We start from the raw sequence: 141,376 nt of genomic DNA, 5'->3' as shown, positions 1-141,376 counted from the left end.
ATCACCACCTCCATCTGAAGGAGGCCCTTTGGTGGCCACACTGCTGTCCCAGGGGATGGGGAGGGCAGGTTCTGGGAACAGGTGCAGAGGGGCTAGGCAGCCTGGCTGGTGTTGGATCCTGGGGTGGGGGATAGAGCAGGGAGAAGGGGTATAAAGCCCTATCTCCCGTGTGGGCTAAGCAGTGGATTCTGACGCAGTGTGCCTGCTATCTGGCTGGATTATGGTGTGTGGAGGTGCTGTCTTTGAAGTGAGGCAAATGGAAGTTCCTATTTTACTCTTGGAGTCATGGAGGACCTCGGAGAAGCTCATCGTCTTGAACCTCTTTCTCCATTACCACAACCAAGGCAGATGGGCCTCCTCTTTGTCCTTTTCGAGGTAACTGGCCACCTCCAAACACAGCTGCTTTAACAATAAGTGAATTCTCATTCTCTCTCTCTCTCTCTCTCTCTCTCTCTCTCTCTCTCTCTCTCTCTCTCTCTCTCTCCCATAGATTGGCTCTCAGTGGTGTCTTCCATTAGCTTCTACCTGCTTGTTTCACATGGAGGATGCATCTGGCACCATCTGAACGCTTGGCAGGGTTGAAGAACAATCTGACGTCTTCACCTAGTCCCTGGACATCCAGGGGGCTGGGCTCTCGGGGCAATGTCTTCCATGGCCTTTTCTCAGAGCAAGCTTGGATGTCTCAAAGCCTGGCAGCCTCACAGCGGCTGTTTCTTACAGGCAAAGGTCTTTCTGGAAGCTGTTGGGAGTCTGGAGGTGCTGGGTAGGCAAAGGCCAAGAAGCCTCCTGGACTGGCCACAGAGCTCCCCAGGACTGGAGCCACGGGTTCATGACTCTATTTCCTCATGCAGGGAGTGGCAAAGATCTTTTGAGGCCTCTTGTGGCCTTTGTCCACATTAAGAAAATGCTCTTTATGGGCCGGGAGTTTGGCCTAGTGGTAGAGTGCTTGCCTAGCGTGCCTGAAGACCCAGGTTTGATTCCTGGGTACCACACACACAGAGAAAGCCAGAAGTGGTGCTGAGGATTAAGTGGTAGAGCTTTGAGAAAGCCCAAAGACAGTGCTCAGGCCCTGAGCTCAAGCCCAGGACTGGCAAAAGAAATGCCATTTACTACTTAGTACAGGGCTTCAGCCTGTACAAGGCAGTAATAGGTAGTAATAGAAATTAGATCAAATCCCCTGCTGAATGCTGGACCCTAAGCCAGGTCTTCTGAAGCCACCTCCCCCACCCCTGCCTGGGCCCCTCCTCATTCTCTGGAGACAGGTTCTGAGTCAGCAACTCCAGGCCCAAGATACCAGCTAGCCTTACTGCCCTGCCTTGCTGCCAACTGACTTGCAAGGCTTCAGGTTAAGCGAGATGATCCCAAACCCAGCCCTGCTAGAAACGCACAGGAAGCCTGGGAGTGACAAGATGCTGTCCTTGCCGCTGCTTGTCCCTCTTGGCTGTTTGGTACAGGCTTCCCTGGGGCTCCTTTTTGCTGAGCTCAGAAGTTTGGCACTCATGTTCCCAAATATCCCTATTCCTGAACCAATTCCTGTGGCCCTGGGGTAGGACTGGGATCACCGAGACCCCAGAGAGAACAGGAATTATCCACAGACCAAGTCCTTGCTTTGGGACTGTGCCCGCTGCCCAGCCCCCTGGCCCACAAGGACAGCCAGAGAAGGAGGCTGGGCCCTGGGCCCTGGGCCCTGTCAACACGGCTCCCGCTCCATCTTCCGCCTGCTTCACCGAGGAGGGAAGGAACGTTTCTTCTCTAGAGATTCAGCAACCACATTAAACCACACAAAGCAGTTGCAGAGACCCCCTTTTGAAAGAAGACACACTGTGTTTGGTGCCTGTTGGGTCCACAGCAAGACACGTACAAATGGCTGCCCCACAAGAGGAGAGGGTTGTGCAGGTCACATGGCCTCCTCTGTGTCCAGGGGGAACTGGGGTTATGAGGTTATGGAGAGTTGTGCGCTCTCTGTCTCTCTGTTTCTCTCTCTGTCACTCTGTCTGTCTGTCTGTCTGTCTGTCTGTCTGTCTGTCTCTCTCTCTCTCTCTCTCTCTCTCTCTCTCTCTCTCTCTCTCTGTCGTGCTGTGCAGGTTCTGTTTCTGCATAAAGAAGCCCCTTTTAGGCATCCATACCCCTGGGACAGCCAGTTAAACCCCTCTCTACCTGGCCAGGTCAACGCTGCCCACCTCCTTGGCTTCCCTCACCCACTACCACCTCCCATCCCGGCCTAGGACAGCCGACCAACCAGCACAGGGCCAAAATGGATGAATTGGGCTTCAGGAAGCAAGATAAAGAGGGGAGTTCCGGGCTCAGCTCCGGATCTGTGGACGCATCATCACCCCAAACCCTGGCCACTCAGCCACCGTATCACCTCAGTTGGTCAGAAAAGGGTTTTCTGGGGACTCTTACCCTGAGGATGATGACGTGATTTTTTTTTTTTTTTGGAGAAACTGCTTTGACAGTCAAGCCTGGGTGATTTTTCTGCTGGTTTATTAGAAGGAACAGCAGGGTAGAGGAGGAGCCTGGAGCTCCTCTCAGGCTTCCCCTCCCGGTCCTTTCCAGCTTCATCCTTGGCCAGGAGAAACCCTATCTGGGAGGACAGCACTAGAATTGTCTCCTGGTCCATGGGAGCAGGTGGGGAGGGAAGTTGGGTTTCTAGCATTCTTTGGAAGTCCATGTCAGCCTTCACGATTGCCTTTGACGCAGTCAAATCCTCAGGAGGGCTCTTCCCTCGTGCTAAATAATTCATTTTGCAAAATATTAGGTTCTCGTCACTTAGCTGCTTCAGCGGTTGGTGATGTGAGGAGTTGGTTTAGAGCTGAGTGGGTCCCGGGACCAGCGCGCTGTAGGTGAGGGACATGGACATGCACAAACCCTCCCCATCTGTCATGAGCAACCTTCAAGGTGGCCACAGATGTGCAGGTCCCAACCCCGAGGCTGGTGTGGGAGGTGCAGGTGTCTGGGGACAGAGCTGGTACACATGGCTTTCTCTGGGCATCCTTGGAGAGCGTACCTCTGTGTTCTGGCCTCAGCTGTATTGGGTTGGCGTCCATGCTAATGACCTCCTTGTGTGTATTCAAATGACTCATGAAATAGCCACATCTCCAAATCTGGGGTCCTCTGGGTTAGTGACGACACGGTGACCTCCTCCGTATCCTGTCCGTGCTGTCACTTACCTGGCCCTGGGACACGGGGGCTGGCAGAGCATGTGATTGGCCTCTCTCTGTCCCAGCTGAGGCTGTCAGCAGCTGCTCACTTGAGTCAGGAAGGTGGCACAGCGGAATGATCACAGCCTGGCTGCAGGGTGACCAGACTGGCAGCCTCCTTTCCACCTCCCTACAGCCAAAACAACAAGCAGATGGATCCTCCCTTGTGGAAAGGTGTGAGACTGGGGAGGACAATGGAAGCATTTGAGGTCAGACTTTGATGTCAGATCAGGCAGACATTCCTATGCCCCACAGAGGACAGCATAGAGAAAGTGCAGTGCTTCCCTCCTGCCCCACAGGTCTCCGTCACAATTCTACTCCTCCCCTCATGTGGGAAGGACCCGCCTGCTGCCTGTTGGTGACACACATCAGATCCATCAGCAGTTTCCAAAAGTCATTTCCTTCGGTGGTATCAAGGCTCATTTTGCCTGGCCAACCATCTCCCTTGCTCAAGACCCTTCACTGGCCAAAAACTTGGGGTTGACCAAAGCCAACCCCTCTCGGTGGACCCCAGCTCACATTCCCGCTTGGGAATAAGAATGGTCCCAGCTTAGCAGCCCAACAGCCCCCAGACCACCATGCACAGGCCATCAGAAGCACAGTGTCCGTCTTCCACCAAGTTCTAGCACGCTCACAGCCCGACCAGGCCTCTGGGAGCACCCCCAGGGCATCTGTCCCCTGCGTCTTTTTAAAGTGGACTCTGATTGGATGCTGTTGAAAGCTCAGTGATGTGCAAATGAGGATTCTTCCTGGGCCATGCCGGGTTTATCTCAGGCTGCAGGATTGTATTTTTTTTACCATACCAATCACCATTGTGAAATAAGACCATTACTTATTTATCTGAATGTCCCAAATATTTTCGTCTGTGGGCTTTTTATCTCTGTGCGGTTCAATCCACTTGCCTTGAACAGAAGTGCTCTGAGACAATTACCTTTCTTTCAAGTGACCTTTGGAACAGAGCGAGTGGCACTGGTATAGAAAGGATAGGTCCCCCATCATCTAACTCACTGCATGACATTCATGTCACTTCTAATTGAACGGTGGCCTCTGTAGACTTTCTCTGGAGATTTCTCACTTTTCTTTTCCCTGCCTTCTGTTTGGACTGGTTTTGCCAGTGGCATTGTAACATAGAGTTCTGGAGACAGACAGCCTGGGTTCAAATCCTGGCTCTGCAACTTGTTAACTGTTTCCCTTTGGGAAAGTTGCTTAACTTTTCCAGGCCTTGCTTCCTTCAGCAATGAAATGGGCTGACAAGAACCCCTGCCATGGAGAGTCCTGACAGGGTTAAGCAGGGTTGAGACACCTGTGGCTTCCCGGCCATACCTGACAGGGCGGAGACCCTCCCAAGAAGTCAGATCAGGAAGACAAATCAGGAAATGAGCAAGTCTCAACTACTGGCTTCAGAAACACCCTCCAACACCCCGTTCGCTGAAAAATATTCTCACCAGGCTCAGCATCTTATTCTCAGAATCACAGTTGTCTTATTTGAGCGAACTATCCATTTACCCAGCCACTGTTTACTTACCCTAGTTCCATCCAGTTCTTCTATCTGGCTCTGGTCATCTAAATCATTAGGTATCCACTCAGGTCTCTGCATTAGAACATCCACTCCCCCCATTATCAGTCATCTCCCTGTACCCACTACTGTGTCAAGTGATGTACTTGGCTTTGTGGATGTGGTTGGTGGTTGGCGTGGTCTGGGGGCCACATGGCATGAATGGATGAATGAAGACATCTACACAGAGCTCAGGGCATTGCAGATGATGGCCGCCAGGACTCTGCTTCCGACTCATTTTGAAGACAATTCTTATGCACACAAACATTTATTGGATACTCTTGACATCCCCCTAATGGGGGGTGAATGAAGGGAGGAGGGGGCCGGCAAGTACCTATAGGAAGACTTAGATGGTAGTAGATGAAGTAGAAGGTGCAGCCTCCCTCCCTTCCCCCCCACCTCCCTCCCACCATCCCCCACCTCCCTCCCAACCCTCCCTTCCCTCCCACCTCCCTCCCATCATCCCCCACCTCCCTCCCATCCCTCCCTTCCTTCCCACCTCCCTCCCATCATCCCCCACCTCCCTCCCATCCCTCCCTTCCTTCCCACCTCCCTCCAATCCCTCCCATCTCTCCCACCTCCCTCCCATCTCTCCCTCCCTTCCCTCCCACCTCCCTCTCATCCCTCCCACCTCCCTCCCATCCCTCCCATCTCTCCCACCTCCCTGGCCATCAGTCACATGGGCTTCTTAGATGAGTGTTGGAGGCAGTGGTTTCCTAGAACTCAGGGAGCCAGACTTTAACTAGCCACTGTCCCTCTGTCCCTCATCACCCTTTGGAGACACCTCCTGCCCCCTCCCTTGCCTGGGGACAGCACAACAAAGCAAGCCTAGAGACTATGGTCCATATCCCCCTCACCTCTTCCCTATCTTCCTGTCTGATCTTCAGGCAAATGTGTTTTGTGTGACCTTGTTGCCAGCAGAGGCCAAAATCACCAGAGAAACCACTGGAGAAGGCAAATGTGCCAGAATTCAAGGAAGTTCTTCTCTTCTACTGTTTCTAATCTTCTGTCCTTGGATGCCAGTTCCTTTCAGTGAAGGGCATCTCAAGGCCATTCCAGGAGAGATGAGCGGGTGTGGAAAGGAGGCCTTGCTTGTGCACAGATGAGCACAGATGGGCTCAGGTCCACAGGCCTGGGATGCTCTGACGCTCATTTCTGTTTGGCCGACAGCATTGATTTCTGTCTGTGCTGCTATTTCAGGCATCTCTGGCTGGCCTGATACTGGAGAAGGTGCTCACAAGGACCGGGACGGGGATGGGGGGCACCGCCCCTCAGAACCTGGGAGAGGGACGGGAGCCATCCAGATGGATGCCGTACCCGCAATGATCTGGACACTGGGGTGGGGAGGGCCACACTAGAACCATTGGAGCTGGGATTTGAAAGTGCTTTTCAGACAGGCTGATCTTTGAGGGCTCTCTCCCCCACCTTCCTCTCCTCTCCCGCTTCTGGATTTTAGCACACACACCTAAATTACTCGTTTCTCCTCTGGAACAGATTTTCTTGGGAACACGCAATGGTCCCATTCCTTTCCATGCCGTTCCCCAATATGTAGCCTATTGACTGCCTTTTGGAACTGTTGAGAATTCTCCTGAAAGAGTTGGGACACCTTTTCTCTCCTAGAGAGAGCAGAGCTGTGGACGACTTCCCTGAAATGCCAGCCCGCGGCCCTTGTCACTTGGAACTGGGAAGTTCTAAAGCAGTTGTCTTGTTTTCCTCCATGAGGTTCCCTGGGGTGGGACCTGCAGAAAGGGCATGGTGTGGACAAGACCCCTCCCCGGCCCCGCCACATCCCCCTTCCTCCCCCCCCCCCGAGGCACTGCAGGCCTCCTCCCCATAGCTATCAGGAAACTGGACGATGACATGGATGTGACATGGTTGATGAATCTGAAAGCTGAGGCAATTGGGGGGGGGGGGCTGTGAAGCAGGGGGCAGGTGGCCAAACACACTCCTAGTGCAAATAGACTGTGGGGAGGAAGGGAGCCTCCTCCAGGGAGCGGCCTGTGTCCCAGGACTGCAGGCACCCGTCCTGTGCGATGTCCAGGCAACCCGGGCCGCACACTGGGGTGGTGGACATGGGAAGGGAGTTTGCATGGTTGGGGTTTGCCACCCATCTTCTCCCCTGAAGGGTCAAGAGCACAGGTTGGGAGTGGGGTGAAAGGAGGTGACACGGGACCTGGCCTCGGGGCACACAACTCCCTGTTCCACGCAGAAGCCACGCGGGTGGGTGCCCCGGTTTCCTCACATTCCAGATGGGGAAAACGCGGCATCTCCTGCTGAGGAAAGGTTGAAATACTGAGCAGAGGTTAAGGTGTTTTCTGTTTTTACTGGAGACTTCTCCGTGTCATTAATATGCTAATGGAAATTAGGACTCTCCAAGAGAGATGTGGATGGCATCTTCCAAACTCGTTTTATTCATTTCTCACATAATTATTATGTTCATATGTATGCAAAGCACTGGTGAGGTGCTTGCAGGATCTTGCCTGAAAGGGGCAGAGCTGCCTGCACCCCTGCAGGCTCTCAAGGTAGAGGGGGAGGGAGGGAGGAAGGGGGAGGAAAGGGAGAAGGGAGGGAGGGAGGGAGGGAGAAAGGGATGGAGGGAGGAAAGAGGGAGGAGGAGAGATAGAGAGAGAAAAGGAGGAAAGGGAGAGGAGAGGGAGGAAAGAAGGAAGGAGGAAAAAGGAATGAAAAGAGGGAAGAGAAAGGAAAAATAGAGGACGTGAGAGAGAATGGAAGGAGAGCAGAAGGAAGGGAGGGAGGGAAGCAGGGAGGGAAGGAGAGAGAATGCACTCTGGTTCTGTGTCCGTGGAAACTCAGAGGCTTCACAGGGCTCATGCTAATTACACTCTGCTCACCAGTGAGACACGCGGTTTCCTGCGTCTACCTCTCGGGGTCCTCATTCCTGGTCTACCTCTCGGGGTCCTCGGTGCTTCCGGCTCCCATTCCGTGGTGACTGGTGATGTGGAGTGTCCTCCAGGCCTAATGGTTACTTTGGATCCCCTCGTGCACAGCGTGACCGCTCTCCCCTTTTGCTCATTTTTCATTGTCTTCGTAAGTGCTTAATGCGTGGCTGTTTACTTTTAAGTTCTAGAATTCCCTTCTGATTTATTTCTGTAATTTCCAGTTCTCTGCCAGAATTCCATGTCTTGTTCTTAAATTTCCTGCACTTATTCATCACTGTGATGTCATCTGGATCTGCCAGAATTCCATGTCTTGTTCTTAAATTTCCTGCACTTATTCATCACTGTGATGTCATCTGGATCTGAAGCTCTCAGCCTCTGTGGATCGCCCTGCGTGTGTTTCTCTTGCCTGTTTTTCTCTTGGTGTTCACTTCATTGTGGACGTGGAAGGTGGCTAGCAGGGCCTGGGGGCGGGGGCAGATCCCTCTGCCCTTGAATTCTGTCTCCCAACACGGAAATGACAGAAGCTGGGCCTGGCTTCCCCATGGCCTCACCACAGCTTTGTCGTGGTTTTCAGTCACCAGCCACAGGGGCCACAGAGCATGGGGAAGGGAGCCCTCCGTTATCCCGCCTGCTTCTCTCCTCTTGGAGGTAGGAGACAATGAACTATGACCGCCTTTCCTAGGTCCTGAGTGGCCGGCCATGTTGGCAGCTCCATATCCCGTCTCCCTGGCAGCCCCGAGTGCCTCCAAGACAGGAGCCGCCACCCAGCTCTGACCTCTCCCTCTCTTCCTCTCCACTGCCTTTTCTCAGATCAGCAAATGCTTCAGATAGAAAAGTCTGGCCAAGTCCTTGGCTCATTCTCAATCTGGACTGCTTTCTGGGACTGTGGCAGCACCCATGCTTGCTACCTTGGTTGCTCACAGATGGCTTTCAATACAGTTTGGTTTTGTTTGTTCTTGTTTGTTCTGGGTTTGGGGTTTTGGAGACCACCTCTCACTGTGTAGCCTAGCTGCACCTTGAATTCTCTACCCCGCCTCCTTAGTCTCCTGAGGATTATAGGTGTGAGCCACCAAACAGGCTTCTTGAAGATATTTTCCCTGATTTTATGACATCAAGACGTTTTTCTTTTCTTTTCTTTTCCCTCCCTCCCTCCCTTCCTTCTTTCCTTCCTTCTTCTCTTCCCTCATTCCCTCCCCCCACCTTGAACCACAGAGCCACTTCTGGCCACTTCTGAGTAGTTATTAGATATAAGAGTCTCTTAGACTTTCTTGTTCAGGCCATCTTTGAACCTTGATCCTCAAATCTCAGCCTCCCGAGCAGCTATGATTACAAGTCTGAGCCATTGGCTACTGACAAGACATTTTCCATGGAAGATTTTCCATTAAAATTTTTCCTTCTCTGACCTGTGAGAAAAAGGCCATCTAAAACAAGCTTGTCTGTCATTCCTAGGTGCAGAAATCTGGATGTCCAGTGAAGAACCAGACAATGGGGCAGTCACTGAGACTGCCTCTGTGAGTAACTGACAGGAGTCAGGGGGCCGTGCCATCCTTGCAGTGAGTTGGAGGGAGATTAAAGGGATACGTTTGGGACAGGATGAGCTGGAGATTGTGGCCACATGTGTAGAGATGAAGCCTGCACATGTAAGCAGACAGATATGGAGTCTGGCTGAAAGAACCTGAGTGAGTTTGCAAATGTGCAGATTGGGCTGGAGAGGAGGGCTGGGAATCTGAGAGGGGTCTGCCTGGTGAGGTGAATATGGCATCACAGGCACAGAAATGTTAGCAGAAACCACAGAGCGGCTCTCCTCAGATCCACCTGAGAGGAGAAGAGCCTCAAGGTCCCAACTGCTTGGGGCCCCAACACCTAGACTCAATGGAGCTGAAGAGAGGTGGGAGAGAAAGAGAGGGATAACAGGTGCAGGAGAAACACCACAGCACATGTGGTAGAGGTCTGGGCAGGAAGCCGTGGGGAGGACTTAGCTGAGTGAAAGGGGGTCAGGTAGGAGGAGGAGTCTGGGTGGCAGTGTGCAGTGACACAGAAGAAACCCTAGATCTAGGCATCGTTCAAAAAGGAGGTGGTGTCCGTGGAGCCCAGATACGAACGAAGCATAAAACCTACGATGGTACTGTTTCTTTCATGCTGTTCTTACGTGCTTTTTGGTGGTACTGCGATTTGAACTCACGGCTTTACACTTGCTCAGCGGCTGCTAATGTTCGAATCACATATTCATGTTAGTTTTTGCTTTAGTTGTTGTTTTTTGGACAGAATCTTGCATGGCGCAGGGCAGAGGCCGTGTCTGTTGGTGGATCCCCTCTTCCAGCTTCCCCTGTCTTCAACACCCTTCCTTAGTGGCATACTTTGACTCCTCATTCCTCAGAAATCTGAGATCCTCTTGAGCTGGCCCCGGGGGGCAGTGGCCCCTGCTGCCAACCAGCAGTGGGCTGTCAGGCCAGGGATAGCCTGGCTGGCTCCTCCCTCCGGACCCATCTCTGCCAATGGCAGTTCCCCTGGTGCCAGCCTCACGCTCCTTCCTTTTCCCGGTAGTAGGATGGCACCACAGCCTGCCTCTCGTGGACTCGCTTCCTCCCGTTCACAGGTACTCAGAAACCAGATTGGTTCTGGGCTCCCCTGAGCACCCTGTATCGAGAGTGAGGATGAAACTCTTGGGTCACCAGATCCTATTATCCTCCTCTAACCCGATCTCGGAACTGGGCCGAGCTCAGCCCGTTCCCCATGGTGCCCGCAGGCAGACGCGTTTCTCTTTCCTGAGACACTGTTGACTTGCGAAGAAGCTGCTGGAAGAAGGAAAATAAATCACTATGCATGTTGGGGAAGTTTTCCCTGGACCCAGGTGTGGGGCCAATGCTTCATTCTGGAGACCTGGGTCTGGGCTGCACTGATGTGTGCGATGTGGTGAGGGCCCAAAAGCAGGGGTCACTGTGGCTGGGTTCGGGGGAGCACTGGGATGCACTGGTGAGGGGCCGAGGACGGGGGTCAGGTCAGCTCACCGGGCTGTGTTGCTGACCGTCTAAAGCGTTGCTGGGTTTCAGACATCAGTGGGAGAATGGACTTACCTGGTGGTCATGGCGACGGGGCCTCAGCATTGGCAGATGGAGTCTGTCCCCATCCTGAGGCCTCTTCCCTGAACATGGGCCACACGCAGCCTTCCTGCTCAGCCTCAGGAAGGTGAATGCAGGGATGACCACGGGGAGGCGTCACCCCCAAGGGGCAACTTACAACACAACGAAGACTTCAGGGAATAAGTCTCCCTTTTCCCCACTCTGAAGAAATACTTGTGAGTCCCTGCAGGGGCTCCTAGAGGAGGTGAGGGGAGAGGAGGCTGATGGCCTGCCAAGTGGGTGGAGTGGCCAGTCCCGAAGCTGGAAAGACACCAGGTACACTCGAGGAAAACCCAGCTGTAAATGGTGAAAACCCAACCAGCAAAGAGGACCTGCACGTGCAGTGGCGTGGCACTGGGCTTCTTGATCCTGGAGCCAAAGCCAGAGCGTGCCGGGAAATGTACACAGCCACCCCAAGGTCTGCTGGTGGCTCTGGAGTGACCAGAATAAATGCAGCCTTAGCGGAGCCCCCGTCAGCACCCCTCTCCATCTTCCCACCTGACTCCCCCACAGCCTGTCCTGGCTCAGAGGCATGATTAGATTTGCATTTCCGAAAACAAACCTGCCCAACAAAATGCTCTGGCTACACGTGGCAGAGCAGGTGACTGGCCCTCCCTTCGCAATGGGAGATGGGAGGGTGGAGCTCACACCACGGTGGTCTTGTGATGAGGGGGTGAGGATGACCTTGACAGGATTATGGGGTGGGAACCATGTACTGTCAGACCCGTCAGTATATGAGACAGAAAATGCAACCCAGGGTTGTTTGAGGACATAGTATGGTGCTCTAGTCTGGGATACTTTTTGACCTATTTCTCAGCATGCACGTAAGGTTACTCATGACCCGCTTCTTGAGCTGCACCTGGCGGGATTTTCCAGTGAAACAGAATCTACGACGTGGACACACATGGTGATGGCGAGGGGTTGAACTCAGAGCCTCATATTTCTTCTACTTACTCAATCCTGTGAGCCATGCTTCCAGCCGAGCTTTTTGTAGTCTCTCTCTCTCTCTCTCTCTCTCTCTCTCTCTCTCTCTCTCTCTCTCTCTCTCTCTCTCTCTCTCTCTCTCTCTCTCTCTCTCTCTCTCTCTCCCTCTGTCTCTCTCTCTCTCTGTCTCTTCTCCCACCAGAACCCTCTTAGAAAGCTGCTTTTAAGGCACCCCTGAGCTCTGATCAGAGCTGGCAGGCTGGAGGCCCTGGCAGAGCTGTGCCAGTTCCCTAAGCCACCTGCCTATAGACCAGCGAGAACGGATGTTTGTTCAAGTCTGAAGATCCCTCCGCTAGCGGGGACACCCACTTTTTAAGATGAAAACCTGAGTTGCTGCTCTGTGTATGCCTTCTAGTGATTAGATGTGGTCCACACACACGTTGGAGTGTCATCTGCCTTGCTCACGTCCACCCTGAAAACACTCTCAGAAACCTTCAGAAAGGTGTTGGATCACATCCTGGCACCGTGGCCCATCCCATGGGTCACCTGGCCTTGACCACCAAGTTGCACCATTAATCCTTTTGGCAAATACCTGCAAGCTAGATCCGAGTGTTCCCGACTCATTGCGGGAGCCTGGATGCTAATACTGAGCGTGGCTGCCTCTCTCCATCTCCACCGAAGCAATGTCCCCATGGCTTCCGGTGAGCAGGTGCTCAGTCCAGAGGCAGGCCCTTTTCAGCAGCCAGTGAGTGACAGGCAGCCCGTGGAGGCGGGACATCCTGTCACCAGGCCCCTTCTACAACAAGGCACCAGCCATCTGTCCTGGGGTCTAGCCTGGGCACCCTCCTGGTTGTGTGGGAAGAGTTGACCAGATGTTCTCCGGAGATCTCTTCCTGCTCCAGGCTTTAACAACACCAGCCCTGTATTTCTTCTGGATCAGCAGCTGCTGGTCCCATTCACATAATCTAATTCGAAATTCTGTCTCTCTGGAACACGGGCGGATAAATCTGCCCAGGCAGAACAAAGGAAATGAGATGGGGGCCTTAATGGGAGGTATTGTGGGTGTTTTCAGACATGGAAGCCAGAAATCTGTTCACTCATGAGGGCTCTGGCCTCTCATTTTGAGGGAAAACAAGAAGAACAAGCTGGGTACAGAGAACATAAATATTTTATTTTCACCAACCTTTCAATCTGGGCTGAAACCAATGTCACTGTGAGACCCTGCCTGCCTGCCCCTGCCTTGCTCATGGAGAGGGGTGTGAAAGGTTTACCACGGCAACTTACCTGTTTGGAAGGAAAGGAACTTGGAGACGTACCTTTAATTCTTGTTTTGGTTTGTTTATGAGGTCGGGTCTCAGCCACTATTTAGCCCAGGTTGGTCTCAAACCTGAGATCTTCCTGACTCCGACTCCCAAGTGCTGGCATGATGGGAAAAAGAAAAATCGTCAAGCCTGGCTTTTTAAGATTTTTTTTTTTTCTGGAACTTTTAAGGAAAAGACATCATCTCCTTCCAGCGGAGGTACAGGAGTTGACCAGGAGGGACAAAGGTCCCTCACCCCCCGGGGGTCCTGGACCTCACACGTGCCAGTGTTTGCATCTGGCTGTGTCTGGAGAGCAGCAGGTCAGTGACCCCAGGCTCCAGGGATGCTTCCATCAGGCACCCATCCCACCTGCCTGGCCACTTGGTGCTGACCCCAAGTGGCACAGAGCTGTCCCACTGTACTTTCAGTTGTCTTGGGCAGCCACCATTGTCCTCTTTTAGGTCCTCTTGGGAGGTCCATATGCAGGTGACAAGGGACTGTCCCTGGAGGGGTAGCTAGCTAGTGCTGTGGGGGTCCCCCTGGGACATCACATACAGCCTGTGAGTTCCAGATGCTTGGGGGGCAGACTGGGTGTGCCATCCCTGTGGGTGGTCCTGACCTCACAGCCCTGGAAGGAGCTACTCCTCCCCTTTCTCCCTCTCTCCACCTACCAGCATTGGCAATCTGCAGGCCAAGGCTCCCAAGGCACAGGTCCAGACCAGGCCGGCTCATCACGCTGCACCTTCCACAAGTCTAGAAAACCATCCCGCGAGGACCCAGACCTGATCTCCTGTGTCACTGGACCAGGGAACCCTGATGCACTCCAGGGACCAGGACAGGCACACTTCTTATCTCCTCCCCCGCCCCCAACCTCTGCCAGTGCCACCCCAGCTCAAAAACAGAATTCACCTCTGGATAGAGCAGGTGATGCCCAGCCCCCCCCCCACACCCTGTACCAGAGCAGGAAGGGGCTCCGAGGGTCAGCGATAGATCACTCACCCAGCCAGAGGCCTCTGCAGACCTGGACACAAGTGAGCTTGGACTGGACACATTCGGAGAACTTGCTTTGTCTTGGTTGGCTGAGGTCAGTGGCTCAGCCACCCACGGCATCAAGCAGCTTTGAGTAAATCCTCTTAGCGGACAGGGAAGGTGGTGGGGAGAGGTTGCCCTTAGCAGTGTTCTGGAAGCTGCCCTCGCTCCCAGACTTGACATGCTTCCTTCACGTCCGGCTGGGCCGACACAGCCCCCCATCTACCCACAGCCCCCCCATGCCCTGGAGCCTCCTCTGGCTGTTGGATGCTGCATGTTTTGCCATTCTGGTAGGTAGGGGTAGGAAGTGGTTTCCTGCCCTTCCCATAGATTATTAGGCCAGAGAAGCTGAACCCCAGGTTCCAGGCTGCCCAGGAAACGGGCGCTGTTTGTTGTCTGGTCTCTCCTGCCATGGCAGCTCTCTAGTCCTAGCTCAGCGACATCAAGCAATTGCTTTTCCTCCTCATTTCTCCTGCCCACTGCTGTTCCAAAACAGTGTGACCACAGGACCTTTCCATTGGCTGTTTGTTCCTGTGCCCAGAACATTCTCAACTAGATAGGGTGAGAATACCATCTTGGGCCCACAGCTGCCCTGCTGCTCCCAGAAGTTTCCCAGAGCTTGGCCATTCTCCTGCCCGTGCCCCGGGTCCTAGAAAAGCTATTTTCTTCATCACAGAGGGCTGAGTGGCCACTTACTTCTAGAACTATCTCTGAGTGCCCCATTATCTGCCCTCCATCACCCTGTCCCCAGGAAGCCCCAGCAGAGAGCTCCAGAGGGCTGGGGTGGGGTATAAGTCACCTGGATCCCAAAGAAAGAGAAAAGGACACATGACCTTCACGGGAGCTCTGGGACAGTGCGTGGAGCAGGGAGGTGTCTGAGCTGGCTGCACCCCTGAGGCAGTTCCCGGTCAGGAGCTCACTTGTGCCATCGAGGACCTCGCCCTCCTGCTGCGCCCAGGGGGCCTGTCAGCATGAAAGAGCCCTGCGGTAGGAGCTGCACTCGGAGTCCACACCACTTGTCTCTCTGGGCCATCCACACATCCGTTCCCTCAATGGCCCTGCCCCTGGACTCCATCGGATAGCTGGGCTCAGGGAGAGAAGAGAGGAGTCTGGGGCTATTTGCGAAGCCTGGGGCAAGGCCTGCTCTGCATCACTGAGGGAGACAGCAAACACCTGACCGTCCCTCTAAACCACTGAGTCCACAAGTGGGCACCCTCGGGTGGGTGGGCCTGTCCATCCTCGTCCATCCTTGAGGAGAGCAAGCTGCGGTACAAGCAGGAGCTGGCCAGGGCTCAAGGCCGGTCTTGAAGTAGAACCCTCAGCACAGCTGGGGGCCTTCAAGGCTGCAAAGTCTCATCAGGTGGCAGTATGTTCACTGTGTTAACCACAATAAAATCCAGTTCGATTGAGAAACCCAAGAAACAAGTACAAGTGAGGCTTCTGTGTACTTTGGAATTTGGACAAAAAAATAGCTGACAATTCTCAGATCAAAGGTGAAGAAATATACTACAATGAAGTCTGTTGACATTGTTCTAAGAGCTCCATGGTCTCCTGGAGAGGGGGTCACGCGCCCCCACACAGCCCCCTAGGGACACATCTCACACGCACACCCACCCAGGAACATGGCTCTCAGCTTCACACAGGGCCATTTCTCCAAAGAAGCTGCGTTCCAAACAAGCCATCCCCTCTCCGCAGTAATATCCAGCAAAACGCTAGACATTTACTTATGTATTAAATGGTTGGTAGTTTAGCACCTACCACTTAAATGTGGACTGGACATCATATTTAAACTTACCGATGAAAACCAGGTATTTAATTTAAACTTACTAATTAAACACTGGATATTTAATTTAAACTTACATATCACATGGTTGGCATTTAATTTAAACTTACTAATTAAATGCTAGGTATTCCATTGAAACTTACATATCACATACTGGGCATTGAATTTACACTTTAGAATGCCTGTTATTGAAAGGCAAGTATTATATTTGGATATTTTAGTGTTTCAATAGTAGCCATCCAGATAGCTAGTATTTAAACAGTGCCTGCGAGGCACGTCCCTACTTATTTTCTGGTAAATTGCATGTTTCCCCTGAGGTGACGATGGTAAGTGAAAAAACTACAGATCCCCAGCTGGGCTGCTGCTGGGCTCCCTTCCCAGCTGCCCCATTCCTTCCTCACCCATGTTCTCATCCTCCTCCTCCTCTGGGGAGGGTTCTCCAGTCATGCTGGGGTCACATGTACCCACCAAGGAGACCCAGAGCCTGTGTCTGCGTGGAGGGGCAGCTCCCACATCCCAAGAGCCTGCTCCCCACACATCATCTCTTGGGCTTCTGGGAGAGTCCAGACTTCCCTTGTAAACCGAGAAATGCTCATTTCTCACCCAAGTCCCCTGGGTGGGCACTGGGGAGGTTTCCATGTTCAAATCCATTCCAGCACAATGATTCCTTGTGGCATATTTGCCATCTCTGATTTAACATGGAGGCAGAGCTGGTGATGGATTACTATGGAATTAATCATTTTATTGGTGGAGGGGCTGCGGGGGACATCTTGGGGCTGTGGCTTCTGTCTCCTGGGCTCCAGGCTGCAGCACAGCTGGCAGTGAGGCAAGGGAGGGGAGGAGGGAGGCGGCAGGGGGCAGCCAGAGCTATCCAGATGCATTGGGGCTTCTTGACTGAGAAACAGTGACCCCACTGGTTCCACGTCCTTAAAGAGCCTCTGCCCAGTGCCCAGAGGCTGCTCCAGCCACCGGAAAGGTGGAAATGAAGTGTTAATCATACGGCCCTGGTGTCACCCAGAGAATTTACTGAGCGAGAAGAACCAGGAACTGTGAGCGCTTAGAGGAAATGTTCTCCTGGGCACCGCACACCCCGGTACTTAGAGCAGACCTCAAGGCCAGCAGAATCGCAAGCGTGACCTAATAACGCATCGCTCCGGAGAATGTGGCCGGCGTGAGCGATGCCGTGCCAAGCCTCGGGTTAAATGGATTCCAGGAATTGTTTCTGGTTCTCATCAGTAGCAACCTGTCTGGCACAGAGCCAACGTCGCCCTTGTCTTTAAACACTGACCTTCCTCACATTGCCAAGGACAGCCACGGGGGCTGGAGCTGAGGGATACGCAGCCCGCCTCACCCTGGTGAGCCCCGGGCTCGGGGATCTCCATCTTTCTGCCTTCGTTCTGGTCTCCCCTAAACTGCTTCCCTCCCCACTACCCGCTGCCTCCTCTTTCCTGACCGGGCTGCACTGCTAGCTTGGGGCAGCCCCAGGCTCCATTCAAACTGACCTGCTCACCTCTTGGCAGTCACGATCACTGTTTCACGACACCCATGGCGACTCTCGGCCGACCTCCTCCTCAGGTTCTAGAATCGCATACCTCCCACACTCCACCAGGCAAACAAGGTCTGGCCTCCTTGCCATCCTTCCCCGGCTTGGACCCCAGACTGGGAAGTGTCTGCAGATTCTCTCTTCTCTCTCCTTCAGACTAGCACGGGCCTGGTTCTCGTGAGCTATCCTTCAGTTAGCCCCAGGCTCCCCACTTCCTGTATCTGCCCGGCAGCTCATCTGCCCAGCCTTGTGGGCAGCCTTGTGTCCCGATCCTGTCCCTGCGCCTGACCTGTCCTCACAGCCCAGCCATCGGCTGTTCTGGGCTCTGCGCTACTAATGCAAACCAGTTCTCTTTCCGGAGTTCCTAGGGTGAAGCCCCACTTCCTCTGTGGCTCTCAAGCACACATGGTGTCCAGTCTGGCCTAGTCCCAGAACCCTGGTGTGGCCTCTGGGTTTGGGGTTCATGACCGGTGTTATACCCTACTCCACTTTTGCTGGAAGATTCTGCCCCATCGTTAAGCATCCCTACCTTCCAAAGCAGCATGGAGCTCTCTTTGTATTTGTCCAATGGGAGGGAGCGGGGACAGCCACACCTAGACTGATTCTTCCTCCTTCCCTTCCTCCTTCTCCCTCTCCCTTCTTCTTCCCCCCTTTTCCCTTCTGCCTCCTTTTCTTTCTCCTTTTCTTTGTTTTACTTCCTTTCTTCTTTCTCTTCCTTCCTTCCATTCTTTCCTCCCTCCTTCCCTCCTCCTCTTTCTTTCTCCTTCTCTCCCTCCTCTCCCTCCTTCCTTCCTTCCTTCCTTCCTTTCTCCCTCCCTCTCTCCCTTCTTTCCTTCTTCCCTCCTCTCCCTCTCTTTCCTTTTTCTTTCTCCCCCTTCTTTTCTCCCTCTCTCCCTTTCTCTCTCCCTTCCTTCCTTTCTTTTCTTTCTTCCTTTCTCTCTCCCTTCCTTCCTTTACTTCTTTTCTTCCTTCATTCTTTCCTCCTTCCCTCACCTTCCTCCCTCCCTCACTTTTCTTTCTTTCTTTCTTTCTTTCTTTCTTTCTTTCTTTCCTTCTTTCTTTTTTCCCACCGCCCCCTTCCTGGTATCACCATGTGCGACTCAGGAGTCTTGTCTCTCAGTTGTCACAATGTACAGCTCAGGTCTCATCTCTCAGGGCTCAGGTCCAGGTGAGGTGGGCAGAGATGGTCCAAGGGACAAAAGTATGAATTACAAGCATTAGACAATAGGAGCCAGAACACCTTCCAGAACAAAACGGACCAAGCTGCGTTCCCACCGTCTTCTCTACTCAAAACCTAAAACGAGAATTTGCTCCCTGCAGCGGGCTCTGAGTGGTTGGGCGCTCTCCACACAGCAGTGGGTGGGAATGAGCTGAGATTGTAGCACCACTCAGAATCTACCTTTACTTTTGCTTCAGACCTTCCCTGGAACCACAGGCCGGGCTGGGGCCACTTGGCTCTTTCTCTCTAAAGCCTGCAGAGGCGAGGCTTGATCTAGTAGGAAAACTAAATCCATATGTGTGTTAGTATCTAAGAGAAGTGTGCTGAAACACTACACAGCCCACAATGTGGGGAAAATTACTTAAGCATTCAAAATCAATCCAGTTCCTGAGCTGAAATGGCAAGCAATATATTCCTTGCTGGGTTGTTGTGAAAATTGAGACAGAAAACACAATCCAAACTCTGCTTCCCTCTGTTCCTGAGCAAGATCAACAATCAGCTGAGAGAGCGGCTGGGGCGCCTTCCATTTACGTTACAAGCCACTATATACTCTAGGGGTAGGAGCAGAATTCTTCCTTCCCCTCTCCCAGGAGCTCAATTTGGATACACATTAGTAATTTCAGTTGAATATCAAGTTTAATGCATGCTAGTATGATACAATACTTCTCAGAAACGGCCTGTTTTTTCTGATCTGTTAGGCTGGAGTTTTGGAAGTGGCCAATCAAAGTTTGTAAGGGGAAAAAAAAAAGGAAGACCTCCATATCACCAACAGGTTAGATGTGGTAATTCACACTTAAAATCTCAGCTTTGCAGAAGGCAGAGATGAGAGGACTGAGGTTCAAGTTAGCCTGGCTGAAAGTGTTATTTGTAAACAAGCTGATCCACACCTATAATCCCAGCTACCCGGACAGCACTCGTCAGAAGGTTATGATCTGAGCCCAGCTCTAAGCAACAACACAAGTTACCAAAATAAACTTAGAAAGGATGGAAGAATGTGGCTCAAGCAGTAGATCTTGAGTTCAAATCTCAACCCTGTCAATCAATCAATCCATCAGTTAATAAAATGTTGCCCTGTAAATAAAATCCATCCGATGACCAAACCAGCCAGAAATAGTTGAGCCATCTATGCATCCCGATCTTGACTTTTCTGTTCTCATCACGTGCCTGGGTTGTGCTGTTTCTGCACTCAGGGAGTTTCTAAGGGTTGGGACTTCCATGCCATGGGGCGTCCCAGAGAGATCCTGGGCCAGGCCTGCTGAGTGGCTAGAACACAGATTTATCTGTGCAAACCCCACCCTTCCAGGTCTGCCCAGCCAGACCTGACTCATGCTGAATTTGGAGGTGGCTGACCAGGTAGGTCACAGACTACTAAGACCCCACTTCAAACTGGGTGAGAGACCCCACATCCCACATCACCCTGCCCGGTGGTCCAGGAATGGGGGAGCCCAGACTCTCTCTCTGACAAGCTGGTTCCTTCTGTGCTTTGACACAACACCCTAAAGCAGTACTTATTGTCACTCAGTTCCTGGGGTGTGAACCTCTGACACTGAGGCATCCATGGGGCTGGGCTTTCCCTGGGGGCCTAGGGGCAATCCCTCCTCCTCACACAGCCCGTCCAGGCTCTTGGCATCCTCGTATCCCTTGGTTTGCGGTTGAGTGACTCGCCCCGGCTGTGCCTCCACCTTGAGTAGGGATCCATTCTCCCCTGTGAGACTCCTTCATAGCCAGTCACAGCCTGGGTCCCGGGAGACATGACCTGGGACTGGGATACAGCCCCTCCAAGCCGCTCTCCCCGGCCCCTAGAGGCCAGGTCCCCTCGTGGTTGCTGCATGGCCATCAGCCTGCTGCCCATCACTTCGGGCCCATTCTGCCTATCCTGCGAGAAAGACCCAGGTCTGACCAGCCCTGCTCACCCCAGAAAACAGCAGGAAGCCACCAAGGGACTTTCTTTGGGGAGAGACGGGTGTGGCCAGGGTTATGGGAATGCCAGTCAAGGGCCCCAAGACCCTGGAAGGGAAGAGAGTGGGGGTCCCCAAAGAAAAGTGTGGGTTCTCCTTTCCTAGGGGACAGGAGTGGAAGCGAATGAGGGACGGTGGACAGTGGAGGGAGGGTTCACCGGTGGCCAGCCAGCAAGACCAGCAGGGATGCCACCCAAGTTCAATTGCTCTGGCCTGGGCAAACCCCCAGTCCAACGCTGCTCACACACACAGAATAAATGAGATGAGAATTCTGAGGGGACCCACACTGAAATAATAAACAGGGGTTCCAAGTCTTCTAGCTCCTTCTGGCCCTGCTCTGAGGGTGGGTCAGGGTCCTGGTTGAGCTTTGCATTCAAAGCTGGGAGCCAGCTCCTTGTCTCCTGTGTGGCTCCTGCTGTGGCCTGCAGGGCTGCCCTTCCTGCTCAAATGAGTCAAGTAAGAGGAGGCCCAGCCAGCTCCTGGTGAGAAGAGATCAGCTGAGAGTGAAGGGTGATCTCGTGGGGTGGGTGGGGTACATCCGCAGGGAAGGCCACTGTCATCTCAGCCCGAGAGATCACAGGCTGGGCTCTCAGCACAGCCTGGCACCCTCGCTCTCCTGAGCTGCCAAGCAGGTACACGCTGCACAAGGGGAAGTCAGACTGCACCCCTGGAGGAGAGGGGCCCTCTGCTGAGCTCATGTCACAAATGTGAAGTCATCATCAATGGGGGATCCTGCATATCAGAGGGACGGCGCTGGGGACAGTCCTCTGAGGGCCTCTCTGTCTTCCCTCTCTGGCCTCCAGCTCTTCCCTGTCCCCCACTGTCCCCCAGGACCTCAGGAAGTACCCAGTGAGGCTGCTGAGCCCTGACACAGGCCCTCTCTGGGTGTGGCCAGTAGGACACCAGGCATTGGCAGTGTTCTTACTTCCCGGAGGCTCAGTCTCCTGGCTGCGGCCTCGCCCAGAGTGGTAGAAAGATGACGGCACGCCAGGCACTGCAGAGAGGGGGAAAGGGTAAATGGAAACGCACACACCGTCAGGTGCCCAAGTGGAGGCAGTAAATTAGCAGTTTTGCTGCAAATCAGGGTTATGCTTTGCACTTTACACGTAATTGTTAAATTGCTCTAAAAATAAGGCACCGATAAAATGGATAATGATCCAATTTGCTTCATCTGAGCCTCAGTTGGAGCAGAGAGCTGACACTGGCGCAGTGGTGATTGCCACTTACCTGTGGTGGAGAAACAGCTTTTATTCAGCTGGGTTGAGGTCCACTTCCGTGGAAGGCGGGCTGAGTTCTGACTCGGAATGGGGCCCTGGCCTTTGGCCCTGGGCCTGCACAGATCTGCGAGTCAGATCTCCCCACATGGAAGCCCCATCCTTAGGCTGAGCCTGGAAACCCCAGGCCCTAGCAGGAGGAGATTTTCCTGTATGAAACATATGGGAACTCAGGCTTCCTTTACCCAATCGCATCCCTATGGAGGCTCTGAGTCTTCAGGGCCTGGGGGACGAGCCTCAGACCTAAGTTCTCACGGGCCAGCTCCGAATCACTAAGTCATCCCTCTCCCATTTCCAGGGGCCCTGTCTTGACCTCATCTGCCTCCACCTGCCCTTGAAACCCATGGGTTACCTGGCTCATCTTTAGAAGGAAAATGACACGAGATTCCCCGGCAGCGAATTCCTGGGCTGGGGAGAGCACGTGGCACCCAGGCAGGTGTGCCACCATCATCTAATCATCCATTCTGATTTCAAATGCATGGGTGGTTATTTGTGCTCCCTGAGCTAATTCCACCCCTGCCGACAGAATGCATGGTGCCTAAAAACGTGACGTGCGGGCAACGGAAGACACCTGGTTCCCCCAGGGTCTCTCTATGACTCCATGGACAGGCAGCCCCCCAAGACAGGGTGACAGAGCAGCCCTTGAGGCGTCAGGAGAGCAATACCAAGGGCAGCCAGCCCCCGCTGCCCAGGCCCTCACAAGGGTGTCCTGCTGGCCCTGTGCCACCACGGGGCCGTGGATAAGAGGGGAGAACAGGGCCCCTGGAGGAGATGGCCTGGAGCTTTGTCCCAGGATGGCCAAGATCCAGGCAAGGCACAGCCTTGAGGGTGGGCTCGGGGACAGGTCATGGGTGATGCCAGATAGAAATCATGTGTTGTGTAACAAGGAGGCCTTGGACAATGGAGAAACTTTGCACCAAGGTACTAGGGAGTCAGAAATAGAGAGGTGGGGGAGGAGAAAGAGCATGTGCCAGCGGGGAGGTCATGCAAGAGTGATTCCTGAACCCAGGCCAAGGGCTGCTGTCTATGAGGACAATACAGAGGCTAAGGTGAGAGGATAACATTGCAAGGTGTCACTGGAGGCCAAGGGGGAGGACTGGGCTTTGGATCTAGACTGTCCTGCCGAGGTTCATGAGGTGACAGTTCAGGTCTGGCTAGTGGGGCTATTGTATCAGCAGAAAGCTCAGGCGGTGGGGCCTGGTGGCTAGAAGGGCAGCTATGCCCACACCCCCCCCTCCAGGCCCCTTCCTCTCTTCTCAGCGCCTTCCCACCAGGAATGGGGAGCCCTGCCCTACAACCCATTCACTATGATGTTCTGTCCCACCACGAATGACCCAGAAACAACAGAGCTGAGCGAGCAGGTCTTGAAACTCCTGGATCCTCGGGTAGTGTGATGCAGCAACAACGATGGAAAGCAACTAACACGGTGAAGAGCAGAAGGCATGGAGGGGGAAGGAGACACACTGTAGCAGGATGGAGACATGACCTGCAACGATACATCCGGCCTGGAAACATGACCTGCAACGATGCATCCTGCCTGGAAACATGACCTGCAACGATGCATCCTGCCTGGAAACGTGACCTGCAACCATGCATCCTGTCTGGAAACGTGACCTGCCACCATGCATCCTGCTTGAAGATATGCTCCACATCGATGCATCCTGCGCACACTCAGCTTGCGGCCCATTCCCAGCGTCACCCTCCTGCATACTGAGGCTGGGCGCCGGCTCCCAGCCTTCCACAGTGTGAGTCCTGAGTAAGGCACAGACCCAGTATTGTCTCTGGCTGCAGTTTGGCTCTGTGTGGTACAGATGCGGGCTCAACAGCCAGGGCCCTGGCCCCAAGCCACCACCATCAGCAACACCTCTGGAGGCCAGTGGACGGCCGGACTAGAGGTTAGGGAATGCTCCTGGGAGAGGGAAATGTGGCCAGGATGGGGAACGTACCAAGCGATGCTGGGGGCAGCCTGGGCTGTGGGAGCTGAGAGGCGGGGCAGGAGAGTGGGCTGGCCTCTGTCTCGGGGCCGTGTGGCTATGGTAGACATGGCCTTGGCTCATTCAGCAGGTGATGGTGGGAACTGCACTGCTCGCTGGACTCTCCATGTCGTATCTACACTTTCCCTCGTAGTGACCAGGGGACAGGACTGTGGCAGAGGGGCGTGGGTTGTGCCACCAGTCTCAGTACGAAGGCCCTTGATCACTCAGAACAGGTCTCAAGCTGGGGCCTGGCCCTTAGCTCCGCCCCAGAGCACCCCCCCCTCCCTCCCCACCGACCTCCACCACACCTGGCTGTGCAGGAAGCCATTAGCAGGCTGTTTTGATTGGCTCGTTTCAGCAGGACTCATTATTTTTACAGGGAACAATTTCTAACAATTTTGCTTGTCACTCAAGGCCAATGCGCCTAGCTGAGTTACTCGGGCCGTTATAAATACATTATCAGACACGTTCAACAAGCACTTGCAGGTAAAAATAGTTACTGCGGTTGCTCCCCTGGTAGAACACAGATGCCAGACTGATTTGTAGGTGATGCCCGGAGCTCCTCCTTCTCCTCCCCTTCCTCCATCCTGGGGCAGGAGGTGGGGGCTGCATGGCCAAGGCCTGGGTCAGGAGAGAAGGACTCAGAAAGTCAGTGCCCTTGGCCTAGGAATCGGAGCCCCAGTCCCATTCTTCACAGCAATGTGAGAACCAAGGCTGCCCAAGACAAAGGTCCAACAGGCTGACCATCCTGGTTGAGTCTCAGAGGCGATGCCTCTTGGCCTGACCTGTCCAGCAGGGGCCCTGGGATTGGGCCTGGTTGTCTTTGATGCTCAGTCACAAGTGGGGTCCGGGAGCATGTGCAGATTCACTTCTGTAAGGACCGACAGGGCTTTGGGGGGCGGAGGCAGGGCCGGGCTCTAAGCCCAAAGATGCATTTGGGAGGTGCAGGGCCTCACCTCTGCCCTCACAGGCAGGACAGATCTCACTGTGCTGTTCCATCTGCTACAACTTTCTGTGGTCAGTCCCACAGCAGCAGAAACGATCAGCCACTTCCAACAAGACCCTTGCTGACTGAGCACTGACGACACACCCATCCCGTGCCAGCCCCCTGGAAAACTCACGGTGGGGCCTCTCTGGACCTGGACGAAGGCTCCAGAAGGGTGTGGGAGCTTCAGGTCTCTGAGAACCTGAACTCCCTCTTCTGCAAACCCTCCCACCGCCCCGGTCTCTCACTAGTCATCTCCTTCTTCCAGGGGTGTTGCTGCGCTCCTAAGGAAAGTTTGCTCTCAACCATGTCCTGTCTGTAGCCATGTCACATTCCAGTTTCCATCTGCCTGGGGAAGAAGTCACTCTGAAGTTAGAAAGCCTCTGTGCTAGACAAACTTGGGGACATGTCAATACTGGGAAGATTTACAGAGAGAGGATCATTGAAAATAACAAATACATATGACATATTACAGTGCATACAACACACAAATATCTAATACCTTATAATCCAGCTAGCACATCTAAACAGAAAATATTTTAAATACATAAACATGTAGAGAAGTATATAATTATAAATCATTTTTGGCTGATTGTGGTCTGCCTGCCTGCCTGCTTGCTTCTCTTCCTTCCTTTTTCTCTTGCTAGTTTGGGGCTTGAACTCAGGGCATCATACTCTGACTCAGTTTGCTTGTTCACAGCTGAAGTTCTACCACTTGAACCACATCTCTAGACCAGCATCTCGCTGGTTAATTAGAAAAGGGGTCGCATGGATATGGACTTTTTTGCCTGGAGTTGGCTTCAAAGTTTTTTTCCTCCCATAAATTCCTAACATGGTAAAAAATTTTCACAAAATTACTGTGTTCTTGAAAGTCACATTTTGGGGTTAATATATTAGAAAGTGATTTTTTTCTTGTAATATAATACAAATAGACAAATCTGAAATGGTTCACTAGATCACTTGACTTCCACCTACTTGAGGAGAACATTTATAATGGAGTCCAGCTTCCCTGAGCCCGGTGACTCTGCTATGTGCTCCATGTTGACGGGAACTTCATCCATTTCACTCCCAGGGCCCCAGTAGATCTGAAACCTGATGCCAGTCAGGCACCCTCACAGGCGTGCAAAAGCACCAGTGACCGCTAAGAGACGCCATGCTGAGATGCCACGCTGAACACATGGTCTATCTTGGAGTGGCTTCTTTGGGTGTGGACTTCTCTTGAACATTTCCTGAGTTTTCAAGACAGCAGATTTGTGGTTCTTTTGATCTTCCATTGTGATGTAGTGTATACATCTATTTAATTAAAAAATGGGGCTTCATTAAAGATGCTTTCCGCACGCTGAGATAGTCTGAGGCACAATTATATCATTTCTAAATTAAATCTTCTGTGTTGTGGAGGCTCTCATTGTGTAACTTGTCCCGTCCTTTTCTTGGTTTGTGTGAGGACAGTCTCAGTGTCTCCCTGTTAGCAAGCTTTGTCTTCAATAATTACAATTTTGTGGAAGCTTTGAAAGCTCCTTGTGGTTGTTGCTCTTTTCAGTGAATCCATTGAATTATTTGATGTCACTAAAATTGAGACGACTTGTTTGCGAGCAGGTTCACTGCCAATTGTGTGACTGGGACTGACTCACAAAGCAGCTCTTTGAAAGGCCCGGGCCAGTCTGGGGTCTAATGCGTGGGGTGCTGAAAGGGGGCGCGGGGTGCTGAAAGGGGGCGCGTGCTCCCAGACTGAAGGCTCGGATGCTGTAACGTCGTGCCCTAGTGTTGGCACAACTACAGCCTGTATTATTTGATTATTAGGTTGTGCTGAGTAGGACACAATCCTGCAAATATTTTTTTTGAGGGTCAAGAGGCTTGAACTCAGCCTGGGCGCTGGCCCTGAGCTCTTCAGCTCAAGACTACAGCCCTACCCTTGAGCCAAGCCCCACGTCCCATTTTCTAGAGGTTCATTGGAGATAAAGAGTCTCAGGTCCTTTTGTGCCCTGGCTGGCTTTGAACCTTGATCCTCAGATCTCAGCCTCCTGAGTAGCTAAGATTACAGGCGTGAGCCAACACGACCAGCAGGACACAAGTTTGATGGTGAGACCACTCAGAAGTCTTCCCTGTGATGTCACACGCACACACACACACACACACACACACACACACATGCTCTTCCATCCCCTCCTGGGGAAACATTGTGATGCCCCCCCCCAGGCCCTTCTCACAATGGACCCACGTCCCCCTCACCTCCCACTGGCAGGAGAGTCTGTCTTGAGGAGATGGAGCTGCACCCCAAACCTGGAGGCCCATTCAGAGTCATACTGGATGGAAATGAAAACTCCAGGGCCTCCTCCAATACGGGGCCCAGTCCCGTCTTTGCCAGGCTTTTGCTGGGCGACCACTGCTGCCAGGAGCTCAGTCAGCTACTTCCTCAGCCAGTGGTGACCCGTGGGGTTTATTTGAGGTAGATGTGACAGCCTGTGAGGACTCTGGTGGCATGTCAAGCGTGTGGGTCTAGGTTTTGGTTACTATAACAAAATGGTGGCTCAGAGAGAAAACCAACTATGAACTCACAGTTCCAGAAGTTGAAGGTCGGCCTCGGGAGGCTCAGCGTGGAGGCTCGGGGCCTCCTGTGGAGGTTGTGGTACACAGACTCACAGCTGGCCTCAGAGATGGCACTGTTCCCTATGGTGGCAGTTGTGTCCCTGTTGGAGAAAGTTTTCCAGGTAGAGTGTAGGGTTCCCCGAGGGTCCCCCCCACCATGCAGCAGCCCTGCTTGCAGTCTACGCTGCAGCCTCCTGGCCTTAATCATTACTGGACCGACGCTCATATTTCAATTAAATGCACACAGCAATTTCATTATTTTAGCTCATTGCTACTAAAAGAATTCATTATAACATTTGAAAATCATGAATAAACATCGAAATAACTCCTAGTCACCCCTGACCAAGAGGACCACCGGTAACAAGAGTGCAAGAGCGGCCCTGCATGTGCATGTGTGCGCGTGTGCATTCCTTTATGATACTTCCTACACACCAACACTCTGATGTCTGGCAGGGCAGCTGGAGGCATGTCAGGGGCCGTGGCATAGCCAGCTTGCCATCAAGTGTGCCTGGGGCTGGTAGGCATCCAGGCCTAAAGAGGCCATTGTCCTTGTGACCATTTCCAGTGCTGCCTGTGAACTGTCCTTGAAGGGAGGGAGGGAGGGGCACTGCAGGAAGTGGCATCCACCACCTCTGACCCCATCGGGAGAACTTCCTGGGTAGCAGGGACCACTCTGAGGTTTGTACTGGTCGGTCTGTGCTGGCTCTTATAATACAAGCTCAAGATGAATCCCATTTTATGGAAAGGGGAATCAGAGTCCAGAAAGGTTCAGTGACTTGCCCAGAGTCACATAGCTGGCACAAAGCACCCTTTGGATCAGAGCCCCTTGGCAAGCTCGTGCGTCAGGAACATCCAGTTCCCTGTGACCTTTGAGGGACTGGAGGTGGACGTGGGGAGGCAGAATAGGCGGGAGAGTCTCAGCGGTGTGCATCGCCCCGGTCCAGCCCCACTGTGTGCAGGGGCCTTGCTCTGACCGACACCCCTGGGCAGACATAATCACCCAGGGGCTATCTTTGAGTTATTAACTCTGGGCAGAAATCCATCTTCTCGGTCCGGAGTTGGTGAGCTCTGCTTTCAAAGGCTGCCTCTCCTGGCTCAAGTGGACAGCCGCCTTCTCACCTTCCTGAGCCTTCTGCTTTGAAATCCTGGATGAAAGACCACGGCTTGGAGATGGGCCTAATGGTCATAATGACAGCAATAGACCGTGTCATCCGAATTCAAGCTGGTCTGAGTCTGCAGGCAGGGGAGAGCTAATGAGCACTCTCTGACTTCATGCCCTGTTCTCCTTGGCAGCAGGTCTGATGTCCAGGGGGAAACAGGACCCTGGGCTCCTTGAAGAAAGGACCTGGCACAAGTCAAGTGGTGCCCTGGCAAACAAGGCCCAGGAAAACAAGGGCTGCAAATGCAAAAAGTCCAACATGGCAGAAGCTGCATGTCCACTCTGCAGAGCTGGTCGTGGAAATCGGTTGCGTCTGCTTTGCCAGCCACACAGGGAATTCCTCCCTTGGAGCAGATCAGGAAGGTCCGGGGACTCTGGTGCCTGCAGATTGTAGGCTTCTGAGGCCGGCTTGGAGGAAGGGGGGCAGATTCCCACCCGCACGCAGGCCACCTGGCCAGCCAGCGGCCTGCCTGCCCTTCACCACAGGCCGCTGAAGGTCATCTGCCTCTTCCTTCCCAGGCAGCTGCCGGACTGGGGGCTGGGGAGAGATCACAAGACACCAGCTCGCACCAGAGGACCGGCCTTGTGGCTGCAGAAAAAAACAAGGCTAATCACAGAAGAGGAGGCAAGCATGCTCCTCAGCCACACAGCTCACAGCGGGATCCCTGCATGAACTGGCAGATCCCATCTCCATACCCCAGTGCCTTTCAGAGCCAGCTTCTGGGGTCACCTTACATCCTGGTCCTGTGAGGGGCTGGTGTGTGGACTGTCCCAGGGTCCTGGAGTAAACATCTCTTGGGGTGAGACACAGATGGCGGGCAGAGGCTGTGGGGTGGGATGGCTCTGGCTTAGCCCACCTTGTGGCCAACAAGGGTGTGGCAGAGGCCAGGATGACTCTGGACCTTGCAGACCCAACTTTGCACGCACGGGGGTCCTGCTCCCTACTTTGTCAGTGCTGGCCAGCAGAGGTGATCTTTGCCTGCTGGTGGAGCTCTTCAAAGGGGGCATCCCCAGAGACCCCACTGGCCCAGAGAGCCACAAGGCCTGGCTCCTGCGTTCCTGTGGGTTTCCACTGCAAGCCACAGGCACAAAGAATTTGATTAACAGCCTGGATGGGGCCAAGTCTCTGGGCTGGAACTGCTTTTATTAATATTGATATAGTGTTATTTTTATGATTCCTTCTTCCTGTTTTCTTTTGTGCCAGTAGTGGAGTCTGAACTCAGGGCCTTGTGCTCTTGCTTGGCTTTGAGCCACAGCTCCACTTCCAGCTTTTTGCTGATTAATGGGAGGTAAGAATCTCATGGACTTTTCTGCCTGAACTGGCTTTGAGCCTCAGTCCTCAGATCTCAGCCTCCAGTGCAGCTAGGATTACAGACTAATTGCATTGCATCAATATGGGAGGCTGAGAACATATTGTTTCTTGCTCTCTTCTTCTTTGATTGCTTTTGGTTCCCTAAAGCAAATCGTGCCATTCGCAGTCTGACAACATCCACATTTTTTTTTTGCTCTGCTTTTATTCAGTCTAATTATGAATGAGGTTGAATTTGTCTTCAAATATTTTCTGGTCATGTGGATTTTTTTCTTTTGTCTGTGAAATGCATATACCTACTTATACCATTGGTTTTTCTATTGGGAAGTTCTTCCACGCATGGAGGGTATGTGAGAAGCCACGGACGTGTGTAAGAGATCCAGATATGTGCTAGCAGTGTCATCTGCCCGCTCTCAGCTTGTCCTCCCTTCCTTGAAGGGGCTTGGACCACTCGTTTTGACGTGGCTAACTTGTGAGGTCTTCTTTTTGGAGTGCTGTATGTGGGGAATCGCCTCCTAAGACAGCACTGCAGATTTCTCCATGGGAACCACTTGCTCTGCCCAGCCCAGAAAGATGCTCATACCCTACAAGGCAGTGGTGTGGTGCACATTTCCTTTATGTGCATGCCTTCAGCATGGCCATGCTGAGAGGTTGTGGGACCTTTAAGGGGCGGGGCCTAGTAAGAGGAAGTGAGATTGGCCCCGCCCATGCTCCCAGGCTTCCTGTCTTGAAAGTAAGGCCTTCTTGTTTTATGGGCTCCCACCATGAGGCCTTCAGCCAACAAGTGAAAGCCTCTCCAGGGCCTGGACTGAGAGCTATTCACATCTCTTTCTTTGATAAATACCCAGCTTCAAGTGCTTTGTTACAACATCAGTAGACGCCCACAGGCTCCCCTCTGCCTTCACCTTCTCAGGGAGGTCAGTACGCGCACACAGTGAGTGGAAGATTTGTGTACAAGGCCATGGCTAATTGAGATGCTGGCCTGTCAGCTGGAGCCCCCCAGGCGCCCATCCCTGGCCCTTCGGGAGGCCAGGCTGCTTCAGCTCACCACAGCACTTCCCGTGCGGGTTACACTGTACGTCTGCCGTGCATTTTAACCTTCTGCTGCCCCTCCCAATGACCCAGGAAGTTCCCGAGGCACTGAAGCACTGGGGGAGAAGAGGCAGTGTGACAGGCACTATCACAGAGCCAGAGGACAGACACACAGACTCACTCCTGGAACATTCCATGTGGACTCCGGAAATATACCCTGGAAGGCTTGGGAGACAGGCTCCTGGATTGAGCTCCCTCGGTCCTTGACTTGGGCACAGGCCTACAGCCTGTCCGGCAGCTGGAAGCTGATAATGTCCACTACGGGTGGGCCAGGAGTGGGCTTCCCAGAGTGGAAGCCCAGAGTGTTTCCAGAGTGGAGCTCTGCCTCGCAACTTACTGCCTGTGTGGTGCTGAAATCCACTAGCAACTTTCACACTGACTGGATCCCTTCACCCACACACAATTTCTGTAATCACACAATGCACATAATCCAGTGGGTGAGCAATTCCAGTGAGTGCCAGACCATCCAGGTCCACGGGCCTGGCGTGCCTACAGCTCTGTGCTGCAACCTCACCACCAAGGGAGAGACCACTTGGGCTGTGGCACCTCTAGCCCTAAACAGCACGTATCTGATCCTCCACGGCTCTGGCTTTCTCCCCTTGGTCTAGAGCAGGTGCCTTTTGTGTACAAGCCCCCCTCCCTCCTCCAAGTAGATTGATTCATAGTTTTATTCACACTGTGGTTCAGGTCAGAGACATCCCACAGTGTGCAGGGCCGCACACTGTCCTGGCCAGTCTCCCAGGGGCCCTGGGTCATCCTCTTTTAGGCGGCCCATGTTCCACAGAGACAGGCTGTGCCTGTGGGGTAACAAGGCTCTCTGCAGCAGCCGGGAGGGTGTGGGAGTCTCCATTCAGAGAGGGGAGTAGAGCAGGAAGCAGACTTCCACTACAAGAGTGGGTTTATTCACCTAGGCCTTGGGGACACTGGTCCATACCACCCAGCCCCCCCCCAATCCGCACATCCATCCTGTCCAGACCCTTGGAGTCAGCTTTGATCCAGGGACAAGAAAGTCAGACCCAGCTCTGTGGCAGTGGCCAACCTCTGTCCCCATGCCTGGGTACAGAGGTGACAAAGGGTGAGTCACTAGATCTGGCTCTCTCAGCCTCCCCAGGGGCTGAGCTCACACATGCACCATGTCCACAGGCTTGAGTTTCACACTGCTGCATCGTAGCCACACTGGCACAAAGTGGCCGTGGGTCTGTCCTGCACTTCTAAACGAGGAGCCTCGCTCTGAGCTGCAGGCAGCGGCGGGAGCCTCTCCCACGCCCCTCCAGGGAGAGAGGCCCAGGCAGAGCCTTGTTAGAGGAGGAGGCTTTACCATTAGCAGCTAGCAGATGCCAATGGTGGGAAGATGAGGCCGTTACTGGCCAAGGACCACAAGCTGAGGGCCTGCTGCTCGTGTACTTAGAATGCCTCCCAGACAGCCAGAGCCACAGAAGACAGGACGGGAGGCAGAAGGTGATGCTGGTGATGTGGATGGAGACGGTGATGGTAAAACTAGTGACTGTGTTTAGCTTTTCACACCTCTCCCGCTTAGCTCAGTGTGCAAACAAAAATGCAGCGTCTGACACTGTTGGAGTCAGACGTGAGCCCCTCACCTGCACAGACAAAGCCGTGGAGAAAGCACTGGCCTCCCTGCGCCCAGGCCTCCGGGCACAGTCCCAAGTCGGCTACACGCTGGCATTCTGTTTAGGAGGCTGAGAGAGGGGTTCACGCCCAGCACGGTTACCAGAACACGCGCTGCTCTCCTCCCCACACATCGGTCAAGTTTAGGGACTCAGGGAAAGCAAGGCACATTAAATGATTTCCTTTCCTGGATGGCCTTGGGGACTGGGGAAGACGGATGGACTCTCCAGGGTCATCTCTGTGGGTGAGATTGATTCCTCACTGCACTGCCACCAATGTGGTCACCTGCCTTGCTTCACTTCCTAACATGTCCCTTCCCCAGAGAAGCCCTCCTGGGCCATGGTGAGGCTCTACCGTGACTCCTGTCCTCTGCCTGGGCCATCCTGGAGAAGAGCAGCTCCCAGAGGTCGGGTCTCAGCATGAAGATGACATAAAGATGCCAGTGTGTGTGTGTGTGTGTGTGTGTGTGTGTGTGAGAGAGAGAGAGAGAGAGAGGGAGGGAGGGAGGGAGGGAGGGAGGGAGGGAGGGAGAGAGAGAGAGAGAGAGAGAGAGAGAGAGAGAGAGAGGGAGAGAGAGGGAGAGAGAGGGAGAGAGACACACCTAGGGCCTGAACTCAGGGCCTAGGCGCTTTCCCTGAGCCCTTTTGTTCCAGGCGTGTGTGTGTGTGTGTGTGTGTGTGTGTGTGTGTGTGTGTGTATGTGTGTGTGTGTGACCTAGGGCCTGAACTCAGGTCCTAGGCGCTTTCCCTGAGCCCTTTTGTTCCAGGCTACTGCTCTACCACGTGACCACTTGCGTCACAGCTCTACTTCTGGCTTTGCTTTTTTTTATTTTCAGATACCACGGAGACTTTCCTGCCCAGTATGGCTTTGAACCAGGATCTTCATGTCTCAGCCTCCTGAGCAGCTAGGATTATCAGCATGAGCCACTGGTGCTCGATTGATGTCAGCGTTTGATGGCTGTGACCATAAGCAGGAAATCAGCCTTGCTGAGTGAGATCGGAGAATTGGAGGACCTATTTGTTGACACAGCATCATCTGGCCCAAGCTGATTGGTGTGGCTTTGAATCCGTTGGGAGAGAGATGAATCCTGCAGCCTCGAAGGTGGTGCTCTGCCTCTTCTGCCTCTGATGGGGATGGAGGATGTCTGGTCCTTGAGGGCAGCTCTCAAGTCAGCCATCTGCCCAGTGCTTGGGGCTCTGACCCTCCTCCCTAGGGGAGCACCTCCTCCCTTGCTCCTCTTCCCCAACCTACCTATGTCCAGCCAGGGAACCTCTGCTCTCTCCCGCTTCCTGTCCCCAAACCTCCCAACCAGGCAAGGGGAAATGTCTTTCAAATGGTGTCACTTTATTTTGCAATGCAAATTAATCCTTTCTCTTCATCCTTTCTGATCCAAAGAGAGGGAAGTAAACCTGTCAACGTGGGATGCAGAAAGATCTCAAATGAGGCCTTTTCTCCAATCAGAGCCAGACCCAAGTGAGCCAGCAGGCTCCAAGTCCATCTCCGCCGGCCCATTCTGAGCAAGGTATGATCTTCCAGGCGGCCCCCACCTGGCACTCCCTTTCCCTGGCGCTGGGTTGAGGCTGGCTGTCCTGTGGGACATTTTACTGCAGGGATTCTCAGCAAGTCCACTTCCATGTCTGACCAGACAGCATGGCCCTTCCAGCCTGCACTCAGGCTGTGAGGCCGAGGGGAGGAGTGACCTCCCCAGGTAGATAAAGATGACTTTTGGGTAGGGGGAGTGAGCCTGGCGGCAGTGGGGGGGGCGAGGGGGAAAGACTGAAGCTGTGTGAATCTTCTGGGGGAACTTATAATGATTTTAATCAGCATTTCCCTTCCATTTAAAACCCCAAACTTAGCTACTTAATCAAATGTCATGCTTAAGACACATTTACCTCCTTGGGAGAAAAATGAACAATGGCAGCTCAATTTGGCTTTGGATGGGTTTTAAAAATAGTCAAGTCTGTGAAGGCCATTAGGTAAATGGCCTGGCAGAGCCTCAAGGAGGACCTCCTGCAGAGCAGGCCGGCTCCTTTGTTGAGAAAATAGGAAGAGGAGAAGTGAGAGGAGCCTGGCACTCCACACGGGGGTTCAGGCAGGGCTAGAGAGGCACAGATGGCAGCCAGAACAGGAACCAGGCTTTACAGAGATGGTGCCCTAAGTGGTCACTGTCTGTGCCTACCAGAGCCAGCAGGGGCATGTGTGTTCATACATTCATGGACATGCGTGTGTGCATGTGCTCACAGTTACATGCATGTGAGGACATGCTTGTGTGTGTACAAGCGGGCATATGCATGCATGTGCTTGGAGAAATAACTCACTCTTATCTTCCCAGTTTCCAAGGGAAGAAAGCAAGGCAGCAGGTGTGGGAGGGCCTGGGGCAACAGGAAGCCAGCAGCCACCTGCTGAGGTGGAAGTCACACTTTTAGGGTAGTGAGAAACTGACAGTGTTCAATCAGAAGATAACATTAATTAAAACAAGCTAACTAACAGGTGGGGGGTCTCTTTGGGTGAGAATTACCGTTAAGGTGCCTAGGACCAAAGGGACATTAAAGTCCAGGTAGGCACAGAGGGCATTCCATTTCCGCAAAGATGGAAGGGTATCTTAAAATGCTGCCTTTGCATGCTTCATGGTCAGAACCAAGGTATCTAGGGACCGGGTGCTGCTAAAGAAATGTGTCATAAGCTAGTTTATATTGGAAGAGCACCAACGGGTTTTGTTAACAAGGCTTTTTAAGCATAATTGTACCTGAGCCACGGGCTGCTCCTGTTCTGAGAATACATTTCAAGCAAATCCTGGGTGATTTAGTCCATATGCTTACAACATTCTGAGAGAGGCCAGCACATTTGGCCAAGTCAAAACGAGAGAAGGGTCCCTAGAGCAGGCCCAGTCCCCACCAGTCCCCAGCCAGGGGGACCCTAAAGCTGTTTGGCAGGCTTCAATCTGCGGGAAGGGCTTGGCTGGCACAGCACTTCCACATCGGCCCGCTAGGTGGCAGCAGTGTGAGCATCTTCTCCTCTGCTGGCCATCCTGGGTCCAGCTTGTTCTCAGCACCTCCCTGTCTCCTTTGCTGCCTCCCAGGCTGGGCTCCCTCACCCCACCCCAGCGGGACAGGAGCTCTGGAGGAAGGTGGCCCCCGGGTGGCCAAGCAGGCAGAGTACTGACACACACACAGAGGAGTGTCACGAGAGTTGCTGTGTGTGGGAGGCCGGCTCATTTAGCTTCCAGGAAACCCTCCATGTGGAAGGAAGCAGGAGACCCCTCTTCTGGTCTTCATGAGGAGGAGATTGAGGAGTGGTCACATGATGGGCGGTGGAGTCTCTGCCCCCACACAGACATTCCTGGCTCCTGACCCACCCCAACCTCTTGGGAGCTTGGACAGGAGGCGGGGAGACCCCTCCTCTTGCTTGAGTGAGGTAGAAGCTCATAGTGCTGGAGTGCCAGCTGGAGGCAGGGCAAAGCCAGGCCCTGCTTCTGCTCTGCTGTCCCCAGGCCTCGCCTACCCGGGGTGGGGGAATGGGGGAGGCCTTTCTCCTGGGTGTCTCTGACCGGGCGCTCTGTAGAAGCTCCAGACGGCCTTTCTCTACCTCCTGGCCCTGCCTTCTGCCTCCTGTCACCCGGGAAGACCGCTCTGGCCCCTGGGCTTTTCCTTCTCCCAGCAGCCTGCACACGGGACACCGGGGACCCGGTGGCCTGGCCTTCCACGGAAGGGGCTGTCCCTGTCTCCCATCTCAAGGGAAGGAGACCCCCGAGCGCTGTCCTTCACCATCTGGTAGGACGGGGAGGGTGAGGAGCTCGGGAGGCCGGGCTCCGTGGAGCTCTCTCGCGGCCTCGGAGCCAGGGCCTGGCCAGGCAGCAGCTGCCATTTAGCAGAGCTGCCCAGCACCGGGCCGGGGGCCGAGGCTGACGGGGAAGCTGCTGCCACTTCCTTCGCCAGGGCCCCAGGCCCGAGCCGCCCGGAGAGCGGGAGCCTGGCCCGGGCTGCGCCCCAGCCTCAGCCTGCGGGAGGAGGAAACTTTTCTCAGGGCCCCCGTGGCTGCCCGCACCCGCCACGCGTCCTCTCGGGAGCCCCCGCTCCCCACCCCAGCCCTCGGGGGCCGCGGGGCGCACTCAGAACCGGGTCGGAACCTCTAACTGCTTCGCATGCCATCCGGTTACCGTGGCAACACCATCCGGCGGCGCCCGGCGGTCCAATCGGAGCCCGCGGCCTCTCTGGAGCCCTTCCCGAGGTGGGGACCGGGACCAGGAACGGGGAAGGGGGCGGGCCGGGGTCTGGCCCGGGGCCCCCGCGGGCAGCCGGGTCCCCCGTGCCCCGCGCGAGGGGGCGCGGCGGGAGGGAGCCCGGCCGGCCGGGGGCTCGGGCGCCGGTTCGAGGGGCGGGGAAGGCGGGTGACGTGGGCCGGGCGGGGCGGGAGGAGTTGGGACCCGCTGGGGGAGGCGGGGGCGAGCGCGCGGAGGGAGGCGGCCGGGCGGCGCGGGCGGCTGTGCGGAGGGCGCGGTGGGCGCGGGCGGCGGGCTCGGAATCCCCGCGCGCCTCCTCCGCGCGGCGCCGCCGCCTCCGCCGCCGCCGCCGCCGCGCGTCCTCACGCCCCGCGCTCCGCGGCGCCCTCGCCCCGCGCGCCTCCCCTGCCCGCCCCCTGCCAGCCTCCGGGCCGCGGCCGTCTGCGGAGCGGCGCGCTCAGACGGAGCTCCCGGGCAACTTGAGCAGCGCCGGGCGGACGAGCCCCGGCTCCAGCCCTCGACCCCGGCGGCGCGAGGAGGGGCCCCGCGTCCGTCCGAGGGGCAGCCGTCCCGACTCCCCCAACAACGCCGATCCTAAGCGCGGAGCTCCGGCCCGGGGCGAGAGCTGCGCACCCAGAGGCTCGCGCCGATCGCGGCGGCGCCCCGGCCTCGCCCGCCGCCCGCCGCCCCGGAGGGCGAAGCCGCACCGCTCAGCCTCTCGCCGCGCGGCGCCAGCCCCGGCGCGCGCTCCGCCCGCGGAGGGGCCCCGCGCCCCGCGGCCCGCGCAGGGATGTGCGCCCCCGCGGGCCGGCCCGCTTGAGCCATGCGCCCCCACGGCGGCGGCGCGCCGGCCGGCATGGAGCCCCGCGCGGCCGCGCTCTGACTCGCTGTGCGCCCCGCGGCCGGCGGGCGGCGGGTGGCGGCGGACGGAGAGCCGGAGATCGGCGCCACGGGACGGAAGCGATCGGGCGCGGACGCCGCGCAGATGGCCGGGGCGAGCGAGGTCTGAGGCTCGGCTCCCCGAAACGTGACCATGTGGATTCAACAGCTTTTAGGACTCAGGTGAGCGACCCGGCTGGGGCCCGGGAGCGCGCGGCGCGGGGTGCTGGGCTGAGCCGAGCGACGCTTCCCCGGGTGCTGGAAATGCCGGACGCCCCCACCCCACCTTCCGCCCGGGAGCGGCCAGTCCCGGGGCTCCGCAGGCAGCGCCCGTTCCTCCGGTCTCCGGGCGTGTGGGGTCGGGGCCGGGGCGCTCGCCCCAGCCATCCGGGCAGCGGACCCGGCCGGGCGCGCCCGGAGCTCCGGGCGCCAGCAGCGCAGTGTCCTGGCCGGCAGCCCCGGCGCGCCTCCTCCCCGGAGCCCAGAGCCAGTCTCGGGCCACGGGGCGCGGCGGGGTCGGGCTCTGGGGCTGCTGGGGAGGACGAGGCTCCGGCTCCCGATCCTAGGCACCCGCTTTTCAAGCCGAGTTGGGGAGAAAGCAGCATCCCAGCGCGCTCCACCCTTCCGCCGCGCCGCTTCCCCTTCCCTTTCTTCCGAGGCTCCCAGCTGCCCACCCGGTGGGTTTCGGTGACCCCTGGGCCCGACGGTGGCGTCCAGCCGGCGGGCGGCGGGGGCTGGGGAGCCGGCGCGCGCCCCCCACCGCCGCACGCACATCCACACGAGCGGGTGGGTGCGCCCAGGGCTTGTTTGTGTCGCGGACTCCAGGGCCGCCCAGAGCACGAGCTCCGCGCTTGCGGTGGTGACGTTCGTTCCCAGACCGACCTCTTCTCAGCAAACTTTGCCCACCCGCCGTGGCGCTCTGGCTTCTCCAGCCCCTGCCTTGGGGGGCGACAGGGGCCAGGCTGGGCACAGATGTCGCTTCTGCAGACCCGGTGACATCCCAGCCCCCGCTCTCCCGCCCCGGGTGTGTGCAGGGGGCCCCTGGCAGAGCCGGGGCGTGTGGGTCGGGGCTGCAGCCCAGGCGGGAGCCATAGGTGGAGGGCGAGAACGCCTGCCTGCCGTTCTGGGCTTTGTCCGCTGGGTTGCACTGCGCTCCCGTGGTTGCTAGGAGTAGGTTGCAGGCAGCCCCCACCGGGGCGGGCGCGAGGTTGGGGCGAGGGGGGCGAGGGGGGCAGAGTCCTGATTTTGAGAAACGGGGAGAGGACTGGCCGGCTAAGCGTTTTCCAGCTCCTTTGATTTATGAGACTTGGCACCCAAGCGTCAGTGCTGTTTAGCAAACACATCTAGTGGGGATCGTCAGTTGTCAGTTATTTGACTAATCCTCCCGCCGGTGGCTGAGCTTGCTGTCAGCTGTGGGCTTTAAGAGGTTAAGGGCAAAGCCGATCCTGTCTGGCGTTGGGCATTGGGCCGGACCTGGGTCGCTTGTCTTCCCCTTCCGTGAGGCCAGATAAGGTTTCTGCTCAGCAGATCTGGGGTGCTTTTCTGGAATGACCTGATCCCCGTGCACCGAGTGCTTGCTGTCCCTTCCTGGACCTGGCATTGTCTCTGGACTGGCCACATTCCCCTAGGCTTTGTGAATTGTCCCCGCCTTGCCCAGCAGACGCCTGGGTTCCTGGATGTTCCTCCAGCCTCTGTCTGGCGCTTCCCTGATGGTGGGAACTTATTTGAACAGACTTTTTTTTTTTTTAAATTTTATTGCCAAGTTGCTCCATTGAAAGAAGAGCACATTTAATAAAGAGAGAGGAGGAAACAAATATGAAGGAAAGAGTCCGTTCTCTTTAGGCTCAAAATCACTAACAGTCCCTCTAAAGCATCTCGGAAAGATCTAGGGATTTGTGTATGTGTGTTCAGAAATAGTTCCGTTGGTGATTTTGAAGTTTGACCTTTTGTTTTTCTTCCCCTTGCTGTCAACCCAGGAGGTTTCTCTTTCTATAATTGTACCTCTAAGGACAGCAGTCACCTCTTAGAGATTTTGATAGGCATGCTTGGTCCTGGCTGTTTGCACAGTCTCCCAGCCAGGATGCCAGGCCTGGGCCCAGAGAGCTGGGTGGGTTTGTATCCTCCAGGACCCAGGGGAACTGAGAGCCCCGGGAGCCTGGCTCCTGGTCTCTGCATGTAGACTTTCCTTTGAGGAGCCCTTTGCCTTTGCTTACAAGGCTCTCTACAACTCCCCAGGTGAGCACTGGGCATCTTGCTGCCAAGCTTGCATCCTGGTCAGGACAGGTAGCCATGGAGCTTCTAGCAGAGGTGACAGAAGGCAGCGCTGGCTCTGCCAGGGAGGCGGCTCCTCGGTGGAGTTGGGGGAGGGGCTGCTCAGCTCCTACACGAAGCTGAGGCCCTGTTGGGTTATTTCCTTCTGCGTTGGATCTGAGCTGTACACGGAGCCTCCACTTTTTAGGAGAGAGGAACAGATGGAGTCTTATCGATTTGCTTTTATGTCTTTTCTTCCCCCTTTGCTTTTTCTGGTGGTAGTTGTTTCAAAGCTCCAGAGCACCTTCTACCAGCTCAGAGCAGGGGCGTTCTGAGAAAAGGTTCTTACAGGAGGTCGGAGGCCTGCAGAGCTGTGAAGCCAGCAGCAGCTCGGAGGGTGTGCCAGGTCTGCCCACAGCTCTATCATCTGAGTCCCTCCTGGTTGCCAGTTGCCTGAGAACTGCAGACCTGGGAGCCTGGAGTCTTGTCGGGGGCTTGGAGGGCTCAGTTGGGGTTACTGTACCTTCATTTCTAGCAGAACAGCCCTTGCCTGGCAGGGGGCAGGGGGGCGGGGTGGGAGAGAGGGAGGGGAGGGTCGCTCCTCTTCTGCCCCTGGAGGTGCCAGAGCTCCTTCTCTTGGGGAGGGCCCGAGCATATGTGATGACATATTTCACACTTCCTCTGTCCCTCGCACTGTGGGCTGTGTTCTCTGCCATTTCTGTTGGAGCCTCACAGTAGGGCTTCACAGCAGCGGCGGCTGCACAGCCAGGCTTTAGGGATTGAAGTCAGATGCTCTGTCCACATGCATCGTGCTCCCGTGCACCCCTGCTCTCCCTGGTTTCCAGCTGCTGCTCCCGAATTGAATGCCAGGAGAATCTGTGTGGCGTCAGAGGCAGGGGGCCTAGTGCTCAGACAACTTGCAAATGTCGGAGGCTGCTCTGAAGGTTCGAGGAACATCTGCAGCACCCCTCCCCTCTGGTTCCTCCACCCCCCTAGGCAGCTCTGCTCAAGTGGAGCAGGGGAGTGATGCCCCCCCACCCAGCCTGTCTCTGTCACTTTCTTCCCTGCTTCCTTCCCTTCCGTGTCTTGGAGAGGAGACAGGGCATGCAGCACACACAGTGAGACAGCCCTATGCCTCCCCTCCAGAGGCGTCTGTCTCTGGGTCCCTGGGGAAGGGACAGCTCGTTTCTCTGATGCTGAGCATCTGCATTCTCCAAGGAGGGCTTGCTCCAAGGGCCTCATCACCCACACTCCTTCCCACCCCAGCGTTAAGTGTTTGGCAGGTGGGGATCTGGGAGCTTGACTGGGTCGGGGGGAGGGGGAAAGGGGGAGAGCAGGGTCCTGTATCCTTTTGAGCATCTTGTGGGAAGAACACGGGACACCGGGGCCTGTGAATGGGAGCTGCTCCCCAAGCCTGATGGAGATGGTGGACACAGAGCCCCAGCCCGGCTAGCTGAGGACCCTCCAGCACTAGGGGGCTCTTTTCTAGGGGTTCGGGGGGGGGTCTTTTGCTTTAAACACAGAGCCGCTAGGTTTTCTTCAAAGGGTTACAAGTCAGTGGAGACCAAATTGATGTACAGATTAGCTTGGAAAGCCAAATATATCCTTGATCTAGATTTCCACGTTTGAAGTCTGGCTTGAGAGGGTTTCTTCTGCCTTCTGCTATTGAGATCGGAGGAGGGAGAAGGAGTGGGGGCTTCTGAGCCAGCGCAGACAAATGGGACAGCACGGACCCGGCTCCTTCTCCCCCTGAGACCCCTTCCAGGAATTCAAAGGGGCTGGTGTCTCACGAGGCTGGGAATGGGGAGTTGGCGGTTACATAACTCAGATTAACTCAGTTAATCTGCCTGGGAGAGCAAGGCAGGCTGGTATGCAATCATGTCAGAGCTTGGAGGCTTGTGGGGGCCCTGGGAGTCCCCCAGCTCCTGTGTGTATTGGGGTTGGGGTCAGAACATGGCCACCAGGGAAGGACCGGTGCCCCAGCAGCTCATCGAGGCTGCACTCTGCCCTGGCAGACGACATCTAGGAATGCAGGGGGCTCCCTTCAGTGCCAGGCTGAGGGAGGCCATGTCCCTGACTGCTGGGCCAGGGTGGTGACTGCCTGATTGCATGAGGACGGCCCAGATTCAGTGGGCCACACAGGCACGTGGAAGAGGCTGGAGAGCTCCGCCAGCTTGCTGGCCTGCCTCTTTGGAACGAGCCCTGGGGATGGGGAAAGGACACAGCCCAGCGTCTGTCCGCAGGTCCTGAACAGTTGATGAAGGCTGACTGGAGGACTATGTATTTGTAAAGGGCAGAATTTCCTGTGGTGGGCCTGGGAGGACTCGGGGAAGGAAGGGGCCAGGCTGATGTCTGAATCTGTGTCCTGTGTCTGCACTCCACAGAAAGGTGTCATTTCCAACTTTACAAAGTCCCCTGTGCCTCCCGTGAGGCCAGCTGTCACCTCCACCTCTCTCACCCTCCCTGGCTCTGGCCTGCATATTTGCCCTGTGTCACTGGCTGAGCTTGGCTGGTGGGCTGCCAGTCCCAGGGGCAGTGCCAGGGAAGTGTAGCCCCTGGCTCTTTGCTGCTGTTGTTGTGGCCATGACACGTGACTCCTTAGCCTATGTATGGTCTCGGATGCTTCTGAATAGGGAGGCCTGGGCCAGGCTCTTGCAGGCCTGTCCATGCAAGGGGGACTGTCCATCCGATAATGTGGAACAACATATGCACACGTTCTGTTAAATGCAGAACTTGCTGAGGTCCCCAGGGCCGAGAGTCTCTAAGGATGGGTGGGGCTCATCTCATTTCATATCCCTTCTTAAGGAGACTGCCTGCCTAGCACAGAGGAGGGTGTTCAGGTGCCCCCATTCATTCCATCCTGTTTAGTTCCTGCTTCTTCCTGACTCTGAATTAAAGTCCAGGGAAATCTCCACTGTTAGGTTTAAGAGCTTCAGGTCGGTGCTACTTTCTCCAACCAGCAACTGTGGCTCAGGATTCTGTGCTGAGCCTTTGTCATCATCAAAAGACTGAGTGTACAGAGGACAAATGGCCCGTCCGCACTCTTCTAGTCCTTAGCAGCTCAGTACTGGTGGCAATATTAGATTTGTCATTGTCTGGGAGAAAGGTAGTAGTCGATATGAAGAGAACGTGCAGTGGGGTTCCTCAGAGAAAACACTCCCAGGGAGGAAAGAGCCTGAGTAGAGTGGAAGGCGAATTCACCACTGCTCTGCGATTGGCCGAGGTGTCCCCTTCCCCTCCCCCTCAGCTCTCATGGAAATGAAACAACTTACTTACCCACTAGGGACAGTTGATCAGAGACTAGGTGGCTTGACCAGGAAGACAAGCATCCTGGCAGTGTGTGTGTCCACGGATGGGATGGAACTGAGGAGAGGGAAGGCAGCTGAGGAGAGGGGAAGGGGCCTGTCGTGCGAGCTGTGTGGAGTACACACCCCGGATGTGAGGGAGAATCACCGTGTCCTGGGGTATACGTGGATTTTTTTTCTTTGAAACAGGAGCCCTGTGCACCACAGGAAGCCATGGTCTCTGCATTCACGGGCGCATTTCCATTCATTCCCGAGTTCTCGTGCTCCAGCCACGCCTGTTCATGCACGGATGAACTGGTGCCGTGTTCATTGCAGGCTTCCATCTTCTGCCGTCCCGAAACTGGTGGGAACATGTTCCTGTACCAGGGCGGACCTCCCCCTGCCCAGCTGACATGGCACAGGAGACACGCTTCCGCTTTTAAATTTTTCTGTAGCCACATCAAAATGTTCTGCAGGAGCGGTTTTAAGAATATCCTTAATTCTTCCCAATCTCCCCAAAATATCAGCATCCCAGCATGAATCCATATAAAATACTAGCCGTGGGAACTGGCTGTGCACTAGTCTTTGAAGGCAGGTGTCTGATTGATTCTTAATACACGTGTGCTCATTTAAAGTGCGAAAATAAAAAGGTGGTGTGGAACTCTGTCTGAATTCAGCTGTGAGCCCTGAGTTCTAAGGTCATTCTCGTACTGATCTGGCTGAAGTTCTTTTGAATACACTGACTTAGTTAAATGGGGAAAAGATTTCTCCTAAGACCCCTACATTCAAATGCATCGGGCTCTGCAGATATAGAAGAACAGATCCAGTCAAATGCAGTGCTACAGGCTCCTCTAACTGCCATTCTCCTCTGACTAGGCCCTCTTACCTACTGTTCCAATTCTAGCAGAAAAAGCCAGATGCCAGTGGGTCCAGGAACAGGAGAAAGGGACTTATGCATTGGTTGACAAGCCACAGTAGGTCAGAATTATGCAGATTCTCAGGGTGCCTAGACCTGAGTAAAGTTTAGAGAAGGAAAGATCCCCGTGTAGGAGGCTTGGCAGCAGGAATATAGAGTAAGAAAACAGTATTTTCAGGCCATTTTATGAAGCTGGTTTTACTTGGCTATCAACGTAAGTGTAGGCGCATATACCTATACAACTGCAGATCAATTACTGTTCCTGAAAATAGGATAGTGCTTGTAAAATATTGGTAAATAGACTTAAGCCATATGTAAAAGGAAGCACACACCAGGGCCAAGGAAGGGTTTATTCGGTGAATGCAAGGATGGTTCAATACTTCAAAAGCACTTCATGAAATCTGCCAAGCCAAAAAGACAGAGAAAAAGCCATGTCATCAACAATAGATGCAAAAGACAAATCGGATAAAAACTCCACTCACAGCAGAGCGCAGCTGGTGTCTGAGTTTGAGAAGGATCATCTGCAGAAGCTTGAAGCCTGCCGTTTACGAGGGTGTGAACCCGGAACGAGAGGAAGGACCTTCATGGCTCTTAGTCAGCATAAGGGCAACTTTGAGTGAGGCAGGAAGGAAAAGAAGTGAAGGCCGGCAGAAAGGAGAAAAAAACAGATCTGGCCCTCTCTGCAGTGTTGGGATTGTCCACACAGAAAAGGTCATCGCTCAAGAATGCCCAGGCCCGACTGGGAAAGCCCAGAAAAGTCACAGAATCTAAGGTCAATGCACAGAATTTAATTTTGTTTCTGTGTTAGTCAGTCTCCCTTCACTGTAATTAACCCCTGAGATAAGCATCTCAAAAGAAGGAGAGGTTAACTTTGAATCACAGTTTTAGAGATTTCAGTCTATGGTCACTGGGCCAATGTTGGCACTGTAGCTCACAGCAGAGTGTATGGTAGCCAGAAATAAAGACAGCCGGGAGCATGGCCTAGTGATAGAGTGCTCGCCCAGCATGCACAAAGACCTGGGTTTGATTCCTTGGTCCACATGCACAGAAGCCAGAAATGGGGCTGTGGCAAGGATAGTGCCCAGGCCCTGAGTTCAAGCCCCAGGACTGCAAAAAACAAACAAACAAACAAACAGAAATAAAGACAGACAGGAAGTGGTAGGATCTCAATAATCCCTTAATGGGCACAGCCCAGTGACCTCATCTTCTAGGAAGGACCCCATCTCCTTGTAGCTTACAGGCTGGTAACTGAACCTCTTGCATATGGCCTTTTGGGGACATTCCATATCCAAATTATAGGAATGTCATTTCAGATTGCTCACACACAAAATATTTAGGTGTAAATATATATAAAAGAACAACAATAATAACAAAAACCCCCCACCATTCTGACACTGTGCTGAGAAACTACACAGTGTTGATATAAGAAGTCTAAGAAGATGCTAATAAATAAATGGAAATGCATACCAAGTTCATGGATGGGAAGATTGGAAATATTAAAGGTTTTTGGTTCTCTTCAGAACAGTCAAACAGTGACAGCTTATTGCTGTGTGGATGACAGCCAGGATGAAGCAGATATAGCATGGTACAATGCTTATGTCAGGGCTAAGGGAGGAGATACCCCTCTTGTAAGGTTATAGGGCAGGAACATGAAGCAGAATTATACAGAGTGCGTGTGGGTCAACACAGGTCAGTGACACAACGCAGAGAAGGCAAGAGCACCCCACAAATCATGTCTTATCAACAAGTAAGACAACAGGCGGCCACAGCCCAAAGAGAAAAGTATGTTTTATATTCCCCCGTTAAAAAAATCACTTTGAAGATCTGAATGTCAAACTCTAAATGTTTGGGGAAAAATAGGAGAAACATCTTCAAGGAAGGAAGTTTTAGATTTGGTACCAAAGCTATGATCCGTACAAGGAAAAGCTGATAAATTGGACCACATCAGAATGTTTAACTGTGTCCTATTAAAGACCCCGTGGGTGGAAATGTCAAGCTACAGAGCAGGGGAGAATGCTGGCAAACTACGCACCGGATGAAGGATTAATATCTAAAACACACAAAGATTTCTGGAACCTCAGACACTGTAGTTAGCAATAGGCAGAGAGCAGGAAGGAAGAGGACATTTTGTGGACATTTTCTTTCACGGAGGGAGCATGTCTGACATCTTTAGCCATTACAGAAATGCACAATGAAAGCAGGAGAGACAGCAGAACAACCCCATCCAAATGCCTAGAATTAAAAAAAAAAATCTGACAACACAAAATGCCGGCCAGGCCAGGAAGAAACAGCATCCCTGGTACCTTGCTGACAGGAAGGTAAAAAACACCGCAGCAGTTTCTTCTGAAATTAAGCATTCATCTGCCTTGCAACAGAGTGCTTCTTTCCCTAGCATGTACACTGGAGATGCAGGCATATGCACCTTTACTTGCAATAAATGCAGTTCCCCAGACACCCAGATGTCTTTCCATGGGTGAGTGGTTAAACCAGTGGTGTGCCCAAATCACAAGATTGCTGAGCAGTGAAAAAGGAAGGGATGTAGGACTCACCCAGAACCTGCACCCATCCAGGGGTTTGGGGCTGTGAGGGGAAGGAAAGCCACTCCCACTGTGTAGTACTGGGTGAGGGTCCCCTAATGCACAACTGCAATTGGACAGGAATGGAGGACAGAAGGGTGGTTTATGGGGGAAGGGGGCAAATTGGGGAGGAGCAGGAATAGGAAGGAAGGGGTGAGTCAGAAGGGTAGCAGGAGGTATTCTTGTAGTCATGGAGTCATTGCATGTTCTTTAGACTAGCAATATGGCACCTTGTAGGAAAGCTAGCTGAAGGGGTACAGGGACGTCGCTGTACCAGACCATCAGTGCAGACGGGCCTGCAGTTGTGTGAAGACTTTTCTTTTTTTTTTGCCAGTCCTGGGCTTGAGCTCAGGACCTGAGCACTGTCCTTGGACTTTCTCAAGGCTAGAGCTCTACCACTTGAGCCTCAGCACCACTTCTGGCTTTTTTCTATGTATGTGGTACCAAGGAATCAAACCTGGGTCTTCGTGCATGCTAGACAGGCACTCCACCACTAGGCCAAACTCCCGGCCCACGGGTGAAGACTTTTTAGATAAGGGGACCAAGGTGACACTCTGTAGCCATCTGGGTGAGGTCAACACTAGCTGCCCACGTGTCCATGTCCGTGTGTGTGTGTGTGTGTGTGTGTGTGTGTGTGTGTGTGTGTGTGTGTGTGTGTAACATTTTTAGGGAACACCTGTTTTCCCTTCAGGGTGGTCCTAAATGAGACAGAAGTGGATACCAGGTAAAATACTTCCTCCAAGCCTGCTACAGAGGAGCCCTAGCATTTGGCCGGGTCTGTCTGTCTGCGCTAGGTGTCGGGATCCTCTGTGTGTCTGTCCGTGCAGCCATGATTTTAGGCCTGGGCCCTGTGGCCGTGTGATACTCTCTCCACTGTCAGAGGCAGTGATAAATGGCCCGCTGCAGAATGACGAATCCAAATTGCTGTCCAGATCCTTACGTAAATCAGGTCAGCTCTGAAAGTAGAGCAGCCTTTATGGGGTCAGACCCACTTTCTTCCACTCCCGGCTCCAGGACGCGGGGAGACCAGCTCGGGGGATTTGACATCAAACACAAAAGCAGTCTGTGTCTCCTTTCTGGCTCAGTGAGCCCAGGCAGGGTGGCTTGGCACCATCCTGCATCCCGGCGCTCACAATGATAGAAAGAACTGGGGTGTGTGAGGCTCCACCAGCCGTGTTGAATGAAATCAGGTGATCGATCTCAGGACGCTCTGCCTTGGACTCTTCTGCATCCTCACCTGCTGCACCGGACGCTGTGTTTCCTGTCTGCCCATCTCCAGAGAGGAAATGCTGAACGCAGCTCTTCCTCCAGACTTTTCCATAACTCAGCCCTTGAGCCCTGGAGCCCGGCTGCACCACACTGTCCCACCCACTTCATAGATAGATCACAGCGCATGTCCGTGGGACCTTCATTCTACAGGAGGAGGGAAGTGAAGCTCAGAGAGGTTAGGTCATTCACCCAAGGTCACACAGCTGGCTAACGGGATAGCTGGGATTTCAACCCAGATTTTGAGAATTCCAAATTCCTTATTTTCTTTTCATGATCCCCTGTGGCTTTTGTGATTGCTGTAAAATCCTATTGCTTATTCCTTTTATTAAGTTACACATTATCCTTTGGGGGAAACAAAGCAAAACAAATTTAAAAAAAATTAAATAAAGGCAGTGGGCCCGGTTTCTGTGAGGGCGGCTGAGTCAGTGTTGCACGGAAGTCTTCAGGAACAGCGTCTTTCTGGCAGAATGAGAGATGATTTTGTAGCAAGGAATTAATGAACTGTCTTGGGACAGGAAAACATTCCCGTGATGCCGGCTCCCACTGTTCAATCTACTTAATAATGAGAGATCAACGTGTGACCGGATCCAGGAGGCCTCTCTCGGGATGCTCAGGAATTCTCCACGGCAGTCACCAGAGTGTGAAGCCTGGGGTGGACAGAGGATGCGCCCTTCACATATCTGAGTGCCATTTTTTTGTGTGTGTGATATCACTGGGATTTGAATTCATGATGTTCTGCTTTCTGGGCAGGTGTTCTACCACTTGAACCATGACTCCAGTCATTTAGTTAATTTTTCAAGTAGGGTTTTACTGTTGCCTTGGGGGCCAGCCTCCAGTGGTAATCCTCAGGTCTCTGCCTCTGGAGTGGCTGGGATCACAGCCACCACCCCAAGCCAGATTTGACCCTCCTCAGTGAGTAAGCTGATGGCAGCCACACACTAATGCCTTGTGCAGCCTTGCTCTAACCTGGTGTGGGGTTTCGTTGCAGAAAAGGTGAGGATGAGGTCTTCTGTTCTTCCTTAGCATGCCTGGGGACGTGTGGCTGGGAGGTCTGGAGCTGGAGGAGGGGTACCTCACCTGGCCTGCACCACAGCCCTACCTTGGCCGCTCTGTGCTCCCCTCTCCATGTCAGGGAAGCCGCCGTGAGGCCCAGTGATTTGTGCCAGGGCCCACAGGAGGTGAAGAGCGGGCTCCAGCTTCCCTCCTCTGCACTCCGACCTGCCTTTCTTCAGCTGGAAAATGCCCTGTGGTGAAGGAAGGGGGCGTCCACCAGGCTGGGGCCAGCGGCCAATGTGGGTTTGGAGCCCAGCCTCCAGGGCCAGTTTCCTTCCTGCCTGGCTGTGACCACAGTGGCAAGGACACCTGGAGGCCCGAGCCAGAGAGGATTCAACAGTGCCACACACTCCTGACACAGAAGCCGGCCAGGACCTAATGCCTTGTGTGAGGGCTGGCCTAGGGACCAGCTGGAGACCCCCTCTCCTCTTCCCTGAGACTGGCTGTGTGGGGCCCCTGGGAGAGAGCAAGACAGGCCAGTCCAGCCTGGCTTCGGTTCCCTGGCTTGAGGATTAGTGTTTCTCCTCTTGGCTCTGATTTGCTCCCATCAGAGTGAACTGGGACAGTTCAGCTCAGCTTCGATGGTGACAGCATGACAGAACCAGAGTGTGCCATGGAAAAATAAATGTCCCACTGTGTGCTTGAGGGTCCGGGCTGTCACACACCGCTGTCTTAGACCCGAGTGAGGAAATGGCCTGCAGGGAGCAGGTAGGCTGTGATGTTCCTCCAGGGCTTAGTGCTTTGTCACGGGGACCTCACACAGTCCCCCCAGCCCCCCTCCCCCACCCCCACCCCACCAAGGGTGTGGTGCAGTGGCTTTTACAGTGCGAGGATTCTTTGGGGAGCCAATTACACAAGACAAGAGTAAGCATGTTTATTTTTATGGTAGTGCTTTTCAAAACTCCAGAAAATGTGGATGCAATGGGCCCATTAGGTCCCCTGAGCTGGAGTCCAGCCCCTTCTGTGTGTCCCTGCTGGGCGCGGGGCTGGAAACCACCAGGCCCCACCTGGAACATTACAGAGAGCCCTCCTGGCCGCAGACTCTGTGCTTCCTATCTTTTTGGTTCTTGTCCCTGGCCCCATGTGCTCCTCAGCTGCCACCTGTCTCTCTCCCCCACCCCTCCCGCTCTTCCCTCTGGATGACGGGGCTGTGGTGAGCAGCCACCACCACGGTCCCTAGCAGGCCTGCTGGCCCAGGGGGAGAGCCAGGCAGACTGGCCGGCAGCTGAGTTTGCCTGGGGTGGAGCTGGCTGCGGGTCTGGCATCCCGACACCATGTATACCCGCGGGAGCGCCCCCCTCCCCCCCGCTGGTGTTCTGGAACCTCCCAGGGGTGCAGGCAGATGCAGACATGGAGAGGAAGCGTGCTGGTGTATTGGGAGGCTTCCTGGAGGTGGTGGCACTGAGCCCGAAGCTCTACGGCTCCAAAGGAGAAGGGTAGATCTGCTGTTTATGTTCCAGCAGGGGGGACTCGGGGGTCCTCAGGTGGTGGCCTCGGGGCTGTGGCCCCCAGGAAGGAGCATGGGAGGGAGGGAGGGCTGGTGCAGAGTAGCGGGAGGGCCAGGTCCAGAGAGGCAGCTGACCGGGACTCCGGCCTCTGTGCTGAAGCCGGGAAGCCATCCACAGTGCAGGCGGAGGGCTGCTTTTGGCCTGGTGCTCAGGTGGAAGGGAGAGTCAGGCCTGGGACCCTGGAGGGGAGCTCGGGTTCTGGGGGCAGCACATGGAAGAACATTCAAACAAAGTACTGTGAGCAGTGGATGGTGAGGCAGGCAGAGGCAGCCTGGGCGGTTCTCCCGGAGTGGAGGCCCAGTGGAGGCCGGGGAGGAAGGCAGCCTGGCGGACCCCTCTGCCCACACAGGGTCAGGAAGCCGCCCAGGGGCCCTGGCCCCTTCCTTCCCTGGGCCCCTGCTAACCTGAGGGCCAGCCTGAAATGGAGGATGGGAGCAGATGTGGCGTGAGCTGGGGAATGGCAGGAAGGCAAGGAATTTGGGGGTTTGGAGCCCCTCAAGGTCATCAGAGTGGTCACCTCCTTGGTCACTGCGTGGCCAAAGCTGTGTAGTGGAAGCCGGGAGGAAAGGCTGTTCTTACAGCTGCTGGGAGAAGTGTGTGTGTCTGTATGTGTACCTGTGTGTATGTGTGTGAGTGTGTGCCTGTGCACAGGGTGTGTGTTTGGGCGTGTCTAGTGAGCACGTGCTGCTGTGGGTGTGTGTGTATGTGTGTGAGTGTGTGCCTGTGCACAGGGTATGTGTTTGGGCGTGTCTAGTGAGCACGTGCTGCTGTGGGTGTGTGTGTATGTGTGTGAGTGTGTGCCTGTGCACAGGGTATGTGTTTGGGCGTGTCTAGTGAGCACGTGCTGCTGTGGGTGTGTGTGTATGTGTGTGAGTGTGTGCCTGTGCACAGGGTATGTGTTTGGGCGTGTCTAGTGAGCACGTGCTGCTGTGGGTGTGTGTGTATGTGTGTGAGTGTGTGCCTGTGCACAGGGTATGTGTTTGGGCGTGTCTAGTGAGCACGTGCTGCTGTGGGTGTGTGTGTATGTGTGTGAGTGTGTGCCTGTGCACAGGGTGTGTGTTTGGGCGTGTCTAGTGAGCACGTGCTGCTGTGGGTGTGTGTGTATGTGTGTGAGTGTGTGCCTGTGCACAGGGTATGTGTTTGGGCGTGTCTAGTGAGCACGTGCTGCTGTGGGTATGTGTGTGTGTGCAGGGTGTGTGTGCGTGTGGTGTGTTTCTGGTATGTGTCTCGTGAAGGTATGTGCCTGCTGTGGGTTGAGTGTAGGGGGACCTGTCTGGTGTGTGTGTAAGTTTGCATGTATCTGGGTGTGTATCCTGGGTGTCTGGGTATTTGGGGGTGTAGGTGTGCACATAAGCGTGTGAGCGTGGTGCATGTAGGCATATGTGTGCATGGGTTTGTGTGTGAGCATGTGTCTGGGTGTATCTGGAGTGTGTACATGTAGGGGTGTGCACGTGCAGGGGTGTGTCTGAGGCAGGCATGGCTGTGTGCCTGTCGTGCGTCTGCTGTGTGGACCAGACATGGAGAGAAAGCATCTATGAATCTGAGAGTTGCCAGTAAGACATAAACCCCACCCTCCACTGCCAAGCAGAGCCGTTCACATCACTCAGGAGAACCTCGGCTCTGCGTCAGGGTCTGTGTCACAGATGGGTAAATCGAGGCAGGGTGGAGCTAAGCAGAGTGGCACTCAGCAGGAACCCTCTCTTGGCTCCCCCAGCTCCATCCTCCCTGCTCCTGTCCTGGAGAGGGCGTCCAGCCCCTGTCCCGCTTCTGCAGGCTGTACACGGGGCTGACGTGTAGGCAGAGCCTGCGCTGGCCAGCGAGAGCTGAATCTGTAGGCTCTCTGAGCTGCTAGGACACCGTCAGTCCCTTGATGCTGCAAGTCCTCTTCTGACGTCGGGCCCTAGAGCTCCTGTGAAGTCACGAGAAAGTAGAACTCCCGTTAGTGTGCGCAGGGCACATCTGGATTTCACAGAAAGGACTCAGACTAAGCCAAAAGGAGGAACTGAGACCAGGTCAAGACTCAGGTTCAGACAACAGGAGGTATGAGACTTAGTGAACGGGAGAGACTCCGTCTGCGCCAGTCTCTCCATGCGTATTTCTAAATTAGGGTGATATTCACATAACATTCACCATTTCAAGTGTACATTTCAGCTGGCATTTAGTGCATTCCCAGCCTTTCCCAGTTTCTGATTCCCAACCCTTTCTAGTTGTCACCCCAAAAGGAAAGTCCGCACCCTTGTGCTGTCAGTCTGGTAACTGCTCATCTACTCATCTCCTGGACATTCCATAGAAATGGATCCGTCGAGCACCGCTCAGGCCTGGCTCCTTCCACCTGGCGTAGAGCACTGTGCCACACTGTAGCATGAACTGGTGCTCCGTTGGCGTGTATGGCTGCGTGTTTTGTCCGTGTTGGGTGGCACCTCGTTACCAGCCCGTGCCTTCACGATGGACGTGGGGCTGCTGTCTGTCTTGGTTTCCAGGTACTCACTGCCATGGTGGTGCTCTGAATCGGAGAGTCGTTTCTCTTGCGCGTTGCCAGTTCTTCAGGTGACCTGCCTGGATGTCAGTCCTCATGGTAGCTGATCAATGTCTTGGCAACCCAGCCAGGGCCCTGCTTCCCTGCCCTGTGAGCTTGGGTTGTTCCCACAGTCTCTCTGTCTGGAACGGGAGGCTGACAGAGTGATGACTGCCTGCTCATCACAGGAACAGTTTCTTGAGCCGCCCCTTCACGGAGCAGAGAGCCAGCCCAGCTGGGCACTCGTGCTCGGCCCTGGCCTGTCCATCTCCACTCCTAGCTGGGTGAGACGGAGGCTCGGGTGAGAGGCAAGCTTCTTCTAAGCTCTTGGCTAAGCAGGGATTATGAGCCATTTTGGGAGTGGATTAAGGCAATTGTCCCTGGGATGAATCTTGTTCTCGGTGACTTTTACTTCCCTCGATTTCTGGACCTCGGAGCTGAGCAGTGTGGTCTGTGGAAAGACACCCAAGCTGGTGTTGATCTCTTTAACATTGTGCTTGCCTGGACCCACAGAGACGCGGACTTGACCTAGCTGTGCACCACAGGCACAGGCTTTCCCAATGGGGTCAGGACTCAGGATCTGTCACTTTGCTTCAGAGCAAAGCCCAGAAGTGCTCTCTGCCTAGTCCACTGTGAGCTGACTGCCAGACCCCAGCCCTCCACACCCCTCCCAACCTGCTGAGCAGCGGCGATCTCAGCTCCCAGCTTCATCCATTGCTGTTTCTTAGTCCAGAAACCTGCCAGATAATACATTCAGGAAAGAAATGTAAAAGCAACAGCAAACTCAGATATCCCAGGACAGGGTTTCGGGGTATTCTGGAACATTCATCTCTCTCTCTTGTGGAGAAGAGTTTGGAAGCAAACTGCTGATAGCAGGGATTTTGGATTTTGCAGGACACTTAGCAGGGATGTCCCTGCTGCCAGGAGGGACACACGCTGTCCAGTGGAGTGTGTTGTGCACTGACCACACACACGGCACACTGACCGATACTCTGCCCTATACAGACAGCAGAGCTCAGTGCTGTCTGAGAGGAGAAACTGAGATCCAGGATGGGAGAAGGGAAATCATGCTGACGTTATGATGTTAAATGCCATAACAACAGCCAGGTGTTCCAAAGACTTCCTATTTCCTGCTTCCTGTGTCCGCCCTAGCGGCAGAACCATGGCTGTCCCACAGGTATGGGGTGCCAGTTGTGGATGGCTTAGCCTTTCCCCAGTGGACTGACCCCCAGCAGGTGGGGCCGGTGGCCCATCCAGATCCTGACTTGTTGTTCACACATCCTACCTGTGCCAGGTGCATGCCGTGACCCTCTATTCAAAGGATGCAGGCATGAGCCTCTGTGGACCCCTCCTCAGCCCCACCTCTAATCTGATACATATTTGCCCATCAATTCCCCTGTTTTGGTTCTCCCAGAGACCTGTTCAAACTCAGATTCCTGCAGAAGGAGAACGTAGAATTAAGGAGAACAGGATGAATGAGTCTTACGGGACTGGTTAGAGCCTGCTTTTACTGTGGTGGTCTAACTGGACCCAGCAATGTGGGTCCCACGCCACTAGAAGTCAGTGCTCTGATGTGTCCTGCAGACCTAAGCCATCAGATCCCAGGACTGAACCATTGTACAGGCTCCGAGCATTCCAGGGCAAAGGTATCTGTCAGTAGCCACCCATGTTTTCCAAAGCTGGCTGCCAGGAACACGGCTGAGGCTGCAGAGCCTCTGGTAGCTTGTGGGACTGCCCACATATCATGAATGATGCCAAATGGGGAGTCCCTCCCAGACTCCACCCATCCCAGAAACCATGAAGACCAGATAAAGCCAGCTCTCACTGTGTTAGCTGATGCAGGCTGTGTCCTTCCCAGGCTGTGTAGCTTTCCCAGTTCCCCATCCAGGAGGGGACAGGACAAGATGTGTGGCCTTACTCTCCGGCCCTCCCTGTTTGTGTTTGGAAAGTTCTTAGTTCTTGTGTTAAAAAGTTGTTTGCAGACTAAAGGCTTGTTTCTCGGGGGACAGAGGCCAGCCAAGGAAGACTGCAGGATTGGAGGGAGCCAGGGAAGTCCTGTCTCTCAAGTCTTGACTGTGTGAGAATGTGGGCCTGGGACTCCCCAGGGCCAGCCCCATGTTTTGACACCCCGGAATCCTTCCACACCAGGCTCGGTGACTTCCCACAGGACTTGGGGCCCCGCTGAACACCTAATCACAGGAAAGGGAAGGGACACAGATCAGAGTCAGCCAAGGGAGGGGCTGTGTAAGGCAAGGATCAGTGGTCAGCACAGCTGGATGCCCTCTCAGAGCCTTTCTGTGTGGCCCACATCGCTCCTGGAAACACAGACGCTGGCAGCCCAGACAGCTCCTGGACCTCTGTGTACAGAGTTCTTATTGGACCGAGCAGCACAGATAGGGTTGTTTTCCCCAGGGGCTGGCCTTGGTCTCTAGCTCCCAGGAGCTTGGATAGCGACTGTGTGGCCCAGTGCCCCATCCCAAATCACACCGCTGGCCTGTGCCATGACTGAGGCTCTGGGGCAAACCAGGATTATCATTAGACAGGGCATTCAGGGGCTGAGATGCCTTCCGGAAGCTCAGAGCAAAGACCCGGGCTCTCCTAAACAGAGTTAATGTCTTCACTTGGCCATGTGCTTACGCTCGGGACCAGGTGTCTTTCACAGACTGGAAGCTGGTCATGGCCGCCCCCAGCTCCAGAGTGTGCAGACAAGCCGACGTGGGGTCACGGGGTCGCCCGCCTCATTCACCCACAGGACGTGGCCAGCCTGCAGCGGGAGGTGTAGACCCACAGATACCTATGGGGTATCAGGTGGGGACTGACACCCCCATGGAATACTTGCTCATCCCCCTGCCCACCGTGGCTACTGGACACGAGGTGGGGGGAGGGGAGTGTCCGTGACACCCACCTGCCTTGTTCTTGTTGTGGCAGAGACCGTGGGCCCCCGACGCCACCTCCTAATTTCATTTTCAGTGCTGCTGTGTTAGTCACACTCCTCTGATTTCCTCATCCCTCATGCACTGGCTCCTTCTTCTTCTTAAAAAAAAAAGAGAGAGAGAAGAAAAAAACAGTTCCAAAAAAAGATGATTTGTGTGAAGGGAGCGAAAATTGAGTTTATTTACGACAATCAGTAGAATCCAACTTTTGGCAGAGAGATCCAGAAGAGGCTACTGGCTGCAGATCCTCGCGCGGTGCGTCACGGCGTGCGCCGTTTCCGGCCCAGCTGGCCTGGGGAGGCTCTGGCCTAACTCTCCCCCCGCACCAGGGGCAGTGTGCCCACGTGGGCAGTGTCCCTTCTGAGATCCTGGGCCCATACGGTGGGAGGGGGGAGCTCTGCAGAGTCGGCTTTTGCACGGCAGAGGGACAGGAGGGCAGAAGGCTGCTCCCTGAAGCTCTGGGCTGGAGGAGCAGGATGTGCAAAGGGAAGGTGCTGCTAGGGCCTGCGGGGCTAGTGTGCCCGGGAGGCCTTAGGTTTGGGGACAGCCTCCTCTGCCCACGTCAGTGCCAGCCAGGCCCCAGCTGGACCCCAGCAGTAATTCAACAGCAGAAGAAGCGTTGCAGCTTCTGGCCGGCCAGTGAGATGGTGTGGTGCCACGCTGGCGCACAGTAGGGACAGCCAGACAATGATGGCTGCCCGGTGGGGCAAGTGGAGCCTTCAGATTCTGCCTCTTCAGACCAACATTGGACCCTGCTCCCTCCTCCCTCTGCTGGAGGAGCCTAAGAGCCTGGTCTCTGCTCACCTCACTCCTTCCTGTTGCCTACAGAGCCCCGACAGAACATTCTGGATGTAAGAACAGTGGCCTGGGGTGTCCAGGGCCCAACACATCTTGTGGCTTGTCCAGTCTCACCCCTGCAGGTCCCCCTTGCAGTGACGTCTCTGGCCATCCTATGCACAAGATGTCTGTGTCTTGGCCTCTGTCTGGAACCTCGGGTTTCATATTGTGGGGCCCTGGTGGCTTGTGTGTTCCTGACTCCTTACACTGAGACAGGTGCTTCAGAAGATTGAGGTGTCAGCCAGGCCCCCTTGAGCACCCCAGCTGGCCCAGGTCCTGCGGTGTGCTGATACGCTGGGATATCATGGGGTTGTGGGCTTATCCAGTGGTCAGGTCTTAACCTCCCGGGAGAGGGCGTGTGTGAGGGAGGGAGGTTGAGGCAGGAGGCATCTCCAGTGGCCTATGAGATCCCAGAATAGAAGAGGAGGCGTGGCTTGGGGGGGTCACAGGGGAGCTGGGAGCATTTCAGTGTGTGTCCATTAGAAATGAGCCTTCCCACCATGCCAGGCCAGGCTGTGTGGCACATGGGGGGGGGGCGAATGCAGAGGGGAGGCCCTACAGACAGTGTGGACGGGCTGTCATTTCCTGCCTCCCCAGCTCTCAGGGCTCTGGAGTCACCTCACAGGATTGTCATCTCACAGCCCAGCTTCCACTCACAGAGAGGCCCCCTGCCTGTGCTCTCCCTGCCCAGCCAGCACGCCTGTGGCTCAGATTAATTGCTTTATTATTACCTTTTAATAGTGAATGACTTCCGATGGTGGAGAGCAGGACCTGGCCAGTGGCGTTGCCCCTGCCCCAGGGAATTCTACCCCTCTCTTGCATGGCTAAGGCACGTTGAAGGACAGATGGCATGGGGTGGGGAATTGTCCCAGTGAGTGGAAGAAGCTCCTAAACTCAGCCCTACTTGTCATGAGTTGTAAAAGCCAGGCCTGCTCACGGGACAATGGATGTGAAGGGCAGGAGAAAAGTGTGTGTTGTGTGCATCTGAATCCCAAGGAGTGCATACTGAATGTGTCCTGCAAGTCACTGAAAAGTGTGCATCTCTTCTCTCGGCCCTTGTGGTCCTGGAGCCAGCTATTGTTTCTAGCTGGAAGGCTAACCTGCTGATTTGCATCAGAAATGGGACCTCAGGTGAGCACAGGGCAGTTTGTGGTATCCTGTTAGCTTGGAGAGGCCAGGGCTGGGCCCAAAGGCAGAGGCTGGGGGAGGTGGTCCCCCAGACAGCAGGGAGACTCTTAGGCAAACATGGAGACAAGGCACTTCTCTCCAGCTCTGGGGGCCTTGCTGACTTGCTGGAGCAAAGCTTTATCCTGGCAGGCAGGCAAGAGAAATGAAGGATTGACAGGTCGGTGTAAAGTGACCACCGTGGGCAGCCAGGCTGTTGCAGTAAGTTCCTTGCCCTGCTGTTTCTGCTGTATCGGTACGGGGTGGGAGACTGGCTTTGCAGGGGTTGGTGAGGGTCTGCTTGGTTTTCTCTCATTTTGTTCATCTGATTGACTGGCGGTCTCTTCCTCTGTCATGGTTCACATCTTGTGCACGCAGGAATGACTTGAAGCTCAGCTTTTGTAGCCCCAGTCCACTAAGGCCATCTCTATGACTTGCCTTCCCTGGCTTTTTTACTGGAGTTTGGCCCACCACTCTTCCACCTGGACCTTGGTATTTATTTGTGTGTCCGTCATTGCCTCCTCTGCACCCGAGACCTGCGTACATGGATTTCCTTGCAGCTAGAGAGGGATGAGTCACAGCAAAGCTGATCTAGGACATAGTCCCTTGACCTTTGAGCATGTCCATCAGGGGTCTGGGTGTGGCTGGCAGCCTCTGTCCAGGGCTGTGGTTGAGAGGCCAGATATGGCTGGCAGCCTGCTGGACCTCCCTGGCCCCATCCTTGCAGGGCTGTGTCTCACTGGCTGTCAGTCAGCTCCAGGCCCACAAGGCAGGTACCATGAGCTGCTGTGAGTCTGCCCACCGCTGCAGGATGTTTGTTCCTTGACGTGACGGTTCCCGAGATGGGGGCCTCCTGACTCACAGTCCTCCACTGTCCAGTTGTCCCATGGCTGTCCAACTCTCCAGCTCTGCTCTCACCCGTTTCTTAGCTTACGAACCTGACTCACAGAGCAGCTTGGAAAGGGTTTGAACCTCACAGCCAGGCATCCTGGCCTCCCTCCTGGCCTCCAGAGCTCCACCACATTGCCATGTCACTCCCAGATTTCAGGGGCCACCATCAGTCCCCAGCACCGGTCCCCGACACTGCATTTGCACCTTGCAGGTGTCCTCTCCCTAGAGCATGAGCTCCACATGGTTGACAGGTGGACCCCGTGTCCCCGCTCCAGAGCCGAGACCACCCCAGTGCAGACTTCGTGACACATGGTGGGTGAATGAGTGAATGAATGTTTCCCACACCCTGATCTCCCATCTGCCCAAGGCTGCTGTGGATCCGGACTGCGCATCAGATGACTTAAGACAGCAAGAGTTTACTCTCTCACAGGTCCACACTCCAGCCGTGGCCAGGTCGTGTACCTTCTGCAGGCTCTGGGGTCCAACCTTCCTGCCTCTCCTGCTTCCCATGGGTCTTGCTGTATGGTTCCATTGCTCAGCTTCTGCCTCTGTCCTCACATGGCTTCTTCTTCTGTGTGTATGGGGGGTGGGGGTAGGGAGGACACAGAGTAAGAGGGGAGACGTAAGAGGCTGGCTGATGTGGCTGAATGCTAAGTCCTACAATGCACTGTTGGCTGGAGCTGAGGCTGCTCATGGCATGACTCCAGGTTGAGGGTAGGAAAGGACCAGCACACGGGGAAATCTCCCATTACCCTTTCCTCATGCCTTTAGCTGACTGGGCAAGGCTTCTGCACTGGGGCTGGGGGTGTCTGTGTCTGTGTCACACGCTGGTTAAGTGAGGGCTTCCCCTCACCCAGGGACACGTCACAGAGCCCATGGAATAAGGTTTGACCAATGCCTGGGACCTTGATGGCGCTCCTGTGGGATAGTAACCTTCCTACAGGCGCCACAATCCAACATGGCTCCATCTGTACTTAAGTACAGCTAGGTAGACATGGGTTCAGACCAGTGTACTTCCTGGGATAGCAGAGGCTGGAGGGCGTGGGGGATGGGTGCCTTGAGCTCCCTCCCACCTCACCCCTGGCACCCAGTCTTTTTTCTTGGGTGATATCTACAGATTGACTCTTAGGGAGTCTCTGGTCCCATCGCTGGTCCCTTTCTAAGCCACTGGTATTTGTTTCTGTTGCTTGCAAAGCCACCCTTGAGCCTGGCATGGAGTTTGGGCCGAATCAGCTTCTCCCTCGGGAAAGAAGGATTAAGAGCTGTTTTTTCCATATGCACTGGAGTTTTTATATGGAAATATAAAATTCTTTTCAGTCCCAGTAAAAATGGTGAAGTTCAATGTTGCGTAGCTACGCAGGGCCCCGATTTCATCACGAGACTCTCTGGCAGTGGTTTTGTACGGACTTGCGGGTGAAGGGAAAAGTGGCTCATTTCTCTGCAGGATTACATTTTAGTGTCTGCTAACCTGTGCAATGGATGAGCTAAATAATAGGCCTTTGGCCTGAGAATTTGGGCGGATTTAGAAATATAACAAAGATAAACTCTGAGCAAATTCTCCAGCGGCACCCGTTATCGGTTTAAAATCCTGGGGGGAGAGAGGGAAGAGTTAAATAAATCAAAGAGACAGGTGCAGTTTTTAGATTAAACAGCCAAACTCATACAAAATCCCTTTGTCTAGGCAGGACAAACATCAAGTGTTATGTTTCAGACAGTTTGATAAAACGCCCCACTGTTAACCCGCAGCCCACTAAATGCCCACAGTGTTTGCTGAGGGCCTGGAAGCGCGCGTTTGCAGCAGCTTGGGCAGTGTGCAGAATTGCCACAGGCTGTGGCGTGAGCAGGCGCCAGCGGGGCCACACTGCCTGGGCCCGAGGCCAGGGAAGGAGGCTGGGGGCTGGACACACCCACCAGAGCACAGGCATCTGGGGGCCCACCAGGCGGCTGGCGGGGCTGGGAAAGGCTATAGGGGCTGGGGGGGGGGGTGCTTTGCATGCCTCCATCGGAGTCTGCAGAAGAACTTAGGTCCAGCCTGAGTTCCAGGCACATCTGACCACCTGTCCCTGGCAAGTCCAGCTTGGGGAAAAGCTTCTCAGATACAAGCTGTGCTGGAGGCAGAGTGATGCTCCATGCCTGGGGCCACGCCACAGAGCCGGGCCTGCCCAGGCGGCATCATGTAGCCTGCTCCCCCTTGGATATAAAGGACAGGCCGGTCCCACACAGGATACCACACCCCTGCAGTCACACAGACACCTGAGTGGAACGGTGATCCATCTACAATCTTGGGCAACTTAGGGTCTCTGCCTCTATTTCCCCACCTTCATAATGATGGGGTGACTGTAGTCACAGATGCAGCTTCCCTCAGGCCTGCCACTTCCAGGAGCTGCTCTGAGCACCCAACCCCATCCGAATTTCCAGGTGAGGCACAGAGAGGGCTTCTCAAAGCCCGGATGTGGACTGTCCCCACACCCCAGTTTCCCAGCCACAGGCGTGTCCTCTGAGTAAGCAGCATGCATCTCAGGACGTGGGCCGTGCAGAGGTAGCCACCGAGGTGACGGCACCATGGGAGGGGTGCTTGTTGTTAATGTTGTCTTGTTGCTGGAATTGCATCTCCCTTCTCTTAACCCTCAGGGTCTCCGTCCAGCCATGACCAGGCTTGGTCATCTGCCGACGCCCCTTGCTCCCCACCCCGCTCAGGCCCCACGTCAGTCTGCACCCCTGTCCACCTCCACCTGCCCCTACGGGTCCAGGCAGGCCAGCTGGAGCTCCCGCTGTGGCACTCACAAGAGTCCACTTGGCTTTGGGCTTCCCACCCCAGCCTGCTTCGTGTGCCCCCAGCACCCTCTGTCTCCCCTGGGGCACCGCAGCCACACAGAGCCCTTCTCGAGGGCCTGATGAGGGATGGTGATGACCGAGACCAGGGAGATGACCAAGGTGGCGGTGGCGTCGGTGGTGTAAGCAGTAAGGCTTATTGTCCAGCGCCCGAGTCGGGCCAGCTTCCCACTGCCCACTGTCCAGCCACATGGTGCCCAGGCTCTGCCCACCTCCTACCAATTGCCAGAGACCCGGCTCTCCTGACGGTCAAGCAGCAGACAGCCTGGGTTCAGAGTTAGCCTCTTTCCCTGCGGTGTGATACCGAAGCTATTATTCAGATTCTCTCTCCTTCATTCCCTCCTCCGTCAGGGATAATCAGGGCAAGTGCCGCTCAGGATTTGGCAGTCAGACCGATGAAGACCCACGCCCCTCACACGCGGTGCCCAGCTGAGTCAGGCAGGTACTGTCACTAGGTCTTTGCCCCAGCCACATCCACCATGAAGACCTGGTCTCGGCGCAGCTCAGGAGAGTCAGGGCAGGCTCCGCCGGGCTGGGCTTCTCACTCTCCCCAGGGCATTGCTGTGCTTCGTTCAGACTCCCAGCTCGCCCATCTCCCTGGGACTTCCCTCCTTCCTGTCGTTCTGCACATCCGAGGGCATCACCCAGGCACAGGGCTGGTGGCGTGTGGTCAGAAGCAGCCCTAGAAGGTGGGGACGGGTGCTGTCCAAGGGCCTGACCATGGAAGGGTGAGGGCCACCAGAAAGAAGGTGACAGGAAAGGAACGTCAGGACCCCCGGAGGAGGACGGGCATCCCTGGGGCCTCTGGCATACCGAGTTGCTTCCTGTCTGTGACGCCGTGGTTCCAAATGTTGCCACCTCTGCAGGCGCAGCAGGTCAGGGCTGTGTCCCGGCTGCGTTGGGGGCAGCTGGTAATAAGCGTATAATTCTCCCTTGGAAGCCATTCCGCTCCTACTGCTGTTGGCTCAGCGTATCTGCAGGTTTAAGAGCTTGGAGGTAGGCCGGGAGGGGCAGGCGGGTGGTGAGAGCTGGGGGGGGGTGCACACCTTAGCAGTCAGCGTGGAGGAGGTGCTGAATGAGCCCTGGGAGACCCCGCAGCCCGCGTGGCAGGGCGGGGGGGAGCTTACCACGCGCATGCCTGCTGCCCTGATTCCAGGAGTCATTGCCCTTCCCGCAGGAAGCCTGGGACCAGATGGGCTTTGAAGTGCCCTCGGCTTCTCACCTGCTTTCCAGCAGCTACGCCGGAAATAGATATTGCTTCCTCCACTCTATGGAGGAAACCCAGCCTCAGAGGTGTCCGCCTGTCCATGGCAGCTGATCAGTGTCCAGTAGAGATGGAGGCAGACAGGACTAAGATAGGGTGTGCGCTGCCCTCACTGGGCCCCAACCTCCTGGCCCTGTCCAGCTGTGAATGCCACCACAAGAGACCAGAAGGGAGGGCTGGGCGCCTTCTCACCTACGATGAACCACTACTCCTGAGGTGGCCTCAGAGGGTGGAGTTACACACAGTCCCCAGTGACTGTCACCTTCCTTTGTTGTCATCAGTCATGATGGAGGAAGGGAAAGAGATAAAATAAGGAGCCCAGACTGCATTGTGGTGTCCTTCTCAATGGGGTTGCGGGGAGATGGAATCTCAGCCCTTGTCTGATTGACTGATGTCCATGCCTGTGTGACAGCAGCCTTTCTGGGCACCTGAGGCACAACACCATTGGCATGTGCCTCATGCATGCTGTTAGCATGACCAGCATGAGTGTGGTCACTGTTAGCGTGACCGCTGCTGGCAGGCATGGCTGTGTCCGGAAACAGCAGCTACAGAATTCCCAGAGTCCATAAATCATGGGGAAAAGGGCGTAACCTCGGTTCTTTCTGGTAGGCCCCCAGTGCAGCACCTAATTCAATCATAACTGGAGGAGCAGTTCCTTTTGTGCAGTTGTGTACAGGAAGTCAGCACAGCTTTGCGTTTCAGCTGCTGCCTGCACAGCCTCTCGGAGGGGCCGAGGGCAGCCTGGCTCCTACAGAACGAGTGTCCAGCAGAAGGTGGACGGGCACACTCTGTGTAGCCGCCTCCTTAGGATGCTCATTTGGGGGGTCTTTTAAGGCCTTGCCACACGGTTTATTTGCAAACGGTCCAAGAACTGCTATCCATGCATACGTCACGATTTGTGGAAGGCCTGTCATCAGACACAGCTCTAACTCACCCCGTGTCACGTGGAGAGGCCTGGAAGCTGCCACTGGCGGGAGTCCCTGTGGAGGACTGGGGAGGGGGACCCCACCCCGGCTGCTGCTCCTGGCCGGGTTGGGCAGGCAGACTCCACAAGTCATGTCCACGAGTGCTCTCTGCCGGTGCTGCCATGTGTGCAGTCCCCGTCGGGTGCTGGTGTTAGTGGGGGCTCCGTGGACATTCTGGTTCATCAGCAGCACAGGTTGGGGTTTGTTACATGGGCCGTCCCCAAGCTTTTCCGAGTTGTGATGGCAGGAAGTTTGAGATGAGGACTGGAGCTGGCAGCCATTGGAATGCACTCTGTTTGAGGGTTCTTTTTTTGGGGGGGGGTCTGTCCTGGGGCTTGAACTCTGAGTCTGGGTGATGTCCCTGAGCTCTTCAGCTCAACGCTAGTGCTCTACCACTTGAGCACAGCGCCACTTCCAGTTTTCTGATGGTTAATTGGAGATAAGAGTCTCATGGACTTTAGTGCCTGTGCTGGCTTTGAACCTTGATCCTCAGATCACAGTCTCCTGTGTAGCTAGGATGACAGGTGTGAGACACCAGTGTCCAGGTTTGAGGGGACTTTTTTTTTTTTAAATCTAGGAGTCACTTGCAGTTTCTTCTGGGTCTACCCTAGCTCTCCATGGTGGTGTTCAGACTTCTCTTCCTCCCTGAAGACAGTGGCCTGCCACAGTTCTGGGGGGCAAAAGTCCAAACGAAATGTCAGCAGCTCCAAGCTCCATCTGGAGACCCATGGGTGACCCTTCCCTCTTCCAGTCCCTGGTGGCTCTAGCATCTGGTGGCTTGTGGCCACATCTCTCTCATCTCTGCCTCTGTTTCTCATAGCCTCTCCTTGATGACCAAGCCTTCCTGTGTCTTTCTCATAAGGATACTTGCCACAGAAGGTAAAGTGACCAGGGCAGTGCTGGATGGCTCCCCTCATTACATAATCAAAGGCCTCCTTACAGACAGGGTCCATTGAGGGCCCAGAGGCCACCATTCAGCCTGCTATGACGGCATTGTCACATGGAGCACCTACTGTGGCCGGGAATCTCGTGCTTTCTTTCTTGCTCTTTCTGACCTGGCTCCACGGAAAGCTCTGTCACTCCTGTTCTGTGACACCAGTACAGGGCCCCTAGAGGCCCCAGGGCTCTTGGGATAGCAGGAAAGCAGGGCGGGGGCCAGGCTGGGTCTCATTTCAGGGCTGCCGAGCTGCAGGGTTCAGGCTCCTTCCAGGCAACCCCATCTTTTTCTCCCCCACTGGACTGGGTGCAGGGGCCGTGTTCGAATTCTTTCTTGCCTGCAACTGTGGTTAAGTGCCGTCATTTCCTGCCTCCCAAAAGGTGTACTTCCTCCATGTTTGTATGTGCTGGAGGAGCATTCACATACTCACACTCATGCATGCACGCAGCTGCGCACGTGGACATACATACATGTAGATACTTGTGTATGTAAACACTGCCATGCACACATACCCTTATATACATGGACACACAGCCACATGCACGCAGTCACACGCACACACATGCACGTGTGGAAATGTACCCACATGCACGTTGACACATGATCACACATGCTCGTGGGTATGCACACAGGCAAATTTAGATGCACATGCATGCACTCTTGCACACATGCATGCATTTACACACATGCATACAGCATACATGGACACTGGCGAGTTATTCAGCTCCTGGAAGCACATACATGATGAACCAGTCCTTGGGTAGACGAGCCCACCGGCTCACCCCCCATGCTCAGCAGGTGTGTGTTAAGGATGCACTCGCTCTTTGCTGGTGAAGATCCTAGCACCTGTGGCAAGAAAGGAAAGGAGCTTGGATGCTCGTGTGCACAGAACTCTCTGTCCTTCTAAGGCATTCCCTGTGTGCTGGCTGGACTGCCCCAGCTCGGGGCTGTCCAGTAGGAGGGCCTGTTGTCCATCTGCAGATGCTCAGAGAGCCCAGCGAGGGAGGACTGCAGCTTCCAGAGCAGCAGCTTGGGTCAGCCCTGGTTTAGGAGGAGACATCTCCGCCCTCGTATGAGACTCAGGATGGGCAGCAGCATCCTGGGCTTTCTGGTGCTGTCCTGAGCTGACTCGGGCTTCCCTTCAGCCTCAGCTGGCACTGCTGGGCCATGTCCTCCCTCCCCCCAGATCAGGTGTGCCAAGGATCCCCAAGGTCCAGCCCCTCCCTGGGCCTTTCACCTTGGCCGCATTCTCCTAGAGATGGACTGTGTACCTTCTTCTCCTTCGAGTCTTCATAACCTCCACTCCACAGACAGAGATCACATTGACCGTACATGCATGCTTGACCCACACATTGTCTGGAACTCCATCGTGGGTGCCCGCTGCCTGTGGAATCCTAGGAGAGCTTATTCCTGGAAGCCAGGGATCATGTTCACAATCTCTCCTAAACGTGATGTTTGGAACCGAGTTTTCCTGGAGCAGAGCAGGAGGTACAGGAATGCCTTCCCACCCTTTGCCAGGCTCGGTGCCTGATTCCTGGTGATTCCATCTCGGTGCTGGGGGCCAGGGAGAGTCAGGAGCAGCCTGGTGGGCAGACTGTGGTGTGGGGCAGGAAGCCCTGGGGTTCCATGGGAAGGAGTAGGGTCACCTACTACCAGAAGAGGCACAGAACTGGCCGGGGGCCTGGAGGGATTGCCAGGGACACTGGGCTCTTTGAGAACACTCATGTCTCCAGGTGGGTGTGTGCTCTGGCACTGCACTGGGAGGAGCTGAACGCAGAGGGCACATGGCTGTCATCAAAGAGGGGGCACTTCTGGCTGGGCCATCTACGAGGCCAAGGCTCAGTACAGGGAGGCATCCTGGCAAGATTAGTGGAGGTATTTCTCATAGACTCCCTCAATCATTTTCCTGTCCATCCATCCATCCATCCATCCACCCACCCACCCATCCAACCATCCACCCACCCATTCACCTATCCATCTATCCACCCATTCATCCACCCATCTACCCATCCACCCATTCACCTATCCATCTATCCACCCATACATCCAACCATCCACCCACCCATCCATCCATCCATCCACCCACTCACCCACCCACCCATCCAACCACCCACCCAACCATCCACCCACCCACCCACCCACCCATCCGTCCACCCACCCACCCGCCCACCCACCCGTCCAACCATCCATCCATCCATCCATCCATCCACCCACCCACCCATTCACCCATCCATCCACCCACCCGTCCAAACATCCATCCAACCATCCATCCATCCTCCCACCCATCCAACCATCCTCCCACTCACTCATCCATCCATCCACCCACCCATCCAACCATCCATCCATCCACCCGGCCCTGTTCATGCTCAGAGCTCCTTGTGTGTTCAAGGACACAGTGGGAAATGGCGTCTCTTCCACAGAGGAAGCAGGCAGCACACATCCAAAGCTCAGGCTGTGGCTCTGAGTTGATGACAAGGGCTGGCGGTGGGGACAGCACTGCATGAGGCCTTTGTCCAGACAACAAAAAGTCTTCAGAGGACAGAATGTTTCCCCAAGACCTGAGGTTGCAGCAGTGAATGTGGACTCATGGGGTGCACTGTGCCGGGGTGAAGCTGCAAGATGAGGACTTGGGAGTGCCCCGTGGTGTGGGAGGGGAGGAGGCGGATGGAAGGAAGGAAGGGTGTAGGCATGATAAGGGGAGCAGGGCCTGGCCTGGCATCTCAGCAACCACCCACGTGTGCAGTGCCTGGCTGAGGCTGAGCCCTTGCCTCCGTGACACCTCCACCTGCCTGGGACCTCACAGGCACATCCAGTCACAACCTGCCATCCTGCCACCCCGAGGGCAGATTTGTGCCACATGGGCTCTGAGCCCAGAGGAAGGATGCCCCGACATTTGATTCCCCACACACCAGCACTGGGAGCAGGCTGATCTGGATGAGGAAGAGGAATAGGGAAGGAGGGGAGAAAGGACAGACTGAGAAAAGTAGAAGCCTCCTGGCCAGTGTTGAAGCACAGTCTTGTGTGGGGAAAACATCCCAAGTGTAGGTTCTTATTATAAACAACAAGTGATTCGTTTAGAGACGGAGTTCGTGGAGAGAAGAGCCGGTTGGCTGATTTTCTTGTCATTACTGTGGAGGTGTCCACAGTCCATAGACTGGACACATCCTAGTTCCCTAGAGGTTCCCTCTACAGGTGGGGAAACTGAGGTACAGAAGTATGTGTAGGCTACCCAGCCCTGCACTGCCACAGAGAATGGACATCCAGTTGTTTGTGGTATAGAGAGAGGGGCCATGGGGGTCAGGTCTGAGACCCTCCCCGCCCCATCCCTCCGCAGGGGGGGCGTGGTCAACATGCCTTGACCCACTCGGACAGTACTCCAGTGTGTGGCATTCTTAACTTTCCACATAGCATGCCTGAGATCACGTAGAAGCAAGAGCGCGTCTAGAAACGTCCTCAACAGAGGAGAGAGAGAAACGCAGTCGCACCTCTGTCCCCAAAGAGGCTTCAGAGACAATTACCGATAAATCGGAGCAACGTGCCTGCTATGAATCCAGCTGATTACGGCTGCTAAATTGTTTTTCCCTTGCCAAAGGGTTCCCGATTAACAACTGAACGAGAAAGCTATTGCACCTAAAATACCTGTTTTCTGATTTAGTGTCGAAGAGGGTGGAGCACCGCACAGCCCATCCACAAGTGGGCTGAGGCACTAGGGAGCAGCCATTCCTGTATGCAGGAGTCTGCACAGGGCGTGGTCCCCAGAGCCTGGCATCGGTGCTGAAGAGCTGGCTGGGTCCAGCTGTCCTCTGTGCTCCCCAGCCTCCCTGCGGTAGCTGGCCCTCGTAAGCATCCTGTGATGACAGGAGTGTGCAGGCCTGGATCAAGCCTGGGGGCTGGGAGAGGGAATGGCCCGAGTCCATCTCCAGGATCAGGAGCCAGGCCCTGACAGTGCCCACTCAGCAGGGAGCCCATTGTTTTTGCAAAGGGGCCAGAAGGCAGACATAGAGATGCACTGGCAGACTCCAGGGACTGCTCCCTTTCTGCCCAGTGAAGTCCACCTAGACTTGGCCAGTTTTCCAGCTGCACTCGGGCAGCCCTCCTTCCTGGCCTCCTGGAACCAGGCCCAGTCTCTTCGGCTGCCTGGAGCTGGATGGTGCAATCAGGAAAGGGGCAGATTGCACCTCCTTTGGTCCAGCAGGGTTCTTGGGGGAAGTAGACAATGGAGCCAGCAGGTGGAGGACAGGGGAACAGTGCCTCTGCCCCGTGGGTATTCTGACTCACTGCTGTGGGAATGCCGGCACAAAGCATGTATCTGGGGAATCAGTGGGCTAAGACCTCGGGTCTGGAGGGGACCGCTGTGGTGCCAGGTCTGCAGGTCTTTCTGTATAGTGTGCCCAGAAGATGCCACTGAAGCCCAGAGATAGCGCTCTCCTCTGGAGATGACCTTGGGAGTTGAGAGGACTTGCATTTGGGTCACAAAAGCAACTAACGGCCTCAAGGCTGACAACGAGAGCTTCCTCCCACCACCTTCTTCAGGCCCCCCCCCCCCTTTCCCAGGGACCTCAGCCCACCTTCTGCTCCATCCAGGCCATTCCTGCTTGGTACCTGAGATCCTGTTGCCTCCTCCCTTGTGCCTTTCTGGGTTTGTGCAGGCAGAGTTGAACCAGGACCAGGTCCTGCAGCTAAACTGCCTGCTTCTTCAGGTGGTGTATTCATTTCTCTCATTGCTGGGGCAAACTATCTGATATGAACCATTGCAAGGAGGAAAACCCCCCGAGCTCACAGTTTCAGAAGTTTCCATGTGTCATGGCAGGGCAGTGTGGGGGAGCAGAGCAGCTCACCCTGTGGAGGACAGGAAGTGGAGAGAATGCTGGTGCCTCCTGTTTCTGCTTTATCCCCTTTCATTCTAACCGGGCCTACAGGGGGAGCCTCACACACTCAGGGTGGGTCTTCCCTCTGTTGCCAGTTCTGCCTGCCAGCACCTGCACAGACACACTCAGCTGCACTTCACTAATCTTTTGGGCATTTGCCGATCCAATGAACTTGACAATCAAGATTACCACAGGCAGATCTGGAGCTCTCTATCCCCTCATCCATCCATCTGTCCATCCACCCACCCATCCGTCCATCCATCTATCACACCCACCTATCCATCTACTTGTATATCCATCCATCTATCCATCCATCTACCCAACCAACCATCTTATCTACCTGTCTGCCCACTCATCTATCCATTCACCCACCCACCCAACCACCCATTCATTCTTCTACCCCCACACCAATCCATCCAACCATCCATCTATCCACCTCCACCTGTTTTTCTGTTGATCCATCCATCCATCCATCCATCCATTCATCCATCCATCCATCCATGCATCTACCTATTCACTTGTCTGTCCATTCATCCATCCACCCAGCCATCCATCTATCCATCTGTCTGCCCATCCACCCACTCAGTCAGCCTTCCAGCCACTCCTCCATCCATCCATTCATCTGTCTACTCATGTATTCACTCATCCACTATCTGACCGTTCATCCACTCACATACCTCCCCATCTAATCCCCAGCTAGTGGACAGTGAACCATGACACTGCTGTGTGATGCCAGGAGAGGGAGAGGGAAAGTCACTTGCTGCTCAGTTCCCCAACCAGTCTTCTCGTGACAGGTGCTTAATACACGGCTATTGAATAATTGCATAAAATAAAAATGACAAGCATGGTTAACACTTATATTAAAGCGTAATTAATATTGAGTAAGGACCAACCACCCATCTTGATACTCTACCTTTTCCTGTGTGGTTTTTCCCCCTGTTAGGTCTGTGGCAGGGAGACTTGGGGACCCTCAGAGAAACCTTCAGCATGGCCCCATGCTCTGTCATGCTGACCAGCTGCCTGGAGGTGGAATTAAAAGATCCGTATCACTGGGGAGGAGCCAGGGAGAGGTTTAGTGATCAGGTCACTGACTGCAAGCAAGCAAGTAGCAGCCAGCAGTCAGAGGAACTGGGGAGGTGCTGATGGAGATGCCCCCCACCCCCCAAGGACATCACCCAGGGCCAGTGAAGGATGCATGGTGGGGCAAGGAGGGCTTCCTGCCTAACGGGGAGGTCCCCGGCCCTCTTCAGAGACACCAGGCCTGAGTTCCAGCTGGCGGGACTGGCTTCCCCTCTGAGGGAGGATGCCCACACCTGCATCGGGACAGAGTCACAAGCAGAGGAGCAGGTGGACGAGGAAGGAGGGAGTGGGGGTGGGTTCCGGGCCAGGCGGAGGGCTGGTGAGGCAGCAGCTTGTGACAGTTGGCCCCTTTTGGGGGTAGAGGCTAGGAGATGAATGGGGCCCTGGCATGTGGTGGGGGTGGAGTGGAGAGCGGGTGAAGGGCAGGAGAATGTCGAGCAGGGTCAGCTCCTGTTCCCTTTTGAGGTCAGCTTCACTTTGTTAACTGAGTGGACAGTGGATGTAGGGAGCCAGGGTGGTGTGGGAGAAGGATGGGGAGGGTGTCCAAGTTAGGTAAGATGGAGGCTTGGAGAAAGCAGAGGGGTGTGAGGGGCCCTGGGGTTCTCATTGCAGGCCAGCTTGCCCATAGGGCCATGGTGGTGTCTGTGGATGGGTTTGCTGGTTGTGCTTGGGGGAACAGTGAGGCTGGCCTCTGTGGAGGGGTAGGGAGGGACAGAACTAAATACCCTACAATAACCAACAAAGGAAGGACAACCCCCCCCCTCCCACCCCAAGCAACAGCAGTGCAGACGCAGGGGCAGGAAATGGGCTCCGAGGCTGCTGTTGGCATCATCTGGGCTCCCTGGTAAGTGGCGGGGCCATGGGGCCACTCCACACGCAAGGGGTCCAGGCTTTGTCAGGACCACATGGAGTTTTTGCTGAGAGCTAACCCGGAGGGCCCCAGGTCTGAGCTGGCTGGGCAGGGCCAACCTTAGTGCAGCAGCTCCTGTGTGTGAATGACTGCAGGAGTGCCTCCGGGGGCCTGTTGCTGCAAGGACTGAGTCCTGAACCCCAGGCAGGCCCTGAGCCCCACAGGGAGAGACCTTCGCCTTCACAGGCCTCTCCCTGTGCTCCCCTCTCACACAGACACCCATGGCACTGAACCAGGTCCACCCTGCTAACTTCCCTTTAACTGCCCCTGCAGACTCCTCAAACGCGGGGCCCACTCCTAGGCTTCTCTGGATTAAGGACTAAGCCTGTGGATTTGCGAAGATGCAAAGTATCTGTAATCAAGCCTCAGGTACTACCAGTGAGAAGAGGACCAAGGCTGGTCTGCTAAAGGCCCTGGGTGGGGGCGGGGGGGGAGGGTGGCAGGACAGAACTACCCACCGGGTTTCAAGGGAGGCCAGTCAGAGAGGGTTGGAACAGAGCAAGGACCTAAGCATGGATGGCTGCAGTGTGGAGCTGGCCCCGTGGTGGATGGAGTTGTCCTATGCCCCGCAGGCTCTGGTGAGTCCTGCTCTTTGTCCAGTGTTGGCATGTCATGAGGAAATGGGCTGAGGATCTGGCCTTCAGCCCTGAGTACTGAGTATCAATGGATGAGCACCCCACTTTCCTCACCTCCCAAGCATACACACGGCGTCAGAAGGGCGCCTAGAACCCAGCTTCAGAGCCACAGGCTTGGTCGTGGGACAGAGCTTTTGAGTTCCTTGTTAATGGCACACGAAAGGCCGTGGGCTCAGAAGACGACTGCTCCTCCTGTGGTAGATGACATGGGTGACAGGGGAAAGGTGACAGGTGAAGGCTGTTGGCTCCACACCCCCTTTCCCACGAGTGAGCCCTTGTCACTTCTCAGCCGCCGTGTCCTCGTGCGTGTAACCCCTTCCTGCCTGCTGGAGTTCCCTTCTTCAAGACACAGAGAAGAAAGATGCAAGTTCAAACACACTATTATGGGAGAGATAAGGTGTCCAAGATAAGGTGTCAGGCAGAACTCAGCATCAGAGTCCGGCTCACTATGGCGGTGTGGAGAGGGGGTCGTCAGGGTCCTGTTCAGGCCTCAGCATCTCCTGGAATGTCGGGTGTTTTTGTGTGTTGAGTGAAGGGCCTCTTGGCCTGGCCACACTACCTCTGAGTAGCCAGAAAAGACGTTTCCCCCTAAAACAAAACTTCTTCCCCTTCCTTTCTTAACCCAGAATCCTGGGGACATGCTGGTGAGTTCTCAGACACCCACCCTGACTCAGGAACCATGCGGAGCCTTAGAAGTTCAGGCCCCAGGCGTGGTCCCGCCCCTCAGCCACTAGTTGGCTGCCTTCTCTGTGTTTCTCTGTGGACAGTTGCCCAGCTTGCAGCATCTTGTCCCCATGCCAATGGCTGGCGCTGTGCCAGCCTTACGCCAGGCTGTTTACTGCTCTGCTCTGGGCCTTCCAGTTGCAGACCTCAGGAGGCAGTGTCCTGGGGGACTGGGAGGGAGGAATTCACAGCCAGGCTACCAGTGGGGACATGGAGATGTGGAAAAGGATCACGACACACATTTCATGTGCACATGGGTGTGTGTGTGTGTGTGTGTGTGTGTGTGTGTGTGTTTACATCTCTGCGCAGGAAGTATCTCTGGATTCGTGTGCACATGTGATTGTACACGTGACAGAGTGGGAGTCACAAGTACATAATACAGGGCTAGATGTGCCCTGGGTCCTCCAGGGAGCCATGGTGGCCTTCCCTTGGAAGGCTTCTGTCACAGAGCCCTTGCTCTGTGATCTGAGTGCTGAGGTCTGCGTTGTTGCGGGGTTCCGACAGCAGGTGGGCACTGTTGCTGGTGGACCCAGCCGAGCCCGGCCTGGCTGGGGCTGGCTGCACTCAGCACAGCACCGCAGGCCAGTGGGGAGAAGACAAGGCCGTGGTGAGGTCAGTGTGGCCTCCCGCTGGCTGCTCACACCTGCTTCTTCCCATGGTCTTGAGGTGGGAAATGGGGACCTTCCTCTGCATCTGAGCTTTGTTTCCCACCATGAATGGCGTAGTACAGGACACCGCTAGGGAGACTGAGGCCAGAAGCCACATCTCAACTCAGTCTCTTGCTTTCTCTGGGCTTTGTTTATTCTTTGGGCATGTGGAGAAAGTTTCGTAAGTGCTTCTGGGGTCCCAAGGTCACCTAAAATGGATTCAGCCTGTGCTTGGGGTGCACAACCAAGTCTGCCCGCAGCCAGGCCTGCCTGCCTGCGTGCCCAGCCTCTCCACGCCTGAAATCCAGGGGTTACAGACTCAAATGCCATCCCCGAAGGTCATCTGCCTTCCTTGTCACCACAGCTGTCACGGACATTCAAGGTCACCTGCCGGATAGGCAGTCCTTCTCATGGGTGAAGGTCAAGTGCATCCTCCAGGAAGTTCTGAGCCTCTCGCGTCCCTTCCATGACTGAGGTCCAGGAGCTCCTTCACCTGCTTCCTGCTGGAGCTCTTCTCTCACAGTTCCGATTTGTCTGTCTCCCGTGCAGGCCCTCTCACCTCCGCACCCACTCTCCAGCCACCAGGAGCCCATTTGGTCACTACCCCAAGAGGAAACCCTTTACTAAGCTTTTCTTTAGGGGTGGAGGTCAGGGAGAATAGAGGACAAAACCATGGGGTGTCCAGCCATGCTGCCCCAGCTGCCCCTCCTTAATGCCTTGGCTGGCTGCCCTTCCAGCACTGGGCACACAGCTGCTCTGGGGACTGTAGCCTGCTATGGCTGGGATCCAGAGATGCCCTTCCCTCTGGGCATGCCTAGCCAGGCCCTCTGCAGGCTTCTTGCCATGGTCACACATGGCAGTGCCAGGAGAGGCCTAGGGACTCAGCCTGGCCATTGGTCAGAGATCTTGCTGGAGTCTGGGGCTATTGGCTCCGAGCCACCTGACCCCTGGGCCACCGTGCTCTCAGTGCCCGTTCCCGGGTCCATGCCGTTCTTCTGAGAATCCTGGAAGTCCGGGCCATGCATCTGAGAGGCAGCTGCTGCTCGGTGGCTTATCCTCCCCTCCTCCTCACTTGATTTAACAAGTGCTGGGCAATCGTGTGGAGTTTCATAAATACGAACATAACCGTTGCGACAAAACCAAAATAGAAAATTCCTGTGAAGATACAGAGGCTGCCACGGGTGCTTAGGAAGTTGGCGACAGCCTGACATTTATTCCTCTCAGTTCCCCTTGCAGAACAAGACTATCGGTAATGAGCCACAGGAGCCACATCTTGCCAGGTGCCAGGCTGGCTAAGAGGAAGGTGTGTTTCCCAGTGCCAGAGGCCAGAGAGCAGGCCTGGGGTGCACACCTGGGGGACCCACAGAGGCGCTGCGTCCTTTTTCAGGACAGCTCCCCCTGCGACACCCTTCCTCGGCGCCACCTTCTCCTGCCAGTTGTATTTTTAAGAGCCATCCCTGCAGAGAGACCCAGCTACTATTTCTGTTTGTCTCTCTTCTGCGAGATGAGAGTAACACCCGTTCCTCTCAGGTTACCGAGAGAACGAGTGAGCGCGTGGCATGAGACGATTCTGCAAGATGCCTGCCTGGCACACAGCTACTGCTCAGTCCCTGGGCGGCGCTATTTTAGGAGCCCACTGTCTTTTCTCTCCACGCTCAGTCCTCCCCAGTTTGGTTTTCCATAGTTAAATATGCCCTTGCGTGATGGCTCTCCTGTCTTCCCACGATGGCCTAGAACCTTTCCTGACAGTTTTCCCGGCCAGATGGCCCCCTGTTCTGGACTGGGGGTTGAAAGTCTGGTGTCATCCCATGACACCCTGGATGGCTTTGTTTTGCTCTGCTGTTGGTCAGCCTTCCTGGTCCAGCTCTGCTTCTGTGGAAGGACCTGTCTCTCTGAGGCAGGCCCAGGTGCTGGGTCTCTTGTTGAGAATGGGCAGGACGGAGGACTAAGCAGGATGCTTGTTTGTTGTCTCCATGTAGTCAGTGTGCCTGGGAGCTTCTGGGGGACGCTGGTTCCTAGCTGGAAGCAGATGGATGGATCTTGGTGGGGCCTGGGACCTCTGTGTCTGTGAACACCCTCCTCTCACACCCCCGACAAGTCTGGGTGAAGAGAAGCTGAGAATCTGTTCTGGGTATTCAGGGTTAGCTGTGCCCTTGCACGCCTCTGAGCTTCCTGGCTCCAGGCAGACTTCCGGGGTTTGCTCAAGGAAGGCTCCAGGCCAGGGCCAGTCCGTGTTCAATGGTGCCAGCTCTGTCCTGTGCTTAGAGGCAGATGGAGAAGGGACAGGGCTTGACGCTGGTGGAGGCCAGACCACTCAGGGGTCCATCTCAGGCCCCTGACCCCTCGCCCCTTCCAGAGCTGATGCTAGGTGTGGTCCAGGCACGTGGCAAAGTGTGCTAGTGCCGGGTGGCTGACTGGAAAGAAGACATGTGCGTGGTGTGTGGGGGAAATAGCAGCCCAGCTGGGGTCTCCCTCGGCTACAGACCCTTCTCCAGGCAGCAGGGCCTCTCCCCATGCCACTGCGGGTCAGCGGCCGGGCCCTGGATGCCAGGCCCAGCTTCCGATGGAGAAGCCAGACTCCCTGCTCCTGGTACTCCCAGAGGAGTACATCGCCACCCACCGCTTGTCACCACTTCACTCCTCCGGAATGCTTGCGGGCACGTTGCCCGGGCAACCAGAATGCCAACGCGTTGCTATCCTTCAGTCTCCTTCAAGCACCTGTGAGGGCTGTCGCGGCCCATGCCTGGGGGCCCAAGTGGCGTGGACTCCCTACTCCAGAGTCTCTGGGAAGGAGTCGGGCCCTGGACTGGGGGGAATATGGGAATCACAGGGGCCCTGAGAGCACTTCCACAGAGCCCAACTACACATATCCGCCATGCTGCCTCCGGATGCCCCGAATGAGGGTGCATGTGGAGAAACTGGGGCTCGGTGTGGTTAAGGAGAGGTCCAAGTTCATCCAGCTAGTGGGTTACGGCATCCAGATAAGGAGCCCCGACAACATGTGGCCCCAGAGCTGTGGCTTCTGGAGCATCTTTCCTCCTGGAGGAGAGACAGCTACTGCTGTCCACTCAGGGGCAGGAGGGAGAGTGGGGTCTGTGCATCCGGGCTCCCCAGATGCACTCGACATTTAGGGTGGGGAAAGTCTTCAGGGTGGGGGCCTCTTGCTCTTTCTCCTCCTCTTCCTCCTCCTCCTCTCTTCTTCCTCCTCTTCCTCTTCCTTCTCTGTCACAGGAGGAGATACAGTTGGGTATTACCTACCAAGGGGCCCGCCACCCCACAGGCACTGCCCTGGTTGAGTGCAATTACGCAGATCGTCCAAGAAGGAATGTTCCAGACAGCATAAAGAATTGTTCCTGCTCCAGTTTCTCTAATAGGTGCTTGCTCCCTGAGCCCATGGATCTTAGTATTTCAGTGCTGGCCTTTGGTCTGAGTCTGCGCTGCTGTCGTGCTGTCCACACCAGATGCGTTGGCGGTGGGTCTCCAGGGCGGGGGAAGGTCAAGCTTACTAACGGGAGACTGGCCCAGAGCAGGTGTGCCCGTCCACAGGACGGAAGGGATATTGGTGGCCCCTCACTTTCAGAGAGCTTGACCCCAGAACCCTGTGGATGAGTGGACACCTCTCTTGGGGTGCTGGGGTCAGGAATGCACATTGGAGCAAGCGTCACAGCTGTGCAGGTGGCCCAGAGGAGGCCCTGCTGGAGGGGCCTAGACAGCCAACGCTGCCCTCAGTGGACCTTCCAGGCTCGGAGGCACCTCCTGGACCTGGAAGATGCTTCCTGGGCTTTGAGCAGTGAGCTAGAGGGCACCCCATTACCATGGGCTGGGTGTGCAGAGGAGCCTGGGGTGCTGACCTCCAAGCCAGGGAGCAGCACAGGTTGGGAGAGGGGATTCCAGCCACTCAGCGTCACCCTGGAGGATTCAGCTACACGAGTCTCATATGACAGGTACACCTGATAGGTGGGGTGGGGGCCACTGAAGAGGAGAACCTTGGAAGCAACTGGGAGCTAGCTCTGTTCCTGAAGGGGAGGGCTGTTTTCCATCCCTTTGAATCAAGATCAGAGTGAGATTCCGCTGTGACAGGATGTGACACTGACAAAAGCCACCAAAACCACGTTGGTGAATCACAGTCTAATGCGCCTTTATTAGGGAGAGGGAGCCAGCTCTTGCCTCCCAGGAGCGGATGAGGGGCACGCTTCCTTCTGGGATGGCCGGAGGGGTCTTGCTGAGGTCTCTGCCTGAGACCCTGAGGGGCTGCCGGTACCTTCCAGTACCTTCTGGGTGTTTGTCTAGGAGATCTGGGCCTGGCTTTCTCAGCAGGAAGAGCCAGCATTGAGAGACAGCATCTTTCTCTCCCTTCCAAGAGCAAAAGCACCTGGAAACTTGAGCAGCGTGGGCTCTGAGGGGAAATTAGGGATAATGGGGCCATTTCCACCCAGACACAGAGATCTCACTTCCCGGTAAACATCCCATTTCTCTTCCTGAGGAAAGCACATTGTATCTGTCAGAGGTCAGGCAGGACCGGGAGAGAAAGGCCTGTTCCAGCCAGCTTCCTGTCACCATAATGAGTACCTGAGACCCTCTCTCTTGTCACTTAGAGAGAGGAAAGGTTCAGTTTGGCTCACTGGGAGATACAAGTGTGCCATCTGTGAAGGCTCCATCACTTTGGCAGTGTGGTGGAATGTCATGGCAGAGCAGAATTGCTCCCTTGGTGTTCTGGAGGCAGCTGAAGGATGAAGAGACTGGAGCCCACAGTCCCCTCTAAAACAGCCTTTATCAGGGCTGGTCTGTTCCAGCTTCCTCTCCCTCAAGATGGCACCTCAGGGGACTCCTCTGGGGCTTTCCTCTGCCCCAAGCCCAAATTCAGGCTGGTTACCACCGTGCCCTCATCACAGACATGTGGCCTTGCCACCAGCTCCTTCTCTTTCCTCCTCCTCCTCCTCTTCCTCCTCCTCCTCCTCTTCCTCCTCCTCTTCTTTCTCCTCCTCCTCCTCTTTCTCCTCCTCCTCCTCTTTCTCCTCCTCCTCCTCTTTCTCCTCCTCCTCCTCTTTCTCCTCCTCCTCCTCTTTCTCCTCCTCCTCCTCTTTCTCCTCCTCCTCCTCCTCCTCCTCCTCCTCCTCGTCCTCCTCCTCCTCCTCCTCCTCCTCTTCCTCCTCCTCCTCCTCCTCGTCTTCCTCCTCCTCCTCCTCCTTCTCCTTCTCCTCCACCTTCTTTGTGATGGACTCAGGGGCTGAGCACTGTCTTATTCAAGGCTGGAATTCTACCACTTGAGCTTATCTCATTAGAGATAAGAGTCCCCTGGACATCCCTGCCTGGGCGGGCTTTGAACTGTAATCCTCAGCTCTCAGCTTCCTGGGTTGCAAGCACGACCTCCAGTGCCTAGATTCAGCTGCTTTCTTACAAGCCAAGATAGCTCTGTGCATGGCTTGAGCTCTCCGTTTCCCCACTAGGCCTCCAGCTCTCTAGGAGAGATTCAGGGAGCAGGGTTCCACACTCTGGAGGACTTTGGGCCATCCTGCAGATTCTCAAAGCCAACAGCACCTGGAATTCTGCAGGGAGGCTTTCAACAAGAGGAAAACGCTGCCTCCTCTCCACTCACAGAGGGACAGCTGCTGAGCATCCAGGCTGCCAGGGGGAGGAGTGAGTCCTGAAGAGATCACAGGAAGTGGGTGAGCCCAGGAATGTCCCTTGTGCTAGTACCTGGCTCTTCCAACATGGCAGCGAGAGAAGTGGAGTACCCCCAGGGGGACCCCCACCAGCAAGGCCTCCCTGGCGTTGGCTGTGCTGCAGAGGAGGGCTAAGAGGGTACCCCCAACCCTGGACCCTAGTCTAACCACAAGAGGAACTCCACATAAACCCAGCTACAGGTTACCTGCCCAGAGCTGTTCCAGCCAGCAAGGGCGTCACCATTCAAAGGACTGGAGAAAGTCAGAGCTGAGGGGAGCGTGAGGAGGGAGAGCCAGGCTGCACGGGGCAGGGCACCTTGTCGAGGGTGGTATCCGAGGCACCCCCTGACACGCTCCGAAGAAACAGTGGAGTTTGGTTAACAGCCACCTGTGCCTGCGCCTCTCCCTGAACAGTGTTGCGTGGAGTGACATGTGACATCAGGAGAGACTGGGAGGAGAGTCCCAGGAACGAACTGTACTCCTTCGGCTTCAGTGTCGGTCTAACCGCATCGGAAGGGGAGGTTGATTTAGCAAGCCCACAGAGTCAGGGTGCTGCCAGAAGGTGGCTGAGCCCCCAATGAAAGGAGCCACCTCATCAGCTGAGGGAGCTCCAGGACAGGAGATAGGCTCACAGAAGTCCCACGGGGCCTTCGGTGGCCCCAGATCATGTCTCTGGAGTCATTTCAGCTCTACCCCATGGGTTGTTGGTTATGGCGCATGGGTCTTAGAATGGAAGGAGCCTCCATACCACATATGGTCCAGAAGTGACAGGCCCGGCCACCAGCTCAGCTCTTCAGCAAACAGCTTTATCCCCACCAGGTTCAGAGCCAGGAGCAATGAGACAGGTGTGGATCTTGACGTGGGGTCTGTAGCTGGACTGGTGTAGACTGCCCAACTGTCTGGCCAATCCGCAGCCCCATCCCAATCTAAGATTCCTGAATGGTCCTTGGCCTCACAAGGCCCTCCCACCAGTCCCCACTCATTCTGCTTCAGGGTCCCAGCAAGTTAGGCACCAGCAGCTTCCAGAAGCTCATGTTGCCAGAGATAAAGAGATCTCTGTCCCCTCTAAAGGACAGTGATTTTTCTCCTGTGAAGAAAACCTACAGAAAGCAATGCACCTCAGTCCACTGCATCTTCTTAAACCATTATGCCTAAAATCCTAGCTACTCAGGAGGCTGAGATCTGAGGATCATGGTTCAAAGCCAGTCCCGTGGCTCAGGTGGTAGAGTGCTAGCTTTGAGCACACAAGCTCAGAGACATAATCCAGGCCCTGAGTTCAAGTCCTTGGACCAGCCCAAAAAAGGAAAATAAAATATAAGCTCAACAAAAACTTACAAAGGAACGTATCCAGAATCTGCAAACCAGGAACTAAAGGGAGGTGGCCCACGGCTCACTCTCTGCTCATGTGCAGGTGGCCATTGGTTCATTTGAAAAATGTCCCTGAGACAGTTGAGTGACGGTGTTCAGGCCGGGCCTGGTCGGCTCCCGGGTCAGCGCAGGCCTTCCTCCTTCCCGCCATCCAGACTCTAGGGTTAGGCCTGCACGTGGGGTGGCCCACTCGTGCCGCCCCCCGCTTCCCCTCCGTTTTGGTTGAGGTGTAATCTACCCGCCATTAAGTTTACTTCCTGGAAGTGTGCATCATCAGTTCTCGAGCATTCCATCACCCTCAAAGGAACCCCATCCCCAGCAAGTGTGGGTCTTCATCCTGGAGTGGCAGTGGCTTTGGGGACCTCCAGCCATGTGCTGGACAGGGTCAGAGATACCCTTGGGTTCCCCAGTTTCCAAGCCAACACAGCTGGGGTGGAGAGCTCACAGGAGACCTTGGAGAAACAACCAAATCTTATAAAGCTCCCAGTCAGGAAGGCCCCCTGTGACTCAGGACCAGCAAGCACAGCAAGCCCAGTGGGGCCTGGCCAGGCGTAGAGAAAGAGCAGAGACCCAGGCCTCAGGCATCGTCCACTCACGACCTCCTCCTCCGCAGCCCCCTCAGGACAGAATCGGTCTTGATCGTCAGTGTCCTCGACGGCCCTGGTTCCCTGGCCCCCAAGTGTGCGTGGGTAGCTGAGTCCCCACCTGCCCACCACCCTCTCTCCCCTGAACCCCCTTAATGAAGGGGAGAAACTGGACTGAAGAAGAGAAGGGAGCTGCTACCCCGGCCATGCTGGATTTTCTGCATAACAGCTGGGTGTCTTGGAACTAGGGGGTTTCTATGGTAACCAATTACAGCCCCTGATTGGTGAAAAAAATCACAGAAATATCCTGTGTGTGAAGTGCTGCTGGGGTGGGGGGGGGCCGGGCTGAGGTGCTGGGGTTTCAATTTCCTGGGGAAGATTTCACCCGGCATTGCCGGCAGGCAGGAGCGTTTGCCTCCCATTTCCGGTCCTTTAGCCTGCTCGGGGAGGCCTGCGGGGGCCTGGGGAGACGGATGGGGCGTAGACAGGTCTGGGAGGCCTAGAGGGACCTAATGGGACCTGGTGGGGTCTGTGAAGGCCTAATGGGGCTCCGACAGGGCCTAATGACCTGAAAGTACTTGCTGACCTAGTGGGAACTGGAGGGCTTAGAGTGGCCTGGAGGAGGCTCAGTGAGGCCTACTGAGGCCTGATAGGGCTCAGGAGTCCTCATGAGAGCTGGATGTGGCTTGGATGGGTCCACTGTGGATCTGGGGGGGGGCCTAGAGGGCACTGCTGAGGTCCAGTGAGAACTTGTACCTGCCCAGAGCACCTCACTTCCTGAGGCCAGAGTCCTGTCCAGCGGTGCAGCTAGGGTGGGGTGTGGGGTGGGGGAGGGAGAAGAGGGGGGCAGCCCCACCCCTGCCCCATTACCCGGGGTGCTCAGGGAGCCTCTTGCTGACCTAGATTTCAGCTTGCAGCCACAGTGGCCCTGCCCTGCACTGAGCCGTTTGCGCAGGGAACTTTCACAGAGGCCGGCGGTGTGGAGGCACTCGCATAATGAGCAGTTCCTAATTTCTGCAACAGAGCGCTTTCCTCCTGATTAAACCCGGCCCTGTTATTCCGGGACTGGTCCTTTGTGGTAATTAGCACTCATTAACCAGAGCCCCTTCCCTCGCTGCCTGGATGGCTCCTGGGAACCATCTCGTTCCCACATGTCAGCAAGACGCCACCCAGTCACATGGCCATGCCACACGTGGATAGACACATGCACACACATACACACACACACAGGCTAACACATACACAGACAGATCCGTGGGGTTGTACACACACTTGCAAGCGTGCACACACCAGCACACTCCCAGCAGCATTCACAGACACATTGTGGCATGCTTGCACTGTCTCTCACCCCCACTCATTCAGGTACATCTTCACACCGGCCGTGCTGGCACACTGAAGCTCATGTTCACTGATGCCCTGACACACTCAGACTCACAGTCACACCCAACACTCATGTACACACTTGTGCGGTCACGCTCACACACCTCTCACACACAAGTGTGCACTGTGACACACACACACACACACACACACACACCGATTTGTCCTTTGTAGAGACACAAGGAACCAAGTAAGGAAACCCACTGCATGCCGTTCTCGGCCTGCTGGGCCCAGCTGTTCAGGCTCGCGCTCCGCAGCCCCTCCTCCTGCCCACCCCCACTCCAGCAGCTGTGGAAGTTTCAGATTCAATTTAACTTTCAGACAGGGGGTTGGTGATGAGAGCTGACTTTGAGTGGCACCTATAATCAGTCCTCAATTACCCGTGCTGGGGAAGCGGGAGCGTGGGCTGCACCCCGCCCCCCAAGCCCTGCCACGGGCTTGGCTCTGTGCTCTGGAGGGTCATGTGATGCTCTGGGGTCCAGCAGCAGAGAGAAAGCCCAGGCACAGTGAGGAGGCTGCTGGTGGACTCCAGGTGGGAACCTGGCCTGCAGGCCTTGGATATCCAGGCCTCCTTGGGCAGGGGCTCCTGGGAGGCAGCCCTGCCTCCTGCCTGGTTGTGTGGGTTCGGCCTTTCTCAACCCTCCTGCAGCTGAGAGTGGGGACAGGGTGGGCTGGCAAAGGCACCCCATCAGAGGTAAGCAGTGGGAGTGGAAATGTCCACAGAGCAAACACTCGAGCATCAATAAACTCCAGCTTATCTGAGATCTCATTCCTCCTCCACGTTCCCACGCCGCAGGACTGAGTGTGTGCCTCCAGTGCACAGAGGAAGGAGCCCAGCCTGCTCTGCAAGGAGGACGAGGAGGCCGGCGACCAGCCTGTGCCCTCAGGCACAGCCACTCCACTGCTGTGCCTCAGGCAGCACTGGAGAATCTGAAGCCCCTGTTCCTCAAGACCCTCAGGACCGGCCACCAGTCCACCGGCCAGTATCGCTGCCACCCATGTCTGCTTGCCTTCCTTATGGGCCAGGTCTTCCAGGACATATTGGCAAGGCTGGCACTGGGCTATTTTTGAGGCTTGATCCTCCTTCCTCACAGAAGGGGGCTTTGGTTATCAGGTGGTGGGGCCCTCAGGAGCCCCAAGGCCAAGGAGCTCAGGCCTCTCAGGCTCTGTCCTTTGTGCTGGAGAGGAAATGGAGCCTGAGCTGCTCTTGGAAGGGCGATCGTCTCCCTCTGGAGGTTAAGATGAAGTCTTTCTACAGGACAGCTTCCTGGAATAGTGTGTGTGGGGTGGGGGAGATGCCACCCCAGGGGGTTCCCTTTTCCTGCTCCTGCCCCCTGACCTCTCTCTCTCTCTGTCTCTCTTTCTCTCTCACACACAGCTCCATGTCTGTCCGCTGGCCTGGCCGAGCCCTCGGAAGCCATGCTTGGATACTGATAGCCATGATGCAGCTTGCCGTGGATTTCCCATCCTGTGAGTCTCTGGGCCCTGGTCCCGAGTTCCGGCTCCTGCCTCGGCCACCACAGCGGCCGCCACGGCTCTGGAACCTGCGAAGCGGGCAGCCTGCGAGGATCCCCACGCCTGTGTGGAGCCCACGGTCCACCCGCACCGAGCGTGCCCATGGGCAGATGCAGACGCCCCGTGCCCGGCGGGCCCACAGGCCTCGGGACCAGGTGGCTGTCCTTGTGCCCAAAGCCGGTCTTGCTAAGCCCCCAACTGCTGCCAGATCCAGTCCTTCTCTGGCCTCCACGTCCTCCTCCTCCTCTTCCTCCTCTTCCTCCTCCTCCTCTTCCTCCTCTGCCATGGCTGGCGGGACGGCCGAGCAGCAGAGCCTCCTGCGGCGGGACAGGAGGCACGTACAGGACATGGCATTCAACAGCTTTGATTTCAGAAGCAGCAGGCCCACCACAGAGGCGGAGTTCATTGTCTGGGGGCCCACGGGGGATGAGGAGGTCCCAGAGCCCAACACTTTCCCTGGCTTGTTTGGCCCCACCACCATCTCCACCTTACAAACGAGGAAGACAACTGTTGCTTCCACGACCACCACCATGGCCTCCACGGCCTCCACAGCCACTGCCACGACTCTGCAGACTAAGGGGGTCACGGAGTCCCCGGATCCCCGGAGGAAGGTCCCCGTGGGGGTCAGCACAACGGAGCCTTCCAGCAGTCCCGGCGGCAAGGGGAAAGACATCGAGCCCCCAAGGATTCTGGGGGAGACCTCAGGTAGGCGCCTCTCCTGGGGTTCCTGTCTGGTGGAGGCATTGGGGCGCGGTGTGGGTCAGGAGGGAGCCTGAGGGTCTCCAGGGTGAAGGCTGGAGGAGCGGCGGGGCATCTTGTGTTGGGCACATGCGCAGTCCTGTGCATCTGCCAGTTTGGGAAGAAGGTGTAAAGAGCCTGCGCTGTCCCGCCTTCTCACGGGCTTAGAAATGGAAGCTGCGCCAGCCTATGGGAACCCCAATGTACCCACAGCCACATATCCTGGAACCTTAGAACTCCGTCTCCAGGGACCAGCACAGGAGACCCTCTGAAGGCCGTGAGCCCCAAAGGGCAGGGAGACTCTAGGGGAGCACAGCCCAGGGTTAGGAATGGCCCGGCCAGTGCCAGTCAGAGGAAGGGCTGCAGGGTGTATGGGGGAGACGGGGTGGGGTGAGGGGGGGCATGGCCGGAGGTGAAGCTTGAACATAGGGTGTTGGTTCCTCTAGGCTGCCACCTACCATGTATATGGACAGTCACAGCCCCTCAGCTGGAGCCATATCCTTCTCTGTGGCTCTGCTTGTCTTCTGTCTCCCTTCCTCCATCCTCCTTGGCACTCTCCCAGGCCAGAGCTGACCCTGCACCAGGGACAGCCCACAGCAGGGTCTCCTTTCCCTCCGGCCGGGCGTCTTTGGCCTCTCTTGACAGGCTGGGGTTCATGGTGACAGAAGTTCACACGTGGACCCTGGTAGCAGCACAGCCCAGACAAACAGGCCACCTGTTCATCCCGGGGGGAGGAACGAGCTCCAGGGTGTGGATACCCAGGGGCTGGAGATGTGAGTGGCCTCCCCGAAGCCCACTGAGCTCTAGGAGCACACGCTGGCCTCTTCTGAACCAAGGGAAGGCAGACCTTCAGGCGCTGGGCTCCATTCCTGGAGTCTGGTGGAGTAGATGGCTGTGCCCTCTCACCCTGGGCAGTCAGATTTCCACAGGTGGGCAGTGCTTATCCTTCAGCCCTTGGTTTCCTTCCTAATTTCCTTCCTCCTTCCTTTAGTCTCTTCCCTGTCTCTTCCCCCTTCCCTCCCTCCCTCTCTCCTTCTCGTTCTCCCTCCCTCCCTTTCATCTTCCTCCTTCCCTTCCTGTCTCCCTCCCTCCCTCCCTCCTTCCCTGCTTGCCTTCCTTCCTTCCTCCAGACAGAAGATACTGTTTCTTCCTGGAACCTGCCAGGGAGCAGCTTATCCGTATGAGCTGAGCCCGAAAGCCTGTCTCGGCCATGGGCAGGCCAGGAGGCAGAGCTTGAGGCTGGCCTAGACTTACCCGACATGGCCTCCTTCAGGGTTCCAGGGATGCTCAGGACTGCCCATGGGCCTCCATCTTGGTGCCAGACACCTACAAGGGCTTTACAAGGCTCCGATTTTCACTTCAGTAAACTCACAAACCACCATCATCATGGCACTCACTGTCACTTAGCATGTAGACACAGATGAGAAAACAAGCTCCCATTTATTCCAAATTGCATTTGTGATTACTAAAGTTAAGTGCTGGGGACAGCATCATAAGGCTTAGCAAATTAATTCACAGTACACTGGATGTCGCTAATCCAACATGACAGATGCTTATCTCACAAAAGACTTATGGCTCCTCATAGTCCGGCGCTGGATTAACTTGTTTAGCAAAGTAAATATGAAGTGAGGAAAATATGGGTGTTTGTTTCTTAGGCAGAGACTTGTGAATTCTGGGGAATGACACTGGCTCAGCAGGAAGGAGAAGGTCATCGGTGACAGCTCTCCTCGGGGGCTGAATGGCGCTGTTCTGTCTGTAGGACAAGGCCGAGGAAAGAGAGGGGATTCTAGGATGTTTTCCCCGAACAAGCTCACCCTAGCCTTGCTGCCACTAAGTGCGTTATGTACACAAGTAGGAACGATTCAAGGTAGATCCTTGAAGAAGTGCCTAGTGGGGCCAGAAGTGAGTTATTTCCCAGGCATGGGCTCCTGGCACGTTGGGGAGGGTGGCCCTGCCTTCACAGGCCAGGCAGGGTGGCAGACAGCCAGAGCAGTCTCCGGGATCCCAGACTTGGTTCTGTGAAGCAGGGTCTAGTGGTTGAGGCAGCACGCGCTGGAGGGTGGGGTCTGGGTGTGACTCTGGGCTCTGCTGTTCCTGCTGAGAGGCCCTGGGCAAGGTCTCTGCTGATGTCTCCTTCCTCACCTGCGAGCTGAAGGCTTGAAAGTTGTCCTCTAGACCCTTGCTGGAAGGCATTGTCAAGGACTTCCCCAACAGTTCTCCCGATCTCCTGACCGGCACTTGTTTTTATACCCAGCAAGAATGGCTTCTGCAAGGAAAGTAAAAGAGCAGACAGGCCAACTCTCAACCATCTGACCGGTTCTATTTGGGATAAAAGCCTGGGAAGGGCACCAGGGTCTCCGGCAGCCCAGAATGGCAAACTTGCCTTACAGCTAGGGTCCCTTGGAATACGAGGCAGGCAAAGCGGAGTTGGGGGGGTGAGGTGGAGGCAGGGTGGGTGAGCCATGCTATTTTGACTGGCTAGTCTCTAGGTGGCCACCAGTGGCGTCAGTGACCGATGTGGCCTTGGTCTCAGGCTTTCTTCCAAGACCCCGGGGTGCGTTTGTTCAGGAGGAGAGATGGTTGGCAGCAAGGACAGTTGCAGAACTCGGCTGTGGGTGGGGAAGATGAGTGCTTCCACTTCAAGTCATCTTCCATCCACTACCAGGACAGGGATGCTGGAGGCAGAGCTGTTTACCAGGGACTGGGGAGTTCTGTCACGTCAGACACACCTACTCCCTGCCCGAGGGCACTCAGAAACCTGGGGTAAGGATGATAGGGACTGACAAAAGCTGTCATTGCATCAGATTCGGGGTCCAAAGAGGGTTCTTTGGGATCAGGCTGGGAACTGGTGAGTTTTGCCTTTGCTTCTTTGGAAAATGACATAGGAAAGGCAAGTCACTCTGTCCGGTCTGTCCACAGTAAGGCATTTCTGAGCCCAGACATGGTGGGGCATGGTGTTTTGGGGTACTCTGAAATCCCTAGGGACCTTAAGTTATGTGGAATACCAACCCAGTAGGTATCTCACAGGTGGAATAACTCAGAGATCTCCCTTCATTTTAGGTGAATGATTGAAGACTTTGCTCGTTTGTTTGTTTTTGGTGCCAGTCTCAGGGCTTGAACTCAGGGCCGAGGTATGGTACCTGAACTCTTTTGGCTCAAGGGTGTCACTCTGCCATGTGACCCTCAACTCCACTTCCAGATTTCTTGGTCAATAATTGGATGTAAGAGTCACAGACTTTTCTACCTGAATGGGTTTGGAACCATGATCCTTAGATCTCAACCTGCCGTGTAGCTGGGATAATGGGCATGAGCTACTGGTCCCTGGCCAGACTCGGCTTTTCAATGTCCATATTCCCTTGGTGTTAGCCAACTTGGACAACCTACTTGACTCCTTTGTGCCACAATGGAAACACTGGGTGTCTCCTAACATGGTTGTAAGGAGGCAGAGCCCACAGGGCCTGGCACGTAGGTATTCAGCATGTGTTTGCTGCTGTTAATGTAAGGATGACGATGGTGGTGTGATGATGGTGATGTGATGATGGTGATGATGGTGATGATGATGATGATGATGATGATGATGATGATGATAGTAAGGAGAGGGTCCTTTTGGTTACAGTATGATAACAATGGTAATGACCAGGATGGTGACATCCAGGATAGTGGTTATAATGATTACGATGGTGGTGATGATGATGGTGGAGATGATGACGAGAGTGTTCTTTGGGTTACAGTATGATAACATGATGTAGACATCAATGCTCGTGGTTATAATGATTGCGATGGTGGTGATGGTGCTGAAGAGGATGACGGTGAGGGCAGCAGGGGTAGTGATGAGAATGGTTGTGGTAAAGGTGATGACGCCGTCAGTGATGATGATGATGATGATGATGATGATGATGACGATGACAATGCTGCTGTGGCAGTGAAGGTGACAGCTGTCGTTGGTTCATTTGTTGCTGCCCGCTTTGGGAATCTTTTGATGCCATCCTGAGCCCTTGTCCTGACCTTGGTGCTCTGTGCAGCGGTAGAGATGGCCATGGAAAATCACCTAGTCAGAGGCTAAGCGCTCCACCTCCCATAGGTGCTGGCAGAGCAAGGACATTGGGCGGGTCAGAAGTTCGCCTGAGGCTGAGCCAGCCGAGCTCCCACAGTGCAGCTTCGTCCTGTGACAGGCCTCTAGCTGCTCATGCTCGGAATCTAGAATTACAAAGCCTCCCCGGAGAGAAGCAGAGAGTTATTTCCCTGAGCTTTGATCTTGAGAACTCATCAAGAGGACTCATGAGGAGTTCCAGCCAACTGCCCTGGGCTGCTGCACGTGCCACCGCGCCACCGTAGAAAGCCTGGCATGCAGGTGCCTGGCGTGTGGTTAGTGCTCAGGCCAGGTCCCCAGACCCTGCCTGGAGGCACTTGGCCCTGAGACTCGCTGGCCTGCTCAGAGGCCTCGGCACATCCTCCAGCTCCCCACACCAGGGTCTTTCAGGTTGGTGCCCTCTCCACCAGCAGGCAGCTGGCCCAATAGGCCCCAGTGTCGGTGAAGGTCCCTGTCTGTTGCATTAGTCACCCACTTGTGACATCCCACAGTCCAGGATGTGAGGGCTCAGGCGTCATTTGAATCCTGCCTTGTAATTTTTCACATGATGACCCACTCATGCATTTCCACAAGTGACTTCCACGCTGCCTGGTCCTGGTCACTTTCTAGTAGGCCTTTGTAAGCACTAGGACCTGCTGTCCACGCTGCGGTCCAGCGGCCAGCTGCTCTGAGAAGCGGTGGTACTGGTCAGCTAACCCCAGGATCACATCTGGTGATGAGGAGCTATTTTCTAAGAACCAGCACTCGGGTGGAGGGACGTAGAGGCAGATGCACCCGGGAGGAGAGGGGCCTTCCTTCTCCCTCTGGTAGAAGCCATGTCGTGGCGGTTTAAATGCTGAATCCCTTTTAATTAAGTTGCTGGGTGTTCGAGGGGAAGGGAGGGGAATCTGTCCTTAATTTAGAGATATTTGAAGCAAATGACTCATGAATTTCAAAAGTTTTGAGTGGCTTTAATTGGGGTTAGAACATCAAAGAAGAGGGGAGTGGCGGGAGCTGCACGAAGCCTTTGGAAACTGCTCGCCACCCTGCCGGGCTGTGCGGTCCTGATTGGGGCTTGTTCTGGATCCACACAGCCAGCACTTCTTGTGAGCGCCTGGCCCTGGATGTGACCCGTGGCCTGCTGCGCACAGACTCAGGTGAGAGCACATGTGGGCATCCAGGCGGGCCCCGAGAGCCGGCTGGCTCCCCGTCGGATTTGCCGAGCGGGGTTGTGTTCACCCCAAGTGCACAAGGGAGCGCCCACGTTCTGAGGGGCTTTCTCGCCGGCTCCCTTTCATTTCCTGTTCCTGTGCGTTTAGTGCCTCTTACATTTCCTGGTTCCCCTGGGCCTCGTTCTCCTCAGAAAAGCTCCGCAGGCATGGGGCAGGCTCTTGGATTCTTGCCCAGGCCTGGTTCCTTGCTTAAGTGCTGCCTACCTGGCCACGAGTCCTTTTCCTCCTCTGTCTCTGTGGGTTGCCCTGTTGGGGACGGGAACACACAGAGGAGGGGCAGCCCCAGCCCCTCTGCCCAGAAAGCAGCCTCCCGTGAGGGGGCGCCAGGGACCGCCCCCCCTCCAGGGAGGTAGGGTGCAATGTGACTTTGTCTACATCCTGCATGTCACTAAATACCAGATTAATTCAGACCCACAGGATTGACTTTAGGGTTTTTGTCTCCACACAGGGGTCCAGAATCCTGAGGGTTGAGATCAAATGCCATACATACAGGGTGTCCTTGTATTTGACTTTGTAAGAGGACTTTGATTCGCGTTCATGAGACAAGTTCTTAAGTGCCTTCCTTCTTGATCACTTCTTTGATGACCCATCTGCTCTGTACTAAGGTGCTACGAGCCACTGAAGCTCAGGTTGTGGAGGGGGTGAGGAGGTGGGCCACACGGCCTGGACCCTGCCCCCCAGGGTTAAAGCCTCTGTCTGGGACTGTGAGACACATGAGGACATATCTTTGCACAAGAGTGAGTGACAGGTGGGGACCACAGAAGAAATGTTGCCAAGTCATAACTCCTTCAGTCGTCTGACGCTGTGGGGGAGGGGGCCCCAGTGCTGAGGGATGGCTTTAGTGTCCCCATGTCCTAGAGGAGCCCAGGTCCTAGAAGTTGGCTCTGCATTGTGTCATCAGTGCAGGGGGATGCCGAGGCTCTGCCCCTGCCCTCCCTCCTGCACCCAGGCTCCCTCAGCGTGCTTAGGGATAAATGGCTGTAGACTGTGGCGAGGGGCTGGCCTCGTCCTGCCTGAGAAGAGCCTGAATGGGGATGTCGAGCTTGCAGTAGGCTCCATGGGATAGAACAAAGCCCACCCCACCCCCCACAGATCTCAGAGATCGTTCCCAGTGTCTCTTGCTCCAGGGTTCCCTGGCTGGCCTCAGCCACCTGGTACTAGAAACGCAGCTAAAGTCACTAGAGAGACAGCTGCCCTGGGCTGGGACCACAGCCTCCAATGCCCTGACAGAGCCCCTCCTCTGGCTCCTCATGCCTTCCCCAGGGCAGCAGGCAGATGGCCATTCAGGAGTAAGAGAATGCCAGCTTCTGCAAGTAGGAGGAGGAGGCATGCTGGGAGGAGCAGGGACACCTCCCCTGCAGAGGAGCAGGATGAGACCTGGGGACGGGAGAGGAGGCGTGTGGAGGACAAGAAGCCTGGCTGGGAAGAAGAGGGCAGGAGAGGCAGAGGACCAGGGGGGACAAGTGGGAAGTGCTGAAGGTGGGAAGGGGAGGGCAGGGGTGAGATCCCAGGATCAGGAGGTGTACACAGCTTGGGCTTGGGTAGAGAGGGGGCCATAGGAGTTGCACAGACCCATCTGCGGTCAGTGTGGAGGGATGGACGTGGGTGTGAGGAGCAGATGACACTCCGGAAGTCTGATGACTCTGGGCTGAGCCACTGTGTCCCCAGCTGAACAGGTGCCTTCAGCCAGCTGGGCAGTGGGCTGGGAGGGAGGGTCGGTGGTGGTAGCTTTCTGGAGTTCATTCAAAGCCTCTGTGTTAGTCACACACCTGAGGTGACCAGTCTTGGAAGAGAAGAAGCTCCTCTGGCCCACAGCTTCAAAGGCTTCAGCCCGTCTCCTTTGGCCCTGGTGCCTTGGGTCTAGGAGAGTGCGACATGTTAGAACATGGTGGAGGCTCCCTTTGACTGGGTGGCAGGAGCAGGAAGAGGCAGAGACCAGAGTCCCACCGTGCCCTGGGGGAGTACACACCACACCAGTGACCTGAAGCCTCCCCTGAGCCGCTGCCCACCCTTAATAATGTCAAGGCTCCCTACAACCGGGAGCACTAAAGCCCCATCCACAGCATGCCTGAGGGGAGATGCCTGAGGGCTCTCTGGATACTCCTCCTGATCGGGCAGAGCCCTGGCCCTCCACAGCTAATGGCCCAGCCAGGAGGCTCCAGGATGCACCAACCTCCATGAATCCTCCATTCCCTGGGCTTGCAGTTCCTGGGGACATGCCACCCATGGCCCTCAAATGGACCTCGAGTGCCCCACCTGGGGGGAGGGCCCGCCCAACCCCACCTGGGGGGCAGGGGCTCTGGCCTGCATCAGAGCCCGTGATGGGGGCCTGCACCCATGAGCTCTGGCCCATAGCCAGGAAGGCCCGCTCCTGACCACACGTGGGCTCAACGGAGGCGTGCAAACACGTGGCCGGGACTTCTGGGGAAGGATGATTCCATGGGGCCATACACAAGTGCACTTTTCAGAGCATCTGGACCACAGCATAGAGCCATTTCAGGACCCGCCAGGGCAATATAAGCCTCCAGACACCAACCTGGTTTCAGCTGCAAGAAAGCTTTCAGGGTTCCTGTTTGCAAGGCTGAGGGGCTGGAGCGCTGGGAATATGTAAAATAAGATACATAGCCAGCAGCCAGTCCCTCCTGCTGCTTTGCCTTCTCAGCAGAGGGCAGGGCCTTGTGAGGCCTCTGGGCCAGGAAGACAGAGCTAGAACCCCCCAGGCTGGGCCTGGGGCTGCCCCTCCAGGGATCAGGTCTTCACAGGTGTCTGCCCTGCTGTTGTGTGAACTTCCTTGGTGTGGCTGGCTAGGGGCTTCTATTCCTAAGGCCTTCTGGGGATCCAAGCCCCTCATTCTCCCGTCCACAGCCTTGACCACTGGCCCTCTCCAGGGCAGTGTGCCTGGAGTAGAGTGCTCGGTGTGTGGTCAGCCCGCCCATCTGTATCACTGAGGCAATGGTGTTTTCCAGAGGTCAGAGAGCCATGAACCTCCCAGATCCTGTAACCTCCCCTACCCTCTCCCTCCTGGCCCCATCTTCTAACCACAGAGGCTAAGGTGTCATTTTGGCACCTGGAATGACCGCCAGAGTTACTGTTCAGAACAGGGTCACTGTGGGGGTCCAGGGATACTGGGGCCTATATCTTCCCAGGATGCAAGGGGTGGGAGGGATGTAGCTCCACCCTGACCCCCACATGGGGGGGGGGAGAGGGAGGAGAGGCCAGCAAGAGCCCCTCAGGCTGTGTGAGACAACAACCTTGCGTTGTGTATCAGAGGCACTGAGGTGTATTGTAGGGACTGGTGTTTCTTCATCCTCTACGTGCAGCCAGAGCATCTTGCAGAGACTTTCAACCCAAGTGGAATCTAAAGGACCACCTTACCTCACATGCAGAGTTTCCCAGAGACCCAGGAGCAGTATGTGTGTGTGGCGGGGGCGGGGCGGGGGGGAAGAAACAGCAAGTTTGGGAAGCAGGAGGAGTTGGTAGGGTTGGCCATGTAGAGATGTAGAGTGAGCTGATCTCCGGGATGGTTTGAAGAGCTGCTGTCTGTGTCCTCTTTGTTGGAAGTCTTGATTCAGGCCGGATTTGAGAAGCTGTGTTTAGAACTACTCAGTCTCCAGTGGGAAGGGCTCAGGAAGTGGGGACCTGCACTCCGGAGTGGGTACTGGGCCTCAGTCTTCTCCAGCACCACCTCTGGTGGGGAGAGACCAGCAGTCCTCCCCCCCCCCCACGCCCAGCCCCCACACAGAGCAAAGCACTACTCATGGCAGCTGCTTGCATTTGCTCTGCGCTCTGCTACATCTGTTCCTGGATGAGTCATGGCTCACTGCTGGACTGCTTGGCTCTCCTCTCACCAGGTGGCCTTTCCCAGGTTTGTTGGGTAAATATCACAGGAGGGAGGAGCAACGCTGTGCAGTCCCAGGAAGCTCAGAACTGTCTGGTGTCCGCACCTCTCCCCTCCCCACCCACAGTTGTAGGTCCCCTCCACATCCCGTGCTCCCAGCCCACTGTCCTCATCACCGTCCCCACTGTTCCCATGATTCGGATGAAGTTCGAGTCTCCTGTACGTTGTGTTTATGGCCGAGCCTCATAACGGAGGCTCTGGGGGCCCAGCACTGTCTCCAGCAGTGTGTGGTCATGTCATGCTCTGTGTGGTCAAGTCATTTTCTGTGTGTTCATGCCCTTCTCTGTGTGGTCATGTCATGTTCTGTGAGGTCATGTCATGTGTGTGGTCATGTCATGCTCTGTGTGGTCATGTCATGCTCCGTGTGGTCATGTCATGTTCCGTGTGGTCATGTCATGTTCTGTGAGGTCATGTCATGTGTGTGGTCATGTCATGCTCTGTGTGGTCATGTCATGGTCCGTGTGGTCATGTCATGTTCTGTGAGGTCATGTCATGTGTGTGGTCATGTCATGTTCTGTGTGGTCATGTCATGGTCTGTGTGGTCATGCCATGCTCCATGTGGTTATGTCATGGTCCGTGTGGTCATGTCATGCTCCGTGTGGTCATGTCATGCTCCGTGTGGTCATGTCATGTTCCGTGTGGTCATGTCATGTTCTGTGAGGTCATGTCATGTTCTATGTGGTCATGTTCTGTGAGGTCATGTCATGTGTGTGGTCATGTCATGTTCTGTGTGGTCATGTCATGATCTGTGTGGTCATGCCATATTCTGTGTGGTCATGTCATGCTCCGTGTGGTCATGTCATGTTCCGTGTGGTCATGTCATGTTCCGTGTGGTCATGTCATGTTCTGTGAGGTCATGTCATGCTCCGTGTGGTCATGTCATGTTCCGTGTGGTCATGTCATGTTCCGTGTGGTCATGTCATGTTCTGTGAGGTCATGTCATGCTCTGTGTGGTCATGTCATATTCTGTGTGGTCATGTGATGGTCTGTGTGGTCATGTTATGTTCTGTGTGGTCATGTTATGTTCTGTGTGGTCATGTCATGCTCTGTGAGGTCATGTGATGCTCTGTATGGTCATGTCATGTTCTGTGTGTTCATGTCATGCTCCGTGTGTTCATGTCATGCTCCGTGTGGTCATACCATGCTCCGTGTGGTCATGTCATGCTCCGTATGTTCATGTCATGTTCCGTGTGGTCATGTCATGTTCTTTGTGGTCATGTCATGCTCCGTGTGGTCATGTCATGTTCCCTGTGGTCATGTCATGGTCCGTGTGGTCATGTCATGTTCCCTGTGGTCATGTCATGGTCCGTGTGGTCATGTCATGGTCCGTGTGGTCATGTCATGTCCCGTGTGGTCATGTCATGCTCCGTGTGGTCATGTCATGTCCCGTGTGGTCATGTCATGTCCCGTGTGGTCATGTCATGCTCCGTGTGGTCATGTCATGTTCCGTGTGGTCATGTCATGCTCCGTGTGGTCATGTCATGCTCCGTGTGGTCATGCCATGTTCCGTGTGGTCATGTCATGGCCCGTGTGGTCATGTCATGGCCCGTGTGGTCATGTCATGCTCCGTGTGGTCATGTCATGTCCCGTGTGGTCATGTCATGTTCCGTGTGGTTATGTCATGTGTGTGGTCATGTCATGGTCCGTGTGGTCATGTCATGTTCCGTGTGGTCATGTCATGGCCCGTGTGGTCATGTCATGGCCCGTGTGGTCATGTCATGCTCCGTGTGGTCATGTCATGTCCCGTGTGGTCATGTCATGTTCCGTGTGGTTATGTCATGTGTGTGGTCATGTCATGGTCCGTGTGGTCATGTCATGTTCCGTGTGGTCATGTCATGCTCCGTGTGGTCATGTCATGTTCCGTGTGGTCATGTCATGCTCCGTGTGGTCATGTCATGCTCCGTGTGGTCATGTCATGTTCCGCGTGGTCATGTCATGCCCCGCATGGTCATGTCATGCCCCGCGTGGTCATGTCATGGTCCGTGTGGTCATGTCATGGTCTGTGTGGTCATGCCCTGCTCTGACCAGACATCTGTGTCTACCTCCATTTCCTCACCAGGCAGCAGAAAGCCCATGCTGTAGGGTAGTGACACCCCCTGTAGCTGTCCCCAGGTGCTGGGTTGACACCCCTGCACCCACCCCTCAGGGTCGCCCTAGGCAGAGTAGATATTGTCACCTCCAAGGCCTGGGGAGGGCCAGGGCCTGCCAGCCCACAGATGAATGGACAAATAAGAGACTCCATCCCCCTTTGTTGTTTGTTCTCAGAGACTCTGCCCTGCCTCTGAACTCAGCAGAGAGGCTCTGCCTCCAAGGCTTGGGGAGAAGCCAGTGTTCCCTGAAGGGGTCTGGGAGGGCCTGTGTGCTGAGGCTGCAGCCTCAGGAGTTGCACCAGCCAAGCATGTGGCTCTCAGCCCAGAGTGCACACGGAGGCTGTGAGGACAGGGAAGGCCTGCTGGTTGACCCCTGCCTCCCCACCAAGGAAGCAGTTTCCTGCCCTCAGAACAGGGTGTGTAAGCCGCCCTCCATACCTCTGTCCCCCTGAGCAGGGGGCTCAGAGAAGCCCCCGTCAAGCTCCTTGTGTACTCTGTGGTGATAAACCAGTGGTTTCTGCTGTCCAGCAGAACACAGATGACTAGGAGCCATGCGCACGTTGGAGTCGGGGGAGGAGGCGGGGGAGAGCCAGGGCCGCTCACAGTGGCCGTGGCCTGTCGTACTGGAGAGTGCTTTGCTGACCTGTGTAGCAGAAAGGCCCCTGGGGAGGAGGGGTAGAGACAACTTACACCCAGTTGCTCTTTGCTCTGTGCTCCCTCCCCCTGTCCTCCCCTCCCCTCTATCCTCCCTTCTCCTCTGTCCTCCCCTCTTCCCTGGTCTGTTAATATCCTTGGAGCCAATAGTTGAGCTGAATCACACAGCCACAGGAAGAGAGGGGTCATTAACTGATCAATTCGGCCGTCTCGATTTCTCACGCCACACCTGGCTCAGATGGGAGTGGATGAGTTAGTGGCCCCGCTCCTCACACTAGCGCCTAGGTGCAGGCCAGAAGGAGCAATTTCCTGGGAAGGATCTGTACCCAGTGGGTGCTGCCCTTCTGCCTGGAATGCAGGGTGCACAGATGGCTTCCCAGAGCCAAGACCCATCTGGAGAGAGCAGGGGGAAGCTTGGAGAAGGGGTGCTCGGTGAGAAGTCAGAGGGGGAAGGGGATGGGGCTGCAGGGAGGGGAACGCTATCTGTGCACCTGCCAGCTCTTCACTTAGCAGGAACAGGGCTTCCTCCAGGCTCTTCTTGATCAGAGGTGGAAGAGACCTCAGGAGCAAGGCGCTTGCTGTGCTCGTGGCAGAGGGATCTTGTAGACTTTGGTTCTCTTGTTGCCTTGGGCTGCTGGGGAAGAAAGTACCTCAGTAGCCCCGTGGGAGAGGACTCTGAGCAGAGTGGCTCCCTAAGGCCAGAAACCCAGATTGAGCCGCAGCTCACCCACCAACTCAGGGGGGCACTTGCCCCCCTCCTCTCCTGGACACACCCAGAAAGGGCCATGTCCACTGAGCTGCCCTTTGAGGCCAGAGCCTCCACCTTCCCCAACAGGAGAATGCTGTCCATGCCTGCCTGGCACTGAGCCCTCTGATCAAGGCCGTCTCCCAGTCCAGAACTGTATACCTTCAGCACGTGCTGGAGTTGCCTGAAATTATGCACCCAGATGGATGGGCACAGGAAAAATAGCCTGGTCTCTCTCCCACACTGTGAGGGACTGCTTCTACCTCTGCTGGATCAAACCTTGCCTGAAACCTTCCTGATCCGCCCCTCGAGTCTAATGTAGCTGCTCTCGTCAGTCCCTTTCCTCGGTTCACTCAGAGAGCCAGTGTTCATAGTTGACAGGAGATGGCTCATTGCTTTTACTATGGGGGGACACTGCAGCTTACTGCTTTAAAACAAAATGCACGCAGAGCTAACGTGCACTGAGATTCCTCCTCTAAGATACTGTGTAGGGTAGTCTCTGTACATCCACAGGTGTGGAATCAGGATGAGCTGAGAAGGCAGGGATGCAGGCGAGGACCCTGGCCGGGAGAGTTCTGTCTCTTCAGGGCGACGGGGTGGTTTGAGAACGAGAGCTGGTAGATGTTTTCGGGGGCTCCGATAACATACTGAGCCCTGAAGAGGCTCAGTCACGTTCCTGTGCCCCTGGCTCTGGAGAGACGGCTGGTGAAGAGGCTCAGTCACGTTCCTGTGCCCCTGGCTCTGGAGAGACGGCTGGTGCCAACTCCCACCTGGGCTCTTCTGCTGCAGCCTGGGCAGTGCCTGCCTCCCAATCTGCCTAATACAAAGCTAGGCATGCCTGCCACCCACCACTCTCCGACCCATACTACTTTCTGCAGGGAAAGGAAAGCCAGAGTCCCCTGGAGCTGCAGCTGTGAATCCGCCCTCCTCCCTGGCTCTCTGATGGGTCCTGGGTGGCTGGGGCTTCCTCTGGGCTCCTGCAGCAGGCCGGGCCCTCTACAGCTCCTCTCCCTACCACGCCCCGGGCCTGGCGTCCTCCAGACAGCACACGCATGCGTGCGTGGAGTGGGATGGGGGGACTTCTCTTCCCGCCTCGTCTTCCAGCATCCTTCTTCCTCCGGGCAGCAGCAGCAGCAGCAGCTCCGGGCAGTGCCCAGTTCACCCTGTCTCAGCAGGCAGGGCACCCTTTGTTCTGCCCCTCCTCTCAGAGTCCTGCAGGCAGGCCTCTCTCCTCCCATCCCAGGAACCTGAGGAGGAAAGGTGACCGGACCTGGGGTCTGACCTCTCCCAGGCTTTGTAGACCCCATGCCGTGGTCTTCCAGGGACAGCTCACGGCCGAGGGGTCCTGTGGCTGGGCCTCAGGGCACAGATGGAGAAATTGTGTGTGGATGCTCAGAAGTTTTCATCTGAGTTTACCTGCCCCATGGTTTCTCTCACACCTGTCTGCCATCTGTCCCCTGAGTTCCAGGGCCCAGGAAGTGTATCCACAGCTGAAGTTCCTCAGGGAATCCCCTGAATGCCACAGCTTCCTGTTCCTGTCACTTATGTGCCCTCATCTTGGGGCCTCTTTGTGTGGGTGGTGACAGGACCCAGGCAGTGTGGAAGGAGCCGGGGGTGAGACTGGCTGAGTGGAAACAACCCTCCTCTGCAGACCCCACCCAGCTCAGGGGACAGCAGAGGCAGAGCCCTGATGCTCAGTTGGGGCTTTCAGCCCCTACCCCCCTGTCCCTGACGTCTCAAACAGGCACAGCAACTGTAGTCCCCCCCCCCCCCGGGGCCTCTCTCGGCCTTGGTCCCCACACAGGAACAGAGACAGATTTCTGGACTTGGTCCAGTGAGGTATTTCAGAATTGGTGCATTGGAGAAGAATAAAAATGTTGTTAAACCACACATTTTCACCTCACAAGTCCTGGTGGGATTTCCTGTCATGGGGCCTGCTAGTGGCCGGGCCAGTCACCTCTCCTCCATGGTGACAGAGGGGCCAGGGAAGGAGGGTAGGGATTCCTCTGCTGAGCCCAAGAGTGTTGCCCGATTTCTACTTCCTTCAGAAGCGAATGCTCCCATTGGGCTTCCCTGCACATCCTCATTCTTGGATGTCACCAGGGATCTGAGGATTTGACATGGTCTCAGCTTTGAGTGCCAAGACCTAGACTGAGGAGGACTCCAGGGGAGGCAGGACCCACAGGCACTGGACTCGTACTGGAGAAAGGCTGCCCAGAAGCATTGCTTCCCTCCCTCCTTCCGTCCCACCGTCCCTCCCTTCCTCACTTCTGTCCTTCCCTCCCTCCCTCCCCCGCCCCTTATTGCTCTCGCTACCGTCACTTGAATGAACTCACATTGCTTTCCCATGGCTAGTGTTCTACCACTTGAGCCAGGCCTCCTGCCTGGATTTTGCTATTTATTTTGGAAATTGTCTCAGACTTTTCTGCCTGGGCTAGCTTCAAAACCTGAGCATCCAGATCTGGTCTGATGTGCAGTGCTTACGGAAGGGAGGCACTTACGCTGGATACAATTACTTATTTATTAACTAAAACATGCCACTTCAACAGTGCCTTAGGCCCAGCTCTGTGCTCAGAGTGGACCCTGAGGGGCAGTGAGCTGGACCAGCCTGTGTCCACAAGCCTGGCAGCTCCATGGGAACAAACCCACCTGCCTTGTTCCCAGAGCCCCTGGTGTTGTCTGAGGAGAAGAATGTGGGGAAAGATCTCTGCTTCCCAGGACAGGAAGTCGAGTAAAGGGGTCAGGCAGGAGCGCTGCCCACTGCCCACCACGGGGGCCTCTGGCAGGGCAAGAGAAGGCCACTGTGACTTGTGCTATTTCCCAGAGAAAAGCCTCACTGCCCTCCACCTGTACACAGTCCACCGTGTGTGTGTGTGTGTGTGTGTGTGTGTGTGTGTGTGTGTGTGTCCAGAAATAGACCACAGAAGAGTCTCGCTCTGATTTCTGAGCTCATGATTCTAGGGCAAGATGCCCTTTCGTGATGTGGACCACGGGAGATGGAGGGGGAGCAGGTCACGTGAGGCACACACCCTGAGCGGGGGCCCTGCTTGTGCCCCAATTAGCCACGCTCATAAGTGATCCCATCCAAGCATGGACTTGGCTGGGGCCAGGCAGAGCGAGAGGCTCCTCCAGTCCTCACAATGAAACCCCCGCTCCGAGGACAAACGGGTGCGCTCACTCTGAGTACAGGAAGGCAGACATGGAGCCCGCACGCCAGGCTTGCCTAGATGAAAGCGACATACCAGCCAGGCTCAGAAAAGGAGGAAGGGGAAGGAAGGGCCTGTCTTCTTTGTAATTCCTGTGTTGATATAACAATTAGTGCTGAGGTAAGACTTCCTTCTCATGAGCCAGATTCTACACGCTTGACCTAAATTCCAACCCGCAGTGCGTACAGCAGGCCTGGTGGTAGAGACTCATCTGTTTGTGAGTCAACAGACTTGGTTAGTGGAGGCACAGAGAGGTTAAAGGCCTCAAAGACTTAAACTTGGGCTCCAGGGATGGGAGGTGCTTGAGTTTCTACCACCCTGGTCCTCGCAATCCGCTCCACAGCCCTTAGTGTTCTTTAGAAATCATTTGACTAAGTAAGAATCGCATTAACCAGCTGGTCTGTGATGGAAGGACTGTGGCTTTGCCCTGTGATCCAGAGCATGTGGCCTGGGGTGCGGGCTCAGGGCTGCCTTTGGGTCAGTCGTGAAGGAAGGAGGAGGGCCCCGGCAGGAGCTGCTGCTGCTGGTGGCTGGACCCTGTCCTCTGAACAAAGTTTTGGAGGCCCAGATACCTCTTTCATTTCCAAGAAGGCTGCAGAAGGCAGTGTGGCTGCCCTCCTTCCGTGCATCACTCACACTGTCCTTCTCCATGCGTCCATCCTCAGGGCCCCAACTCGCTGTGGTCCAGCTTCACAGTGCCATCCCGCCTTGGCAAGGGTTCGAGCCAGGTTTCACAGAAACCGCCCGTGAGTGTGTAGGGTCTTCCGGAAGTGTCTGTGGAATGTCTGGGTCTTCTCTGGGCTTGCCGGGCAGGGTCTAGCCTTTCCCTGTTGACTCAGGGCTGTCCCCACTGCAGCACTGAGCATTACTGTGTGCCGTGCTGCAAGCGTGAAGCAGGTCACAGCCCCAGCATACATCCAGCGGGGCTCATCCAGGCGTCTCTTGCGTCTGTTTCTCTGAGGAGCCCAGACCATCACCTTCCAAACCTCAGAAAGAAGAGCCACACACAGGGCCTGGGCCATGACTGAGTTTGCTCTGAAGGCCAGATAGCCCAGCAGCATAGCGTAGGCAGCTGAAGAAGGCCCAGGAAGGCCCGGATGTCGGGATACACACAGGTGGCCCTCACATCACAGCTCACCTTCACGTTGCAGGACAGTTCAGTCAGACAGGGGCTCAGCCTTAAACATGGCCACCACACTCACACTGACGACAGAGAGAGAAAGGGCTGGCTGTCCTGTTTGGAAGCCAGGATCGCCACTCATACGCAGCGATGGCCCCCTACCGCCCCAGCTTTCTTCCCCCATGGGATGGAGGGGGCAGAGCAGAGGGCAGGAAGAGGGGACGTTTGTAACGTGCTGGGACTGTACCCAGTGCCCAGCTCTGGCTGTCAGGTGACCCCTGAGTGAGTTCACAGACTTGCCCGCCACATCACAGTGCCTCTCCCCTGCTCAGAACTCCAATCATGGGTCCCACCATGAACCTCCTTGATCCCTTCCCTGGGACCCCATCTTCTCCAAAGCCACTTGCCACAAACACTTCCTCTAGCACAAATCTCCCTCTAACTCTGGCCTTTCCTGTATATGCACTGCGTCCTCCCGGTTGTACTCAGACTCACAGGACCACAGAATAAGATGGCAAGTGGAGCTTCTAACTTCTTGATTAGCCCCTCAGACCAGAGCCTCAGAACACCAATGGTGAGGGCAGGGTGTCAGGAAGGAAGCCGTGGTGGGGAAGGGAGAGCAGCGCAGAAGGCCTGGAAAGCCACTGAGGACATCTGAAACCTGGAGCTGCAGTCCATCTCCAAAGCCTCCTGTGGACAGGGGACCTGGAAGGATCCAGATTCCAGGAGAGGCACAGGGGCCAGGACCTGCGTGGAGGATGTGGGGGTGGGGCGTGGGCGGAGAGGGGATTCAGATCAATGCGATGAGGGTGGTGGAGAGGAAAGCAGGAAGGTTGGAAGGCTACACTGGAGAAGGACTTAGGCACAAAGATGGGGTTTGGACCAGGATAGTCCAAGACCTCGAGGGAGGCCTAACCTTTCCCTTCTCTCTAAAAGCCCAGATTATCCATTGACACCAGTGCAAGGCTCCTGGTACTTGGAACCAAATAACACAGAGCTAGACAGCCATCACCACCACCACTACCCCCACCCCGGCACACACATGGCCCAAAGCCTTGGCATCTCTAGCCATGGAGAAGCTGGTTCATGTTCCGCCCAATATGAATGTCTGCTACTGTCCCCACCGTGTCAGAGCAACCAGTCAGGAAACGCATGCTAGAACTGTGTTCTGATACCACCTGCCACTCCCCCTGTTGGGAGCCCCCACCCCACCCCCCCACACAACTCACCCTTGCTTTCTGCTGAGAATATGAACCACAGGGCCCTTGTTGCCTCCTGCAAGCTTTCCAGGGAGATAAGTCAAAAAGTTAATTTGATTTTGAACAGATTCTTAAATCAGTTCCCAAGAGGCAGAGATCAATTTGCATCCCATCTTTCCTCCTTAGTCATCCTAGATGGTATTTCACAGGAGTTGGTGGCATTCTTCATGTTCTCTCCCTGCACAGGGATGACCCTGGGAACACTTCTTTTTTTAAAAACAAAGCCATCTGAAGAGGGAAGGATGCAATGGGTTCTGTGATTTTCTTTCCCATGTACTTGTCCATGTATCTTTCTTTCTACTCCCTAGCAGGCAAAGTCCAAGGTCTCTTGTTCTCTGTTCTTTAGGTCTCTGGCTGTGGTCTCCTGAGCGGGCTTTCAAGAAAAGCTCCCCTTGAGAGCTGGACAGTGAAAAGACCTGGTAGAATGTGCACCCAAAAACCTCCACTGGAAGTGACACAGGTGCTGTGTTTGCAGCATCCTGAGACCCCATCCATGGCCAGGCAATGGGACCCATCCATGGAATGGGTGTCACTCAGCCTAGAAAGGAAAGGAAGTCAGTGGAGACGTGGCTCAGTGGGACAGTGCCTGCCTGTTCTGGATAAGGCTCTGAGTTCAAACCCAAGTAAGCAAAACACACAAACAAAGAGGAAGAGAATTCAGACATGAGACGCCCAGGGTGGATGACCTGGGGATACTGCATTCAGTGAAGGAGGCCAGACCCAAGAGGGTGTTATTTACACTGCGATTCTACTTACACAGGGAAGTACAGCGGTCTCATTCAGACACAGGAAGTGGAATGGGGCTCTAGGGGCCACAGTGTGGGTGTGAAGTCACTGTGTCCTAGGGACAGAACCACAGTTGGAGAGTAAGGGAAAGTTCTGGAGGCAGATAGTGGTGACGGTAGCACCGCACTGTGAGTATACTCAATGTGCAGAACTGTGTGCTTAAAAATAGTAATTTTATGTGGCATGTATTTTATCACGACTTAAAGTGTGTATCTTAGCTACTGATATCCTGGGGATCACGGTTCAAAGCCAGCCTGGGCAGAAAAGTCTGTGAGACTCTTCTCCCCAATTAACTATCAAAAAGCCAAAAGTGGAGCTGTGACTCAAGTGGTAGAGCACTAGCCTTGAGCACAGAAGCTCACAGACAGCACCTAAACCCTGAGTTCAAGCCCCAGGCAGGATTCTCTCTCTCTCTCTCTCTCTCTCTCTCTCTCTCTCTCTCTCTCTCTCTCTCTCTCTCTCTCTCTCTCACACACACACACACACACACACACACACACACACACGGTATGATAAGGACCAGGCATATGGATCTACCTTGAAGAAGACCTCTGGTCCACCCCTGCCCCAGTCCCTGGGCCGTTTCCATCCAAGAGGCCACAGGGCAGGGATGGTGGGTGGAGCTGAGCCTCCCGTGGAGGAGAGCCTGGAGAAGGTGCCCGGCAAGGTGAGCGAAGATGTAGAAGCCAGGAGGGAAACTGCAGGGAGCCCACGCTGCCAGGCTGGACTTGGGATGTGCATTCCTTCCAGCGGCTGCTGTCATGAGTTCCCACTGGATGACTTCAAACACGAGTCCAGTGTTGGAAACCAGACTCTCAATCCACATGTCTGCAGGGCCTTGTGCCCTCCACAGCTCTGCAGGAGGCTCTCTCTTGCCTCCCGCAGCTTCGGGGGCTGCAGGGATTCTGTGGTGTGGGGCTAGGCTGGGTTATTTTGTATTATACATCCACCCATCAGACTCAGGCCCTGCGTTCCAGGCCCTTTTCCACGTACAGCACACTGTGAGGTGTTTGTGGACATGAGTTGGGGGACACAGCCCAGCGCAGCGTTTCCAGTTGGTGACAACGTGTGCTCCCACTGTGTCTATCAGACATCTCCTGGCTCTCCAGCAGCCAAGAGCAAACCTGCTACCCAGGCTGTAGTTCCCAGCATTTCCCAGGAAAAGAACCGAACTCTTTTCAGGTTACCAGGGAAATCAGTTAGACAGGATTCTTGTGGTTCCCTGGAAATTAAGGAAGAAGTCGGGGAAAGATGGAGAAGAGTCAGGAAGAGCCGGAGGCTAGCTGCAGCAGGGCTTGCTGCTGGCCACACCAGAGACAATAGCCAGGAGAAAACAAACCCTGGGGTGACCCTGACATCCCTGAGGGCAACAGGAAGTCATGGCACCTTTCCTCTTACAGTGTCAGGGTCAGGAGAGGCCAGACCATCACCCTACACATAGGCACAGGCTGAAGGCCTTGCTGCCCCTACAAAGAGGACACGGCTTGACCTTGTGCTGAAGGAAGGAGGCAGTTTCAAGGATTTCCTTCCTGGATTCCTAGAGATCTCAGACAAGTTAAAATTGTGGGACTTTTCTACAAAATGACTAGTCTGTAATCTTCAAAAGGCTGAGGTCATGAAAGCGTAGAAGAAAATGGTCCCAGGTTGAAAGAGACTGTGACAAGAGACACATAAATGTTGCCTGGGACGAGGGCAAGCTTGGTATCTGTGGATCCTGAGGGGGGTGGAGAGGGAGACTGGGTGAGATGGGAGGGATCTTTACCCCTCTCCTCCAAGACTGAACTTATTTCAGGATAAAGCAAAGTAGGTCAGATAGTTCAGTAGCAAAGCCTGCTGTCTCTTTACTCCTCGGTGACCTCTTGCCCTGAGATTGACCTGAGCCCTCTGGAGGGGGATGTTGGCCTCTCTGGTGAGCGAGCCCCACCTCACTGCCCTCCTTATCAGCAGGGCAGCTCAGGAGATCCTTTGCTTTTGTTTTGTCCCCAAGGCCCTAGTACACAGATTCTCCATGGATAGTCACTTTATAGACAGTACATCTCATTGGAAAAAGAAAAACAAAACCAAAACAAACAGAAAACAACCCCTAAACCTTCTGGCTACCATGGTGCTTGACGGGGAGATTCAGCTGTGCGGGGGTATTCTGGAAAGTTCCCTAAGGTTTCCAGTCTTACAGGTTCTTTAGCTCCTATGCAGTGTGGCTGGGAAAACAGACCTGGCCTTGCCTAGGTCTGCTCCATGATCAACTCAGTGGACCATAACCATGAGCTGCTGGACAGCGGCAGAAGCACCAAGGCCTTTCGGCTCTGTCCTTGGGTGATAGGTGCTTGGTCGGTTGGATGTTGAGGCTGGGAAATAGAATCTTTGCACCCAGGCTTCTGTGTAGATGAACACACAGTAAGGGATGGAGTCAGATGGGAGCGGGTAAAGGGACCTGGAGACAGCCAGTGAAGTTGGAAGGCGCACAAAGGAAAAGATCCTTGCTTCGTGTAAAAGCACCGAGAGTGGGGCTTATGCCTGCTTCCTGCATGTTCATCTATGAAGAAATGTCCACCCGGGAATGCACATCCATTCATTCACTTACTCTCATTTTCATGTGTGTGCATATAGGCATTTCTTCACCTATACACTTGCACACTGGCCCATTTGTGCGTGCATGCATTCATCTGGACATTCATTTGTTCATTTGTGCATTCATTCATTCACTCAATCAGTTTTTTGTTCTTTTGTGCATTTGCTCATTCATCCATTCTTTCATTCACGCATGCACTTGTGGCCTTGTTCATCTGTGCGTTCGTTCACGAATTTATGCATGCATTTCCAGCAGACTTTGCCAGGAACTTGCCAACCGAAGGGCTAGGATGACTTCCTAATTTCTTCCCCTCCCTCCCTCCCTCCCTCCCAACAGTGAGTGTAGGTTTTGCATTTTCCACGCAACTCTGTAAGTGCTCTGTGCAGCTGGGCCAGAGCCACAGAGTGAAAGTCAGATTGGCTCAACACATCTACAGGAGGTCTTCTCCAGAACCATTCCAGACTTACCTGCTGGACTTTGACTGGCAGAAAGTGACCTGCTGACTTCACTGGTGCCAACTTGCTGGTGCTGATGTAATTACTGGCAAGCTGGGGCATTGCCTGGCCTGGACTCACAGCCAGGGCCTCTGGGCTGGCTTGCAGTACAAGCACAGAGGGAAAGCCATTAGGTATTTTAACTGGGGAGAGCTGAGATCTCTGGACAGAAGGGGGTGGTTAAGAGAACCTCAGGGTGGAGTTGGCATGGCACACAAAGTCACACTGGCTTCCTGTCACTGCCAGCTCAGTCTCTAAGGGCACAAAGTGGGGAAGTCACACTGGCCTGGGAGGGCCTGTGTCACTGTGTGAAGGGCAGGGCCCAGCTTGGTCTAGTGCAGTTGCTTGTGTATGTGGGTTTTGCCTGGGAAGGAGCTTGGCCCGGATGTAGATGTCTGAGGTTCCCCAGTAGCCCAGGCAGCCCTGCCTGCTGCCCCCAGGCCTAGGCTAACATGTTTGTGTGGATCGTCCAGGGCTCCCGCAGATTTGTTCCCCTGGCTGAGTATGTAAGTGATCTGTCCAAGGTCAATGAATCAACCAGCGGAGTAATTACTGAACTCTATTAGTGTGAACGTGTTGCTGCAGGCAGGCTGTGGGCAGAGGCGGGTGGAGAAGGAGGCAGGCCTGAGGGTGAGCTCCGCCGAGAGAGAATGAGACCTGGACACGGACACAGGCATGTGAGTGTGTGTGTGTGTGTGTGTGTGTGTGTGTGTGTGGTGTGCATTCACAGCCTCATGCCCAGCTGTGTGCACACCACACACACACACACACACCATGTACTGAAGAAGATAGTAACTAGGGGTGGGCCACAGCTAATGGGTGGCCGGCACCTGTCACCACCAGCAAGGCATGATGGGTAACATAGAAATGGGGCCTGCTCGGATCATGAGCTCCAGCTCTGTGAGGGTCTGGAGACCTCACTCGCGGTCTCAGGAGGTCACACTGCCACCCAGCCCTTGCAGGCAGATCTTGAAGGGGCGAGGGAACTCTTTGAAGCACTTTCCCACAGCTATTCTCTCTGTAGCTGGGGTGGAGGTGCTTAAAAGGATTGCCAGCCATCATGCTAAGTAACACCGCGTAGCAGTAACACACGGCCTTCAGACACCTTCAAAGGCCTGGTACAATGACGGTCTCCTGAATTCATGGTTTCCCGGCCACCAACTCAGCTTCCATTGGGCTGCAGCAGCTGAATCCTGAATGTGCTTCACCCCAGCTCTTTTCTTCCATGATGGATGCAGGGTCCAGGCTGGGCGTTCTTCCCCCATTGTGAGCCTCACCTCCTCTGCACGCCTTTGAGTGTGAGACTCCCTGCCCTCCAGCCAGACAGCGCACCCGGCTCTGCAGGGCTGTCATTCGGACAGTATGAGAGTCAGTCAGTACAGTGTGCAGCTCAGGCCCAGCTCCTAAGCCTGCTTCCCTCTCCCCCTGCCTCTGCCAGGCCCCAGCCATCTTGGCTATCCAGCAGTATACCTCTTGCACTAGCTGATGTACAGAACTGAATTATGCATGGCTCCGAGTTCCCAAGGCATTTGATGGAGCGCTGAGGAGAAGATCAAAGATGAAAGTCTTCCCCACATGGATGCGTACCTCACTCTGTGTGCTTGGCCTGGAGGCCAGCGTAGGCAGGGATGGAAGGTGGACTCTGGCCAGAGAAAGATGCAGACCCAGGCAGTGCATACTCTGAACTCCACATCCTCACCCCCAAGTTCCTCCATCACCCAGGGACTTCCGCAGCTTCGGTGTTTGGAATGTGCAGATCTATAGAGATAGGTTTGGGTTTGGGGAATCAGGCTCTGCTACAAACCTGGACAAGTATCTCATCCTCCCTTCTTTGTGAAATGGAGAATGAAGGAGAATGGAGAGAGAAAGAGAGACAGACAGACAGAGACACGGGGCGGGGAGGAGGGGAGAAAGAGTGCAGCCACATTAGTTTACTATATCTGCCTTAAAAGTTTCCTCAGGCAGGGGGACTTAGAACAAAGGACTTATTCTCTCCCTGTTCACAAAGGCAGGAATCTGAAAGTGAGGGGTTGGCAGGACTCTGGGTTGGGTCCTTCCTGACTCTTCCAGCTTCTGGCTGTTGTGGCCTGGCCTGCTCTCTGCTGCTGCTTCTTGTGCTTGGACCCAGTGTCACCCAGGGCTCCTTCTTCTTCAGCTCCTGGTCCCTAGAGACACTCATTCCATCTCCTAAACACAGGTGAACCCCCCCTTCTCTCTCTCGGTCTCTGTCTCTCTCTCTCTCTCTCCCTCTCCCCCTCTCTGTCACCTGCAGGGTGTCACCTTGCCCCGTCCTATCTGGGCACTCAGGGCTTCACACTTCTTCCAAAGCCCCTTCTCTAAGGCAGTTGGGTCTGGCTGGGCAGTGCCAGCTGTGGCTTTCTACCTGTGCTTAGGTTTCCAGGTCTCCTTCTTGCTCCCTCTCCACCATAGGCCCTTTGGCCTGGCAGCTTCGGGGCCATGCCCTCTGTCTGAGGGTTGTTCCAGTCATCTTTGACCACGCTGCCTCTTCCTTTACCCCTCTGCTACCCAGTGCTCTCCTTCCCAGCTCTTCTGCCTGCTCGCCACTTCCCTTCAATCCATCCAACCCTGGTTCTCTCTTCTGCTCAAGGTGGGAAACCCCATTAGGATGAGCGCCTCTGCCTGCCACCTGCACGTCTGCCTTCTAGGGGGGCAGAGAGCGTTCAGCCAGTCTGAGTTCTCGGTCTTTGTGGCTGGCCTCATGTGGAAGCTGGTTTCCTCACGCTGCATGCATCCCAGGCACAGCCCGTGGTCCCTTCCCACCTCCTGGCATGCCCATTTCATCCACAAATTCCAGACAACCTCATCTGCCCAATCCCCAGTTGCCTCCAGCGCCTCTGAGCATCTGCCTCTGTCCCTCCAAGAAGCTGCCTGGCCTCCACTCGGCCCATTTCTCCCTAGGTGAGGGGCTCCACACAAGCTCCCGCCTCCCCCACCGGTGGTCGCTGCACGAGTGGTTTGTACGCACACCTACGCACAAGTGTGTTTGTGGAAGAGCAAGGGGAGCTTGCCCTGCCCTCTGCCCTTCCTCCACCAGGGCACGGCAGCCGGCTGCCGTCTTAGAGGCAGAGAGCCAGGCCCCAGTGGACACTGCGGCTTCCGGTGTTTTGACCTCAAACTTCCCGGCCGCCAGGAGCCGTCAGCAATAACTTCCTTGTGCTTGTAAGCCACCGGGCCAAGTGTGTTTTGTTACAGCGGCACCAGTGGGACGACGGTGCAGGTTCATGGCGGAGCTCCGAGCTGTCCTCTCTGCTGACCCAGTTCCACCAGTAGCTCACATCCTGAACTCCAGTTCTCTTCCTGGCCATTGCTTTAATCACGACAATGCTTTATCTCCCCCTGGATTATAAAGTTCATTCTGTGAGCTTAAATAGCACCAGCTCCCACATGGGTCCCACGGGACCTTTGACACCTCACCGGAGCCCAGGAGCCATGGGACTCCAGGCACCCGCTCCCCCCCCCCCTGTTCTATCACCCCGCTGAGCCTGCAGCTTTGCTCGCACGTGCAGGAAGCCACAGCGGAACATCAGCACTGGGCCCACTTCCAGGAGACAGTGATGTGAGGAGCCTGCTCCCGGGCTCCCTGACTCAGCAGGACCAGGAGCCGAGCGGGGGGGGGGGGGGGGCCGGGCCCCCTGCCAGGTGAGCCTCGAGGGAGGCAGCCAGAGAGGGGAAGAGCCTGCCACTGGATCAAAGGCTGTCTTCACTCCTTCAGTCAGTGAGTGGATCCTTCACGTGCCAAGTATTTACCCAGCGACGGCTGCTCTGGAGACACAGTGAGCCAGGAGCCCGGAGCTTCCTTCTGGAAGCCCACGCCCTGGGAACAGCTCATCTACAGCAGAGCTACATGTTCTGTCCGGAGTTGTCACTCCCACAAATCTATCCGCACACAGAGAAGCCTGGTGAGAAGATGGATGAGGATGGCAGTGGGTCCAGGGGTAGGAAATGTGGCTGCCACACTAACCAAGGAAGGGGTCCCAGTCTAGCTTTCTGCCCTGCACACCTCCACTCTGCACAGGAAGAGTAGCCCAAGGGCCCACGAGATACTGACAAAGGCGTGAGGGCAACCCTAAATACAGCAGCCGAGGACCCAGGTCTGGAGTCACCTGCCTGTATCCCTCCTCCTAATTCAGCCAGAGCCCCTGGTGGGCCACACACCTGCCATCTGTGTGGGCCACAGCGGTGCCCACAGAGACAGAGCAGAGCCAGCCAGGAGAGTGACGGAACAAAGCCGCATGTTTAGAAGGTGGGAGAAAACTCCATCACGGACACACTAGAAAGGAATGGAGTAAGCCACGGCGTGCCATAGGAGGAGGAGGGAAGGAGAAGGGAGAGGGCAAAGAGGAAAGGGAAGAGGAGGAGGAAGAAGAGAGACAGGGGAGTGGAGGGGGAGGAAGAAGAAAAGGGAGCTGAGGAGGGAGAGGTAGATGGAGAAAGGGTTGAGGAGAAGGCGAGGAAGGTGGCATCTGCTAAGATGGAGAGGCGGAACAGTGCCTTGGAGGAGCCTGGAGACAGAAGCCCCGGGTGGAGCTGTTGACAAGATGGTGTTCAAGTTGGTGGTCAGGGAGTGGCCTCACGGCCTGACCCTTGTGTGTGCGGTTTTTTTTTCCAGTTGTAGAGAGCTTGTTTAGTAAAGGGAAAGCCAGGGCCACGCAGGAGAGTGAGCAGCAGGACCTGGAAGCCTGTTACCCACCTACTGGTCAGGGAGAGACCCGCTGCTTTGTATGGCCCCTCCCCAGTTTTTCTCCTCCCTTTTGGCAATCCGGTGATCGGTTTGTTGGAAACAAGCCTGGCCTTCCTGATCTTCAGGAGGGGAACTGGCCTGGGCCTGAGACCCATGACCCCTCCTCTGGGGCAGGGGGTAGAGCTGGCATGGATCTTGTGGATGTGATGACTGCGAGCTGAGAGGATGAGGGGAAGAAGGCCCTCTGCCTGGAGGAACCCCTCCCCCACCACCTGAGGGTAGCTTGAGATCAAGTGGTCTAGGCCCAGGTCTACCTTGTATGGAGGAGATGGGCCAGCACCCGATCCCAACTCCAGGCTAGTCACACGGCTTCGTGCATCCCCCAGAAATGCTCCCATGGATTATTCATGCATAAATAGATAAATTTTTCATAGACACATTACTTATGTATACAACATTAGCATTTATATGTGCCCCGGTTCTGTTGTGAAATCATCCATCTTATAATCTTTTTCCCCCCCTAATATATTAATCAGCGTTATTTTAAAGTTGGTACTGGTAGTTCTCATGCATTGTAATTCGATGTGAATTATTTCTTGGACCATTTATTTATTTATTTTCATTTTGGTCTAGTCCTTTAGTACGTATGCCTGGTAATCTTTTATGTGTCTTTATTCTTGTTGTTTTCTTCTTCTTCTAATTTGGTCTTGTCTTCTAGTGTGCATGGTGGTGATGTTTATTTTTCTTCTTCTTTTATTTATTTATTTTTTTTACTTCCGTGCGGTCGTCTGGTGGGCCTGGTTGAGGTTGGGCAGAATGCTCAGCATTGTGTATGAAAACCTAGAGATGATTCTGGGGTATGAATCAGCGTTTGGCAAGCAACAACGTATGGGACAAATTGCGTCTGTTTCAGTGTTTGTACAAGAGTAGCTTTCGCGTATTTAAACGGTTAAGAAAATCAGAAGGGCAATGTTTTGCAATGCGTGTCAATGATTTGAAATGCTAATCTCAGTGACCAAACACACTGCACACTGGTGCTTATCCAGTGGGGTGGTTCTAGCAGAGACAGTGTGACCTGCATGACTCTCTGGCCCTCTCCCCTGCATGGAGGTTTGTCAGCTCCTCTCTAAGCCATTCGTCCATCCTTCCCCATAGCCCGGCTTCCTTCGACACTCTCAGCCTTTATTTCCCCCAGCCTGTGTGTGTTTGCTGTGCTTTCATGCAGCGGGAAGAAAATATTTTCCTTACTCCACGCTTGCAGGGGATACAAAGCTTCTGATTTCCTAGGCTAGACAATCTGACTCTTAGTCTTCAGGTTTCTGACTGGGTCCGGGCTTACAAGGTCCACACGGGAACGGGTTAGCAAAGTCCAGGAAATAAAGTGCAGAGTAAGGAGAGGGCCCTGCCTGGACAAGGCCCTCCCCTCCCCAGGTTGTAGTTGAGGGTATCCCTTGAACTACATCTTCACTGCCAGCGTTTTTGTTGGTGGTGGTGGTGGCAGTGGCCTAATTGGAGATGCAGCTCATAGGCTTTCTTGCCTGGGCCAGTTTTGAACCATAATCCTCACGTCCCAGCCTCCTGAGTAGCCAGGGATTCAGGGGGGAGCCACCAGAGTACAGCTCCACGGGAAACTTCTCAAAAGCCCTGGTCTTGCACCATCCCCCTTCCCGCCTGCAGACTCCTATTGGCCTCCTGTGGGCTCTGAGGACGCCAGTAGTTCTGAGGCAGAGGTGCAGCCACCCCGGGCTGCCTGCATTGGCAGCTCGGCCTTTCTCTGAGGTACCAGGGCGCTTCCTCCCTGAGCCTGGGGGGCTCCGTATGTGGCCTGGAGCAGACGTCGTGTATGCTGGGTCTCCATTAGTGAAGGGCCCACCTCCTGCCACCCAGGCACCAGAAAGCTTCCAAATACTCACAGAATGTCACCATCCAGTGCCCTCCAATACTGCTATGGTCTGGATGTGCATTCTCCCCCCCCCCCCGCCATGGGCTCATGTGTTTGAAGGCTTGGTCCTAGCAGGTGAATCCAAAGAGAGCAGATTGGACCACGAGTCCTCTGCCCTATCAGTAGATGAACCCACCGATGGGTTCTGAGTTTGCTGGCGCTTTTGGGAGCGTGGAGGTGGGCCCTGGTTAGAGTGGACCCTGCTGCTGGGCACACCTGTCCGTGTCTGTTGTCTTTTCTGGGCTGGAAACAGCTTTGGTGCGAGGGCTTGAACCTCTAGGCCCGGTGGCTGTCTGGGTCATTTGGGGGCTCTCACGGGACTAGTGTAAATATTGTAAAGAAATCAAAACGCAGCTCAGTAGAATCAAGCTTCTGGCCAACCCTCGTGTTGGCTTCCTTCCTGTCTCTGTGAGGAATACCCAAGAGAGATAACTTGTAGAGGAGGAGTGATAGCTTTGGCTCATGCCTTAGGGAGATTCAGTCTGTGGTTGGAGGCCCCAGTTCTTTAGTCTGAAGGCGAGCCTGTCACTTCAGGGAAGCCAGGAAGCACGAAGACTGACCTGCAGGGGGCCGGGAGCCAGATACCCTGCAAAGGTGTGTTTTCAGTGACCTAACACCTCTAGCTGGGTCCCGCCCCCCTCTATCTCCCAATAAAGCCATCAGATAGGAATCCATCCATTCCCGCGTCCATTCATATACGGAACCAGGCACATCCAGCCCGTGTCTCCGAGCCTGTGGGTGGACTCTGCCAAAGCCACAAGCATGGCAATACAGCGAGTCCTCTGAGTAGTGTTACCTGAACACGAACGGTGTGCCCACAGCTTCAGAGTCCTGGCGGCTTCATTCCAGGCCCTCATGGCCAGTGCACAGAGTAAGTTCGCCCCAGTGTGGAGCCTGCAGAGCCATGCCGAGCTTGAGTGGTGGCCCCCTGGAAAGGCACAGCTGGCTGTGTTGGGCAGGAGAGCACTGGCCTCTCCTCCAGAGGTTTAGAGCCAGATATGACTTCTGCTCGAGGGCTAGTGGCAGTCTGGGGTGGGGCTTCTGTGCCACTCTTGCTGGGCCTGGGCGCTCCCAGGGAATTTCCACCTAACACACAGGCTCTAGGGCCCCGCTGCCTCGTCTGTCCCCGGAGGCTGCTGTCTGGCTCATAGAAAAGTTTGTCTGAAGAATGTCTCATGAGCCCCTTGAGGCCACGGCCTCTCTCCAGCGCCAGGAGAGGCAGGCTTTCCTGCGGAAGCCCTCAGAGCGGCTTTGTTCGTAGGAGTGCCGCATGCTGCTGGGGTTAAGGGAAGGAAGTGGGTCACTTCTGTGTTTGTTCCTGAGCTCAAAGCTGTGAGTTGGCTGCCTCCACACTCAGGTGAGGGATGGACAGCAGACACAGCCTGTGTGCAACCGGGATTTGAAAGCGCCTGGAAGTTTTGACTTGAATTTCCCCTGCAAGGGCCCTTCACCTCCTGTACGATGCTGCTGCTCAAGCAAAATGCCCCCATCAGGAGCCCACCCGACTCTCCCTCAGCTCAGGGGTCTGAGGCTCAGGCAGGAGCCAGGCCTATCAGCCTCAACTCAGGATGTGGGTTTCTCCTGTCTGTTGTGTTGCGGTCTGAGGGAGTTAAGAGCAACAGAGATGAGTGGCCTGGCTTAGCAGCCTGAATCTGGACCACTGGCGTTTTCCCAAGGTGCGGGCTGGGCCTTCTCTGGTGTGAGTGCTTGCATCCGGGAATAAGTGCAGGAGGATACACTGCCTGCCCCGGCACCCAGGCCCCACTCCAGGATTCTGGGCCTCTGCACACAGGGCTGCCTGCCTGCGTCTCAAGCTTTAAGCAAGCTTGTGTGGGGTGGACTCTCCATTCCCGGTGTCTTCGCTGGGTGAACCTGGATTTTCTTGGGTTACTTGGGGTCTTGGCCACACACTATCACGTTAACCCCTAGAGGGTCTGCATACTGAGACCGGGGCCAGGACCCCGAGACCCAGGCCAGCAGCCCTCCTTAGTAATGCTTCCAGGTGTTTTCATCGAGCTGCTGGGATAGCGGAAGCGTCCCCTCCCACCCTGTCCATGGGGAGGGGACATCTGGAAGGTGGCACCTGCACACTCCTGGACACACATCTTCCCGTTACCGGGAATAGAGGTCTGGGTTCTCCGGTGAGAAGAAGACATGATTATGAGTATGATAGCATCCCTGAGTTCTGGGAAGCCCTCGAGAGGATTACGAACCACAGAGAGGTCTTAGGGGCTGCTGAGTTGCACTGTGCGATCTTGAGGACACTCTGAATGCCCCTGCCGTGTGCAGCTTCTTTGGTGTTGTAGTGAGCGGTGCATGCGCAGCTTCCCTATGACAGAGCCCTGTGTCCACTGTGATGTTAGGGTCACTCCACTAGGAGACAGACTCCGTGGACGCTTGGAAATCACTCTCGCACCTTGCCCCATGATGCTGTCCCACGCACTTGACTTTAGTGGTAATGTGGTATGAGCAAGGCAGGGCCTTCAGGGAAGGGAAATTAGGAAGCATCTCACTCCACCCCCGACCCCCAGGTGTGGTCGAGAGGTATTTCTAACCTTCCCACCCAAAGCGTCTCCAGGTCAACACCAGTGTCATGTAAGGGCAGCCCTCGCTCATCTCTTCACTGCGTGCTTATGTCCGCTGAAGGATGTTTAAGCTCATCGTTGGCCTTCGCACACTGGATGCCAGTAGAGCCACCTTCTGTCCAGCAGCGGCCATCAACCTCGTCTCTAAACGTCACCACGTGTCCCCAGGTGAAGGTCGCTGCTTCTGGTGCAGAGGTCCTTCCCCGTGGGATGCCCATGTGGTGAGTCCCATGAGACGTGGGCTCTGCCATTTCCTTCCTGCCCTGGGCTGGAGCGGCTGCTGACAGGCGGAGACGACCCCCCTAGCTTTGGGTGGAGTGCCTTCATGAGCCAGGGCTTCGCTAACGGTGGTGGCTGGTTCTGTGTGTCACCTTGGCTGGCAAAGCATGCCTGGGAAACAGGAGAACAGTGTCCCTGGGCACTTCCAGAAGAGGTTGGCATTTGAGTTGGCAGACAGGGCAAGGATTTCTCTCCTCTCCTCTGTGTGGACTATGTCATCCAGCCAGCGGAGAGCTTCGGCAGAAGAGAAAGACAGACCAAGGGTGAACTCTGCTCTTCCCAAGCCTGCGTTCTTGGGCAGACCCAGACATCCACATCTGTGCCCCTCAACACCCTGGGCTTTGGGCCTTGGACTGGGGTACTCACTGCTGCTCTCTGGCTCCCAGACCTTTGGATTAGGCCAGAACCAAAGTACAGCACAGGCTATTCTTTTTCTTCAGCTTGCCAGTGGAGGCAAGGGGCTTCTTGGCTCCCATAACAATACAACCAATCCTCGTAACAAATCTGTCACCAGGATGTCTCTGTTGAGCCTGTTGGTTCTGTTCCAACAAATACCTTTACCTTTGGAAGGCTCGGCACATTCACTCAGGGAAACAGCACGCTGCCATGTGTCCCTGACCACAGAGGCCAGCGGCTCTGTTTCTGGTGAGCAGAGTCAGCCCTCACCTACTGGACTGATCCCTGCTGAGCATCCTGCTTGCACCCAGTAACCAGGGACCTTGGTCTCCACGGCGCTGACGCATGGAGCCATGCATTGTCCAGGGAGCCCCTGTGAGCACAGAAACGTCATCCATTATCCTTGGAAAATTCCAAGGCCATTGTCCCTGTCTTCATCCAAGTGTGATGGCCAAATATGCTGTAAAACCCCCTTGCACGCTAGGAAAGAAAGCCCATGATGAGTTTGTTTTTTTGCCAGGGACAATGGCTTGTGTTTGATTCAGCTTCTTTTAATAAGACCTCATTCAGACCCAGAGATGGATTGCCCACTTCCACATCAATCTTCGGGGCCCGATCTTATTAGAAACCACCACAAATATAACCATAAAAGCCCTATTGATGGATGTGGAGCTTGGTAATCCATCTGTCCCCATCCATTATTCTGGGTATAATTTTTCATTATCGGGATGGCAGCTGATTCTTAGCACATTAGTATACAGTGGCAATTACCAGGAGCAGAGAGAGCCCCTAAATTAGCAGGAACAATAACACCTGTCAGGAAGAGGAAGCAAGAATCCCCGCACAGCATGCTGCTAGGCTCTGGGACCGGGTCTGAATTGCAAAGAGTTTGAGGATGGGATTCTGCCTTGATTGACCTTGGCAGTAGAGAGGAGAAAGGTTGTGGGGTTTTTATTTCCCCCTTCCTTGGGGTGTGAAATGTAGATTTCATTGAGGTGTCATCACTACCAGCCCAGGTAACAAGCTGGCATGGAGCCTGCTCGAGGACTGGCTTTCCCAGCCTCTGTGGGAGACTGGCTCCTGTGTGCCAATGACCACCAGAGACTTTGTTAAAGAGAATTGGATTTTTGGTTTCCACGTTGTGGGATATCGTGGAAAAGGGGAGAAGTTAGGGGGATATTCTCGTGAGAGCCTCTTTGCATGGTCAAGGAAAGTTCTTTCCAGAGACAGCGGCATAGGTCTCCAACACGTGACGGCCCGATCTGACCCTCCTTGCCTTCCTCAAGTTGGGGTGGGGGGGAGAGGTATGGTGAGTGTTGAGAAATGAGGCACAGAGTTGAAATATTCCCAAGTGCCTTTCAAAGGATTCCTTTTGGTCAGGTCTACCTGAGTTTTGATTAAAAAAGAAAAATCAAGAGTTCTCTGTGATGAGTTCTCTAAGTAAATCTTCATGTGACGGGATTGACTCACAAAATGGTTAAACCCAGGAAGGCTGGGTGTCGAGTTGTGGCTGTCTTTGAAATCATCTTCACAGTGGCCAGTGGAAGTCCCAGCAGACAGTGACTGTTTGATGATGGAGTGGAAAGCTTCTATTCTTTTGAACCAAAAAGATTACAGTTTGAGTCTCAGCCTCAACCAGTCATTTGAAACTGACACATACATTTAAGTCACCACTCCACGCCACCTTTGGCTACTGTATTCTGAGCAGAGCAGTCAGGGGCTGTGACACCTGTGGCCCATGAGACAAATAGATCTGTCATCTGTGTTGGCAAAGGAAGTTTCACTGGACCATGGTGGTACTTGGCATATATTCTGTGGCTCCAGAGCCACACGCTTGTGGTTTGCCTCTCCCATCCTGTGAGAAAAGATTCACCTACCTGGGATTCAAGATATAAAGGACTTACACGGACAAGAAACACAGCCCCTGGCATTGTGAAGGGCTAGAAAGATGTCACAGAGATGCCTTAAACTCCACCCCGTTTCACACCTGCTGTTCTGCTGTCTACGCAGTAGCCAGCCTTCAGAAGGGAAGAAATGACGAGCTATCCTTCAGGATTTCCCCTAGCCCAGCTGCTTCCTTCAGATATTTTTTGGACCACTGGTGAAAAGGCCCGGTCTTTGTCCAACTGCCATTTCTGTAGGATCTGTGGGTTCTTCTCATAGCACCAGCTCCTTACACAGGAGTCTAATAGCTCACGGACCCCACGTGTCCAGCTTTGAAGCACAAAGCTCTTTTCTTTAGGAACAAAGTGTACAAGAAGTAGAAAGACATTTGTCTCTGACCAATTTAGGATCGTAGTGTAGCTACCTATCTGTTGGATTTGGATTTAGACATTTGATTTTCTCAAGATCTGCGGAGCAGAAAACTGCCTTTTATCCTGCAGCTCTGCCAAGGTAACTAAGAGAAAGTCATTTTGTCTTTTATGTACTGGGCTCCTGATCAGTCAGAGAGGTAGGAACAAGTTCAAGATGGGGTTAGACTGAGCAGATCACACGTGGGAAGGCTTAGCAAGGTGCCCAGCACAAAGAAACCGTCAGGAAAGCACAGCTGCTTCATTACCGTTGTGTCATCCAGACTCTTGTAGCTGGCTGTTAACCACACACTGCTTATCTAAATTGTAATTGGAGAAACCCAATGGAGAACATTCGCACAAAAGGTAGGAGAAAGGCCCTCCCAGAGCCACCAAACTCCAGAGACACATTACCACCTTTGTGCCTGTTTCCTTGACTTCTTACTTCCGACTTCTCAGTAGCAAGTCTGACAGTGTGACATGCAATTACTGCAGCAGGGTGGAAACCGGGTCAGGTGGCATGTGCACCTTGGTAGATATACCAAGGTGATGGTGAGCTGGGCACTATTTTAGTGAGGCTCAGGAACTCCACAGGCCTCGGGCAGAGGATGGAGTGCTGCTCTGAGAGTCTTCGCAGAGAGCTCATAGTCTGGTAGCATCCTGGGCCCTCTTTGGCAGAATAGACAGCAGAGTGCTCACTTCCTGCAAGGCGATTCCTAGTATTGGTGGGAGAGGCCTGCTGTCTGCTCTGAACCAGTCCTGTTGGGTGTACCTGTAGCTCTTCCCACCCCACTCACTGATGTCACCTGTCCCTGCAGGGGTTAGTTCTTCCGTCCTGGCCCTAGAGCTATTCCAGGTCCTTGCCATGGCAAGTGGTATATAATATGCCGGGAAATGACAGCTGAGGAGCCCCATGATATGGGCATAGCGGGTCCCCAGTCAGGCCTTCCCGAGGTGGAGGCCGTGGGGACGAGCGCCTGCCTCCACGAGAGGCCCAAGTCCAGGCTGAGCATTGGGTCGAACTGTGGATTCGTGGGGCCTTTGGCACCGTCGGGTTCTGAGGGCCCCAGAACCAATTCTCCCCCATAGTTTCGTGTCCAGGGCCGATGGAGTTAACTGTCGCCATGGCGGCCACCCCCCACCCTGTGGTTGTCCCTGCCACAGTCTCCATCTCCACCATGGTCTTGGCCGTGATGGCGGAGAGCATCATCTGGTTATGAGAACGTGGCGTGGCGCTGATGGCGGCCCAAGGGTGATGCCGACAAAGCTGGCGAGGGCGAGGCCTGGGATGAGGGTGAGGGGACATCACCATCGTCATCACCACCGTCACCGCGACCCGCATCGTCATCGTCCCTTCTGCCATCACCGCCACATCTGCTTACGAGAGAGGCTGACCAGGAAACGTAACACCACCACCACAAGCGTTATCAGCCTCTTCCTCCTCACGCCGCCATCATCATCACCACCACCATTACTCCCGCCTTCACCATCACCGCGACCTCCACCGTTACTGCCGCCCCACGCTGCCTTCCTCACCGCCGTGACCTCCATTCCACCACCACTGCCACCCTCCCCATCACCTCTCCTCATCCCAGCAGGCACAGGCCGAGTGCCCAGCGACTCTGCAGGACAGAATGGCTGTCTCTTGACAGGGTCTCGGGTTGTGTGGGGGGGAAGCAGGTCAGAGGACCCATTGCGGTGCCTGAGCCCCCACGGCTGCCCAGCACACTGCCCATGCTTTCCACGGCCCCTCTGCCCTCCCTCCTGGTCTTCCTTGAATTTCAAGACACTTGGTGGAGGAATGAGAGTTGCCAGGAAGGCGGGGCTTGGTCCTTGTGGTGTAGGCTGGGCTCCGCTCCCTTGGCTGTGATTTGGAGGACTTTGGGTCCACCTCGGGTCTCTGGGAGACGGGGAGATCACTCCGTGCGTTATCACACATGTCACAAGCAGGGCATGAGCCTAAGGGAAGCAGCTGGCCAAGCACACGGTGAGTGGTGAGACTTCAAAGCTGGGCCCCACGGCAGCTGTGCCCTGAGGTGGCTCCCAGGGACGGGTTGGCCACCTTTGGCACAGTGTGGCATGGGCAGGGTGGATCTTGAATCTGGGGATGGAAGGTGAATTGGCAGTTGGCCACGACTCTGTCTCCTGGCGATGCCGTAACGCCCTGTGGTTCAGGGTGGGAATCCCTTGTGACAAATGGCAGAAGCCCCAAAGAGGAAGCAGTGGGGAGACAAAGCTGGGTTTGTGCTTCTGCCAACTCTGAATCATTACCAACAATTCCCCCACGAGGAGAGGTAACAGCAGAGCGGTAACATCTGCTGGCGGTCCTCACCTCCTCAGGCCCCTGGTCTCCTGTGAGATGGGCCCATCTGGGGTATATAGACAGGGCGAGCCCCCCCGGGTCTCCAGCATGTGATGGCTCAGTTCCCATGGGAAGTGGGCACCTCTTTTCCTTGCGGCATCACAGCTTCCCCCTCTGCTCCTCAGGTTCAGTTCTCCAGTAGTGGGACAGAGCCAGGTTGAAGGGTCATCTCGCTGACCCTGACTGGCTAGTAACCAGCCAGAGCTGGCCCAAGGATCCATGTCCCAGAGAGGATGTGACAGATGTGGTCAGGGTAGGGTTTGCAGGCAGGAGCTGCTACAAGCCTGATTCCCTCCTTCTCCAACCTACATCTCTGGCTGGAAGTGGATGAGAGTGCATTCCTGGCCCCCGGCCAGTCTCCTGCATGGTCCACAGACCACAGGATACTCTGAGGTGGAGTCAGACTGTCCTTCTCACCCTGCCCTGCCCCTTCCACTGGCTCTGCCATTTCTGCCCCCCGCCGGGGGAAGGCCAGGGAAGAGAGCAGCCAAGGGGTTGCTGCTCCTTTGAGAAGTACCCACCCTGGGCCTGGGAATTCATTTCTGGGAACTCAGCAGGCAATGAACCTCCTGAGGACTCTGAAGAGAGGCAGAAGCCTCCAGTGCCCAGAGGGCCTGAATCGTCCAGGCGGTGGACTTGCCTTCCCCAAGAAGCCCTGGGTCAGGCCAGGCCTTGCCCCAACCCTCAGATCAGCTGTCCTGCCCTCCAGGATCTCGAGGGTTCCAGCACAGAGGAGAGGGAGGAGAGGTGGCAGGTGCTCAGTGGAGATTTCCTGAGGCCAGGTAAAGGCAGCAAGTGAAAGGCTTGGAAAGATCAAGGGCTCAGCTGCCTTTGGACCACGTCAGGGTTTGAGGGCTGAGAGCGACTGGCACTGGAGCCTGCCTGCCTGCCTTCCTTCCTTCCTTCCTTCCTTCCTTCCTTCCTTCCTTCCTTCCTTCCTTCCTCCCTGCCTCCCTCCCTCCCTCCTTCCCTCCCTCCCTCCCTCCCTTCCTCCCTCCCTCTCAGGGTGAGAATGGTCTCAGTGCCCACAGCTCCTGCTAACAGGTGTGAAGGGAGAGCAGAGGGCAACTCCATGTCTCTGGCAGCAGCCCCAGCCCGCCCCTGACCCTGTCTCCTCCTCTCCAGGTCTGGCTGTGCATCAGATCATCACCATCACCGTCTCTCTCATCATGGTCATCGCTGCGCTCATCACAACTCTTGTCTTAAAAAATTGGTAAGACTTGGAAATGGGGGGCAGTGGGATCCCCAGGATGGCTGTGCATCCACACCCCAACTCTGCAAACCCAGACCGGGATTGTGGTCCTCTGAGTTGCTTTTCCCATTTGGATAGAGACCCCGGCTACCAGGGGTCTTGTCACGGCCCTCACTGCGGCTTCTCTGCCTCAGTTCCCCAGGCTGCTCCTCTTGCCTGTTCATCTCTGGGCCCAGGATTGTCTTTGGATGCCTAACCCCGAGAGACCCCCACTGTGCTCTTCCCTGGGAAGCAGGGCCGATGCCCTCCCTGCTGTGGCCCCAGGGGGTGGGGCCCTGCTCTTCCAGTGATTGAGGGGGCGGGGCCTGGCCGGCCTGGCCTGACCTGACCCTTCCTTCCGTCCTTCCATCCTCGCCTAGTCTCTCTGCTCCTGAACTAGGCCGCTGCCTTGCTGTGGGTGCTTGCCTCCCCTGGCTGCTCCTGGAAAGTGGCCTACTTGGAGGCCAGCCCGCACGGCTCACACACCTGACACCCCACCTGGACAAAGCCAGGGTGGAAGCGGCTGGGCCCCCCGCTATCTGAAGCAGCTCAGAGGCTTCCATCTGCGCAGCCACTCCTGGGCATCTGCGTCCCTTCTAGAGCCTCAGAGTTCCCCAGGGTCCCTGTGCTGCTATGGAATGACAGGAAGACAAGTGGGCAGAGGGAGGTGGGCCCGAACCTCAGGCTGCAGGGAAATGCATGGAAAGGACTTACCCACTGGTGGAGCCCAATGGCAGGCGGCAAGAGGTTGGAAATGGTGGGACCTCACCCAGGCTAGGCCCTTCCCCCTGGCCAGGCCCCAGAGACAGGGGACAAGGACCTTTTCAGGCAGGGACTGGCAGGGGAAGGGGCTCCAGGCCCAGGGCCACCCAGAGGCATGGCAGGCCAATCTCCACCATCCCTGTCAGGAATGGAGGAGTCTCTGCTCCCCAGAGGAGTCCAAGGCCTCTGCTGTCTTCCACGCTGAGGCTGACCCTCTTCCTGGGTGTCCGTCATGCTGGCTGTGAAGCCAGCTGGCAGCAGGTGGGTGAATACCAACCTCAACACTGCCACCTTTGTGTGGGGATTCAGCCCTGGGGCAGCGATGTGCTCAACCTTAGCTTCACGGGAGGGTGTGACTTCCACTTCAAGACTCTATCCCCACCCTGGGGAGTCAGAGGCAGGAGGAAGGGAGACCCACAGGGGACTGGACGGGCTCTGGAGGACGGGAGGCACCTGGCATCTTGATGAGGAGGACACCCCCAAGCTGCGGGGAAAAACCCACTCGCCTTCTGTGAGCTTGTCCTCCATGTGCCATTGAGGGGTCACCAGAGCCTCCTTCCTCTTGTCCAATCCCCACACACAAGGGCACCCTTGCTCCATGGCCAGTGGGTGCACAGGACAGCAACCCTGATGGCCCTGTCGGGTGGAGGGCGGGCCATATCATTTCCTTGCTGCGAGTGTCCTCCAGATGAGGGTACGGGTGAGGACGGGTGACTCCACTGCCCAGATCTCCCTGTTCTGTAATTCACCCCTCCATGAAGGAGCGAATGCTCTGACCTGCCCCCCCCCCAGGATCCCCACGCCCTGGGCCCCTCTTACCGTCACTGTCCTCTTTCTACTGAGTCCTCCATGGGGAAACTGAGTCAGCACTCCCATCTGGCTGACACTCTCGTTCAACCACTTGCCCCGTGACTCTCTCCCTGCGGCAATGGCCACACTAATATTTTAAATGTTGTTTTAGCTCTTTTATTTACTCACTTGTTTGCCGTCGGTCTCTCTGGGGAGGCCGGGAATTGCCATCGGCTTTTAAACGCCGTCATCACGAATGCCCAGGATGCCCTGCCGTCGGGGGTGAAAGCCCTGCCAGAGGTGTGTTTGTGTGTGGGTCTGGCACCAGCCCGCCCTGACCCTACCCCACCCCACCTCCCCTCTCTCCCCTAGCTGTGCCCAGAGTGGGAACACACGCAGAAACAGCCACCAGCGGAAGGTCGACCAGCAGGAGGAGAGCTGCCAGAACCTCACCGACTTCACTCCGGCACGGGTGCCGAGCAGCATAGACATTTTCACGGCCTACAATGAGACTCTACAGTGCTCCCACGAGTGCGTCCGGGCCTCCGCCCCCATCTACTCGGACGAGACGCTGCACCCCGCCGGGGAGTACAAGTCCACGTTCAACGGAAGCCGGTAAGCGCGGATCCTCAGCCTCACGGCTCCAGACCTGGTCCATGCCACAAGTGTGTATGGCTGTGTTGCTCACTCTTTGTATAGCCTTTCATGGTGGCTGGGGGTGGGGAGGGCAGGACCTGGAGACAGCTGGGTTCCCCCTCCACACGCACACACACCCAAACTCAGGCAGTGGGTGGAGATGGGTTTTGCTCAACCCTCAGGCCCCTCTGGGATGCAGAGGCTGAGCTGCTAACCCTCGGACTTGGAGTTCAAAGCCAGCCATGTAGCGACTGGCCTCACTGAAGATCAACAAATTAGGACTGGTTCCTCCCAGAGTCCGTGTCTTTGAGACCTCATCAATAAAATGTCAGCAGTGAGTACAGAGGAAAGTCAAATAGCGTGCAGACTCCAGGAGAAGTCATCTCTTATTAAATGCTTTCTTTTATTATTCATGTATGATCTCGCAAAGAAGACGTATTTCTCCACCTTCACTGGCAATATTTACGAAACCCTTGAGTCAGCTTGGGAAGGTTTGCCCAGAATTAAATTAAAATATCAATAAGCTATTTTTTTAAGTGAGCATGCACTCCTGTGTTATTTTGTAAATTAAGAAAAAATCCCCAACAACTTACAAAATATCTTAGGAAGACACGGGCCTATGGGGTGCTGTGGGGCCCTTGAAGGACCCCTGAGCAGGGGCTGTGAGGACTCGAGGGCTTGGTTCAAGGACACATTAGAGACTTCCCAGGGACCAGGGACCCCCAAACATCCTGGCTTGTAGGCAGGATCCTCAGGTGTACAGAGGCTGGGGACACCGTGGGGACATTGGTTCTGTGTCCTCGCCTGTTGGGCACAATGAGGGAGAGTATTCCTCGCCACAGCTCTTCTTGTCTCCAAGCTGGATTCTCCAGCGTTCTCTTCTGGGTTTACCCTTCCCTGCAGGAGAACCACTCAGCCCAGACACCACAGAGCCCCTTTTCTAGACCTTTGTGTGCTCTCCCCTCAGACATCTTGGGAGCTCTGCAAGAGCAGCTCTGTCTCCCAAAGGCTGAATTCACAAAGAACAGACCAGACGTACTTCAGACATTTCATTGCAAGGGTTGTGTTGGTGAGTGGGGCTAGGACCATCTGATTAGGGCTTTGGCCCTGAGGGAAAGTGGGGTGCTCAGGGAAGGGGCTGCAGGCTGACTTTGTTCGTTTGCTTTGTTCCCTCTTGGGTCCTGTTGTGCTGAGGAATGTGATAAGCACACGGTTGGCCCTGCCAGAGCTCTGGTGTCCCGATACAAATGCCAAGAATGGATGGATTCCTACAGGGAGCCCAAAGTTATGCTCTGTTGGCACTTGTTGTCAGAAGTGACAAAGTGGGAGGGTCCATTTGAAGAGCCAGGCCTTGCCTATCTGTCTTGCACAATGCAGCCTATCAGGGAATATATATTAGATTGTGTTATAGCATATTGTGCATATTTGTATTTGTAAACACATCCTGAGCTTGGTGCTTGACCACATCTTGGTGCTGGCACAAACCTAGGGTAGGAGGTACCACCCTCTGCCTCCGCTCTTAAACCTCCTTCAACTCAGTGTCCAGGCCTGCATCTGCCAGCACGTGACCCGGGTTCATCAGTCAGGCCTCCAGGTCTGGGGTCCTAGCCTGTGAAGGCCAATAGGTCTCCAGCGAGCACCCTGAGGTATCTCTCTCTGCAGGCCAGCTCTGAGAGCCCCTCCTCGGCACTCTCTCTTTCTGTGTGTGTCTCCATCTCTCTCTGTCTCTGTCTCTCTCACTCTGTTTCTCTTTTTCTCATTCTGGCCCTTTTTCTTCTCCCTCCCTCCCTTCCTCCTTCCTTCCCTCCCTCCCTCTCCCTCTCCCTCTCCCTATCTCTGTCTCTATCTCTGCAGGTCCTCTTCTGCTGACCGGCATCTCATCCCTGTGGCCTTTGTGTCTGAGAAATGGTTCGAAATCTCCTGCTGACTGGCCGAAGGCTTTTTTACCTCCTGGGGGCAGGGCAGACGCCATGTGTCTATTTCATGGTGAGTGTGCTGTTCCACTCCTCCCATCGCTACTACTTCGGGGGCTACTGAGGGTCCTTTTTCCACGTGGGGTGGGGTCCGTTTCAAAGGATCACTTTTAAGGATGCTCCGGGAGGCTGGACGGAGGCGGTTTGGCAGCTCTCTGAAGTGTTCTAATGGAGGGGGAGGAGGAGAGGGAGAAGGGGAGGAGGAAGAGGGAGGGGAGGAGGCAATCCGGGCCCCCAGGGGAGACGTCTGTCCATTCTGTGCCACCCCTGTGGTGGTTGCCAGGCGCAGGCCCCGGTGGCAGGGTGTCAGTCTGGAAGCAGTGCTGGTTGCAGCTTCTTGGCGGCAGGAAGACATTAGGAGCAGCGGCTGGGCTGTCAGCCCCCCCCCCATCCCACCACAGCCTCGGGGAGGACAAGGAGCAGAATTCAAATACAATTTTGAAATAGAAAAATGAGAGATAAGGAAGAACATGATAAAGAAAGAAAGTGGAGACATCTCCTAATTTGAAGCCAGGAACCGGCACCCGAGCAGGATGCCTTGTCCACGCTCTGCTGCCTGGGAACAGTTTGGTTTGCTTTCAGTGATATTAATGTGGATGCAAACATTAAATGGCTTCTTCGGTGCCAACTCTTTGGACACCACGCTGGACTTCAGGGCCCGCAGTGATTCTGTGGCCCACACATGCCCGGGCTTGCAGCGCAGCCAGGGCTTTCAGGTTCATTTAAGGTGTGATGCCAGCCTGCTGGGAACCCTCGTTTCTCTCCTTGTATCTCTTCCTGCAACCTGGATTCCAAGCTCCTCAGGGGTACAAGAAAGGGGGCCTCTCCTCCAGGAAGTGCTCCTTCTCTTCCTCTTCCTCTTCTGCACGGGGCTTGGTGGGAATCTCTGTGGGCAGAGGGAGTGAATGCAGGGACTCCGTCGGTGACGACTGTCAGTCTGCCAGGTTTCCAGCCTCCCTCCCTGTCCTGAAGCCAGCATGTGGCACCAGTGGGCCAGGGCATGAGATGAGATTAGACTGGAAGCCACCCATCCTCCTCAGAGGTCTCTGTGGAGTCCACATTTCCAGCAGAGTATGCCCTGGCGTCTGGGTGGGTGGGGGCAGAAGCATGGCGCCTCCTCAGAGCAGAGGCCCTGAGGCCTTGGTAAAGCCATGGCTGGTCCCTTTGGCACCTCAGCCAAACCCATCACAGAAGCTTGCTGATGACAGTGGACTTCCAGGACCAGCCTGGAGACGCCCGGGTCCGCAGGGTGCGTGTTTCTACCTGATAAAGGGCGTTCAAGGCTATGCAGAGCAGTTCCTGCTTAGTTACGGAAGAGGTGGAGGCCGAGGGATCCTGGTCGTGGGCCAAGCTCCAGGCAAAAGCTCCAGACCCTACACCAAAGCTAAATGAAAGCAAAGCAAAACAAAGCACAAAAAGGCTGGAGGCGTACGTGGAGTGGTAGAGTGCTTGCCTAAGGCCCTGCGTCCATCAACAGTGCTAAAACAACATCCCCTGACTCAGAGATGGATCTGTGACACCCTCTCTCCCCTGCTTCCCTCCCCCACCCCGGGGTTGAGGACCACAGACTGGAGGTCTGGAGGTCACCCGTCTTTAGCGTCAGGTGGCCTCTGACATGAGGGACCAAGGTAGAGCTCATTTAGTCCCCCTGACCATCCCATTTATGGGGGATGGGACAGAGGCCAGGAGAAGGGAAATAATTTGGCCAGGGCCAGTCAGGTCGTCGGTGGTGGGGCTAGATTGTCCCCTGGCTGCCTAGCCAAGGGCCCTGCCTGCCCCTGACTGTCCCATACAGGGACATAAGGGACACAAGATCTCCAACTAAGGAGGGCCTTCAGAGACAGGCAGCTTCTTCTGCTGGACAGGGCCCAGTGTCTGCAGCCTGAGCCCTAGAGTCTAGTGTATTGGGTCAGGAAGCCACAAGAATGGTCTTACACAGGATGTCTCAAATTATGGGGGAGGGATGTTTTTATTTGTTTCTGAATTCCTGGAAATGCCCCTCCCCAGTCTCATTTGCTAGATTCTGTGCTCTCAGCTCCAATGTGCACTAAAGACCCACTGTATCAGTGAGTTCTTCCCCATTTCTCATGCAGGAACATGAGATGTAGGCACCCTATAAGTGTTCTCAACTCTTCTGAGGACTATTTTCTGAGCACCCCCTGACACTTGCTGTGGGACTGGACTGTCCCTGTGCACAGATAGCTGAGGGCCCCTCCCCGAGGGCCTGGCAGGGCCTACCAGCTGGCTGCAGTCAGGCGCCCTGGAGAGGCGCTTAGATGGCTGAGCTCAGACACCACATCTGTTGACACTCAGTCATGGTTCACACCTGGTGATTTCCTGTGGTGGGGACCAGACCAGGAGGGCTGTGCAAACAGCCTTGTTAGCCCATGATAAACGTTTAAAGATTCTATCGCCGTGTGTCTGACAAACAATTTTTCACTCGCTGGAGTGAGGGTGTTTGGATTCATGAATCCTCTGATTCTAGTAATTAATGCCTGGACATGAACATCAAGCTGGAAGAGTCAGAGAGAGACAGAGAGAGATCCCTGGGATTTACTAGGGCACTTATTGTCCCTTAAATAAGCACCAATTAATACTAAACCATTCAATTAAGGTTTAAGAGCCGGTGGAGGTATTTATCTCTCCCGTAGTTGCAAAAACACTCCCAATGTCTTTTTCACGATGATGTCGTAGTTCACGCTCATGCCGTGCGCAGGCTACCTGAACAGGCACAGGTGAGGACCAGCTCTGGCCGCTTGCTTCCCTGCGGACAGGTGTGTGCGCCGTCCAGGTCTCCTTCCCGGGCCCTGCCCCTTCTCTAGAGGGCAGCCAGTCTATGCTCAGCTCAGATCCTCCATCCCTGGGACCGGATTGCCCTGGTCAGAGATGAAATGAAGCTAGCTTCCTTGCTTCAATGGAGGGAGTGCCTTGCCATGCACTCCTGAGCTAATTCCCTGCCATTTTTCACAGAACAGGTAAAGCAGAGAAAACCTCATTAGATTTCACTCCATTCTCTCTCCCTGTTCACCGAAGCCACTTCATCCCAGACAGAACCCCAGAAGCCATCAAGGATCACGAATCCCAAACAAGTGACAAATAAGTCATGCTATTATTACGTTTGAAAATGTATTAAAGACACAACTAATACAAAGAAGGAGAAGAACTGCACCTGAGCCTTCCCACTTGGCTCTTAAAATAAAAACAAAAGATCGCATTAGTGGAATATCAAGGAACACTCTTCCTCCAAAAGAACATCCAGCCTCTTTCTAGCTGTTGTCTGAGACAACAACATTAAAGAAACAGAGCCCAGACAGCCTTTGCTGCTGTGGAGAAACTGAACAGTGGCTGCTGTGCCAGGAGGCCTGGCTGCTTGCTGTCCGTTAGTTCTGTTTTACAAAAGCAAACGCTGAGCTTGGAATTCAGAGAGCCCATGCTCTGCGGCCCACATCTCCTTCCAGGCAGCAGAGGGCACAATTTATCCCAGAACCCATCTCCACGATGGCTTTGCAGCACACAGCAGCCTTGTGCTCGCCCCTTCTTTTTCTGCCCTGGGGTCCAGGACTGGTTGCCTCCGTATCTCTGTGGCCTGGTGCAGGCTCCTGGTTCTTCTCGGAGCCACCTGCCGGGCGGAAAGGTCGTTGGAGGTCAAGAGCATGCCTGAGCGGCTTAGCAGCAGCTTAGGGCCTGGCTGGGAGTGAGAATGGCTGTGACGCACTCAGCTCCTTCCTCGCTCTGAAAGTGGCCTTGCTGGCTCTATCATATGGTTGGAACTGTCACCCTTTATGGATGAGGTGTTTGTTTGTTTGTTTTCTGCCCTGAGACATTAGATATGGATAAGCTTAGAGGGGACTTTCTCCCCAGTGTGGCAGGAGATGTCTGGCTCTGGGGGACAGAACTCCTCTGAGATCCTGCTGCACCTACCAGGACCTCCCTGCAAGCAGGCCCTGAGAGGTGTCAGGCTAGAGAGGGTCCAACCCTCGTCAGGGCAGACTGCTCTCCTGGCCTGAACTTGCTGAACGTCAGGGTGGAGGATGGAAAACACTCCACAGGAAACATGGGCCATGAAGGGCGGGTAGCCTGTGATTCTAGGTCCATCCCCGACCCATTCAGATCGGGCTTGAGTGGTAGCTAGGCTCCATTAGTAACGAGTAATCAGAGGCGAGGGGAAGTGTTTCTCTCACACACACATTGTGTGTTTATGCCTATAGATATCTGCATATATACACACACAGACAGACGCACATATATAGAGACAGACATAGATTATAGACACACATATATATATATACAATCTATATTATATGTACATTATACACATTATTATATATACATATTTTATACACACATACTCATACATGTGTAGGTATACATGTATACACACAAATATCAGAGCCAATAGGAAAGTCACTCAGTCCAGCCTTTAATGATCCCATTTCTTGTGTGTGTGTGTGTGTGTGTGTGTGTGTGTGTGTGTGTGTGTATGTATCTCAGGGCCTGGGCACTGCCCCTGAGCTTTTCATTCAAGGCTGGTGCTCTACCACTTAAGCCATAGCTCCACTTCTTTTTGGTGATTTCTTGGAGACAAGCATCTCACAGACTGGCCTGCCCAGCCTGGCTTTGAACCACTAATCTCAGCCTCCTGAGTCGTTAGGATGGCAGCGTGAACCCCTGTGTGCCTGGCTTAATGACCCCATTTGCGTCTTGTACACTTGTTTCATTGTGGAAAAGGGATATAGCAGAAGCTTGCTGTCTCCATCATTTGTCAGTGACATGGAGCCCATCTGCATCATGGGGCAGAGACAACTGCCAAGACCAAACTGCCCCCACCCATTCCACACTGCACAGCCCTTCACATCCCTGCCCTCCAGCCTCACCTCAGTCAGTCCTTTCCTCCAGCACCTGCCCTTCTTGCAGCCCCTCCCCTCATCCACTGCTCTCTGTGAGTCCCAGAACTCCAAGTGGAATCATTCAGCATGTGTGCCGCTGTCCTCCAACACTGGAGAACTCAGATGAAGGCTCGTGTGCACGGGGACAGTTCTCTATATGTGTTGTTACTTCCTTCTTTCAAACCCCTCCCCGCCCCCATTCTGGAAGGTTGGGAGCCATGCCTGGGTGGAGGCTGGGGCAGAAACCTTCACAGTGGGGTTACCTAGAGGGGTCCAGTGTGGATCTGACAGGAAAGGACATCCCCAGTCTTCCTCAAGGTGACATTGAGGAGCCCAAAGGGGCAATTTCAATTTCAATCTCACAGACAGGTAGCCTTTGGAGTAGCTGGACAGATGCTGGACCCCCCAGGGCCCCAGGGTCTCTGATTCCAGGCTGGGGTCCCAGGGGAGAGGCCATTCCCCTTATCTGGGTGGATGGCTAGGCTTTGGCCACAGGCCAGGGACCTGGCTGTTCCTAGATGTGGCCTGTGGCCTGTGGATGCCCACTGCCCAGGAGCCTCAGCCTTCAGTGTCTGTCCCCAGTCACTGGGGCAGGAGAAAAAAGATCCCTCTGTACTCCATACCTGAATCTCTAGAGACCATGGTGCCCCCTGCGCCCTCCCCTCCATCCCCCACCTGGCCCATCATGGCAGCCAGTGGGGTTGTCCTGGGAGCTCCCATTCCCAGCAGACAGCTGAGCCGACCGCTCACAGGCAATAAGGCGCCTTCTTGGAGGGGCGTGGTTTTGCCGATTCCAATACATGCATTGATTCCTCGTGTGTGCTGGTATCAGCTAGCTCCTGCTGGGGAGAGTGGGGAGGGGAAGGAGAGAGGAAGGGAAGGAGGAAGGGAGGGAGAGAGAGAAGAGAGCATGCACAGACACAGCAGAAGACCAGCATGGCTCTTCCCGTGGTCGAGATGTCCAGACTTGTGTCTTCTTTACCCAAAGTTCCACAGATCCTGGTCTCGGACTGGGTCACATCCCACATCCTGTCCCAAATTCCCAGTGTCCTCTGCATTTCTAGGTGGCCAGTTCACCTTCCAAGGCATTCTGCTCCTCTGAGGCCATTTTGGCGCCTGCCTAACCGCCAGGGAGAACAAGTGGCCTCCGAGGCTCTGTGGGCTACGTACGAAGCCTCCACCTTCTCATGTCTTCTTCTTTTCTTTCCACACAGGATTCCGTTGGTGAACCTGTAAAAACAAAACAAAACAAAAATATAAAACCTAAAACTAGACTATCCGAGGGAACCTGCCATTCTGTTGGCCGGCGGAAAACTCACAGAGCGGGACACTCTAGGCAAAATATATTTTTGTACAAATGCTCAAGCCTATGGGCGGCCGCCTTCTCCCCGAGTTTTCTTTGGAGAACAGAAAGAAGAAATGTAGGAGGGGACTGGAGACAGAGCGAGAGCGAAGGAGAAGACCAAGCAACAGGGACAGAAGGAAGGATACCTGACGTCTGGAATTTGTACCACGATTCTGAACCCATGCCAATAATGCCATTATGTGCCATGAACTGATCCCAAAGCTTGGCTGCAAGCCGGAGCCAAGTGGACCACGAGTAGAAATCTCACAGAAAAACAGGGGTGGGAATCTTCCAATAGAGTCACTTATTTCTGGTTACTATACATATATAAATATATAAATACCAACAGAGACACACACACACACGTACACTTTTTTTGTACTGTAGCAATTTTTGAAGATCCTCAATGTTCCTTTTTAAAAAAAAATGAAAGAATTGTGTTATAGGTTACAAAAAAAAATCTGATTTATTTAACATGCTTAGTATGAACAGAATAAACTGGTGTTTTCTACTTTGGCCACGCAGCTCACGCACATGCCACACATGAACACGCACCCCTGCACACACATACACACGTGCACACACACACACACACACACATACACATGCATCTATACGCATCTATTGGAGATACAGTTCCACAGGTGAGCATATTCGTTCTTCTTCCTAGTGACCTGATGTTTCATCCCTGGGGGATGGCCTCATCCGAGGACGAGCCCTCCAGGGACATCCTGTGTCTGCCAGATGTTTCCTGAGTGGTACCCAAGTGAATGCTTTCTTACCTTGGGCCGGAATTAAGGATGCCACGATTTTCTATATATATGTATACACACACCTGCATAAATGTTACCTTTCTTCATTTACTTGCTGGAAGCTGCTACCTAACAGCCATGCACACGTTTCTGTCGCTGGCTGCTGACAAGCGGGCCTGAGCACCAGGTTGGGTGGGTGGTGGATTCTCGAGCATTTGTGTTATACAAGCGTAGACTGAATTAAAGAGATTTTCCAGTTCCAAACATTAAAGGAAATATATCCGTACACTGTGTGTGCATATGTCAGGACAGCATTCCAGGATGCACGGGCTCCTGTTTGTTGGGGAGTGAACCCCACCCTTCTGTGTGCAGAGCCCAGGTAGCCCCTGCTTGGCCTGTGTTCTGTTGGGGCCTCCACTCTCCCTGCCTCCAGTCCATGAGAACACAGGGTGCTTTTCCTTGAGCCCAAAAAGGACTGAATGCCAGGGGAAATGGTACCCTTGTTCTTGTCAAAGCCTGTGGCCCACTGTTGAAATGGTTTGTCTGTCAAGAGTCTTACTATGGAAGCGGGAGTCCTTGGTTCTGAGAAAACCCAGCAAACCCATTGAGTGAGAAGCTGACACGCTCCAGGTAGGCAACTGCTTCATCAGCTCCTTCTCATGAAAATATCCTGTGTTCGGGGAGCATCAGAAGGGAGCTGGGGGGGTGTCTGTCCCTCAGCCTACCCCTCTCTTGCTAACACCAAAAATCCAGATCAAATGAAGGTGTGGATCGATCCCCAAACAATGTGTTCCTTCTCTGTGGCCAGGTGCCACTTGGATTTCACCGGTAGGCTGTGTGGATGGATGGAGAGAATGTCTGCAGACCAGGTTTCCAGCTCGGGGGCCGAGCAGACACCTCAGCATGCCTTTACTTCTTGGACTGCCAAAGTTATGATTTTTCCATGCAATTCAGTTGCCCTCAGAAGCACCTTGAAGTGTGCTTGCGGAGTTTGCTTTTGTACCTTCCAAGATGATGGTAGAGCGGCCCCCATGGATGGGAAAAGCATGGCTTTCCTACTATGGGCATTTGAAGCCTTCAGGAAGAGCTTGCGGCAGGTGTTCCGTCAGGGTTGGGTGTCTTGTCTTCTCTTTTCCCTCCAAAGCCTTAGCATTTACCACTGTGAGCACCAGGCACTGGCCTTTGACCTTCTCTGGGTTCCTGGAACTGAACCAGGGTCCTCACCTATCACGTTACCCTCCCACCACTCCTGCTGGAGCTGGGCTCTGGGGCCTCCCTGGCTACGCAAGCACAGTCCAGACACAAGTGGAGGGTCATCAGTGTCCGGTGAGCAGGGGCACGGCTGCCTGACCTTGGGTGTTCTGAGCCCCAGAGCAAGCCCAGCTGGGCGGAGGGGATGGCAGATTCCCTGTCTGCTGGGTCATTTCGGGCCGTGCCTCGCCCTGCCTTGGCATGACAGAATGCACTCAGACTCTTCAGCACCCTCTGCAGAGTCCCTAAGGCACTGGGGGAAGTTAAAAGAGTATTTGGGGACCACACAGGTACGATCCCTACACAAAGAAGTGTGTGAATGCAAACCAGAGAGTTCTGATGCCTGCTAAAACAAAAAACACTTTTCCTGGGATGGGGTGGGGGAGATGAGAATGTAGGCTTTTTTCTTCCATTTTTATCCCTCCAATCCCACCCCTCAACTGAAAATACATCTATGGAATAACAGATGACACCCAAAACACATAGCCTTGTAAACAGACAATCCTCACCCCCATCAGAGATGAGCAGGTCCTTTCTGTGAGGCCCAGTAAGGGAACAGGCCTTCCTTCAGTGGTGTGGGTGGGGCATGAGTCCCAAGCCCCTCCCCATCACCTTGACCATTTTAACTCTGCCCACCAGTGGCCTTTACATGTATTTGCTTTGGCTTCCTTTTACCTCATGAAATATACTTAAAGAGGGCATGCATGACACGATGGTAAGGTCCTCAAACTTTTTTTTTTGCCAGCCTGGGCCTTGAACTCTGGGCTTGGGCACTGTCCTTGGGCTTTCTCAAGGCTAGAGCTCTACCACTTAAACTACAGCACCACTTCTGGCTTTTTTTCTATGTATGTGGTACCGAGGAATCAAACCTGGGTCTTTGTACATGCTAGGCAAGCACTGTACCACTAGGCCAAACGCCCAGCCCCATCCTCAGACTTCTATCTGCATCTGTTGTACCCTCATTCCATCAATCACAGGTGCTAAAGGCAGTGCCCTGGACATTCGTTGCCCATTGACCAGCCCTTAGCAGCTTTTGAAGCAATTGTGTTTGGCTCTTGGAAGCCATGATACTGTATGGTCAGTTAATGTCTAGGCTTAGACACTCCTAACCTTCACACATTTGCTATTACTCATATGTATCTGGAGGAGGGTTGCGGTGGCGCTGGGTCTAACTCTCAGGGGTGAAAGGCCAGAGAAACTTCCTGATCCTTTCCCCTCGTAAAGGAAGGGATGGTGGGGTCCTGTTGGTGCCCTCTTGGCATGGGAAGGACAGGTCACTGGGGTCCTCTCTGGTGTTTTTGGTCCTTCCTGTTCTTGAGCCCTACAGGGGCTTGTTCTTGTCCCCATAGGGGACAGAAACACTGGATGCCAACCCCCTGGTCCCAGAAGGCAGCTGCCTTTCTAAAATCCTCCCCAAACCCAGAGCACACTTATTCCTGTCCTTCTCACTCAACGTCTGCTTTTAAGTAAGCAGAGATTCCCCAAATATGCCATGATTCATGTAATTTTGGAATGGTCACTTCAGAGTGGTTTGTCAGTTTGCTCTGCCATACCGTTTTTTGACTGTTTGATTGTTACCCGGTATAAATAGCACAGCCCACATAAATGAGCCCAGCTCTCATCGTCGGGGAGTCTCCGATTGTCTTGACGTGTGCTCTCTATACATGTACTGGCTGCGGTGAGGAAGGCTCTGGGCTGAGGCCCATGTGTCAGTTACTCTCAGAATTACCTTTGGGGGCCCAAGGGAGGTTTTTAGGGATTGTTTGACATTTTGGAACAGGCCACTGACCGGCGCAGAGCATGAGCTGTGGTCATGTGCTGTCTTACACATCATTTCTGGGCTGAGGACATGCATTTGCATGGGAGGAATGGATGGAAAGAGACAAAGCAGTGAATTTTCACATTTTCGGTCTCTCAGCCATCAAACGAGCAGAAGAATGGGTGCCATCTACCCTTGATTCATTCTAGAACGATCTCAGGTAGTCAGCGTAGCCACCTTTCAACAGCCAGTCTGCCAAGCTCACATCAGCCACCTCGTGGCCAGGCAACAAGGAGCTCAGAAACTGCAGGGTTCTCCTGTCAGCGGGCCAATGGTAGCACCTGAACATTGTCAAAGAAGCAAGCCAACCCTTCCTATTGGAAGCATAACAGTGAGCAGGTACAGCAGGGCAGGCTCACTCCCTTCTCTGCTGTCCCACTTTGGAAAACAGCATCATAAGACAGACTACTGTGACTAAGGCGGCTAGGTACACACCCCGACCTGCATGCAGAGTGAGCCAGAAAGAAGTGCAGCAACTGGGCTCTTCGAGGCAGTGGTGTGGGGGGCCAAGGGTTGGGTGGAGCCTTCTGTGATAGACTGTCAAACACAACAGCCATGGGCCCACACTCTACCCTCTCAGTGCACAGCCAGGCCCAGTTGTAATGACAACGGGAGAGTGATCAACGGGGTTTTGACCTGTGTTGACCTGTGTCTGCAACATGTCTTCCTGAGAGAGTCTCTCTTTGTGCTCTATGAAATACTATACATGGAATCGGGGGCCAGGAGTTTGGCCTACTGGTACAAGTGCTTGCCTAGCATGCATGAAGACCTGGGTTTGATTCATAGAAAAAGCTGGAAATGCTGCTGTGGCTGAAATGGTAGAGCTCTAGCCTTGAGAAAGCCCAAAGACAGTGCTCAGGCCCTGAGTTCAAGCACTGGAACTGGACAAAATAAATACAGAGAGAGAGAGAGAGAGAGAGAGAGAGAGAGAGAGAGAGAGAGAGAGAGAGAGAGAGAGAGAGAGAGAGAGAGAGAAAGAGAAAGAGAGAGAGAGGAAGGAAAAAAGACTATATATGGAATCAAGGAAATTGCTTTGAGGAAAACGCCAAGTCTATGTCACACACAGGACAATCTTAGCTTTTATTTTCAAAAATGATGTGGAGAAGGATGGGCCAACCTTGCTGGTCTGTGGCAGTAGGGGAGAGAACCATGAATGTATGCTTAGCCATGTTGTTGTTTCTTCAAGTGCGAGGATCTCAGAACCCACATGTAGATGACATTCCATTAAATGGGCCACCAGACTAAGCCCAGGGAGCAGTGAGACCCTCCCTCCCCCGAGGCAGAATTAGCTCCCCTCCAGACCCTGAATTCCACCGCAGAGCATCTGCTGAGCAAGTGTCAGACCTGGCTGCAGGGGGCACAGATCACAGGAGATTCTCCAGTTAATTTGTTTCATCTCAGCAGTCTTTCTCTCAAGACAGACCCCAGTTTCTGTACAGAATCCGATGCGGAAACACTAGCGACCCTAAAGAACCCCTCCTGGGAAAGCTGTGTTCTTAGGGGGTGGGGCAAAGGAAGAATCTCATAAACTTCGACTAATTTCGGAAAATCTGTGGTTTAAATTCTCCTCAGTTAACGCTGCCCTTAAGCTGTGTTAACATGGAGACGGGCCAGTTGCTGCTTTCAGAGCACCATGGTCCAGGTAAGAACACTGCGTATTTGAAGTGGCACCATACCTAGTGTTCCACTGATACCTCGGGGAGGTGGCATCTTGAGGCCCCCCCAGAACAACTGGAACACACTTTTTCCACCCCACCCCACCCACCCTCCTTTTCTGCTTTTCTCTACTCCTCAGTCGTCCAGGGTCAACCAGGATGATTGTGAGCTCATGGTGACACTACAACTCTAATTTCCAGTCATAACAGGCAGCCGAAATGCACATAGCTGGAGCAGGAAAAGTGGCGTTACTTAGTTGTGGTTCTCCATAACCCTGAGGCAGTGGTCTCCAGCAGACAGAGCCTCCTTCCCCTGCATCCAACGGTTTGCTAGTTTGAGCACTCCCTCCCTTCCTTCACATGTGCATGGACTTTTTTTCTTCTTCCTAAAACATCAAGTTTAGTGACCTTGAACCACTTGAGTTCTTCAAAGTAGCAGGTGTAGTCTCTGCTGACTGGGCCAAAAGTCAACTTGACTCTGGAAAGTTCTGAGATGGCAGATCTCTCTATGGTGCTTTTGGGTCTGTGTTTCCACAAGCAGACACAAAGATTCTCTTGAGGAGGAAGAGAGCCCACTGGTTGTAAAGCCTCAATAGGCAAGAAGAGACTAGGAGCTGGGCCCCGTGGCGCTTGAAGTTGAGGGCACATTGGGGGTGAGGGGAAGGAGGGATCGAGGGCGCCTGACTCTGCCGGGTAGGTAGGAAGAAGAGGTGGAATCTGGAGACAAGGTGTGGGTGTGACATGTGACAGGACATTGGAGAGAACCTGTGGCCGTATGAGGGCATCCATTCATTTCTTTCTTATAAGAGCTAGAGAATTTGACATTTGTGAATTTCTTCCTCTGATGGTCTTGTTGAGATCCTTCTCCCTACATCCCTAGAGAACATGTTTGAGTATCTGAGGACAGGACAGGCTGTGCCCCCATTTCAAACTATTTAAGCTGGGCACCAATGGCGCATGCCCATAATCCCAGCTACTCAGGAAGCTGTGATTCGAGAACTGTGGTTGCAGCACCAGGTGGACAGTGTGATGGTAAACACCTTTGGGGCGCAGGGTGACCCAGTCCAAAAGAGCGAGGGTGCTACACAACAGGGTCTCCACACAGATCACACGGGGTGCGGACATCATCAGTTTCTGATATGGGCAGTCAAGGATTTCCAGGAAAAGCCCTCCGTGGAGCTCTGAGCTGAGGAGAGTCCCCCACCCCACCCCCCCAGAATAGCAGGGTCTTAGGGCTGCATAAGAAAGCAAGGCTGCTATGTGCCTGTTTCCCAGAGCCACAGGCTTGAGCGCAGGTCGATTCATTGTATCCTTGTCAAGCACTTTTATTTAATATTGTTCTTAATATTACTCTTCTCAAGTAGTTGTACGAAAGGGTCTCTATTTCACAAAGCCATCGGGCACACAGTGCGTTGTCTTGATCAGTGTTACTCCCTAAGCACCTTCTAATGTGGCTGATCAACAAGCTGCCTGATCAGGCACATCACCACTTGTACCATTTTCCAGATGGGATAGACAAGTCACAAAGGGACCCCTGGTTTCCGAAGGGCCTTTAAGCTTTGAACAGCCTTCTGAGCTTGCTCAACACCTCTCAAGTTCTCCTGACTCAGGCACAGGCTTGGATACCGCCAGGAGAGCCAGGTTCTTTTGTTCTTTCCTTTCCTCCTTTTCTTGCCAGAAGTAGGACTTGAATTCAAGCTCATGCTCTGCTTTGGCTTTCTCACTTGAGCCATGCCTCTAGTTCTGGCTTTTTGCTAGTAACTTCACATTAGAGTCACTTGGGTTTGTCCACCTGGGCTAACCTTGAACGGAAATCCTCAGTTCTCAGCCTCCTGAGTCTCTAGGTTAACAGGTGAGAGCCGCTTCCTTTTGTCTGCAAAACTGTCTTGGTATTAAGCATCAGAAGTCAGAAGTGGGACAATGGGGGGGGGCTGATGGGAGGGCAGAGGGAGGGATGATTGGGGGGAGGGGAGATGATGGGAGGAAGGAAGGCTCAGGGCCACAGTGTCAGGTCTGCCTACAAGAGCAACACATTCTCCTCTACAGAAGACATGGCTAAGCAGCTAGGGGTGGGGCCTTCCGTCCAGACTGCAATGATCCAGCTCTCCTTCTGTTCTGATTGGCTCTTGGGGCCATCATGTCAGCCCAACCCCTCTCTCACTACAGGTAAATACACGGTTTACCTGGTCTCTCAGGTACCTCCAATCCTGGGCTGCCACGGCTGCCCCAGCTTCCATCCCACTATGAATGCTTTGAGTGACGCCTGTCTGGCTCCACACACTCATTCCCAACCTCTGTTCGTTGGTGAGCTCTCTGGACAATGGCTGAAATGACAACCAATGCCCAGGGACCAGTCCTGAGTCAGTGAGGGTCTTATCGACCTCGGACACATTGATGGATGGGCTGCATAACCATCTTTAACAAGCAGAATAAAAAAAAACAATACTACTTTGGTCATTTAAGTGATTTAAGCAAATCAACAGTCTGGATGCCATTAAAATAAACTCAATTTGCTCACCAGTGAGAGGATTGGGTCAGTTTCTTCTACCCATTTGCTAGTGCAGAGTGCTCCAGTCTTTGAATGGGAGCCAAGGAAATAAATACAGGCCTCAATATGGCTGAAGAAATTTGGCAGAATGCCCATGGCGAGCCTCCAA

At 54.9% G+C, this 141,376-nt stretch overlaps 1 protein-coding gene across 1 annotated transcript; it reads left to right on the top strand.

Annotated features, from left to right (window-relative positions):
- Positions 1-37,616: 37,616 nt before the first annotated feature.
- Ajap1 (adherens junctions associated protein 1) lies at positions 37,617-134,280 on the top strand. Its single transcript, XM_090333932.1, has 6 exons — positions 37,617-37,819; positions 84,067-84,908; positions 122,746-122,833; positions 124,775-125,017; positions 126,893-127,024; positions 133,112-134,280. The coding sequence occupies exons 1-5, from the start codon at positions 37,791-37,793 to the stop codon at positions 126,963-126,965; spliced, it is 1,275 nt and encodes a 424-aa protein (XP_090190058.1). The 5' UTR covers positions 37,617-37,790; the 3' UTR covers positions 126,966-127,024; positions 133,112-134,280.
- The last annotated feature ends 7,096 nt before the right edge of the window (positions 134,281-141,376 follow it).

This window comes from Megascapheus bottae, chromosome 6 (genome assembly GCF_031878675.1).
Source record: "Megascapheus bottae isolate mThoBot1 chromosome 6, mThoBot2.hap1, whole genome shotgun sequence".
In the NCBI taxonomy this organism is placed as follows: Eukaryota; Metazoa; Chordata; class Mammalia; order Rodentia; family Geomyidae; genus Megascapheus; species Megascapheus bottae.
The sequence above is the reverse complement of the archived record's forward strand: the minus strand, read 5'-3'. Positions and strand labels throughout refer to the sequence as shown.

Coding starts and splice junctions, on each gene's coding strand:
- Ajap1 (XM_090333932.1), top strand. CDS start 37,791: ATGTGGATTCAACAGCTTTTAGGACTCAG. Junction 37,820..84,066: donor CAACAGCTTTTAGGACTCAG/GTGAGCGACCCG, acceptor TCTCACACACAG/CTCCATGTCTGTCCGCTGGC. Junction 125,018..126,892: donor TCCACGTTCAACGGAAGCCG/GTAAGCGCGGAT, acceptor CTATCTCTGCAG/GTCCTCTTCTGCTGACCGGC.